The 116,401-nt window shown below is 35.5% G+C and overlaps 3 protein-coding genes across 7 annotated transcripts; 1 reads left to right on the top strand and 2 right to left on the bottom strand.

Annotated features, from left to right (window-relative positions):
• Nucleotides 1-5,391: 5,391 nt before the first annotated feature.
• On the bottom strand, nucleotides 5,392-25,412 carry LOC128558985 (uncharacterized). Of its 4 annotated transcripts, XM_053549596.1 has the most exons (6): nucleotides 25,280-25,412; nucleotides 14,990-15,568; nucleotides 14,222-14,380; nucleotides 11,664-11,810; nucleotides 9,546-9,615; nucleotides 8,177-8,434 (listed from the first exon to the last, which is right to left on the bottom strand). In XM_053549596.1, the coding sequence occupies exons 3-6, from the start codon at nucleotides 14,339-14,341 to the stop codon at nucleotides 8,313-8,315; spliced, it is 459 nt and encodes a 152-aa protein (XP_053405571.1). In that variant the 5' UTR covers nucleotides 14,342-14,380; nucleotides 14,990-15,568; nucleotides 25,280-25,412; the 3' UTR covers nucleotides 8,177-8,312. The 4 variants fall into 4 exon arrangements, with proteins under 4 accessions (XP_053405568.1, XP_053405570.1, XP_053405569.1 ...); XM_053549593.1 differs by lacking the exons at nucleotides 14,222-14,380; nucleotides 14,990-15,568; nucleotides 25,280-25,412 and having other exon boundaries at nucleotides 5,392-8,434; nucleotides 11,664-11,734; XM_053549595.1 differs by lacking the exons at nucleotides 11,664-11,810; nucleotides 14,222-14,380; nucleotides 14,990-15,568; nucleotides 25,280-25,412 and adding an exon at nucleotides 11,316-11,335 and having other exon boundaries at nucleotides 5,392-8,434.
• Nucleotides 25,413-36,058: 10,646 nt separating this feature from the next.
• Nucleotides 36,059-87,747, top strand: LOC123522819 (ceramide transfer protein-like). Of its 2 annotated transcripts, XM_045300249.2 has the most exons (14): nucleotides 36,059-36,434; nucleotides 40,486-40,710; nucleotides 41,575-41,707; nucleotides 43,799-43,897; nucleotides 54,053-54,207; nucleotides 55,808-55,912; nucleotides 57,565-57,651; nucleotides 57,845-57,919; nucleotides 58,741-58,908; nucleotides 60,286-60,351; nucleotides 70,948-71,011; nucleotides 71,790-71,989; nucleotides 78,361-78,484; nucleotides 80,940-87,747. In XM_045300249.2, the coding sequence occupies exons 1-14, from the start codon at nucleotides 36,198-36,200 to the stop codon at nucleotides 81,065-81,067; spliced, it is 1,866 nt and encodes a 621-aa protein (XP_045156184.1). In that variant the 5' UTR covers nucleotides 36,059-36,197; the 3' UTR covers nucleotides 81,068-87,747. The 2 variants fall into 2 exon arrangements, with proteins under 2 accessions (XP_045156184.1, XP_045156185.1); XM_045300250.2 differs by lacking the exon at nucleotides 60,286-60,351.
• A 7,755-nt stretch (nucleotides 87,748-95,502) lies between these two features.
• Nucleotides 95,503-107,538, bottom strand: LOC123522817 (cAMP-regulated phosphoprotein 19-like). Its single transcript, XM_045300248.2, has 3 exons — nucleotides 107,359-107,538; nucleotides 104,725-104,832; nucleotides 95,503-99,407 (listed from the first exon to the last, which is right to left on the bottom strand). Exons 1-3 carry the CDS (start codon nucleotides 107,458-107,460, stop codon nucleotides 99,180-99,182), a joined length of 438 nt encoding a protein of 145 aa, XP_045156183.1. The 5' UTR covers nucleotides 107,461-107,538; the 3' UTR covers nucleotides 95,503-99,179.
• Nucleotides 107,539-116,401: the final 8,863 nt, after the last annotated feature.

Raw genomic sequence — 116,401 nt, forward strand, 5'->3', positions numbered from 1 at the left:
CAGTATGCTACATAAGGCCCTGCAGTATGCTACATAAGGCCCTGCAGTATGCTACATAAGGTCCTGAAGTATGCCACATAAGGCCCTGCAGTATCCTACATAAGGTCCTGCAGTATGCCACATAAGGTCCTGCAGTATGCTACATAAGGCCCTGCAGTATGCTACATAAGGTCCTGCAGTATGCCACATAAGGCCCTGCAGTATGCTACATAAGGTCCTGCAGTATGCCACATAAGGCCCTGCAGTATGCCACATAAGGTTTTGCAGTATGCTTCATAAAGTCCTGCAGTGTGCTACATAATGTCCTGCAGTATGCCACATAAGGTACTGCAATACCTTATGTTGCATACTGCAGTACATTATATGGCATACTGTAGGACCTTATGTATCAGACTGCAGGGCCTTATGTAGCATAAGATACTGCAGTATGCTACATAAGGTCCTGCAGTATGCTACATAAGGTCATGCAGTATGCTACATAAGGTCCTGCACTATGTCACATAAAGCCCTGCAGTATCCTACATAAGGTCCTGCAGTATGCTACATAAGATCCTGCAGTATGCTACATAAGGTCCTGCAGTATGCCACATAAGGCACTGCAGTATGCTACATAAGGTCCTGCAGTATGCTACATAAAGCCCTGCAGTATGCTATATAAGGTCCTGCAGTATGCTACATAAGATCATGCAGTATGCTACATAAGGTCCTGCAGTATGCCACATAAGGCCCTGCAGTATGCTACATAAGGTACTGCAGTATGCCACATAAGGCCCTGCAGTATGCCACATAAAGTTTTGCAGTATGCTTCATAAAGTCCTGCAGTATGCTACATAAGGTCCTGCAGTATGCCACATAAGGTTCTGCAGTATGCCACATAAGGTCCTGCAGTATGCTACATAAGGTCCTGCAATATGCAAGGTGTTGAAGTATGTTATTCATGGTGCTGCAGTACGCTATTTAAGGTGTTGCAGTATGCTATCTTAGGTGCTGCAGTATGCTATATAAGGTTTTGCAGTATGCTATCTTTGGTGTTGCAGTATGCTATATAAGGTGTTGCAGTATGCTATCTTAGGTGTTGCAGTATCCTATATAAGGTTTTGCAGTATGCTATCTTAGGTGTTGCAGTATGCTACATAAGGTTTTGCAGTATGCTATATAAGGTGTTGCAGTATGCTATCTTAGGTGTTGCAGTATGCTTTATAATGTGTCGCAGTATGCTGTATAAGGTTTTGCAGTATGCCATTTTAGGTGTTGCTTTATAAGGTGTTGCAGTTTGCTATATAAGGTGTTGCACTATGCTATATAAAGTGTTGCAGTATGCTATCTTAGTTGTTGCAGTATGCTATATTATGTGTCGCAGTATGCTATCTTAGGTTTTACAGAATGCTTTCTCAGGTGTTGCAGTATGCTTTATAAGGTGTCGCGGTATGCTATCTTAGGTGTTGCAGTATGATATCTTAGGTGTTGCAGTATGCTATATATGGTGTTGCAGTATGCTTTATAGGTGTTGCAGTATGCTATAGAAGTTGTTGCAGTATGCTATCTTAGGTGTTGCAGAATACTATATAAGGTGTTGCAGTATGCTATCTTAGGTGTTGTAGAATGCTATCTTAGGTGTTGCAGTATGCTATATAAGGTGTTGCGGTATGGTTTATAAGGTGTTGCAGTGTGCTATCTTAGGTGTTGCAGTATGCTATATAAGGTGTTGCAGTATGCTGTCTTACGTGTTGCAGTATGCTATATAAGGTGTTGCGGTATGCTATCTTAGTTGTTACAGTATGCTATCTTAGGTGTTGCGGTATGCTTTATAAGGTGTTGCAGTATGCTATCTTAGGTGTTGCAGTATGCTATATAAGGTGTTGCAGTATGCTGTCTTACGTGTTGCAGTATGCTATATAAGGTGTTGCCTTATGCTGTCTTAGGTGTTGCAGTATGCTATATAAGGTGTTGCAGTATGTTATCTTAGGTGTTACAGTATGCTATCTTAGGTGTTGCGGTATGCTTTATAAGGTGTTGCAGTATGCTATATAAGGTGTTGCAGTATGCTATATAAGGTGTTGCAGTATGCTATCTTAGGTGTTGCAGTATGCTACCTTATGTGTTGCGGTATGCTTTATAATGTGTTGCAGTATTCAATATAAGGTGTTGCAGTATGCTATTTTAGGTGTTGCGGTATGATATCTTAGGTGTTGCGGCATGCTTTATAAGGTGTTGCAGTATGCTATCTTAGGAGTTGCAGTATGCTATATAAGGTTTTGCAGTATGCTATATAAGGTGTTGCAGTATGCTATATAAGGTGTTGCAGTATGCTATCTTAGGTGCTACAGTATACTATTTTAGGTGTTGCGGTATGCTTTATAAGGTGTTGCGGTATGCTTTATAAGGTGTTGCAGTATGCTATATAAGGTGTTGCAGTATGCTATCTTAGGTGTTGCAGTATGCTATCTTAGGTGTTGCGGTATGCTTTATAAGGTGTTGCAGTATGCTATCTTAGGTGTTGCAGTATGCTATCTTAGGTGTTGCTATATGCTTTATAAGGTGTTGCAGTATGCTATATAATGTGTTGCAGTATGCTATCTTAGGTGTTGCAGTATGCTATCTTAGGTGTTGCGGTATGCATTATAAGGTGTTGCAGTATGCTATTTAGGTGTTGTGGTATGCTTTATAAGGTGTTGCCGTATGCTATATAAGGTGTTGCAGTATGCTTTATAAGGTGTTGCGGTATGCTTTATAAGGTGTTGCGGTATGCTATATAAGGTGTTGCGGTATGCTATATAAGGTGTTGCGGTATGCTTTATAAGGTGTAGTACGCTGTGTAAGTTAATCAATCTCTTTCGCTCATGTTATCAAACAGATGCAATGTGAGCATTGTTTGAGAGGTAAACGATTAACCTTTGAGGGTTTCCATTGCAGTTGAGCATAACATGTTAGTTTTTCAAAGAAATAACAAAACAGTGAAATTAGTCCATGTCCGCCGAAAGTAACACATTACTTCTGCACTGTCCGACCCCGTTCGTACGAAATTCTTGTTTTCCAGAGTATGAAAACTTTTGGCACTTAGTAGTTTCTGACAAAAATGTTTACATACAGAACTTTAAAAAATTTCTATGTTAGTAGAACATATTTTTAACAAAAAGTATGCGACAGCTATGAAACTGCGATGTGAGATCATCACATATCAAGGACTTGTTACGAGTTTGAAAGCATTTAGTCAAATTGATGCAAAGTACTTAAAAATTTATAAAGGGGTACAATGTTGACAAAATAAAAGCTAAAAAGTAACAGGCGTGCACAATTTTTTTTAATTGGAGTGTCAGGCATCAAATGATAAGGAATATTTTCTATGCTTGTACTTCAGATGAATTTCGTATACATGCTGATAGCCTCTACACTCACAGTCTAACGCACAGTACGGAATAAACATTTTTCATAGAATGTAAAATGCCACCTTGGCGAAAACAAAAATACACGTATATTAATGTTCGTTAATGCGGAGATACTGGCATAGCTCTACGTAGGCATTGTAGGCACAGTCCTGCACACAATGTAGGAAATTGTATTTTCGTAATATATGTTATTGGTCCTGTAACTTTTGTGTTGGAAAAGAGCTACCCGCGTTGAGACTAAAACACTCCCGGAAAAGCATGTCCCCGTACTGACAGTGAACGAAGTTCCATGGTCTACTCTGGCAATGTGGACGCAGCTATCAACAGTATATGTTAACGCATGATGCGCATTATAGTGTAAAACTGCGGGAACCGGACAAAGTCTCTACGAGAAAAAAACTTCACACTGTGTTTAATTCTTTTTTCATTTCTTTTTTTACTATGAGGGCACCCTCTATTCACTGTTTTCAAATGAATGTTGTTGTTTTTTTCTTATTACATGTATTATTTATGAATGTACTATTGAATTTATACAGCTTTAGCCCTGAAAGTGCTCCGGAAAAAGTCAGTCACAAGGCATCCTGCAAATGATATGCAAAACACGAATACATTTGTGGTTTCACAACATTAAAGACTATTCTTTGTTTTCTTTGTTTTTCAAACGGAGGACTTAAAGATCATAATACTGACATAGGGGCATTGCTGTGGACGAGTTCAGCGAAAGTCGAAGGTAGTTTCACTCCCAACAGAAAATGTGCACATTATCTTTATGTTCTGGTCAGATAGTAATTAAATCTACAATAAGCTAACACATGAGCACGTGCATTAATGCGGTCTGGTACTTGGTCAGTACTATTCAGTGAGCCAACATTAGCGTCTGCTTATGCTATCTCTATAACAATTAAACTATCACAACCCTGAAGCAAAATGAGCACGTGCATTAATGCGGTCTGGTACTCGGTCAGTAATATTCAGTGAGCTAACCTAAGCGTCTGTCTACGCTATCTCTATAATGATTAAACTATCGCAGCCCTGAAGCACATGCTCACGTGCATTAATGCGGTCTGGTACTCGGCATTACCATTCAGTTAGCCAACTTTAGCGTCTGCCTATGCTATCTCTATAATAATTAAACTACAAATGTATCATAAGCCTGAAACACATGAGCACGTGCATTAATGCGGACTGGTACTCGGTCAGTACCATTCAGTTAGCCAACATTAACGTCTGCCTATGCTATCTCTATAATAATTAAACTATCACAACCCTGAAGCACATGCTCACGTGCATTAATGCGGTCTGGTACTCGGCATTACCATTCTGTTAGCCAACATTAGTGTCTGCCTATGCTATCTTTATAATAATTAAACTATCACAACCCTGACGCACATAAGCACGTGCATTAATGCGGTCTGGTACCCGGTCAGTATCAGTCATTTAGCCAACATTAGCGTACCTATGCTATCTTTATAATAATTAAACAATCACAACCCTGAAACACATGAGCACGTGCATTAATGCGGTCTGGTACTCGGTCAGTACTATTTAATGAGCCAACATTAGCGTCCGCCTATGCAATCTCTATAATAATTAAACTGTCACAGCCCTGAAGCACATGAGCACGTGCATTAATGCGGTCGGGTACTCGGTCAGTACTATTCATTGAGCCGACATTGGCGTCTGCCTATGCAATCTCTATGATAATTAAACTGTCACAGCTCTGAAGCACAAGAGCACGTGCATTAATGCGGTAGGGTACTCGGTCAGTACTGTTCCGTTAACCAACATTAGCGTCTGCCTGTGCAATCTCTATAATAAATAAATAAACCCTGAAGCAAATTAGGAAGTGCATCAATAGTACTCGGTCAGTAATATTCAGTGAGCTTACCTTCAATCTTCTCTCTCTCTCTCTCTCTCTCTCTCTCTCTCTCTCTATATATATATATATATATATATATATATATATATATGTACTGTTTTATTGAAAAAAAAACAACAACAAAAATGAATATTCACCTTTATATGTCTTATTAAACAACGTATCCTGTTTGGTAACAGTATAAAATAGATTTGATAATTTTACTGTGAAAAATTTATTTCACTATTATATTTCAATAATCCGGCATGAACAACAAGAAACAAATAGTAAAGCAAAACATAAAAAGAAATGAATCTTCACTACCTCATGATTACTATACTCTTAAAAAAAATATTTCATTAGAAACTGGTACATGTAGATTTACAACTTTGACACACTTGCCATATGTCAACAATCAGTACAACATAAGAAAGTCATCAGTAGTATAACAGCAATGATTCATACCGATGAATATTACTGTCTTGTTGAAAATTCAAATGAGTCGTCCATTTCATATTCCACATTGAACAACGCCTCCTGTTCTCTAACATACTGCCTTGCAGCTGCTTCCTCTCCTTCTCCTCCTCTTATGGATAACGTTGTATCAGGATTACATTCTTCTCCATCTCTTGGTATATACATGCGCCGTGTTTTCACCTTTACAGGTAGCGGTATGAGAGGAAGACTATCAACAAACTGCCGCCATATGATCAAGCTCATTTTGACTCCACTAAGAGCAATGACTTCCATACTCTTCATCTCAGAGGGAAATTTCATTATATTGTCAGTAAATGTAAAATGTCGTAAAGTAAGTTCACGGAGCTGGTGCAATAATGGTAACAATGTGATCAATTTGTCTGTTACAGTATGATATGGAGGATCTCTATATGTACAATTCCTATCATTATGCAAGTGAAGTTCTGTTAATTTGTTAGCTGTACTAAGATTATTAAATACTTTCACACAGTTTGTGCTCTCTAATGATAAGCATTCAAATATTTCTAGGTTTAAAGTGTTCACGCGAGTCACAGTGACATATTCATTCAACTGCAGGTACTGTAATTGTTGATGCTTGAACAAATCTACTTCATGCCGGTGCGGATGGAACATGTATGTTCCGGGCTCACAGCGTATGTCGATCGCTATCTGTTCAAGATGACTGCTGCCTGATAAGAAAGTGCATAGAGAGATAACGTCTTTATGTGGCATTCTGGTATCCATTTTTAATGCGACAAGATGACTCATATCAGGCAGACGACGGACGATTGTTCTACAAATATGTTTCAAATTACTATCAAAACTACAATATACAGACAGTGCTTTCAATGATGAAGTATTACCTTCAATTGCATCACAGATAGACTTGATATTTTCATTATTAATCTCATCGAATGTCCGAATATGAATTGCTTCAAGCCGCTGAAATTTTGACAAATAATTAATTACTCTGTTTCGGTACTCGTTCGTTTTGTAGGAATCAATAATGAACTCAACGACACTGTCAGGAGAAATAAATTGCCTTTCAAAAATGTTACATAAACGCTCGCAATCGGACGTACTTTGAAGGATTATGTCACCTAGATTAAGGTTGGACTGTATGCATGCTTGCATTTCTTCTATACAGTTAAAAATACATTTCTGGACTGTCGAGATAAGATATGTATGTCTAGATTCATTATCTATTGTTCGTCTGTGCTGCAGTACGCGTTTGTCCGTTGTAACAATATCGTATATATACTTTGAAACGGACAAAGCGATTTGAGGCTCTAGACCACATAACATAACTAATACATTTTCTTGTTCTAAGATTTCATCCAATGTTGTGCACTTACTGAAAACGTCTTTAATAAGTTGTCCACAATGACCAGATAAATCTGTGTTTACCGAATCTGCGGACGGCGTGATATGTTCTTCGAAACGGATAGCAATATATACAGCAGCCAAATATTCTTGAAGTGACTTGTGAACAAATGTAATGATCGACCTTCTAATTCTACTTGCAGAAAAACTCAGACATTTATCTTCAGACAAGATTCCCAATTTCAAACAACATGATTTTACTTCTTTTGATATTTTCAGTAGTTCGAAAGTAGAAATGTCAAATGACAAAGATGTTTCTTTCGTGTTGTAGAACAGTGTTTCATAAGCTAGCCGTGAAACTTCATGAATGATATAAATATATGATTTACAGACTTCAGAATCTATCAAATAGCGAGGAAGTTCTACATGTTTTAGGTCTTCTGATTTCTTCATCAGTTCTGTGAATAGGTGGTCGTCGGGGTGTTTCTTCTTGTGCCAATCAAAGAACAGCTCCAGCATTTCAGTGTACAGGGCACATCTCGAGGTATCAGTTCGAAGTTTGTCGTCAAACCACAGGCAAATGAACTGTTGCAGCATAATTGCTGTATTTTTTAGACTTGCCACTGATTTGTTTTCAAGCGCCTTTTCACAATCGCTTGAAACTCTGTCTTTTTCAAACGTTTTGTTTAATATCGGAACCGTCTTTTCAATCAAGCCCTTTAAAGACGTTTTATCATCAAACCCTTTAAGGACAATTTTTTGTCGTATCTCATTATCGCTAATTCCTAAAGTTGCAATTTTCCATGGTCGTGACGTAGTTAGGACGGTATATTCCTTCAATGAGCCACGCTCTGGAGGGCATTTTGACGCTGGAGGAGACCATTCATCAAGACCATCAAGAACAACGAGACAGTTTCGAGACTCGCATTCAAGAAGCTTCTTAAGAGCAGTGTGCTCGTACTTTTCCTCCAACATTTCTTTGATCTTCGTTTTATCTGTATAATGACGGAGTGGAAGGTAAAATAAAAACTTGAATTTCTTCATTTCCTTGACCCCACTGAATTCATCTTCAATACTTTGTCCTTCATCAGAATGTGCCAAACACCAGTAATGTACCAAACTTTTACAGAAACTACTTTTACCAGATCCAGCTTCTCCAAGAACATAGATGGACCTTATACGTTTACCGTCTTTATTAAAAATATCAGACATTGCTAGAACGTCTGCAACCTCTTGTTTCTTATTTATTTCTTCTTTTGATTCAATCGTCATTCTTGGTCTAACGTACACATCATTAACGTCATACAGATTACCCTCTTGTTGTTGTGGAAGTGCAGACATGCGTAGTATATATCTTCTCTGTAATGCTCTATTAATCTTCTCTGTAAGTCTGTAGTGGTAAAACACAACTATATAATTAACAAGCAGGGAGACACCATACACACACATTTCAGCGGATAAATGGCATGTATGACATTTTATATCCTCAATAATTGTAAGTTGCAATGTTCGAAACATGTAATAAGGTAAAAAGAATCAAGTATTTCTCAAGTTTGACCATTTTAATAACAAGTTAAAAATGAAAATAGTCAAGGAAAATCATCATTTTTTATATAAACTCACTGGAAAATAACAACAACAGCCGTCATAGCAGAGAGCACCCACGGCGAGTCGGTGCTGGATAGAGAAACAGGGCATACCTGGGGAAACTAGAGTTATCAGTTTTAGTGATAAAATACAATGCTGTTTTGTCAAATGAAATAAAAAAAAATCATGTTGAAAAGATAAACTCAGACGCGCTAACATCTTCGCCACTAAGACGATGTAAAACGTACAAGTATTTTAGGTTTGAAGCAAATCTAGAAATAGGATTAGTGTCTGGAATTTTAAGTAAAAAGGGGCATAATTCATGGAATATAAGTGCCTTATTGATATGGGTGACGATATGGAACAACTACCTTAAGTTTAGATAAAATCAATTTAATAACAAGAGCACCGCCTTGCGGGTGCAGACGCTCATTTGATGTTTTTGTCTCTATATAATAGAAATATTGTCATACCCATGATTTTTAAAGTCCAAATGGGCCATAATAAGAAAAGTTAACCTAAACATAAAACTAAACCAAGAAATCTGATATTTTTAAGTCCAAAATGGGCCATAATTCTTGCAAAAAGCAGTATGGAGTTACGTTGCTTGCTGTTGATGGTGATTTTAAAGCAAGAACTTTGATAGTTTAGGAGAAAAAACTGACCTAAACATAAAACTTAACCAAGCAACGCCGACGCAGACGCCGACGCCGATCAAGTGATGACAGATAAGCTACTGATAGAGATAAAGTGGAAGTTCATTGAAATTTAAGCCTGTAATTCTAAATAGATACCCGTGGGCAAATTTTCATAAAATACTGGAAAATGCCATATGATGTAACAACAGGAAACCAAATATTCAGTCATAGTTTTAGATATTTAATCATTTTTGATATAATCAGATGCACTATTACCTAATTTGGACTTTTCATAATCCGACTGTTCCTTTTGGGCTGAATCGTCTGTCTTGAGTCTTTTCATCTCCTTAAAAGAAAAAAATGTATTTGTTGAACAGGTTGTATAAACATACATGAAAAAGTGAAAATTTACACGTTTCAATATACTGGAGGTTGATATTCTTTCCACAAGGTTTAGTATCGTCAGGCCAAGATACCCTACATATAAAGTATCAAATGCCTAGTGTCTTTTAGATAAGATTTCCAATATATAAAGTATCAAAAGTTTTGTAACTCTATGCCAAAATCCCCGATATATAAAGTATATAATGTCTAGTATCTCTTGGATAAGATTCCCTTAATATAAAGTATCAAACGCCGAGTATCTCTAAGCCAAGATCCTGTTTATATAAAGTATCAAAAGTTTTGTAACTACATGCCAAGATATCTCCCATATAAAAAAGCATGCAATGTCTAGTTTCCCAGGATATGAAATCCTATATATGTAGTATCAAAAGTTTAATACCTCTAAGCTAAGATCACCTATATATAAGGTATCTCTAAGCCAAGATCCCCTACTAGTATGTAAAAAGTATCAAAAGTCGAGTATCTCTGAGCCAATATGCCCTATATATAAAGTATCAAAAGCCGAGTATCTCCAAACCAAGGTACTCTATATAAAATGTATCAAAAGACGAGTATCTCTAACCCAAAATCCCCTATGTAAAAAGTATCAAAAGTTGAGTATCTCTAAGCCAAGATGCCCTATATATAAAGCATTAAAAGCCGAGTATCTCTAAGCTAAGATTCCGTATATATAATGTATCAAAAGTCTAGTATCTCTTGGATAACATCCCCTATATATAAAGTATAAAACTTCTAACATAGATAAATAGCGATCGATAGATCTATCACCTTTTCCAGGTCGAAGAATTCTCATATCTATCTCTTTAAAAGAAAGGTATTGTGTATAAATAGTCTATATTTCTTATACTAATAGAACTACAGGACAACATTTAGGAACAACAAGACAGAAAACTGATAATTACGTTTGTTCAATCATGAAATATTCCAGTGTAGAAACTTTCCTTTTGATATTACGATATAGAGCTCAAGAACATCTTAAGTCATACAGCATATACATTCATTTTTTTTGCGACATGGATAACATAAGACTATACAGTGCATACCTCCGTTTGTTCATACATGAACAACATCAAGCAGTTATAGTGTATACCTCAGTTTGTTTAGACATGAAAAACATCAAGCAGTAATAATGTGTATTCCTCGGTTTGTCAGACATGAACGGCATCAGGCAGTTATAAAGTGCATACCCCCTTTGTTCAGACAGTTATTACATACTCGTTTCTATTCCCCGTTAAGTTACACTGGTACCGGAAACGTCAATATTTTCCCATACACTGACGCCTGAATTTCATACTCGTTCTTCAGCGGAAGAATATTGCACTCCTAAAGTCGCGCAATATTTCTGCTGAAGAACTCGTGCATATTTCCCGATACAAAGCTAATAACCTATAATTATACACTGTATACTAGTACCTCGGTTTGTTCAGACATGAAGAACATAAAGCAGTATAAAAGTGTAAAACTCCCTTTGTTCGGGCATGAACAACATCAATCGGTTATAAAGTGTAGACCTCCGTTTGTTCAGAACAACATCGAGTAGTTATAAAGTGTAGACCTCCGTTTGTTCAGAAATACATTTATAAAGTGTTTACCTCAGTTTGTTCAGACGTAAACAACATCGAGCAGCTATAAAGTGTATACCTCAGTTTGTTCAGACATGAACAATATCAAGCAGCTATAAGTGCATACCACAGTACATTGTAGTTTGTTCAGACATGCAGTTATACAGTGTGTATACCTCAGTTTGTTTAGACATGTACAACATCAAGCAGTTATAAAGTGCATACCATAGTGCATTGTAGTTTGTTCAGACATGCACAACATCAAGGAGTTACAAAGTGCATACCACAGTACATCGTAGTTTGTTCAGACATGCAGTTATACAGTGTATACATCGGTTTGTTCAGACATGAACAACATCAAGGAGTTATAAAGTGCATACCACAGTACATTGTAGTTTGTTCAGACATGCAGTTATACAGTGTATACCTCAGTTTGTTCAGACATGAGAGATTCCAGTGCAGATATTTTCATTTTGAGCTCATCACAATCTTCCTTAGTCGCTAGACCTTCTCTGATATCTTGAATAACTTTCTTCATATTTTCTGTGGTTATGATGAAATCGTCATTCTTCAGCTGTTAAGATATATATTACTATATGTAATTTATAAAAGTTATTAAACTTTTCTATGACAAAGTTCTGCCAACGAGGTGTAGATTTTTATGGCGCTATATTTTGCATACATTTAATGCGAAAACTAAATAGCGAATTAGTCATATAACGAAAGCTCTGTTGTTTTTGTTATTTTGGTACGCCAATTGTCGTAGATTTATCTACAATTGTTATACATAAATAATTCTATGAGTTGTTTGAAAACAATATTTAATTATCAAAATATGTTTAAATGTTAAAACAACGTCAAAAAAAGAAGAGAAAAAAAAGCTGTCACTGATAGTGACAAATGTCCCCGAAGCGTGCCTAATAATGCTACAGTTGTCTGCGCAAAATAGATAAATTAAATAATGACCTTGGCCTTGACCCGACAGACCCGGATCATGCGCATAGCACATTCTTAGGCAGAAATAGTTATTTGCAGTATTGTCCGAAAGTATTGACCTGGCACTCATTAACCTTCGCCAACATTTTCGCGTGTTTTCGTTAATTTACGCAATATTTGTATCCTAAAAATATCTATATTAGGCCAAAAAAAAAATTAATGTTTAGTTTCTCAGGCCCCGCCGCATACGATTTTGACCCGCCGCATCTAAAATTTTTATCAAAGAAAAACTGAAGAAATTCGCGAAAAGAGAAAATTCAACAAAAATTGAGGACAAAAGAAGGAAAATATGTGAATACATACGAATAAGTCGTCAAGAATGGTTCCTTTGTTCATCAATGTTTTTAAAGTGTGTCAAATATGGATGTACATCATTGGATTTCATATAAAACGGGCAATGTCGTTAATAAAAAAGAAAATAAAAATAAAAAAAAATCCGCACTGCCTCATTAAATTTTGCAAAAAGTGGCCTGAGAAACTAAACATTAATTTTTTTTGGCCTTACTAAAGTATTATATACAGTTAGCCAATGACACGGTGGCGTAGAAGTAAGCTGTCTGACTTTCACACACCTTACTGCGGGTTCGAAATCACTTTTATCATTTTTTTAACTTTAATGTAGTGTAATGTTTTAGATATCCGTTTTATATCTTCATTATTTTATGTATCTTATTTCATGAATTTTAATTGTTTTGTCTGGCAATATTTATTTTCTGGAACGCTGGTGGCAGGTAATTTGTCTTTTTATCTGAGATACTTTTAAAACAATTTTATTCCACTTTTTACAAAGATATAAATATGATTACTGACTGTTAATAAATGAACCATAAATATCACGATACGTTTGCTCAAATAAGCAGTAAGTCTGCTTATAAAATTTGGGGACAAAAAAAGATATGGTCAGACGTAGGACTCGAACCCATAACCGTGATATTTACAGATAAACGCTTTGTCCGCACAGCTACCTGCACATGCGACAGTGTATCAATTAAGAAATATAAGTTTTATCGCTATTTATGTTAAGTTTACGGAAATATACGAAATATTCATGAGTGTCAGGTCAATACTTACGGACAATAAATGACTTTTTAAATCTATATGTAAATAAACAGCAAAAACAAAAATAATGATTGCATGCTGGCATTCTTGCATAAAACCGTTGTTTACTTTTCGAGAAAAACGTGTGCTAAGAGAGAGATTCTCGGGCTAACGTGCTGTTAAAACACCTCTTTATATATGCTTGTTCCGTGGCAAAGCATAACATTTGTTTTATCTGTTATTTGATCCTAGATGACCCGTATTCAAACTCAACCTAGATTTTATCCAGACAAACATTCTGATCAGACTTCATAAAGATCCGGTGTAAAATGCAAGCCCTATTGCATACACAAGGTTTTTCTTTGATTTGACCTAGTGACCTAGTTTTTGACCCCAGATAACCTATATTCAAACTTGGCCTACATTTCATCAAGGCAATCATTCTGACCAAATTTAATGAAGATCGATTAAATAGAAAAATACAGCCTCTATCGCATACACAAGCTAAACATTGACAGACAGACAGACAGACAGACGACAGACAGAAGCCGGACATTGAGCAATTACAATAACTCATTTGAGCACTGCTCAGGTGAGCTAAAAAGGAGTTTGATAGTGGCCCTTATAGCATAAGAGACATCAATATGTATAACCGCTACCTGTCGGAAATTCAATTTGACCTATATTACGATATTACGCCAACTTTGCAAAAAACTGAACGGGCCGATATTGAAAACCCGTATTGGTCCGTTAACAATCAAGAGTTTTTAATATAATTATAAATGACAGTTTATCGATGCAAAACTAAAATAACATCAGATGTTCGGTAAACTATTTTCTATAAACATGATCTGCACTGTACGCAAAGGAAGAGGCAATCCTGTACAGTGTCATAAACAGATTTAGCATTTTTCGGCTTTTTATAAGTACGACAAAATGTATTGTACCAACCTCTTCGAGTTTCTTTACGGCGTCCTGAGCATCTTTTCTGTTAACCAGTTTCTTCCCATCTTTCAGCACAGCAATCATATCATCTATATAACTATTTGCATCTGCCTTTTCTAGCTCCATGGTACTCGAGTGGAATATCTTATTTCTGTACTGTCTCACCTGTTTCATTCATTAAACAAAATTACGTTTACCATTCAGTTTTGGTTATTGTGAACTTCTTCAAGAACACAGCCGTTTAATAAGTCTGAAATTCCTTTCAAATATTGTTTAGAGACCAGAATCGCAGCTTACATAAACACAGTAAAAACAGCAATAAAGATGGATCTGCAGGGGTAAAAATTTGTAACAATGACACTACCTCGAACGTAGTATGTTCGCTAAAGGTATTACATCTGTCTCGAAAGCCTTGTAAGTTACGTAGGTTAAGTCTCCTTGCGTTCTCGCAGTATGTAAAAGCCGATATATTTCTACGTCTCTGAAGGGGAATTTGTTAGTTCTAAATTCTGTCAAAAAACCGGCTCGTTTTTCACAGGTAAATATAAACAGGCAGAAATACACCGTATTGCACCTTTTGTATTGTACGTTGTGGGCCTATTTTCATTTGATATGCATGGCCCGAGACAGTTTTTGTACTTACACCATTTATATGTAATATATTGGGTGTTTGCAAGGAGACGAGCTTAGAATGCATGTACTTAGTATAAATTTTACCATGCTGACAAAAAATGTATTTAAAATGAGCAGAAATGTATGCATGTACAATTTTACCTTTGAAAATACATTAGTTCCAGCTAAATTACACTGAATGTGATTATGGAAATACTTGTTGTTGATAATCACGTGCAGTAATCCCGTACAGTCAGTGTCGGCTGCTGATGTCTTCTGGTCATATCCAGGAGCGTTGATGAAACATTTAGCTATACTCCACGGATCTCCAGTCCATTGCTGAGTTTGGGTGTTTTTCCAGCTGGGAGCTGGTGGTGTGGATGCATGGTTAGTTATAATTTTGTCATATATGGCGCCACATACGTCGTTTGGGCAAGCCGTTTTACCACTCGTATAGCAGCAGTTGCAGTTAGCATGACCTAAAGGACATTGATTTTTTCCTTTTTAACATGGTCTGGTTTGAGAGTTTTCAGAGCACACTGACCACATGTCACAGTCCGTGGATTCTTTGTCTGTTTAATGTTATCTAAAATGTCTTTATGCTGTTGTTTGGCGACATCGTCACAAAATGGCGCAAGTCCTTCTTTTAAGTATCCTAAACCAAGTCCGGCCTTCGCCCATTGTCTGTACTTTTCCTTCTCTAAATGAAGTTGATGTGCCATCCTGATACTGGATTGGAACCTAAGCGGAAAAAGATAATAATTACTTATTAATTACAGAACAAACATACTTCAAGTTCCAGTAACGTCATACACAGTTTGCCGGTCACGATCAACTTGCATATCAAGTCGAGGTTCATACAGGCTCTTTAGTTATCAATCGGAAGCCAGTCTTCAGCTCAATGTCACTGTGACCTCGACATTCGACCGAGAACATACTGCGTCATCTACCAGTCACGACCATTAGGCCTAGGATATTTGAGGTTCCTGAGATGAAGCGTTCTTGAGTTATTAAACCAATTTCCCGCTCAAAGTCAATACGGCGTTGATCTTTGAGAAAATTCAACTTTGACTAGATAATATGTAATATTCTTGTACCGAAGCGTTTTTCAGTTATCGATCGGAAACAAATTTTCAGCTCAGTGACACCACATTTGAGCAACCGATCATAAAATCAAAGGAGCCATTTGTCTGTCATGGCCAACCTGCATACCACGTTTGGGATTTCTGTGCAGAAGTATTCTTTAGTTATTAGTCGGAAATCGAGGAGACTAACAGACGGACTTCAAGTTACTGTATTTCGCATTTTCGATGTCTTACGAAAGCAACACATACGAAAAATAGACACATAATTATTTTTACAGATTGTACACGGGAGCAAGCATCCAACACTGAGCAAACTTTAGAAAGAATTTTGCCAGGATGCTATAGATTAAGTTTGGTGTACATGTTATTCTGATCTGTAGATCCTGAAAAGATTATGCAAATAGTGGACAACGGATATGGGGCGGGACCATCCATCTCCTTCGGTTCAGGTGAACTAAAAGGGTAAGTGTGAGAATGCAACAGAACGCAAAGAAAGTTTGTTAATTTTTAAACTAAAATATAGTTTCCATTTATAATGTAAACATAAAAAATGGTAGGCTATTTGTCAGACTGGGACCGATATCCAAATTATATTTTAGGGGCAGGTACTTTTCTTTACCACCACGCTACAGGGACCTTTCTTACTTTGTAATCAAACATTATGATACAGTTAATATTTGCATGTTAACATTACACATGGAGTCAGGACTCCCCGCTCACACCCCTCCCCTCTTCCGCCCCTTGTTAAGTTATACCAATACAAATGCTAAAAAAATATTCGCTACACTTAACCAGGGGCATAGGAGAGTGGGGTGGGTGAAGGAGAGTGGGGTTGGTGGAGAATCCTGACCTCAAGTGTCCGTAGATGAAAGTATCGCGTATACATAAAAAAGGACTGTATATAAAGTTTAAAAGCAGATGCACTATATTATATATACTCGTACACTGATTTAAGTACAACATAAAGTGCTTATTGAAGACTGCTTCAGCGTTCCATAAGGCAAATTCCACTAAACGTTTGCACCTTGTGCGATCAATAAACATGTTTTGTGACAGTTGAATTATAAAAGTTAGTTGACGAATTGTACATGTAATTTGATACATAACTACGTGCTAGTTTGTTCAAGTATGTGAACATTTGAATAAGCAAAGCAATTTCGGTGGAGTTTTTCGCCACTTTTCAATAGAAAACTTTTTAAACCGTCTAATAACTGTTGTAGCAAAATTTTCGCATTGAAAACTGTATAACTGATTAACTTAGACCAACCATAGAAGACATTTCCGGTTTGTTTAAATTGACTCATTGCCGCCAATGTCTGCTTTGGATAACATTTTTTAGTTTAAACATATTTTATTGCTAATATTTACATTTATTACATACTCATTTCAGTTCCCCGTTAAGTTGCAATGGAACCGGAAACGTCAATATATTTTTCCATACACTGACGCCTATTTCATATCGGGTGCGAGACGTAATTCAGTGATTGTTGTTGCACTATCTATTTCTGTTTAGTTCAATATTGTCAATCCTATTCAGGCTATTGAACAAATTTATGATATTTACATTATATTTATACGTGTAGATGTGTATGTAATAAAAAGGTTATTATCTTTGCATCAGGAAATATGCACTCGTTCTTCAGCGGAGGAATACTGCGCTCCTAAAGTCGCGCAATATTTTCGCTGAAGAACTCGTGGATATTTCCCGATACAAAGCTAATAACCTATAAATATAAACAGATAGCATATAATAGGCAAAAGGGTCGACCCACAAGTTCTCGCAACATTAGTAACGGGTCTTCCCTAATGCAAATATTTACAATGACAACTAATCAAGTACATGTGTGGTAAATAATAAGTTTACATTATTACATACTCGTTTGCGTTCCCCGTTAAGTTGCAATGGAACCGGAAACGTCAATATTTTTTCCATACACTGACGCCTGATTTCATATCGGGTGCCTGACGTAATATAATGTGTGTCGTTGCATTGATTCTTTTATTTACATGTAGTTCTTTATTGTCATACTCGTTAAGGCTATTGAACAAATTCATGATATTTACATTACAAGTGTAGATACGTATGTAATAAAAAGGTTATTATCTTTGCATCGGGAAATATGTACTCGTTCTTTAGCGGAGGAATATTGCGCTCCTAAAGTCGCCTATTACCTATAAATATTACAGCTACAAAAAAAAAGAAAGGAAAAAAAAGAGTTAAAATATGTATAAGGTACAAGTACGTGTAAACAAACACATTTGTGCACGCGTTTCTTAGCCTTGCATGCAGGCGCGTAGCTGCCTATACGCAGATACGTAGCTGCGTAATGAAAATCTGGCAAGCATGCACAATTAAATTGAATAATCTGAAGCATTGTATCTATTTGGTTACAGTCAGACGCGTAGCTACTTTTACGCAGATACGCAGCTGCGTAGTGAAAATCTGGCAAGCATACACAATTAAATTGGTTAATTTATTTGGTTGCAAGAAGAAGTCTATATCATGCAACGGAGATTGCTTCATACGCAATCCCTGATCAACAATTAGGTAAAATTTGCCGTCTTATGGGTAAAATTATCCCCGTTGAAATCACTTGGGTGTGCGATATCGATTTTTATCTGGTTGATATTTTCAAATAAAAACAAAGAAGGAAAAAAAGTCTGAACAAGTATTGTTTTCATTTGAATAAACACACAATATTTATTATCCAATTGAAGTGTTCGTCATTCTTTTCTCTTTACAAAGATATAAAAAAAAATATTTATTTAAAACGAAGAATTAATGCTTCCCTTGGCGATTAAAAAACACCACTATCAGTCTCAGTTTACGGCTTACAGTTACTGAATAAAATAAGCAAAACCTGTGATACATATCTTATTCTTTCCCCTTTAGTCACTTTATTCATAACTTGAGAATATTTATTATCCTATTGAAGTATTCTACAGACAATGCATTTTTATATATGTTTTTGTTTTGAAATTATTTTAATGTCTTCTTGCTTCCCTAGACGTTTAAAAATTGGTGATTTTTGTAAAAAAAAAATCTTGTTCGTGCCCTTGGTATTTCCTAACGCGCGCGGAAACGTACGAACTAGTCCGAAGTTAAGCTGCTGATGATACAGAAAAAGCTGAATGTTACAACAGAGAATTGTTATTAACTGGTAATTCTTACTGCATGCATCAATATAAAAGAAAAGGAAAGAAAGGTAGAGAGAGAAGAAAGGAAAGTCATAACAATTCATGAGTTCAATTAACACAATTAGAAAATAAGCTAGAGTATGTAAATGGTCTATAATTTACTGTTTGCTATACACAATTAGAAAAAAGCTAGAGTATGTAAATTATCTGTAATAGCATTGCTCTCTTCATATTTTGTTTGAAGTACAGTAAACTGAAGTAATAGGAAACTGGTTTATACAATTAGTTGATTTAACGTGCATTGAAATTCACCAATAATTGTCTTTTTAGTTTTATAACAATTTAGGTATAGTATCCTACTATTTGCTTGCTTATTCTCTAATAATTAATTTACCCTGACCATGTGAAATATTACATTCATACGCCGTCTATGCTAACGGGTTAAAGAGTCAAATTTCTATAATAAAATTGTAATACAATGTCAAAAATTGTTAACTGATGGTTGAGAAATCGGCAAAGAGACATTTTCAAGGCTAAAAGCTTTTGAATAGGACAATTTGTATAACACTGCAGACGTAATTTGCCACGCATAATAATTATTACGTTATTTTCAGATATCATAGATATATCTTATTATTTTACTTAAATGTATGAAATTATCAATTATTCCATGGTCCCAATGTTGTAGAAAATAAAATATATAGAAATAATTACACCTAGTTAAATCATATTGCCAAGGTTTGACACCGGTACAAGTCATACGATATTACAGTATCTGACAACCAATTCACAGTGAGATAAATATGTTCTTTCTTATAACTGGTGATTACAGTTTTTTTTTCAATGGCCTTATAGGTAACTAAATTATATGTATTATATTTCAGAAGACCTTAACATTCTAAAAAAATATCCAATCAAGTTTTCAATGTAATACTTGGTTTTAGATGTCATTGAGATATATCAACAATCACGCTATGTTTTTAACATTTTTTTGTGATTCAATATTGTTGGTAAAATGTCTTCCAAATGTTAATGTTAAAGCCTGAAATTTTCGTTTTTTCGCACATCGCCATTGTGATCTCGCGCTTCTCCATCATTAGCAGGCGATACGCGAAGCGCGGGATCATGATGGCAAAGCGCGAAATCATGATGTCAAAGTGCGAGATCACGATGACGAAGCGTGAAATCGAGAATTTTCACATGCGCGAGATCACGATGGCGAAACCGCGAAATAATTTAAAAGGTGTAAGAAACATTTTGCAGAATACTTTTTTAGTTAAAGAAAAAAGATAAGGGAAATACCTATAACGAAGTTGACGTAATGAAGACGTCGCTATACCGGAATGCTTTCCCTACACAAGGTATCAGTTTCAGATTTGGTACATTTGTATCAGTATCATGAAACTTAGCCTGTCTTTGTTGATTAGTCTGGTATTTAGTTTGGAGTTATGGCAAATTCCTTGTAACAACTATCGTATTACGCACATACCTAGTAAAATAAAACATTTTATATAAACAATTAACAAAGAATAAGGTTTTCGTGCAGTGTTTTTGCTTCAAATACACGCTAAAATGCACCATTTGCCGTTCTCACATTGATAAATAATCAAGGGGAGGATACACCGACCCCCACCCCCATTAAATCTGCGTACTATGAAAAATGCCCTAGCTACGCGCCAGGCATGAATTATAGAAAATATTCTCTCTGCTACAAGATACCATTCTGGAGTTTCTGGAGTTGGAAAAACTGTTGTTTTTAACAATCTTTTAGACCAAGCTTTTATCATGGCAAGATCGTGGTTTACAATTCCTTCAAGATCAGTCAAAGAAGATGTAGTACATGCTAAAGAAGTGTCATCCGCAAAAAGACGTGCAATACATAACACATTCTCAATGATATCATTTACATATACTAGAAAGAAAATGGACCCAAGGAGCCCCGGCATTGACGCTGAGAGGTTCAGACAAAGAAGAGGCAAAACTAACTTTCTGGTTTCTGTTTTCAATATAATTAACTCTTTGGCCATTTTAACAAATTTCCTTTGATACCATTTAGTTGTAATTTATAAAGGAGACCTTTGTGCCAAACTCTATCAAAGGACGATAATTAGAAGTTAACTTATTATCTCCTTTCTTAAATAGTGACATTGCAATTGCTGATTTCAAAATTCAGGAAATAAAACACATTCTGACAAAGACCTATTGAATAATGTACAAAGAGGTTTGGAAATTGTTTTGCAAATATTTTTTCAATACTTTATTACTAATTAGGTCTTCATCGACCGCTTTGTTAATATCTAAGATATTAATTATGTCCTGAATTTCTGATTCTTGTATTTCTATAGTAGATAAACAAGCATCTATATAATCGGGCATATGCGATGACACTTTATCAATGTCGTCAAGGTGTGATATTCATTTAGACAGTTAACCTTTTTCAGAGTCAGAGAAGCGGTACGTTTCTGTGCCGTCAGAATTACATATTATAGATAACATTTTTTCTGCACATTCGTTAAAAATTTGATTTTTTTTCTGACTCAGACCACGAACGGCTCAAGATATCAAATACAAGCAACGCAAAATTATGTATAATGCGGTTATGATTTTTTTTTCTTTTTTTTATTGGATTTAACGTTGCACCGACACATGATAAGTCATATGGCGACTTTCCAGCTTTAATGGTGGAGGAAGACCCCAGGTGCCCCTCCGTGCATTATTTCATCACGAGCGGGCACCTGGGTAGAACCACCGACCTTCCGTAAGCCAGCTGGATGGCTTCCTCACATGAAGAATTCAACGCCCCGAGTGAGGCTCGAACCCACATCTATGAGGGGCGAGTGATTTGAAGTCAGAGACCTTAACCACTCGGCCACAAAGGCCCCTTCGATTATGATTATAAGCTGTAGTAAAAGTGGTGACATGATTTAAATTAAAACTAATCATAGAAAACTTTAAACTAAAGATATGAAAACAAAGGTATTTAATAAATTATATATCTCATTTACTGAATTGTCGCTGTGAATAAATCATTGTCTGGAGATCATTAGGTCGTGGTTACATTGACATGGACCAGGAAAACAGTTTCCAGACTATAACACAAGAAAGCTTGGGTCTAGGATCTCTAAACTTGATACGAAGGTTGGCCATCACCAACGGAATGATGACCCCTAATAGGTCAAAGTGATCCGCATCTCGTATATAGCGCAACCTATTATATAACCAGAGAGAGAGATAACAATTGTTACCTATCTCCCTGATATAACTTTGAAAGGAGCTGAAAGAGCAACACTGGCCTCTCCAATGCTTTTTTTTTTTTTTAAGAAACCTACTTATTTTGTTTATTGTTGGCAAGGAAACAAATGGCTGCCATATTGATAAAATATTGAAATGATCAAAATTTTCTCATTTTAGGCCGAGTTTTGAAAGACGTGCAATACATAACAAATTCTCAATGATATCATTTACATATACTAGAAAGAAAATGGATCCAAGGAGCCTTGGGGCACCCCGGCATTGACGCTGAGAGGTTCAGATAAAGAAGAGGCAAAACTAATTTTCTGGTTTCTGTTTTCAAGATAACTCTTTGTCCATTTTAACAAATTTCCTTTGATACCATTTAGTTGTAATTTATAAAGGAGACCTTTGTGCCAAACTCTATCAAAGGACGATAATTAGAAGTTAACTTATTATCTCCTTTCTTAACTAGTGACATTGCAATTGCTGATTTCAAAATTCAGAAAATAAAACACATTCTGACAAAGACCTATTGAATAATGTACAAAGAGGTTTGGAAATTGTTTTGCAAATATTTTTCAATACTTTATGACTAATTAGGTCTTCATCGACCGCTTTGTTAATATCTAAGATATTAATTATGTCCTGAATTTCTGATTCTTGTATTTCTATAGTAGATCAACTAGCATCTATATAATCGGGCATATGCGATGGTACTTTATCAATGTCGTCAAGGTGTGATATTCATTTAGACAGTTAGCTTTTTCAGAGTCAGAGAAGCGGTACGTTTCTATGCCGTCAGAATTATATATTATAACATTTTTTTCTGCACATTCGTTAAACATTTGAATTTTTTTCTGACCCAGACCAGAACGGCTCAAGATATCAAATACAGGCAACGCAAAATTATATTAAACGTTCAAATAAATAGAGAAACATTTAGAGTGTTTGGTATTCTGCTGATAATATTACCCTAATATTCCATTTTGGTTATTAACAAAATGTCACTGAAGTCGTCGAAAAACACCAACAACAACAACAACAAAACATTATCATACAGAGTTGTTTAAACAAGAGCTGTCCTTAATTAAGACAGAGCGCTCGACTTTTCTCTGTGCTTGACTCTGAATATGATCTTTGCAAGTAAAAAATATCCAAGTTAAAAAGAGACTCATCTGTGTCAAAATTCAAATCAGAGTAATGGGAATTGTTTCTCCTAGTGTAGACTTTGATAATGAATAACAATTTCAAGTTTTCAAGTCGAAGCTTTGAAAGTACTGAGATATTTGATTTTATCAAAAAGGGTTAAAAAGGGGCATAACTCAAAATTCAAACCAGAATTATGGGAGTTGTTTCTCCCGGTGTAGACTTTGACAGTAAACTTTTATGAGTCAAAAGTTTTAATAGTAAAAGAGATATATTGCATTTTAAGCTTATATAAGAAAGCTAATGGGCATACCTACTATACTAGTAACATTATCAATTACTCGTACGCAGACTTCTAACGATAACAGTAAAACCAAAATATATTGGAATGTGTTAAATATCCGTATTTTCCTTCTTCTGTCAATATAAAATACCTTTTGAGGGCCACGTACTTCATACTTGGGTAGAAACTGTACTTGATGCGACAAAAATAAACGACACTTGAGAACATTATATTACACGAAATACATCCAATTGCTACAGTTCATCTAATTTCAATTTACCCTGGTAATAATAAGGTATACTACCTCCATAAGTATTTTTTTTAATTTCGTACTTTATATGCAAATGAAATTTTGTGTTTTTGATTTGCAAACGTTTTTCATGTAAATCTAGATCCGATCTTTTGTATGTATGACAAAATTAAGTGGCCTTGAACGGTGAAATCGACAATGTCTATAGATTTAATTTCTTTACTGGTTTCAAGTTCTCATTTCAGCTGAAAATATCGATCAATCAAATAGTTTATGCACTGAAAAAGATCTTTAAATTGTCATTCAAAGTGTAAAATGAATAGTTGTATATGAAATGTAATTTGATCTTTGTTATTGAAACTGAATACAACAGTACTAATGACTGAATCAAAAGCGCTTTTACGGATAATTTAGCTCAAGAATAAAAATGTCGGATATGCCTTAAATTTTGAAATTTTGTTTATTCCATAAAACTGATACTGTTTCATTATTTAAACTTCCTAACTCTGATAGGTATCGGGCATATAAGCAAATAATGCTCACTTCCGAATGAATTCACTGAATAAATACTGAAGTTTGAAATTTGGATTATCATAAAAGCAGCCATTTTAGTGTGTTTACGACGTCATTTACACAATGCTGTTTTTTGCGGAGGTTGATCATATCCTGGATGACTTACTGATTTTGAGATCATTAGGTCGTGGTTACATATTGACCTGGACCAGGAAAACAGTTTCCAGACTATAACCCAAGAAAGCTTGGGTCTAGGATCTCTAAACTTGATACGAAGGTTGGCCATCACCAACGGAATGATGGCCCCTAATAGGTAACAGTGATCCGCATCCGAGTCGTATATAGCGCAACCTGTTATATAACCAGAGAGAGAGAGAGAGAGATAACTGTTGTTATCTATCTCCCTGATATAACTTTGAAAGTAGTTGAAAGGAGCAACACTGGCCTCTCCAATGTTTTTTTAAGAAACCTACTTATTTTGTTTATTGTTGTCAGGGAAACAAAATGGCTGCCATATTGATAAAATATTGAAATGGGCAGAATTTTCTCATTTTAGGCCGAGTTTTGAAATTTTTTCTCTTCCTTGATCAATAAATTTAAAAAATCCTTACAGACTGATTTAACATCAGAACAACGTTACTTTCCCCGGACTATGTAATTTTTAAGTCCTTGTTTCGGTTTCAGAAAGTACCAAAATGATAATCTAGTAGCTTTATGTGTCAAATATTCAACATTCTATAAGTTATTTGAATAACTATTTATATCACATGAGCATTTGCATTATAAACAGTAAAGGAACTTACCTAAATATTCTTTCTTATTTTCTAATTCCAGGGCTCATTTCAGTCATGGTTACCTTAAGGGAAAATACAACATTGTTTACGCATGCGCTGATATCTCACTGCGCATGTCAATGTCAATACATCAACTGGTTTTAAGCATATCGATTACAGGCGGCGTAAACATGTTAAATAAACTGCGTCATTGGGGTATAACATATCTTACAACAAAAGATTTAAAACCATATGGGAATACAAGGGAACGTAACAAAGAATAAAACATTTTTAAGTATGTCTAATTATTTACCATTTCCACTGTTAGCCTGTTGCATGTTCTCCATAATATAAAAAAGATGGGCCTTTCTAAGAGCTTACTGAGACAGATTTATTTAGACATAATCTGCTTGATTAAACATATTTGCTATCAACATTCAAGGATTAGAATATGTTCTTATTTTGACATCGGATACTATTCTGCAATCTGCAAGTGTGCATTAGCAAACTCCCAGATTTTTTGCAAGAACTACATACGTTTTATGTATGCATTTGAGAAGTGTTTTATTAGTATTATTTTCTATATATGAAAGACAAGCAATTCAATATAAATATACGTAATGAGTTTCCCGGTCGGGATAGCTGCCACTACTGGTGACACATGCCCCCGAATAGTGCCCAAAAATGCTACAGTTGACTGTGCAAAAAAAAAAAACAAAAAAAAAAACAAAACAAAAACACGCATCATTTTGTGACCTTGACATTGACCCCAGAGACCCGGACCATAAGCGTGACACACCTCAATATCGTTAAGATTTGTGTCAAATTATTTTCTAATGTCTTGATAAATGGCAGCGTTATGGACCAGACAAGAAACACCATTGACTTCTAAGTGTGACCTTGGCTATTTTGGGGTCTAGGTCTTGCGCATGACATGTCACCTCAATATAAGGAAAATTTATGCCAAGTAATTTTAAAATCCCTTCATGAATGGCAGAGTTATGGACCGGACAAGAAGTAGGCGCTGTTTAACATTTAACCTTTAAGTGTGACTTTTACCTTAGAGCTAGTGGGTCTTGATCTTGCACATGACACGTTGTCTCATTATGGTGAACATTTATGCCAAGTAATTTCAAAATTCCTTCATCAATGGCAAAATTATGGACCGGACACGAAACAGACCCAGTCAACCTTTGACTTCTAAGTAAGACCTTGAACTTGGAGCTAAGGGTCTAGATTTTGCGTATGGCACGTCGTCTCATTATGGTGAACATTTATGCCAAGTTATTTTAAAATCCCTTCATGGATGACAGAGTTACAGTCCGGGTATGAATTTACACGGTCGCACACACGCATGGACGGACGGGCGGTGCGATGTTAATATGCCCGCCTTCGGGGGCATAAAAATGAACTGTAAAAAATGTAGACAAAATTCTCAAGTTAACAATTGTATATTTCATTTTAATGATGTCATGTATATTTTTATGCAAGGGACCTTTTGTCCATGAACAGACTCAGTAAAACCGAGCCTGGAACATTTTCTTTTATGTCCTGTTGGATGGCCTGTGGTTTTCAACTTTTACTATTTTGAAGCCGCATTATATTAAAACTAACTAGAGTTCTTGATCTGCTCTTTAAATAATATTTTTGAAAGTGTTTCGATTTTACTGGGCGTGTTCTTAGAACATATTTTTCCTATTTAATTTTGGTCTTAGTTTTAATACGAGTGTCTTTCGTGCGGCGGCCGTAAAAAGTCTCCCGTACTTTGAGTCAGTGTTCTATTTTCTCGTCCTATGGGATCATTATCTTATGTAACAGAATTCCGTTCAAGACGGTGGTAGGGGGCGTTAGGTGTATCACCTCCTATGCCGAACAGACTCAATGAAACCGAGTCTTATTTTGCCTGTTTACATTCAAAATGCGCTTTTATTAAATGCTAGCTCAATTTATAGCCAAACAGGACATAGTTTTTCAGCTTTATTCTATGCAAAATAATTCTTCCAGGTCCGACTACAAAATAAAATACTTGGTGTGATTGCAAGGAAGTCACAAATAGCTATATATAATAAATTGGTACATGATGTCAAACAAATGGCAGAACGTAATGGTCATTTGCTGTACATAAACAGCTGGCTAAGAAATAATACTTCGCTTCTGCGACTCTGTATCATATGATCTGACTGTTTAGGGTTTATGTAGACTGAGAAAATCTGCGGCAAATAGAATTTAACATAAAAATCTAAGGTCCAATCTTAAAACTATAATCCAAAGTTCCTAGAATTTGCTCTGAAGTTCTGTATATTTTCAATCCAAGATAAAGTATTTAATCCAAATAATAAATGTAACAGAGCAAAGAAATAACTAAGGTCATATTTTAGGCATGCACCAAAGTGTTGCAATCTGATTGGAAAATGAAATTTTCTTAGATATGTAAATTTTATTTAAAAATTTTCTTATCAGATGCAAGAAACTGAATGAAATCCTTAAAAAACGGTTATGTTGACTGCAGCAAAAGGCACGTCTAATCACAAAAAACTTTTTGAAGAACTTGTAACCAGTGTCAAAGAAATGACACAAAAATAACAATAGTCCCCACCCATCCCAAAATAATCTTACATGGCCGACAAAATTAGGGGTCTTTACATTTAAGGGTTAAAATTACTTCTATGAATCTATAAGAGAAAATGGCATTTTAAAATATCTACAAAATCAAATCTATGTACAATGAGTAAAATTTGGATATGGCAGTCAGTATGTACATGATCAACGGCAGGCTGTGTTCGAATGCATTTGAAAGAAATAAAAAAACTGATTGATTTGGGGAAAAATGTATATTTTGTCCTTCTTTATAGAAAAAAAAAGACATCGGGTGTAAGTTTTGTTGCATTTTTCATCACAAATAATGAAACAAAGTCTTAAATTATTCATTAAAGTCTAAATCATTGTGTATTTATAAGCAGTAACAGGCAGGGAAAATCAATTGATTTTGAAAGCAATTTTAGAAGCTGAATGTTTTGCCAAAATAAAAGTAGGTATTTGTTATTCTGATTTATAGTAAGAACTCCTAAAAATCTATCGCGTTATTTCCAGTATTAGCAACAATTGCATCCACCATTAGTGCTTTGAGCGTTTTAACTAAGAGGAGGACCGAACAGTGTGCTTTTAACCCTTAGCCTGCTGCAGGCGAATTTAACAGCCTTTGCAAACAGCTTGGAACCAGATCAGACGCCGATTAAATCGGCGTCTGGTCAGGTTCCAAGCTGTTTGCTACTCTGACAATATTTCTTCCAATTTTGGAGCAAATTGAATGAACTTTACAATTTTAGCAGACGACATTTCCAGCAGACGACAATTTATCTAGCATGCTAAAGGTTAAATATCGTAACCGTAACTGACTAACTGACAATGTTAACGTAAGTGAATATGTGAACGGCAGTAGTGTGCATTAAGATACTTTAGTGGATAACATGCAGTTTTGTCACTTGCCAGGTAATAACTGAATAAGTGACATTTTTACGAAATATTTCGAGATACTAATGCTCTTAACTCATTTAAAGAAGTGAAAGAATTTTCAGAATCGGCTTGATAATGTGAAAGTTATGAGGATTACAATAATCAATCGCAATGACTGCCAACTTGTTTCCATAGCTTCAAAAAAAACAAAATGGCGATTTTTTAGATTTCTACATACGAGTTTGAACTGTATTTACTTATTTTTGTTAAATATCTTCTTTATATTTTTTCCAGCTATGATGAAAGAAATTATCTTTTTTGCCAAAGAAACATGAAATTAATGTGTCTGAAAGGTTATGTGCTAATAATTCAGCAATGTTTAAATGACGTCATAAACACACAAAAAGGCTGCCTAAACTATCAGCCATCTTCCTAAATTTCAAACTGCCATATATTTTTCAATAGTGGTTCGTTTTTTTTTCTTCAGCGTTATGAAAAGCTTGAGAAGGGTTTTCATATAGAATTAACTTATTGTCAGGCATTCCTTGCCTTTTAAGTTGTTCGAGTCACGTCTTGCTCGAACGCGAAACTAACCAGGGTCCAGTTGTTCGAACATTTAACAGTCGATTAACTTTTAAAGTAATATTTCAGTATTTTAGAAATCCTAGAAGAACAAATGTATGACATAAGGATTATGAACATTAAATTGTTTTTACAGTAAAATTAAAACATCGTACCAGTATTTCCTACTAAGACTAGTATTTAAAATCAAAATTTAACAAGCGATTAGTTTAACAGTCTGTTAAAGTTTTGAACAACTGGGCCCAGGTCTGAAGTCTATGTGTCACCAATATCGACAGAGCCTCGCATTTTATTTCTTCATTCAACTCGTTTGATACATTCAATTTGAAAACACTCTCGTGTTCTATCCTTTCAAAAAAATAAATAAATAAAATAAAATTTTATTGATTCAAATCAAATCAAAATATATTTTATTGTCAGAGATATTTCAACAAAATAAAAATATAAAAATAACATATATGGGAAAACTCATTAGAAAACATACCGTTATGCAATCAGCCGGTATAACATTAAATACTGACCCCGTTGAAAATAGACCCCGTGGGTCCTTTTCCAACGTTGAGAATTGGCCCTGTCAACATTTCAGCATTAAATTTTGATCAAAAGATCTTCTTTCAACGTTGAGAATTGACCCGGTCAGCATTTCAACATTAGATATTGATCAAAAGGTCCTTTTTCAACGTTGAGAATTGGCCACGCCAACATTTCAACATTTCAACATTAGATTTTGATCAGTGAGATCAATTTTCAACGGGGTCAGTATTTAATGTTATACCTGCCATGTTTATCCACCGCTTCTGCGACGAATCCTCCACCGCTTCGGCGTTGGAACCACCGCTTCTGCGAAAGCTATGGCCAGTGTGCTATTTAATAGGTATCAACAATAATAAGAGTTACTTTAAACTACGTGATTCTGCAGATATGCTCTGTATATCAGGTCAAAGTCAGTATCTCAACGAATTTTGTGTCATTTTTTAGTTTCATTTTCACAATGGATTTCTCCTGACGTACAGTGTGACATACATAATGAATACAAGTTTCTTCTTTAACAAATTTTAGTCAATTGTGACTTAGAGTGGTATACGTACTCAAATTAAATAAAACCATAGTTTATACTTCGAACCTGAGTTATTCAGAGTTATATATGGTGTGCATTTTAAAGCTGTTCAGTCTATTACTCAGCAGGAGATAAATCTATTACCAATTCAAATAGGCAATGTCATTCATTCGATGACAGTATGGAATGTCATTTTACAATTTAATGTACTTTTAAGATATCACATTTTCAAATTCGTGATACTGTACCTCCTATTCGAATTAAGTGATGGCATATATTCCCAATCAGTCGAGGACTGATTACACCAAACTGTTAACAGGAAGTACTACTCAGTCTTACATGAAGTAGTCCAAAATGTAGTTCCATGTTGTTGAAATTTAAAGCAAAACAAAAATATCTTAAGTGTAAAAAGTAAATCAACCTTACTTTTATGGCACTAATCTGAAACATGTGGATTCTAACCATAGCTCGTATTACTTATGTCAAATGATTTAACTTGGTCAAATCACATTACAAATATTTGTTTCCGGAGACGTAATCAGAAACATTGTCAGGTATAGTGCAAGAAAACAGCTTTCATTGCCTTAGTAAGATCACAACTAGAATATAGTTCGATCATATGGGACCCATACCTAAAGAAAAATATTGATAAACTGGAAAAAATTCAATGTCTGGGCGCTCGTTTTATTCTAAATAATTACAAATCTCAAAAAGAAGGATGTGTAACACAGATGCTCAACACTTTAAAACTCAGCTCTTTACAAAATCGTCGTGTTTACAGTCGAATGTTGATGCTCTACAAGATAGCAGGGGGCATGGTGCCGGCAGTGGACGCAAATAATTACCTGACTAATAAACCTATCAGACGATCAATAAAGGTGAAATTGAATACAAACTTTACTACATCTAACATTCTAGACAGAGAGATATCAAATAACTCTCGTTCGTACATAATACTGTATGCTCACACAAATCAGTTTAAAAAACTCTTTCTTCGATGAAACACCTGTGCATTGGAATCTTCTAGAGTATATAGTGTAGTGCGCACATCTACATTCGATGGCTTTAAGAAAGACGTCCCAGATCACTTCTAGCCTCCTGTCCGTTGAAAATATACCAGAAGTGGTCCTTCTACGTATTCGAATAGATACAGAATCAGATGAAGAAATGTGGTATGATGATTCATATGAGGATGTGGCAGTTATATCTTTGGCTTACTTTTATTGCTTATTGTATTTAGAAAAGATCTAGACCATTTTCCATATGAATTTCTAAATTAGGTTTTAGTTTTATTCATTGAGAAAATGTCTACATACGCGTAATTGCTAAACGGCTGTGTTCATAGGAGCATTTCAGAGCGTCCTGCAATAAACCACTAAGGACCGCTAAGGACCACTAAGGAGGTACAAAGGACCACTAAGGGCCTTTAAGTGAGCACTAAGGACCACTAAGGGGTGACTTAGGGTTCAATAAGGACCCTTAAGGAAAATCTAAGGAATAAATGGTAAAATAAAAAAGATGTGAGTAAATTATTTCAAGCAGTTTTCCCATTAAAGACCGCTAAGGAGGCACTATGGACTGTTAAAGATGCACTATGGACAAATTAGGGGCAATTATGATAATAATTATTGAAAGCAGTGCCAATATATTGTATAACTTTAATTTTAAAGTTTAAATATTAATTATAAGATAGCATGGCTAGCTAACTGAGTGCTTATGTGTCATGAATAAATATACATTTTAATTGTATCACATAACAACACATAAAATATTTTTAACTTTATTGTCATCAATTTAAAATCATAAAATCTTGTTTAACCTTATTTATTGATATAATAATATATTGATATAATGTAACTTAACAAATTCATATACTATTGTGTCATATTAAGAAATCAGATAAATATTTACAGAACAATAAAACACGGACTTGCATTACTTATGAAAAATTCTATATACAAACATACTAATCACTAAAGTCATTGAATATTTTAATTTATTGATAACCTTATTTATCGATATTATGTACCTTAACGAATTCTTATATTAACTGTCATATCAAAAATCAGATATACATTTACAGAATATTAAACACACACTTGCATTGCTTATGAAAAGTTCTATATACAAACATACTAATCACTGAAGTCATTGATAATTTTAATGAACCTTTAATTTACCTTAACAAATTATTATATGTCATTTCAAGAAATTAAATATATATTTACAGAAAAGTAAAGCACACATTTGTATTGTTTATATATATATATATATATACAGACATACTAAACACATGTCACTGCACATTTACTTAAACGCATGGCAATGTTTTTGACTGTTATTATTTCCTGAAAAGAAGTAAAACTTGCGCTGCTTGACAAAGCATGAAGTCTGTTGTTTCCAACAGAATCAATACGCAAGTTCACTTCCTTTGTGTAAATGTTCTTGTCACTTTGGCACGGCTTTTTTGACCTGGTTTCTTAGCGACTGCTGGAGTCCAATTGAATATGTACCATCAGTGGATACAATTCTTGACGGTAGTTCCTTTTTTGAAGTGGCATTTAGAAATTTCATTTGATATGCTTTTTTCAGTGTCTCACTTTGATCGCCACACCCCTTCGGTTAATCTGAACTTAGTAATTTGGGATTTAGAGAATAATTCCCAGTTCCGTAAAGCGCACGTCTTACATCCACATGCTGAACCCTAACAGTATCATGTAGTTTCTCGACAAGAACATCCGTTTTGGGGGGTTTCCAGTCTGTGGAGATTTTCAGCCTATGGTTGATTGACTCTGTGTTGTTATTTGTCCACAGCTGATCATTCTCATTAACAAAATGTTCTGATTTTTTTTTTCAACAAAATTCTCATAATACTCTAAAAAGTCTAGATGGTCTTTCAAGAACTCTTTAAATTCGACATTTCTATCATCGAATGTGGCACTGTCATTGGCACACGCAACCCCCTTCGGTCCAAATATTTTGTGAACAATTTCGTTTCTCTCCTGCATACTTTTCGGAATCATTTCGGTCATATTGCGCAACAAATTGTCTTTTATGTGTTTGGTACACAGCCTACGTTTGGCTTCTTGAAAGGTTTGATCAATGGCGTTGGTCATAGCTTTTTCATCATCTGTTCCGATCGACATTTCAACATTCTTAAGCTCAATGTCTAAAATACCACGAAGATAGGAAAAGTACCTGTAATACATTTTTGTTTTGGCATCCCAGTGCAGAATGAGTGGACCTATCATAATTGGAGGTTCACCTGTTTCTTTGCGTACAACTTTCTGGATTTTGTATACTAACAGTGTCACCGGCCAAGCAAGAATGGCCTGTCAATACCTACAACTCCCCCATTTGACTTGATGAAAGATCTTAGATCGGCCAATTGTTCTTCAGTACAACGAAACATGAGAGGTTGATCACCGTCCCTTGAGTGTATAATTTCACTGACAAATTCATGACCATTTAAAGACTTTATAATGTTCAAAATTCCATCTGCAGCATTTTTCGCTTTTTTCTTACTACCTACAGATTTTGATTTTAAATACTGACACTGCCGCAAATACTTTGGATAGAGAGTTGAGTCGTCAAGTTTTGTTAATTTAGTATAAGCATTAACTGGCTTATCATGCTTAACTGCTTCTTTAATAAGTTTGATAGCTTCAGGGTGTGTACGTTTGTTAGGATGTTCTTTTGTTTTTTAATTTCAATGAACTTTACCATATTCTGAGTCTCCATTTGTTCCCTGGTATCCAACAACCATCACATATTGTTTTGTGTCAAGTGCTGCAGGTAAGTTCTCAAACCAACTTACATGTTTCTTAACCCTTAGCCTGCTGCAGGCGAATTTAACAGCCTTTGCAAACAGCTTGGAACCAGATCAGACGCCGATTAAATCGGCGTCTGATCAGGTTCCAAGCTGTTTGCTACTCTGACAATATTTCTTCCAATTTTGGAGCAAATTGAATGAACTTAACAATTTTAGCAGACGACATTTCCAGCAGACGACAATTTACCTAGCATGCTAAAGGTTAAAGTCTTCATTTTCTTTTAAGACCGTATAATACCTGTGAAGAGTCACTATGTTACCTAAATGTGGTTGCGGATTCAATGGGGTTTTAACAACTTTCCATTTCACCTGTTTCTCAACACTTACAATACTATCTTTGACATGAACGAATTTAATGTTTGTTTGACCATTTTCAAATTCTTCCAAAAGAAAGTTTGTCTTACAAGTGCTGGATTTCCTACTATTCCAAACCCCACAGTCATCATAGTAATTTGCTTTTTTTTTACCTGACACGTTACTTTTAATGTTTTTTTCACCATCAACTAGAACAAATCCATTGTCTTTATTTCCTCTAAGAACAGACGACACAGCTGTTATGTCGCCTTGAATAATGTTCAGTAGATCTTCAACCGGCATGAACTTTCCATTTGGTAACGGTGCATTGATTCATTTTTTTTTTCAATCAAATCATCAATTTCACAATTTGATTCTATATCACTTATTTCACATTAATTGAATTCTTCTGTATTTATTTCAGACTCACTTTCACTTTCTTCGCACTGATGTTGAATTAAGGGGTGTAGCACTTTCACTTTGTTCACACTGATTTACAGACTGATTTGATTCAGATGTTGAGTTAAGGGGTGTGGTACTTTCACTTTATTCACACTGATTTACAGACTGGTTTGATTCAGATGTTGAATTAAGGGGTGTGGCACTTTCAAATTCACTTTCACTAGATTCACAGTTTGTATTGTTATCACTAGTAGATACTTAAGGTACAAAATGGTTTGGCAGCCAAATTCCCCCAAAGTGAGGTCCCATCTTTGTCCACATAATATATACAGATGTGTGCCATGTTGAGTGTACCTAAAATATAAACAATTTAGTTCAAAATACTAATTCGTTAGTAAAGATTAATGCATATAAAAAGAATTGTGTACATTTGAATTAAATATTTAAAGATGAAATGTTCTTATGAAAGATGGGCACTGGATATCTTTAATGAGAATTAAAGGGGTGTGGGGGGTAGTCAGATTTATTTATTTTTTTTAATTTTAGCATCACAAAAAAATTATATTTCATACAATATTGTTACATACCCGAGTAAGGATTTTTGCATGGTGGTCCGACTGACCATTCATTTTAGGATACACAGAATAGATGTCTCTGCCTAATGCATCTGCTGCTGACTGAATTGTCCAAGAACTTGAATAGCCACCTGGGGTAGCACACTGTTTACAACTTTCATCTTTGTTGTTTATTTCATTTTCAGCAAAAATCATGGATTGAGTTTGCTGGATTTCAATTTAACATATTGCACCTAACACACAGATATGTCAGAAGACAAGATTGATGCTCTGTCCATCACTGATGATGAGGGTGAAGATTCAGAAGAAGATCTAAGAAACTTTGAGAAGAAGGGTGTGCTTAGCAAGTGGACAAACTACTGTACTTGTATAAAATCTTGAGACCTCATATTCAGTACTTTAGAGCATTTCAATGATATAAAAGCCATTTATGGTCATATAGTTTATCATGTCTTCTTACTAAATATTGACATGTTATGTTATATACATACTGAAAATGAGGTCTCAAGATTTCATTGTCTATATGAAATACAGGATGTAACCAAATTCATCAGCTTCTCGGTATATGGAACGGTGCATAACGGCAGTAAGCAAAATCCTAGATGTCGCTAAAGTCAACTTCCGGTTGTAAGTGAATCACCGACGCAAGATTTGACAGGGAAACACCTTCTTGTTGTTTATTTCATTTTCAGCAAAAATCATGGATTGAGTTTGCTGGATTTCAATTTAACATATTGCATCTAACACACAGATATGTCAGAAGACAAGATTGATGCTCTGTCCATCACTGATGATGAGGGTGAAGATTCAGAAGAAGATCTAAGAAACTTTGAGAAGAAGGGTGTGCTTAGCAAGTGGACAAACTACTTGCATGGTTGGCAAGACCGATATATTGTCTTAAAAGATGGAACTCTTAGTTACTACAAGTCCGAAAATGATCTAGCATTTGGATGCAGAGGAGCGGTCAGCTTGACACGAGCATCAGTAACGGTATACAGTTCTGATCTGTCAGATGTCATGATTCAAAAATGAGCATTAAATTTACTATTGTACAATCTTAACCATGTTAGCAATCATAGTTTTTATTTTCTCACACAATTTGTTAAATAACAAAAATTTTAAATGCAGACATTGCAGTTGCTGAAATTCAAATTAAACTTTCCAACTCTGCATAGGGGGAGGTAACCCAACTAATTGCGCGCAAATGGCTCTTTTGATATATATAGAGATATACCACTCTCTGTACACGACCCACTTACCATTCATAACAATGTGGAAGTTTTTTCCTTCTATGTGTACAGTGTGCAACATTAACTTTTTAACACCATAGCCAATGGGGCTACGGACTTCCAATTTTTTGTAGCCCGACAGAATTTTTTGTAGCCCCACTAATTTTTGGCTCAAGAATGAACAAGACTTTCATTCTAAGCAATATTTAATTTCTTTCAATATACTGCTGTAGGTTGGTGAATATTGATATATTTCAGAAATTTGTAGAGTTTTTCAGAATTGATTTCGAAATCTGAAACAGTGTTCACATAGTTGTGCAGAAAGTCAAAGACACTGAGTCATGAAAAGAGATCTAAACAGCTTTGTAGACAAAGCTTGGCAGTAGACAGACCAGGGGTCTTGCTAGCCCCATTATTGTTTTGGGAGAAGTCAATTCTCCCTCCAACTGATTTAAGGAGAAGTCGAGAGACTTTAGGGAGAAGTTGGAAGACTCCATTAATTTTTGGCATACACTTATTTGTGGAATGGAATGAGATACTTTCATTCCATTCCATTCCAGTATCTCATTCCATTCCATTCCAAACTTCCATTCATTTTGGTAATGCCCCAGAATATTTAATTGGAATCATGCATGTCAAGGGCAAACTAGCGTACTTAGAGTATGATGCAGTCTTGACAAGTAGTCTGAAGCTGTGGGATCTAATCTTGTCATACTATTTTTCGTGTCCTCACCTACACAGTACTCTGTATAAGATCAAATTGAATAAAAATGTCTGGCTTTGGATCCAAATGAGTGTGTTGTGGTTTGTGTTTTGGAGTTTAACGCCCTGATTCAACTTTTTTTCATTCATATCAAGACGATTAGTTTAGTGACATACCGTTTCTGGGCAAGCTACCGCAGTGTACCAGTACTTGGTGCACAATTTCCTATACGAAGTAACAATTTCCCTTATTGGAACAAAGGTAGGGGTGAAGAAACTCCCTGACTAAATGCCATGGGAAATGCTCCGACCCGGATTCGGAATTGAACCCACGTCCCCCGCAAGAGGGACCAGCGCTCCAAATTAATATCAGAATAAATAACTTGGCCCTATTTTTTAATGTTTCAAAGCAAAACAAATAATCCATTCTGATATCACTCGATCCCTATTCCCCCCCCCCCCCCCCCCACACACACACCCCCACCCCCACCCCCTACATTCTTCCTCCTTTATCAAATAGAATCAGACCCAAAAAGAATCTAATGACCTAATGACCTTGTTATTTCTGGCAAAACAACAATAACATAGCCATCTGAATAATTTCAAATATAACAATAAGACAATAACTGTGAGATAAATTTCTGCAAGAGATATCCCTTGAGATTGTCCAACAGTTTAATGAACCAATTCTACCTAAAGTTGAACTTTGGTTTGGCAGTCTGTTACAAATGGTAATGAGATATGACCTAAAGATGTAAACAAATCAGTACGTTTTGGAATGGAATGGAATGGAAGGAGATAGTGAAATGGAATGGAATGGAATAAGTGTCTCATTCCATTCCACAAATAAGTGTATGCCTTAATTTTTATATTTCTACCTCGACGCTGTGAATTGATTCAATGACCATTCATTTTCTTGGTTACATCAATTATACCATACACAGTGATTATTGTTTCAATACAAAATTCTAAGAAAAAAATGTTTTCTGCTCAAGTCGGTGCTGTATCTAACACGCCGATTTTTTTGTTGCTATATCGTGTAATATATGAATGCAGGATGAAAAGGGGTTTATCATTTATACCGAGTCACCACTTGTGTGAACAGTTTTTCATTCGAATAAAACTGAAACTAAACTGTGTCAAACCTTGAAATACATACCGGTATTCAAATCAATTCATCCATCAAAGTTAGCTTTACGAAGTTAATTCTTTACATGTCATTCTTTTACCATGGATACCAAATAATTGTGTCTATTATTCCAATTAATCGGACAATTTCTTTAGAAAACGACTCGCACGTGTTGACAATTAAATGCTAAGTGTCAAAGACGTAACTGCAGCGCTGTATGGCCTATTACAATTGCCTCTGGTGAAACCGATAATTTGATTTGCTTTCACACTTCTCGCGAAAATCTCACAAGTACCTGAAGTAGGCGGAGCTTAAATTATGCTATCGGCGAGTGTGTATGTGTATTCGACGCACATTATGACATGGTGCAAATTGTCAAAAGATTAGCGAGTGCGCATCCAAAACAAATTCGGGTGACTTGAATTCGCTTTGAGATTGGACTTGAGCGAAGTTTGAAGCTTCAAAGCAGCTATTTTGCTCCCATGTTTGCAATGATCTTTTTGGTAAATTTATTCCTCAGAAATTTTTCATAGCCCAACGGGCTACGGTCTGCCGATTTTCTGTCGCCCGAGCCGATTTTTCATAGCCATTGGCGATCGGGCTACCGTTAATGTCACACACTGTGTGTATATAGCCAGCAACGCAAATCGCGTGGTAAGTTTTATGTTTAGGTCAGCTTTTCTCCTAAACTATCAAAGCTATTCTTTAAAACTTGCAACACTTGTTCACCACCATAAGCTGACCCTGAACAGCATGAAAAATAACTCCATCCTGCTTTTTGCAAGATTTATGGCCCCTTTTGGACTTAGAAAATATCAGATTTCTTGGTTAAGTTTTATGTTTAGGTCAACTTTTTCTCTTAAACTATCAAAGCTATTGCTTTGAAACTTGCAACACTTGTTCACCATCATAAGCTGACCCTGTACAGCAAGCAACATAACTCCATCCTGCTTTTTGCAATAATTATTGCCTCTTTTGGACTTAGAAAATCATTTTCTTGGTTGAGTATTATATTTAACTTTTCTCATAAACTATCAAAGCTATTGCTTTAAAACTGGCAACAGTTTTTCACCATTGTAAGTGGACGCTGTACATCAAGAAACATAACTCTATCCTGCTTTTTGCAAGAATGATGCAGGGTCTTTTTTACGACTAGGGTAAGGGGCCCCAGCCTGCTTTGAAGTAAGATTTTTCTGATAGATTACTCACTTGCCCAAAAGAAGGTCAATCATTGATAAAAAAATATTTTTGAAATGAAAAATACGGACCAGGAAGCAGTAGATATACACGTCAAAATGCTCCTGATCGCCTTTCTAATGGCTCATTGTTACAGGGGGGAAAAATTAAAATTACCATTTTGGCATTTTTTCCCCTCTCAGAATACATTATCATTGTAATAAATTTAAGTGTTTATGGCTCATGAACCCATACTTTATCTTAGATATATCCAGCTATTTGCCAAGGCTGTGAATAAAGATTTAACAGATTTTTTGAGGATATAAAATGACTCTGGTTTAGAGTGAGGGTATGACTCTGACTTTTTATGTGATGTCACGAATATACATTTTTAAGAGGAATGATGTTTTTATGTCTTTTTTGTATAAAAAATATAGGTAGACAAAGCAAAGAAAAAACACCCCAAAATCACCAGATTGCACCATTTTAAATCTTCAATTTCAAAATGTTAAGGGGGAGGACCCCCACCCCCTCCTCAGGTTCCGCTGGCTACTTTTCTTTCATCACTGACTACTTCAAACTTTAGGGAGAGCCCTGATTGACCATGAATATGCAAACCCTATTACTGAAATCTAGTTCAGTAGCCTGATGGCTAAAAGTATTCGGTATATACAACATCAACAGTTATGATTTGATTTGAGTTCGTCTGCATGCAAAGTTCTATCACTTTATTTGCAACACAAATGACAAATGCTCTTGATTGTGCTTTCTTACAAGTACGTTTAATCAGTACGTATTTTTACAGCCACATCAGTTTGATGAGTGCCGCTTTGATGTCGCTGTCAACGACTCAGTATGGTATCTGAGAGCAGAGAGTGAGGATGAACGTCAAGTATGGATAGATGTAATAGACAACCACAGACAGACTGAGTCGGGATATGGTAGTGAAAGTAACCTCCGTAGGCATGGATCACTTATTTCCCTTACATCAGGGACTAGTATGTCAACAGCATCAACCTCATCGTTCAAGGTAAATCAGCAGTAAAGTCATATTCTGTAAGCAGAGTTTTTAAAAAAAAATGTTAAGAAATTGCACAGAAATACAGTAATAATTGCATATTAAATTATAATAGTTTTGAAGGAAGCAACACTTTAAAGAATGTTTGTTGAAGAAAAAAACATTTTGTAAAATTATTACATATTAAGAATAAGATTGTCAAGTAAAATTTTAACATATCAAGCAAATTGAATGCAATCATTCTTAGATTGATAAGCTCGATCTTTCATGTCAAAATATTGTTTCTTATGCACATGCTGGGGAATGTACCAGACAATCAGGTTGCATAATGTAACTTTATTGATGGTATGTATTTTCAGTGATTCAGTCATAAAAAAAACCTGTTTCAATAAAGTTTTAGTAACATATTTATAAAAAGAGTACTGGTAATGCCGATTCGCCTGTATGAGTTTCATTTTGATATTTATCGAAAGAAGTAACTTACTGATTTGTGGAAAGGAAGCAGTTTTCTGTCTAACAATTTTGCCATGTTAATGGTGCATGTTGCTTTATTGTTGCAATTTAAACTCTCTGAGAGGTCAGGAACATTTGAGCCACGCCATGGGAAAATCAACATAGTGGCTTTGCGACCAGCATGGATCTAGACCAGCTGCGCATCTGGGCAATCTGGTCTGGATCCATGCTGTTCGCTTTTAAAGCCTATTGTAATGAGAGAAACCATTAGTGAACAGCATGGATCCTGACCAGACTGCGCAGGCTGGTCTGGATCCATGCTGGTCGCAAAACCACTATGTTGGGTTTCCCATGGTGCGGCTCATTTATTAAAACTCAGAAAAATTGTCCTTCTGAAAAAGACTGATTTATTTTTATTTACAGCGAGGACGAGGTCTTCGTGAGAAGTTGATGGAGATGGAAACATTCCGAGATATTCTCTGTCGTCAGATAGAAACTCTTCAGAGCTATTTTGATAGTTGTGCTTCAGCAGTTGCCCATGGAACAGTCAATGATTGTAAGTAAACTGCAGTTCTCCTTACTCCTAAGTTATTACACAGGAGTTTGGAAATCTGTCTCGAAATGCAAGCAGCTGATTGGTTGATTTTGAAATTATTTTAACCTCGAGTCTGCTAAATTACTAAAATGGACTGGTCCAATCAGGTCCATCATACAATTTGGGAAGTAGCATATATTTTCGTTGGGTTGTTCACTGAATATTTACTGACTGAGTAGTGAACAGTGCAGACTAAGATCAGCCTGCAGACTTGCAGGCTGATCTTGTTCTGCACTGCTTGCAAAGGCAGAATCACTTGCCGCCAGCAGGCTAAATGTTAATTTGACCAATGGCAATTTTGCATTCAGACGCTGGTCTCTAAACTACATGTAAGTTCTCATAACTTTTCTATTTTGGTCTCGTACACAGAACAACGGAGTGTTTTTGTAGCTAAAATAGGGAGTTTTAGACAGCCAGTTTAAAAGTTCATTTTTATCCCTGTACAACGCAAAAATTGGTTAACTGAAATTGTACATCTATGATCAATTTTTTCACCAAGTTGTGTTATTTTTACATTGAAAAAGTGTTTTCAAGAACAAACAGAACCATTTGTAGAGAAAACCAACTGTCCAATGAAAATCCTCAAAATTTGAATCCTGCAATGGAAACATATTTAACTTAACCTTTACCATGCTAGACATGATTAGTTTGCCTTTGCGACCAGTGTAGATCATGATCAGCCTGCATATCCATGCAGTCTGATCATTATCTGCACTGTTCACTATTCAGCCAGTATCTTTTTTGTAAGCACCTCTTTTAACAGTGAATGGACTGTCCAGATTTGAAGATTGAGAAGTTCATTATAGAAATTAAGCATGGTAAGGGTTAATTAGTAACTGTATGGAGATTATTTTGTTGCTATGTCAAAATTCTGGTTGCAGTGAAAACAAATTGTTTAAAAATGTGACCAAAAATGTCAACCCCAGAATCTGGATCCCACAATAACTTGAAAAATATAATGAAATTTTAATGAAACTTTGTATGGTGATAAAGCCAAAAGGAAATTATGCATTTTCGTTTGTTTTATTGCTGTGTCAAAAATTCCTGATTTTTAAGGAAATAAATTGTTAATAGATGTGACAAAAATGGATGTCTTTTCTTTCTGTCCATCTGGCCCGGAGTACATAACAGAAAGATGGTACCTATTGTATCTTTAGAAGTACAAAAGATCTTTTCCTTAATGTCATTCATAGATAGTATGAAATATGTTTATTTTGCCAAGTTATAAAGCAGTTTATCCATCTTGTCAGTCACAGGTAATAAATCCAGAGATAACTTGTCAAGTACATTGTTTTCATGAAATCTGGTACATACATAGAAAGAATTATAGATAATATGAACCTAATTTCATTTTGTGTATTTGTCTGTCTACCCATCCATCTGTCTGTCTGTTCTTCTGTCACCAGAGGTTGATCCTTCTGTAACTTTAAAAGTACTGGAGATTTATAAATGAAACTTGGTTTATAGAGGATAGGTAACTTGGAGAATACACAGGTCCTTTTCTTTGGTTGATATGTTTGAAAAAAGGGAAATATGGAAAATTATTCAGGCAATTTCAGTTTTTTTTCTAGCTGTTATAGCAACAGAAACTTATTCCAGTCTGGGACTTTGTTTGCTTTGCAATACATTGTAGTCTTGTTTATTGTTTTCTTCAAACGGTGTAAAATTATTAATTTTTCAAAAGTACATGTACAAATTCTTCAATAAGATTTTAAGTCTTTAGACTGATGGCGGCATGTGATTCTGCCTTTGCAACCAGTGCTAACCAATTTCAATCTGCACATCCATTTGCTGTTTAATCAGTCGATTAATTTTCAGTGAACACCCCTTTGATAAAAAAGTGGTATTGCCCAAATTGAAAGACGGACCAGTCCATTTTAGAAATTTTGCAGGGTAAAGGTTAAAAGACTACATAGTGAGATTCAAAACTTTTGAGTTGTTATTTTCTACACATTGTTGTATATGACTTTATTTTTGCATGCTTACAATTAGATAGTCTTTAATAAGGATACTGCAGTCTGTTTTTCACATAACTGATATTTCTAATTATAGTAACAGAAGATGACATAGGAGACCCAGATGACCTTGACCATGGGGATGTCCATCAACAGTCAGGGGTCAGCTACCCTGGACATTCTGCCAAAGATTTAGGTAAGATTATATTTTATATATATTATTATATATATGTAGTGTTATAAGGTTTAAAAACCAGAATTAAGCCTAGCAACCCCAGCTAAATTTTCAAGTTATGTGTTTATCAGTTTTAATAAACCCAAAACAAAGAGCTTGTAAATACAAGCTCAGAACAGTTTGATTTTTTAAAATATCTTTATTAGAAAAAAAGTTATGGGATTTTGAATTTGTGAATTTCCGACAAATTTTCAACCGCTTTTTCCACATTTTTTGTCGATTTTTGACAAATTCTCAGAAAAATGATGGCACCGAAAACGCTTATTATTTTAGAAAAACTGCTGTAACTTTTTTAAATTTGGAGATATTTTGATGAAACTTGGTCACTTTATGTATTTTTGCATGTTCTTTCCATTTATGAACTTATTTTTTGTCTAAAACCTAGTACTGGCAAGTTAAATTAGAAAATTGTGAAGAAAAAATCAGAAATATTTTTAATATTTTATTCACATGTCGGACAATAAATATCATCTTCATACTAGCATTAAAATACAAAAGCATGTTGAAATAAATAATTTAATATAGTAATTCTATAGAATCATTACACATTTAAACAAGAATACACATCCTTATTCTTCTTTTTCCAGCAAATAAGAGCATGTTAAAATATATACAAATAACAATAAGTTTATAACATAAATATCATAAATTTACACATGAGCATTTGATTGATGATCACAGTCTTTGTCTTTATCTACATTTTTATCTACATTTTTGTACACTAAGAACATTATAGCTCCAGCACCATTTAAAAGTATATCTTTTTGTATTTTTCATACACTGCATGAATATTTGCATGGTCTTCAACAAACCATAAACGTCCAGAATTTTTGCATTCTGGAACGAAGCCGTGTTTGATTACGAACTCCTTTGATACGCGCTGCACATCCTTCCTTGCAGGCCAGGTGAAGTACCCCGGTTTTCTTGTTGATGCCAGAAAGTTCACAACTAAACAGTCCTCAGTGATATTTTCAACAATACCAGGATACCACATATCCTGGTATGCAACAGCTACATACTCATTTACAGAGAAATTGTTATTGTCCTGGCTGAGTTCCTCCTCAAAGTCACATTCAGCATCCATATCATTTTCAATTTCTTGTCTCTTTCTTTCTTTTCCCTTCTTTTTTAAGTCTTTCACCATATCCTGATGAATAAGCCTCCCACAAAAAAGCAGTTTTGGATGAAATCACAAAATTTTATGCTTGTAGAATTAGCTGATTTCACAGTAATTTTGAATATATCAAATTGAAGAGGAATACTTTACAGGCAGACATAAGAAACACCTACCCCCACTCCCCACCCCCCTTGATTTGTCAGTATATAAAAGAAAATGCAGTATCAATTCTGATGGCAGTATTTCGGTAGATAAAGTTTACATTTCTTTTATATGTTTGATGTTTAGCTAGAATTATGACAAATGGGGATCATCATGTCCAATTATGTCTGTCTATGAAGAATTGAGCAGCTTGGTGGTGAATTTTGTTGGACAAGGACTTTGTTCTACATGTTTTCAGCTTGATTTTGTAAGATGGCTTCAGATCCAAATGGATACTGTATTTAGAATATTTTTTCTTGGATATTACAAGGAACTACTTGTGGTTTTGATTTATTTCAAAACAAAAAAATCACTCAAAATTACTTGGATTGTGTAAATAAAGAAAATGCTGACAAACAAATTCATCAAACTTTTTGAAAAAGTAGCCTACAGGCATTCTATCCATGTAGGCCATTAAGTTAACAAACAATATAATTATGTGATTACATGTATGCAAATGTATTATGTCAAAGGTAGTCTGAATTTTGACAGCCATTTGACACTTAGTGCCTGTGTTTGAACAGGTAATGTGAGAACACTGGTGTCAATTATCAGAATTCTGAAAACAGCTATCAATTATTTTGATGAAAATCTTAAATATAATGTAAATTTTTCATAAAAAATCACCTAGTGGAAAGTGACCATCAAAACACAAAGGTATATTTTTTTTCACTTCATAAATGAGCCGTGCCATGAGAAAACCAACATAGTGGGTTTGCGACCAGTCTGGTCAGGATCCTTGCTGGTCGCTAATGGTTTCTCTAATAACAATAGTCTTTGAAAGTGAACAGCATGGATCCTGACCAGACTGCGTGGATGCGCAGGCTGTTCTGGATCCATGCTGGTCGCAAACCCAGTATGTTGGTTTTCTCATGGCACGGCTCAAATGTTTTCCATATATACTTCTGTATCTGAATACGGTCAATGATCTCAAATCACTTGCCCCTCACCATTGTATGTTTGAAGCCTTACTTGGTGTATAGAAGTCTTCTTGTGAGGCAGCCGTCCAACTGACTATATCCCAGTACCAGCCATGACTTAAACAATTTTCAGAGGGGCATCAGGGGTCTTTCTCCCTCGCCTAAAGCTGGAAAACTCAGCAAAAATGTGTTTTTGTGATTCTGAATGCAACAAAAACAAAAACGAAAAAGAAAACTTTAGAAATGAAAAATTTCTTGTGTGTTTTTTATTGTCTTTTATACTGTAAAATCATTATTATTTTGGGAGAGGGCCATTCAACTTATCTTAAGTACTCAACTTAAATCTAGAAACTCATGTCTTCATGAAATAACGAATCTGGCTGCAGCCGAAATTTAACCCTCATCATGCTAGAAACAATTGATTTTGCCTTTGCAACCAGTGTAGATCTTGATCAGCCTGGACATCTGTGCAGTCTGATCAAGATCTGCACTGTTCGCTATTCAGTAAGTATCTTTTAGGTAAGCACCCCTTTTAACAGTCAGTGGTACTTTCCAAATTAAAAGACAGACATGTTCATTATAGAAATTTAGCAGGATAAGAGTCAGTAATATACATGTACCATTAAAATTAAATGATTTCACAGTCATTACTGTCTTATTTTTGGACTTAAGAAAATAACACTGCTATCATCTTAGAATACACAGAAATCATAAATAAATTGTAGAATTTTCTCACAGATGTTGTTTGTACATGAAATTATTTCATCTTTGTTCTTTTGTTGCAAGTGGAGATAACTATCCAACTTAAAAAAAGATGAAGAGATATTTATCAAATACAATAGATTTGGTTATATAAAAAAAGAAATTTAAGTATATAATTTTAAGCTGAAATGCCATAGCTTATTTACACCAAAGATGCTCTAGAATGTATCACTTTTTTGCCCTTGTCTTAAATTATCAAGTTTTAAGCCCACCTGAGCACAAAGTGCTCAGATCACTTATTGACTGTCTTCCGCCTGTCTGTCTTCCGTCCACAATTTTCTTCAAGCAACATCTGCTCTAAGACCGTGTGGCGGAAGTTCACAGACTTTGCCTGGGTGCATATTTTCATTAGGCTGTCTTTTTCCAAGATTGTTCAAATGTTTCTGCATGGTTGCACACAGATCTAAAAAATGAAAATAGAATAATCTTTAAATGACATCTCCACCTAAATTACATGTCAAATTTTGAAAGTAATCTCACACATTCAAATGGTCTTTCTGTGACCCTCCATGTAGACTTTCAAACTATTCTGATTTGTCAAAAAATACAGCCACCAGTAAGCATGGTCACTTTTCACTGTATGTATATATTGGAAAGTTTAAAAAAATAAATTTTGTGCAACTGCTGGCACTAATAGACCTTGTGTAACCTTTTAATAAAAATGTTTAATTTATTCTGATTTGTCCAAAAAATGGTCGTTAGGTGGCTTTGTCACTTTTCCCTATTTGTTTATAATTGAAACCTCAAAAATATTTTCAGATTAAACTGCAGGCTTGATTTTAAAGTAATTTCCCACAAATGGTCCTTACATGAATCATTACCAAGATTGTTCAAATGATTCTGATTCGTCTAATAACATGGCTGCCAGGGGGCTTGGTCACTTTTCCCTTTATGTATTGAAACTTAAAGTAGTTATTTACTACCAAAGTCTACACCAGGAGAAACAATCGGCATTACTCTGATTTGAATTTTGACAAAGCTATATCATATATTATATGCCCCTTTTTAACTAAGAATTTTTTGTTAAAGTTAAATATCTCTGGTACTATCAAAGCTTTTGACTTGAAACTTGAAATAGATATTTACTATCAAAGTCTACACCAGGAGAAATGATACCCATAACTCTGATTTGAATTTTGACTTTTAAACTTAGAATGATTTGGTTCTAGTTTAAAAAAGAAATGACTGGCAAAGCGCTTATTCATAGTCAAGCACTGGGAAAAGTCTCCTCTGAAAAGAGAAACCTTACATTTTAACACTGTAAACATTTCTGTTTCTTCCAAATGAAGACTTTTCTTGGATTTTAAAAATCAATATGATACAATGTCAGATCATATATCTATGGCCGGACAGAAAAACGTAGTTGTTTGAAGTGAAAGAAGAACTAAAACCAGTCCAGTGAAAAGAGAGATGTGGTAACATGTTTGCTCCCGAAATCAATATCTGATTCGGGTTTTACGGCGCACCAACACAGTATAGGTTATATGGCGCCAAACAGGACTAAAAGTTTTGGTTTCACTATTTACTATCAAAGTCTACACCAGGAGAAATGATGCCCATAACTCTGATTTGAATTTTGACTTTTAAACTTAGAATGATTTGGTTCAAGTTTAAAAAAAAAATTACTGGCAAAGCTCTTCATAGTCAAGCACTGGGAAAAGTCTAGCATTCTGTCTTACAGACAGCTCTTGTTACAGCTAGCTACTATAAAAAAGTAAATGTAAGAACTGAATGTTATTTCTATATGGTATAAACCACATTAGGACTTCATGCAAATCAACTCAAGAACTGCTAGCATCATTACCACTTTTACCTGTATGTATATGGTGGAAACTTTTAAAATCTCATTGTCAAAAATTGCTGGTCTGATTTTTTAAATCATTTTACACAGATGTTTCTTCGGTTACCCTTGACAGAGTTTGTTGAAATTTATTTTGTTTTGTCAAAAACATGGCCATCATCAGATGTTGTCACTTTTCCATGTAATTATGTATATAATAAAACATTTAAAATTTCCTTGTCAGAAATTGCCAGCCTGATTTTGAAATTATTTTACACAGGTGTTTCTTGGGTTAGCCTTGACGAAGATCGCTCAGATTTATTTTTTTGTCAAAAACTTGGCCGTCATAGGGTGTGGTCACTTTTCCATTTATGTATATACATGTAGTGGAAACTTAAAAAATCTTCTTGTTTGATATTGTCTCTTAGTATCTTATGTCATCAGTCCCCTAGTCTGTTACCCAACCTCCCACACGCCCTCCCCGACACACACATTAACAATGCATATTTATTTAAAAGAAACTTTTAAAATAGTCTTGTCAGGAAACACTGGCTCTATTTCAAAATAATTTTTCAGACATTTTGCTTGCATAACTATCTACCAAAACCTCATGTTTAATTTGTTCATATATTTTTTGTCTTTCTAAGTTGGCATTTCCGCAAATGGTTTATAATATTTTCACAGACTTGGCAGTATATACACGGGTACCAAACAGTGCCTGCGGCACTGCCTGTGCCGACGAGGATTGAAGGCACCTTGCTTCCTGTACCTCAGGTACTACGTCAATGTTTACAAAACGAGCGAGATCGGTGAGTGATTTTTGTCATTTTTATCATTTTGTGACTGCATGAAGCATTTTTTCAAAAATCGGGGAATGTAGCGGGGTGTAAATGTATCTTATCTACATATCCATGCTTAAATTTGTTGCAAAAGATCAATTTCCTAGAAACGTAAGGACTAATAAGTTTGGAATGAAACGTGATTTTTTTCACATCAGTGACTGTTTAGACTCATTTCTTTTCGCTGACCAATACGATGCCGTCTCTGCCGTCGTAAGTCATATTTATAAATGACATGTCATCTGCTAAAACATAAAATGTGTCCAGAAAATTCCGAATTTGAACGTTATACCAATTTTGAAAAAGTGCCGCAGGCATTTCGACGATGCCGCAGCCCCTTCGAGGTGCCGCAGGCACTTCGAAAAGTTTCATAAATTTGGCCCATAACTAACCAAATCTCAAATAACTCGCATTCGTACGATTATATTTTATATTCACAAATATAAAAAGTATAGCAATCGGTTTATCTTCGCGGGTAATCTTAAACTCTAGCACGCGATTGTTCCGGTCAGTTTATTTCCCAAATATTATGCTTTTTGAAAATTGCCTTCTCTGTCCATCCTATGCTGCCCGATATGTTATTCTTTTAATTTCAAAGTTTTGTTTGCAGGAAACGAATAGGTTTTTACGTACATGTAAAAATTCTCCCGTTTGATCGTTTATGAGCTATACTTATTATGTTCTCAATTTTTCTGAAAACATTTTTACAATATAGGCCTATATTTTTTTTTTGTAGATATACTTAATATTTCCAGGAAACGTTAGGCTATTAAAATAACTACAGAAAATTTCAACATCAATATAGTTTCTGATTTTATATCGAAATACAATGTAACTGTCTAGCTAGTAAATGTTAGCTGTCCACAATGGGCTCTTACACAAATGGTATCGAGATTGTAATGTAAATCATCGCAATAATATTTACAGGAAACTTCTGACTATTGAGACTCTTATTAGAAAACTTCGCTTTATCACGATAATTTCTTGAAGTATCTAGTGGAAAATAGGTCTACGACGGAGTGAAAATCTAGAAACTGTAACAAAATTGTTCTGAAGTAGCTGAATTTCATCTGAAAATTTTTATTGGTATATAGCCTATACCACCATAATGGATTGATATTTAAAGCGTTACAAAGGTTTGGTCCCTTTTATTTTACAACTATAAAGTCAATTTACTACAGTATCATGGGGGCATTTAGTTTCCGCCCTTCTGTTTCTCTGTTCTTCCACTTGTCTAGTTCCGGCCAAATTTATGTCCCGATACTTTTTGAAAGTGCCTGCGGCACCTCGAAGGGGCTGCGGCATCGTCGAAATGCCTGCGGCACTTCTTCAAAATTGGCATAACGTTCAAATTCGGAATTTTCTGGACACATTTTATGTTTTAGCAGATCACATGTCATTTATAAATATAAATTACGACGGCAGAGACGACATCGTTTGGGTCAGCGAAAAGAAATCGAGTGTAAACAGTCACTGATGTGAAAAAATCACGTTTCATTCCCAACTTATTTGTCCTTACGTTTCTAGGAAATTGATCTTTTGCCACAAATTTTAGCACGGATATGTAGATAAGATACATCTACACCCCGCTACATTCCCCGATTTTTGAAAAAAATGGTTCATGCAGTAACAAGATGACAAAAATGACAAAAATCACTCATCAATCTCGCTCGTTTTGTAAACATTGACGAAGTACCTGCGGTACAGGAAGCGAAGTGCCTTCAATCCTCGTCGGCACAGGCAGTACCGCAGGCACTGTTTAGTACCCGTGATATAGCTTTGTGCATATTTTTTTATTCTTTAATTAATACAAATTACAGACTTTATATCATATTTGGCTTATAGCCTGATCTGTAGTTAATTTTCCCAGCAAGCATCTTATGATGATACTTTCCGTGTCCATAATGGCACAAAGCCAGTTGCTAATGTTTAATTATTCATAAGACAATATTAGCCGCTGTGTCTTGGATTAACTCTATTTCCTCGAAATAAGTATCTAATTAACATGTAACTAGTATCATATGTGAGTATCGGAGGACTAATGGACTTGTTGAATATATATATATTTGACTTGTTTGGGAGCGGTCTGGAATAGTGACTGGTGATGATTTTGCTTGATTGAGTGGGAAAAGTGTTAGTTGTAAATTCTGGAATTTTAGTATGGATGAAATTGGAAAGAGTGGATGTTTTATAGAAAAAAGTGTTAAAATGGCAGAATGTTCTAAATAATTGAGTATTTTACATGGATTTGTGGTTTGAGGAAAATCTATACTTACAAGACAGCTGTAAGAGGGTGTTGAAGAGTTTTGGGGGTTTATGCAACTTCTCATTTTAGTCAGAAAAAAAAAGATACAAATAGGTGAGAACAGTTTTTTTTCCTTTTTGAAAGAAGGAAAAAAAGCCACTAAGATATTAAGAATTATTTGTAGAACCAAATTTTAAGAAATAAACAAATAATCTCTGAAAAAGCAATAAAAAATGGAATTGAGAGCAAAGTAGCTTTTATGGATATTAATATGATAAGAACAAAGCATTATTCAGCAGTCCAAATAATTTGAGAAGTATTGTAGAAATTACATAAATAATTGATCTTTACGATACAAGAAACCATAACTTAAACCATCATTGGTCTAAATATTTAAGCATTAAAAATATGTACATTTTTGGACTGCATCGTTCCTATATATAGTATACAGACCTTTTGAAATTTATAACTACATTATAACTTGCTATTGTACAGACATTTGGAAATTTTAGACTACATGATAGTATATTATACCTACATATAGTACAGGCCTGAGAACTTTTGATCTCCATTATACCCTATTCCTTGTTTATAAGACTGAAAAATTGTTGAAAAAGATGCTATACCGCAGTACACACAAAAACATTATACCTATAAATTGAACAGGTCTACCTTTTGAAAGTTTGGACTACATTATATAGCTATAATACAATCTGCATTATACCTATATAATTTATATAGGTTTATAATAAAGATAGTACAGACCTTTGGAAATTTTAGCCTATATTAAACCTATAGGTACTGTACAGACCTTTGGAAATTTTGGACATTTATGTGTGTTCCAGAAATCCCATGTACAGAGGCTGGACCTGAAAATTCAATCAGGTTAATACTAAATTTGTTCAGAGGATGCGGTGATGGGCTACCTTGGAACTTCTTGCCCAGCAGCCGGAAATCAATAATCTAGCTTTCACTGATCCTACATCCAAGAATAAAATTTTAACAGCTGAAAATAATTGCACCTGGTTTGTTAGGCAGTGATACATGAGAGGCTTCCATTGAATAATGACATTTTGATCTTATCTGCAAACAATTACCTGTGTTGTAATTGTGCACAAAGACTAATGTGTACAAAACCATGAAGTCTGGTCCCATAACTTACAATTGTTGAACCATACTGTTCAAAATAATATGCAAATCAGTCTTAAGATGACTGTCATTTTCCCACCACGTGTCAAAGTTTACTTTCATTTTCACTCACTTTAGTATTTATTATGAGGCAGTTTAATATTCACATCAAGTTAATGCTTTTGAATTTAAAAACTTGCACAACAGTAAAAAATTGATCGTTTTTTAGCAGAAATCTGCAAAATCCAGATCTGCAATTATGCATAATTTTTGATAAACATAGATTTAGATATGTGAAATAGTGCAGAAAAGTCTCTAATATATATGTTTTAGTTCCTGTTCTGAAGCTACTCCTGAATGAAAAGATGTTAAGAATCAAACAGAATTATTTATCGATTTTAAATTACTTTATAAGATAAACATGATTAATTGCTGACATATTTCTTGATGACATTTTCATTTTTTCAAGAAGCAAAGGGAGAAAAATTCCCAGTTTGACTAGTTTTGTCTTCTGAACTCTAATGAAAAAATGCTACAGAAAAAAAAATGAGTAAATGATTATCGCTCTTTTTGAGAGCAAAATCTGTTTGAGCATTGGTGCCTATTTAAACTGTAATAAAGAAGTATACAAGTACTAATTAACAAATTTAAAGTAAAAAAAACAAGTTTCTTGTTTATCATGGGTAGTCAATGAAAGTTTCCACCTGGAATGGAAGGAACAACTTATTTTCAGCCGAGCCTAGTCGGGCGTCATATTTACATCCCAGGATTCAGTCAAGGCCGGTACTGCTGGAAACACTAACAATTTAAGTTAATCACCCAGCACTGAACACTAGTCAGGAAATCAGCTGTGACCGGGAATCAAACCTGGAACTAGCGTTGTAGTCTAACCTGCTAACCAATACGCCACTCCCTTTATACATGTAATGCCAAAGAAATCAAACTTGTTGGGCTACTGCAAAAATTGCAGATTTCTAAAACCCTGATTATATCTATATATAGTAGAGACCTTTTAAGAAATTTTGGACAACATTGTACCTGTATATAATACAGACCCTTGGAAATTGTGAAAAAGAGGCTACTTGTATAATTCAATGCTTAAAATAGAATATTTTTGCTTACAGCATCAATATTACAGCAGCATGGAGCGCACTCTGTGGATTTTAAAGGCGAGTCTTTCACTTTCAAGGCAACAACAGCAGGTATTATAGCAACACTGTCTCACTGTATAGAGCTCATGTCACAGAGGGAAGATGCATGGAGAAAGAAATTAGAGAAGGTAAAGTAATTAAAATGGGGAGTTTTAGTGAGGGTTGGGGAGAGTGGAAGGGGGATTGAGTGGTAATGGCACTGTCGTTATAAATATAAAATGGTTAAATATGCTGAAAAAGTACATGTGTTCAAAAGCATAAATAAACTATGAATCGTATTGGTATTTCAGCTTTAAGCTGCAAAGTACATTTTTAAGATTAAAAATTTTTGTCACGCATATTTCACCATATTAAAAGTGTAATCTTAAGTCTTTTCCTAAAGTTTTTGTGGATCTCTAAGGTCTTTCTCAATTTTAAAAACACAGTAAAACACCAATTGTTCGAAGTTGCAAGGGGATGGGAAAATGCTCAAGTTATTCAGGCTTTGCAGTGTTTCAAACAAAAAGAATAATATAAAAAATTTATGGAGAAAATAGTCAGCAATCACTAGCATTGCTGCTCAGCTCAGTAGGGAGAGCATTGGTCTACTGATCTCAGGGTTGTGAGTTTGATTCCTGGGTGGGGCATATGTTCTTCATGACGATTTGATAAAAGACATTGTGTCTAAAATCATTTCTCTTCTACCTCTGATAATTCATGTATGGAAGTTGGCAGTTACTTGTGGAGAACAGGTTTGTACTGGTACAGAATCCAGGAACACTGGTTAGGTTAGACTGAAATACTGTTGAAAAATGGCATTAAACCCAAAACAAAACAAAACAAAAACAAGCATTGCTCAAGAGTGAGCAAGTATCATATGTTTGAGTCATTGATACTCCAGCAAGCAGTGTTACACTGTAGGTGAAATAAAACTATTTCTATCCACAAAATCGTACTTCACATAGATTTTCATGTTGCTTTCCTGCAACTTCACATGATGAATGTTTACATTGCTCTCTAGATTTTACTAATGATGATTTCTTATCATTTCTATCCAGTAATGGCACATGTTGAATTTTCACATTGCCTTGCAGTAATGGCACATGTTGAATTTTCACATTGCCTTGCAGTAATGGCACATGTTGAATTTTTACATTGCCTTGCAGTAATGGCACATGTTGAATTTTCACATTGCCTTGCAGTAATGGCACATGTTGAATTTTTACATTGCCTTGCAGTAATGGCACATGTTGAATTTTCACATTGCCTTGCAGTAATGGCACATGTTGAATTTTCACATTGCCTTGCAGTAATTGTAAATGATGAATATTCACATTGCTATTTATTAATTTTACATGATTATTTTTGACAATGTATGTGGGCATAATATCTCGTCTAAGTTTGATAACTATCCAAATCTTCTCGGGCACTCTTGGATTATGGCCCTTGAATTAGGCCAGGTTCGATGATGGGCCTATTTTGTGACAGTCTGGCACACTTGTTCAAATTGTCATCCAGTAATTGGACATGAGAAATTTTCACATTGTCTGGCAGTAATTGCACATGGTGAAATTTCATACAAGTAATCTCACATATGAATTTCACATTGTCATGCAGAAATTGCACATGATTAATTTCTGTCCAGTGATGGCACACAATATATTTGCTTTACAATCTAATAATTGCTAATTATGTTACGTTTTTATGTTACTGTCAGATAACATGAGAGTTATTTTTTGCTATCTCCAGGAAGTAGACCGAAGAAAGAAATATGAAGATGCATACAAAACATTGTTAGAGCAACATAACAAACAACAACAAAATGCCTCAAGACTAGCCGGACCTGACTTCGAGGTTTGTTTCTTGCTTGTACCCTGCTATATTACCTCAGTTCGGGTGTAGAATTCTTCATGTGAGGAAGCCGTCTACTTGGCTTATTGAAGGTATATGAGCCGTGCCATGAGAAAACCAACATAGTGGCTTTGCGACCAGCATGGATCCAGACCAGCCTGCGCATTCGCGCAGTCTGGTCAGGATCCATGCTGTTCGCTTTTATAGCCTACTGCAATTAGAGAAACCTTTAGTGAACAGCATGGATCCTGACCAGACTGCGCGGATGCGCAGGCTGGTCTGGATCCATGCTGGTCACAAAGCCACTATGTTGGTTTTCACATGGCACGGCTCATATGGTTCTACTGAGGTGCGGTGCCAGAAACAAAGCCTAAATGGGCACCACCATCAAAAGCATGAAAAGTTGCCATACCACCTAAATTTGGTTAGTGTGACTCTAAAAACACAAAGATGAAAGCAAAATGGTACATTATTACCAAATATTTGAAGAGTAAATCTCATAAACATTTCCCCTAAAATGTAAAAAAGTCAGTTTTGTTCTTCAATAGAGCAATTGTAAGTAGATCGTAAAAAAGTTTTTATCTACAGGTTTAAAAACAAGATCTTTATAGCTCTTCAACAAGTTGAAGAATTACCAATATCAATATTTGTTTAAGAATTACTTGTATCAATATCATGTAAAGATTATCTGTGTAATATGATATGGTCTAATGGGTGTAATATTCATGTTGTGCAATTTTATGTGCATAAAATCAAGTTTTAAACATACTTAATGCTTTTTTGTTCCTTTCATTTAATGGCATAATGTGCTTTTGTGCATAGGTATAATAAAGCAGGTTGATTTAATACTGAATGAACAGCAAGTTTAAAGGTTTAGTAATTTTATCAGAAAAATGATATTTGAAATTATTTAGAATGTTTTAGAGGTGTTGAAAGTATTTTCTCGGTAGTACATGCATTTTTGCTTTAGTTAAATTAGAAGTTTTGCCCGGATGTGTATCAGCTACTGGTGCACGTACAGTTTAGCCTCTGTAAACAACATGTAAGCAAATACCTCCCTTAAATCACAGATACTACCTTAGTAGCTAGCTGTATTAACCTGTTACCAGCTAGACAGCTAACTTCTAAAATTGGCATTTTAACTCCGCTTAAACAGCCTACTGCCTTAAACAGCTTGACTTGTTTAACCTTTACTTGCTCTTTTCTGAAATGGACTGGTCCATCATTCAGTTTTGGCAATACCATTTATTATTCCAAGGGATGTTCACTGAAAATGTATAAATAAATAGCGAATAGTGCAGATCATGAGTGCTGACTGATCTTGGTCTGCACTGGTCACAAAGGCAAAATTACTTGCCACCAGCAGGTTTTAACTCTTGAAAATTTCTTCATAGCGACAGTCTTCATACAACAAAAATCAACCAGTCTTTTCGGTGTGTTTCTCCATTGAGGACTAGTACATTCTATTAAAAACTGTGCTGCTTTTTCAAATAGTGGGGACAATTTTTAAATACCTTTGGGAGGCTCCATACACAGCATAGATATTTAATATTCTCAGTTCATCTGGCTTGGCTTATCATGCTGGAAACTGCATTAAGCTTCAGAGATTGTGTGGGAAGGTGACTAATTAGATTTTTTGCTATATATTCTTACAGGAAGGTCCTCACTCAGTGATTAAAGAGGATGAATTCTTTGATGCTATTGATGCATCACTTGATAAATTGGAGAAGGAAGAGGAGGATGTGAGTATATATGAAATGTTCCCTTTTCTAAACTGTTTTTCAAAATAATTTTGTTTTTCTCCAACATTTGGTTTTAATTCTAGAGTGATAAATTAATGTATTAAGTGAATTTGTGTTTAAAACAGTTTAAAATTATAGTTTTAAACTCATATGGTGCATGAAAGTTCAGAAATATATAATTTTATCATTTCAGAAACGATTAGTACAGACAAAAGCAAGACCTCCTCCAAAGATCCATCTTTCTCCTGAAAACTCATACTATGAACAGGTTAGGAATCATTCTGTGAATATACATGTTTTAAATTGCAGTGACTTGCCTTAATTGGTTATAGTCATGATTTAACCTGTATTAATAGAAGGATGAAGTTTGAGGTTGGAGTGCAAGACTGTTGTGCTAATATAAGCTTTTAAGTGCCAATAATCACTGATGTTTGATGAGTTATTTACTCTGTACTGAAGTGTAATTTCCGGTGACTGGAATGTTGTGCGAAATGCAATTTACTGGTTATTGTGCACACTTGTGACTTTAGCTGTTGGCATGAGTTACAATATTGCACAATTCTGCACAGTTTTGTTGCTATGTGTGGTATGGTATATAATAAGAAATCAGAAGCTTGCTTATGCTACACCAGTACCATACAGGTGTAAACATTGACATCAAATTTTTGCAAGTAAACATTAGTTACTTTAATTTACTGCTTGTGATAGAATGTTGAACAAGAAAGAGTTTATCAGCCATAGGAAACACTTCTGTAAGATGATATTTATTCAGGCAGTTGTGAAACTCTGTCAAGTTGCTGTCAGAAAGGTTATGCATTAGCCAGATATTTCCATCTGCACCTACAACTAATGAAATGTTCATGTTCTTGCATTTCATATTTTGCAAGTGATAGAAGAATTAAAATGATATGCTTTCTTTCAAGCAATATTTTCTTAAAGAAGGGTATAAATTGATGCGTTCATTCGTAAACGTAGATTGGTATGTCATTTATTGCAGAAGTGTAACCCTATACTTTTGAATGGCAATGGTGCAAGAAAGCTTCATCAAGTCAAAGTTACTGTATTAAGGTTGAAATTTTATTATTTCAGATCAATAAAATAGTAAACACACATATTCATCAATTGTACGAGAAAACAATGGAAGGCAAAGACGTGTGGGAATGTATAGCAGAAGATGGCGAGCTCAAGGTTTATAAACGGGAGCTGGAAGTTGACGGTGTTGTCCTCGATCCATTGAAGGCTGTTCACACAGTAACGGTACGTACCGACTAGTAAATAGAGCATGGTTTATTTTTAGTAACAACTCTGTAGAAACGTTTTCTTTTTGATTGGGAATATAAAAATGAAGTTGCAAAGTAGGAAAGTGCCAGATATTTTTGATATTGCTGTGCATGTTTATAAATAGAATAGTCTACTGTCTTAATTTGTGATTTATTTTCAATTTGATATGCTTTGCAAAAAAAAAGCATTATGTACATTAATGTGCACTAAGCATAAGGCAAAGATCATTTTTAATTGAGAAATCAGCAGATTCTTTTAGTAGAAGACCTCGTACATTTAGTTTGTGTGCACCCACCTAATATCCATACCTAATTGTCTTGCATGTTGATGGAACTAATGCCTCTAACCAGGTTTTTTTGTTGTACGTGTAAATTTTAATAATGATTGAGCAATGTTGCAAAGGCTTTAAGTAAATAGTCCATTTGTATGTATAGACATTTGCTCTACTGTAAACAAGAGATTTTAAACATAGAAGTGGAAAGATTTATGGAATAAACAATACTACAGGTACATGTTTGTTAAGTTGTCCTGATGGGTGAAAAATGTCAAAATTGGATACAATATTTCTTGTTTTATATTTGTATTGAGGCATGGGGGATGTCAAATATTGGGGATAATAAACCAAAGATCTTATAGTTTAAAATTGTTTCAGAATTAGCAAAACATCTTTATACTTACAAGTTGCGTGTAAGAAGTTTTCTTGAGCAGTTTTAAGGACAGCTCCTTGTTGCAGTTTTAACTGTTTCAGGAAATAGATGAAAAGGTTGATGAAAAAAAAAAAAAATATTAGAAAATAATCTCTATTTTACAGTTAATGCATAATGTTCTAATATACAGGCTTTCTTTTATATGAAACAATTTTCTTTTCATTTTCGCAGTGAAATAATGCTTAGTAGTGATTTATTTGCTAAATTTATTCTCTCTACATATAACTATATTTCTTCTGTGTTGGAAGTACCAGAACAAGTCTAGGAATTTTTCTTTGATTCCTGATTGACAGATTATGTCACCCTTGTAAGAAGATGGTGTTAATTGTTTTGCTCAAGTTGGTTGGTAAGTAGGACCATTTGGTCTCCTATCCGAAATTGGAAAACACTCGAGAAGCCTGTGACCAGTAGATTATCCTACTATTAGTTCAAAGGTCAAACTTTAGACTGATGAACCCCAAATGTTTTTTGAGGGGGGCATTATGTCAAAGATCAAGGTCACAATGGCATTGAGCTGAAAATTGCCCTGCAGTAACCTTCGATAGGCAAACACAGAGACTGGATGGGCATATGTGGTTTACAAACAGTTTTCTTTTTTTTTCGGTAGCCTTACTGTATTTTGTATGTGTGTGTGTTCTTTCTCTAGGATAGCATTGAGGAGGTATTAACTAGGTCAGATACGGTTGCATTACGTTCAACCAGTACATACGAGGTAAACTACCCAAATTATAACTAACCTTTCTAGAGAACTCCCCAGAGGTGGCACTTGGCAGTAGAAAAGTTAAGATTTTCATGGAGAAAATGTTATCTGAATGTTAAAAAAATGTATTTAGGTTTGAAGTAGATGCTGCTTTTATGGTAAAACTTGACTTCATTATGATGCAGTATTAGAAATTTTGCCATTCAGTCTAACAATGCATTTAAACTTTGTGTCTACAATTTGTTTTATCTAAAATGTATGATACTTAGAGAAATATTAAGTATTGAAATGAAGGAGGGAAAAAAAATTTAGAGTATGAAATGAATTTGGTTATGTAGAAAACTTGTGTTGGATGCTTTTTGTATCCACAAACTGATTGCGCTTGTAATTCCCCAACGGAGAAAATAAGCTGTGTTTTATTCATTTTCACATGATATATCATAGATTTTTAGAAAAGCAGCTTTCACTTTATCTATACAGCTTAATTTTATTACAATGTTTTTGAGAAAGAATTCTGCACACCTCTCAGACATTTTCCTTCTGCACCTGTAAAAACTATTCCCATGTATTTATATGATAAATAATCAGAATCATTGAAATCATAAGTATTATCCAATGTCCCATTTTCAAGGAATTTATTTTAGCTCTAAGATACTTTAAAATGTCTCAAAGAAAATTAAGGTACTGTGAAGTCACTTAATTTCATTAAAATTTTGTAATGTTTGTCTGAAGAGTCAGCAAACCTGTGTTCAGCAGCCAAGGCTTGACGTGACATAATATGGCTGTTTAAAGCAGGTGGCTACATAACAGTAGTTCAAATTGGAATGAAACATTAGTTATGGAAGTTTGCTGATTGGTTGCTTAAGGCAGTTGGCAGGTTTATAGAGGTGGCAGCTAAGGCAGGTTTAACAGTATTTCAGGAGTTATGAGTATAGATTTCAAATTGTAGATTAATCTAATAGAAAAGTTAATAATTTGTAGATATCTATAAAAATTTGTTTACCATGATTCTTGTTGTCTTCACATTAGATTTAGCTCAGCTGCGGACATAGTGTTATGATGAATATTATGATCACCTGTGTCCATCACCAACAATTTTGCTATAAACACTCAGTAGGCCACAAGTTTTTAACAGTCTTAATGAAGTCTGACCTTAATGTTTGCCTTAGTAAAGTCCTTGACAAGTTAAAATATTAGATAATTATACCCCCACAAACAAAGTTTTGGGAGATATGTAGGAATGAGCTTTTCTGTTGGTTGGTCAGTCTGTTGGTTTTCATTGTTTCTGGACAATAACTCATGAAAGGCATGACAGATTTAAACAAATTTTGGTACACAGCTGTAACATCATAAAATACAGGTCAGGTTCAACTTTGAGGTCAGTAGGTCAAAGGTTAAGGTCACAATGATCCGGAACAGTTAAATTGTTTTCGGATGAAAATTTGAGAATGCGTGGGCCTAGGATCATAAATTTTGGTACACAGGTGTTGCATCGTATTATACATGGTACAGTTCAATTCATCTTTGAGGTCAGTAGGTCAAGTGTCAAGGTCAGAGTGACCTGGAACGGTTTCCGGATAATAACTTGAGAATGCTTGGGCCTAGGATCATGAAAGTTGATAGGAAGGTTGGTCATGACCAGCAGATGACATCTAATGATTTTGAGGTCAGTAGGTCAAAGGTTATTGTCACAGTGACCCAGAACAGTTAAACTGTTTGCGGACAATAACTTGAGAATGCTTAAGATTGGATCACAAAACTAAATGGGAAGGTTAATCATGACCAGCATATGACCCCTTTTGGTTTTGAGGTTTGTAGGTCAAGTGACCTGGAACAATTAAATGGATTCCGGATGGTTACTTGAGAAGGCTTGGACCTAGGATCATGAAAGTTGATAGGAAGGTTGATCATGACCAGTAGATGACACCTAATGATTTTGAGGTCAGTAGGTCAAGGTCACAGTGACCCAGAACAGTTAAACCGTTTCCTGATGTTAACTTGATAATGCTTAGGTCTAGGGTCACAAAACATAATAGAGAGGTTGATCATGACCAGCAGATGACCCCTTTTGGTTTTGAGGTTAGTAGGTCAAAAGTCAAGGTCACAGTGACCTGGAACAGTTAAATGGTTTCCGAATGATAATTTGAGAACACTGGCATAGGATCATGAAAGTTGATTGGAAGGTTTGTCATGACCAGCATAAATTACCCCTATTGATATTGAGGTTCAACTTTGACATTGACTGACTGCTGTGACAAGGCCGTATTGTGGGAATATAATTCGTCAATCCTGTGACAGCTCTAGTTAGGTCATGTATTAGAAAAACCTTCGCCGTAGAAACCACAATTTCTCTTTGATCTCCATGGAACAATATCAGAATATTTGTTGAAATAAAATTTAGGTCAAGTTTGAAACTAGGTTATTGGTGGTAAACAGCTAATCAGTGGATGCTAGAGGCCACATTTTCTACCTGATCTTATGGTAGTTCTACATGTTTGATAAACTGTAAGTAATGGCATAACATCATTTATCTGGATAACATAGAACAATGTTTTGCAAATTCAGGCTTTAATAAAATTCTACATTGTAGAAAAAAAAAGATCTGAACATTAATGAAGCCTGGTCAGAATGTCTGTTATTTTGAAATGGAAGTCATTCTGCTAAAACTTTGTTGAAAGAATTTTGTGTGTTGTTCAAAGGTATCTAAAATGTTCATCAATAAATTATAATTAGTATTCTGTTTGATTTTCCCTTTACACAGTTGTCCATTATAAAGCAGTTCAGACCTGACGTTAGTCTGTTATATTGCATAATTTTTGTCATATGATTTGATAGTACATTAAAATAATATGCAAGTCATTTGCATAAGGGCACCTTCAGTCTTCCTCCACCATCTAAATTGGAGAGTTTAGGAATGACCTTCTTTACATGTACATGACTGTATATTGGTGTTATTCAAAACTGAACAAAACATGACTTGTTTTCCAGGAACATGTTTTTGGTTTACTTTTAGGTCCTTTTAATCGTTTTACTGATTGAACACATTAACTCTGTTGATTACACGTAAATGAGAATGAAACATTGATATTTGGAGTATAATCTTAGCTTTTTATAGCACTGTTATACAAGTGCCGCCTCTGGTTTGTAAATGTACCAGTTTAGCACTAGATTTGCTTATCTGCAGTTGGATTCATGTGGTCTGTGAGAAGATTTTTCATTAGTTTCTCTTTCAATATTTCTCAGTTCCATACAGCAGTCTGATAATTTGGAGAATGGTCCCAGTAGCTCTTGAGTTATGGCCCTTGAATTATTCAAAATTGCTAAAATTGATGATGTCTACTTAATTACTATAGTATTTTTCTTGGAATTAAAGCATATGTATGCAGAATATGTGTCTGTGGTCTTACTTAGATCAGGTTTGATAACCATCCAGATTGGAAAACTTGTAGTCTAGTAGTCTCTGCAGTGTTACGGCCCTTGAATGTATCAACATTGCTAAACTTGACAGTGTCCTCTTAATACCTAGTGTATTACCCCTACCAAGGTCAAGGTCAGCTTTATGACAAAATGAAAGGTATTTATTCAAACCAAGGTTAAGATTAGTTTGATGAAAACTCTTGCTTCAAACCAATACCAGTGGTCAAGGATAACATTGTGACATAATTCACACTAAGATAAAGGCCAAGGTCTGCTTGTTGACAAAGTGATAAAAAGGTTTCTAAGAAGTTGAAACTCTTAAAAGTATTTTTAAGTAAAAAATATTAATTGTTAATGTTGATCTTGAGATGTGAAAACTGCTAGGATTGCATCTCTGCCAATACTGGTGTATTTTCAACCTTGTGCAAACTTGCATGTTTGATGCATGTTATGATATATAGTTCTCACTAATCCATATCAAATCTTTTAGTGAAGTTTTGAACAATAAATTTTGGTTTTTAACTGTATTATAACAGAATTGTTGGCCGTATAAGTAACAGATTGGAGTGTTTCATTTGAGAACATGATATTTTGGTGTTTCAGTTGATAACATTTACTTAAAATTGCAGCTATTTCCTGCATTGCAAGTTTCTTGAATACTTTGAATTAAGCAAGCTAACAGCATCATGCATGACTTGGTTCAATGATTTTTTTTTGTTAACAAATTTGATACTTAATTTGTCAGACATAAATATACACACTGGATAACCGGCTATCCTGACGCCCGCTGGAAATGTAACCCAGCTGGAAATGTAACCCAGCTGTAAATCGGTAGGTAAAGTTTTTCATTTATTTCTATTAAAACGAAACCAATTCTTGCAAGTCAACTTGACAGTTTTGTTAAGGCATGACCATGGCTTACATTTACAATTTCTGGGCCAAAAACGATCGTTATGTTTTGAGATATTCGCTAACAAAATCTTCAGTTTGAAAAATCGAGCAAAAATCCGATGTTTTGCGCGAATTGTTTTGTTTATGAACAACCTGGGAAAACATTTATTATCTGGTTTAACAGATGTGTCCTTTCGAAACACCTGTGTGAAGTGTCCGGGTTCTACGTTATTCCTGAAAAAGTATATTAGCCGTTAAATAGGCGTGGTCGAGGAAAAAAGACTGTCGAAAACGGCCGCTGTATTTGAAATAGGCAGTCGTTGAAGTCAGCTGTCGACTATCGAGAACACAGCTGTATAAAAGTAAAAAACTGTCTTGTAGACATGTTATATGCCCCGTAGTGTCTCTTCTTTATGTATATTTTGTATCTGTTTAGTTTGTCTGTGTTTTGCGATTTCTTTCGTCTTTCGTTTGTGTAAAATGTGTATACTTGCAGTCAGTAAACAGTTTGTATATACTTAGGCCCTTACTGTCATGTCGAGTAATTCTTGTTGATTTCATTATCATTGTCCTTTTGGTTTAGGGTTTAAAAGTTGCTTTGTTACTTTCGTTCATCCGTCCGTCCGCCCACAGTGTCTTGCCCGGATTCTACATGCATGGACTGATTTTCAAGTACTGGTTTTTGAGTCGGCTAAAGGCTGAAAGCCTTTTGACGAGTCCTTGCTGTTCAGCGATTCTCTAAATGGACCGAATAACACGTGAAGGGATGTAGTTCCATTAGATTTCTCAAACTTCAAACAGTTCACTGCATGAATGAAGTTAAGTTGTGTCAATTCCCTTTGCTATGACCAATATACGATGTAATCTGTCATATTTATGACTTGTAATTGTGTAATACTCGAATGTAACTCATTAAGCATAAATGTGCATTTTAAGAATTGCGCAGGCTTACAAAGCTTGGGTAACATCCAGCGAAAGACAAAAAATAGTTCCACAGGGCTCCAGATAAGATGCGTATTAGCGTAAATTACGTATAGAAATAATGCAAATACGCATGTCTAATAATTTCTAAGCGTATAAAAACGTATATAAAATTACAGAAACGCACACAATGCTTTTTTAAAAACAAAATCTGAATCGTCTGGATGCGTTAGGTAACATAGCCGATCAGCCTTAATTCTCCCACATTGAACGTAAACACGCATCGCATGATTTCTATAAACTTTGCGTGGGTTGAATTTTGCAGTCAGTAAACGGATAAATTATCGAAAGAAGAAGCTCTTACTGGTTTGTTTAGTTACTACTGATATTAAAAATGATTTTAATTCTTATTTTTCGAGAAATAAACAAATCGGCGAAACATTAAATTGTGTTTTCTTGTAGTTTTTGAAATCGAAAGTAGATCGTCTGTGTTTGGCTGCTTTCACGAAACGAAACAACTTTTTTATGAAAAGATTTAAATAAGAGGTAATTTAACCGTAAACTTCAATGTCAGATACTGCCAATTGCTGCTAAATGTCTTCGTATCATCACAATTTGTAAAATATATTGTTCAAACTGGAGAAAAGTGTAATCGTATCCGGATATAATATTTTGGGTAAATATCGAGCTGTGTTATGAAATTTTAAGAAAAAAACTAAAAACAAACTGAAACTGGTAGACTATACTGTCAGTACATCAATCATTAGCCGACTCAGTCCCTTCAGGCCTTTGATTAAACTTCAGACATGTGTTACCGATGATACAAGTATTAGTGAGGCCCATTCATTAATGACCACCTCCAGTGTCAGTATAATAATAATAATAACAACAAATATCTTTAAAAAAGATGGTCGGCATTATATAACTGAAGCACAGGTTATATATGGGCAGAAACCTGTATTTTAAATTTTTTGGCATTGTTGAAAGGGGCCTCTGTGAAGTTTTCTATAAATGAGGACAGTAGTTTTGAAGAAGACTGTGTTTAGAAATTGTGGAGGGATACACGAAGGACACCAAACAATCACAAAAGCTCACTTTGAGCCTTTGGTGCTTAAAAGATGGTAACAGTAAGCAAACAATATTGAAATACATTCTATACTTTATTTCTGGAATTGCTGGAAGCAACATGAATCCTTACCCTACTTCAGCTTATTATCAAATTTGTCTATCATTCAGAATATGTACAGTACTGTTTTCACCGGAAAGATTAATTTAAAATTTAGAGTCTAAAATTTAACAGTATCGGACATGTTGTTGCAGGTTAGTAATGATTTGCACTGGTTAGAAATTGTTCCTGTAATGCAGGGTAAGAGTTAATGACTGTATAAAACAAATAACCTTTTTGTAAAAACAAAACTTAAGGAAAGGAAACTTAACAAAACAGAAATAACTTAACAAGAAAACGTAACAAAACAGAAATATGTCCGGATGAGCAGATGAATATTTGGTTAAGCACACCTGTTCAAGTGGTATGCATACAACCCGATGGTGCTGTACTTATAGAGGTTATAGATGACGAACGCATTGTCATTACACTCAGTGTCACACGTGACTCAGAGTGAAGCATTTTCAGCCTTTCCTCCAATCAGCGCCACTCTTACTAAATCCCTCATTATGGCTAAAAATACCGAGAATACCTTACCAAGCAATCCGATTGGTACATTATTCAGGCGGCATAAGGTCATACGAGGTCATAAAATCGTGCTTAATACGACACGCTGAAAAAAAACTTTAACACAGAGCTATGAATAAGTATTTTGTGTCAGACTGGCAATTCCTACATGCATAGACAAAATTTCAAATATATTGTGTCGTATTGTAGAACTTTTATTTTCATGCGGTTTTATTTGATAGCTGAGTGTGAAAGATCGTAAACAAGCAAGGAAGAGTTCCGATCTACATTGTTATATTTTGATTTAAGCTACATGTGGCTGCGATGTTAAGAAACAACTGATTAACAGTCATGTCAGATTTTGCAAAGTTCTGCTTATTTAGACTTGAAACAGTCGTTTTCAATTGTTTGCCTCTATACATCAACAGCTTGAAGTTTTAGATTCATTAAAGATACTGAATTCTTCAGACTGATGACCCGAAGTAATCATTTGCACTTGCAAAACCCGAGGTGAAATTACTTTCTGTAGTAGCCCGGAGGCACCTGTAGTGGTTTTCCTCTACCATCAAAAGCTGGCAAAATGGCAATATGTACTAGATTGCTTCGGTGTAACTGCAAAAAAAAATATATGGTTTCGCATGGCGGAAAAATGGCAAGAACGCGTGAACTAGGTTAAAATTCAGCGCGGGTGTGAAGGAATGTAACCCCAAAGCCTCTTGAAATGAAAGTGCCATTTTTGAAAATAATTACGTTTCCATCAAATCACTGCCAGTAATACTTTTTACATACAAATGCATTCTAAATCATCGGAGTTAATGGATAGTCTATAAATGTTAACATCCGAGTTCAACGACAGCACTAGCGGCCGTTTTTCGACAGTCTTTTTTTCCCAACTATGCCTATTTAACGGCTAATATACTTTTTCAGGAATAACGTAGAACCCGGGAAACTTTACACAGGTGTTCCAAAAGGACACATCTGTTAAACCAGATGATAAATGTTTTCACAGGTTGTTCATAAACAAAACAATCCGCGCAAAACTTCTGATTTTTGCTCGATTTTTCGAACTGAAGATTCTATAAGCAAATATCTCAAAACATAACGATTGGTTTTGGCCCAGAAATTGTAAATGTAAGCCATGGTCATTCCTTGACAAAACTATCAAGTAGATTTGCAAGAATTGGATTCGTTTTAATAGAAATAAATGAAAAACTTTACCTACCGATTTACAGCTGGGTTACATTTCCAGCTGGGTTACATTTCCAGCGGGCGTCAGGATAGCCGGTTATCCAGTGTGATATAGCAAACTTGTATATCTCAATATAAATAGGGCATATCTACAGCTGTGCAGTTGTTAGTTCAATCCATTGGTTAGCTGTGGGTTCTTATTGAATATATGATAGACATTTAATCTTGATAGTCTGAAATCTGTGCATCATCCACCTCATGTAGAGAAGTTGGCAGTTCAAGCAGAGAACAGGTTAGTACTACTGGTACAGAATCAAGAACACTGGTTACTAGGCTAACTGCCCAAAGTTACATAATAGAAATACTGTTGAAAAATGGTACTAAACCCAAGACAGACAGACATTGATTTCATTTTTCATGGTTTTTAGCTCATCTGATTTTTGGAAAAAATATGAAGAGTTATTGTCATCACTTGATCAGTGTCGGCATCGGCGTCGGCGTTGCCTGGTTAAGTTTTATGTTTAGGTCAGCTTTTCTATGATACTATCAAAGATATTGCTTTGGAACTTGCAACACTTGTTCACCATCATAAGCTGACCATGTACAGCAAGAAACATAACTCTGTCCTGCTTTTTGCAAGAATTATGGCCCCTTTTGGACTTAGAAAATATATGATTTCTTAGTTAAGTTTTATGTTTAGGTCAGCTTTTCTCCTAAACTATTCAAGCTATTGCTTTGAAACTTGCAACAGTTGTTCACCATCATAAGCTGACACTGTACATCAAAAGAAATAACTCCATCCTGCTTTTTGCAAGAATTATGGCCCTTTTTGGACTTAGAAAAACATGGGTAGGACAATTTTTCTATTATACAAAAAAATCAGATGAGCATCAGCACCTGCAAGGCAGTGCTCTTGTTGGAAGGTAGGTCTACCTTAAGAAGTTCAAATTGATTGTTTTCATAACTGTACTTTCACATTGCACTTATACATAGACATTTCAGTATGCACCAAAATTACAACCAGAATGCTGAATATATATGCTTTAGTGTTGAAAATTTGTGTAGCTGCACGTGGTTCACAGTTTACTTGGTGATTGGGCTGCTTTGTCTTGTTTGTACTGAACTCTAAACAGTTTTGTTGAAAACAGTTAAAGAAAGTTAGGTAATTGTATTTTCTGGAACTTGAATCTTTATCACACAGCCAAGTGGCTGTTTCTGCCAAAAATCCAGGAAATTGGCACTGAAAGTTTATTTTTATTTGATTTTTATATGGCTGTTTAGGTAAATCAGTAATTTTCGAAGTCAAGGGGAATTTTAAAATTTTCAAAGATAGGAATATGGCTTTTACCAGAACCCTAGCTCAAAGGTCAAGTTTACATGCAGAGGTCAAAGTTTTTATGTAATGTTTCCTGTCATTAACTTGGTATTCAAATAGCTTGGCATAGATATTACCATAACAAGATGATGTGCCTTTCGTAAACCCATATCCTTAGCTCAAGACGATTTGATAAAAGACATTGTGTCTGAAATCATTCGTCCTCCACCTATGATAATTCATGTGGAGAAGTTGGCAGTTACTTGTGGAGAACAGGTTTGTACTGGTACAGAATCCAGGAACACTGATTAGGTTAACTGCCTGCCATTACATTAGTGAAATGCTGTTGAAAAAAGGGCGTTAAACCCAAAACAAACAAAAAAATCAAAAGTCAAGGTTACACTTTAAGGTGTCTGTTTTATGTTCATTCCATAACTGTGCCATACATCAAAGGACTTTAGTATAACTTAGCACAAATGTTCTCAATAATGAGGGAAAATAACATGGGCATCTACCTTATTCCCAGGTCAGAGGTCAAGTTCACTCATGCTGGCCAAAGTTTAACTGGGTTTGTTTTGTGTCTGCTCAGTAACTCTTACATCCCATCAAGGGGTTTGTTATTACTTTGCATAAAATTTGTTCCCCATAATGAGCTGACCAGTTATGTCAAACACCAAGACTCCTAGGTCAGAGGTCAAGGTCACACATTAACAGGGTGTTTTTTGTGTCCGTATCTATCATAATTTTGATATAACTTGGCACAAATGTTTTATAACAAGACAGTGTGTCATGTGCAAGACCAATGTCCTCTTCTTAAAGCTAATTTAAAAGTGAAATGTGATTAAAATTTTTTCTTTTATATGAAAGATGTTTATATGCCATTAAGAACTATATAGAATTTCAGACATGCAAAAAATTAAAAGCCTAACATTTTACATTTTAACATGTACGTATAGAATAATGTATGTGTATACATAATTGACAGATATCAGATTATTAGGTTATGCCACATCACCTTTTAGTAGGGAACTCTTTATCTTCATTTATTCTCTATTTATTCATAGTGTCCCTATCAGCTTTCTGAAAATTAGTGAACATCGTTTTCAGGTGTTTGGACAACACATTATGAGGAGATGCCTATATGCAGGAGGTGACAGCTGATTGGACATTACCTGTTACAGAGTTTATTTTTTGTATATTTCAGGGTATTACAGGCCACGAGGTTTGTCGTCATTTCTGGGATATCAAATACAGAATGGACTGGGAAGGTATGTATCTTCTTGCAGGTTTAACAAAAACACTGTTTGAGATTTTGTCTGACAAAAGAAACTGTGCAGTTTTTGCTGCGCCTTTACATGGTTTTTTACAGTTGTGTGTAAAAAGGCACAAATATGACTTTAAAGGTAAATATTTCTTTTTTAATTTTGTAAGTCAATGAAAGTCTACTCCAGGAATGGAAGAGCTTAATTCCAGTTTTGTTGTATGTCCGGCTCCTTTAGATAAAATGCAGTAGGTATAAAAAAATCAAATCTGAGAAAGCCTGCAGGGTATCCACAGGAAAAACTGTTAATCTGACTCCAGGAAGTTTGTATTTTAAGTAATGAGCAGTTAAAGCAGTATTCTAACATGACCAGCGAATAACCTACATACATGTAGAGCAAATCTATCTCGGGTTATTCTGCAATAAACCACTAGTGTGCAATGACGTCATCCGATCCAGGTGCGTAGCACGGTCGTAAAAAGTAGTTACCATTTTTTCTAACACTGTTGATACTAGTATGTCGTGTTAGAATCGAAAAAACAAGTTCCCAAGTGTGATTTATCATAGCATAACCCTAGTTTTTAGTTCTTAAGCGAAACAATATATCACTCAGGCCTACGGCCTTCGTGATATATTCTTACGCATGAGAACTCGAAACACGGGTTATTCTACGATAAACCACGCTTGGGAACTTATTAATTCTTAATTATAGGCACCAAAACAGTCTGAGCTGGTCATTTCAATTTTTATCAAGAATTGAAATCATTTTATTGTTTCTTTTGCAGCTACCCTAGATAGTAGCAACGTTGTGGACTGGCTATCTGATGACACATTTATATGTCATAATATCATAAAACGTGTATGGCCGGCGTCTCAGCGCGATGCTCTGTTCTGGACTCACATTAGACACGTGCAGGGCGAGACTGATGAGGAACCAGATTTATGGATAGTTGTCAATTATTCCACGAACCTTGATAGCATACCAGTAAGTGATATTATTTGATCATTGGGCTCATTTTTATACGCCCGTTTGAAAAACGGGACGTATTATGGGAACGCCCCTGGTGGGCGGGCGGGCGGCGTCCACAGACTTTGTCCGGAGCATATCTTCTACATGCATGGTATTTGATGAAACTTGGCACAGTTGTTCACCATCATGAGACAGAGTGTCATGCGCAAGAACCAGGTCCCTAGGTCTAAGGTCAAGGTCACACTTGGAGATCAAAGGTCAAATTCAAGAATGACTTTGTCCGGAGCATATCTTCTTCATGCATGGAGAGATTTTGATGAAAGTTGTCACAATTGTTCATCATCATGAGACGGAGTGTCATGCGCAAGAACCAGGTCCCTAGGTCTAAGGTCAAGGTCACACTGAGAGGTCAAAGGATACAAGAAAGAAAACTTTGTCTGGAGCATATCTTCTTCATGCCTTGAGGGATTTTGATATAACTTAGCACAAATGTTTACCACCACAAGATTGAGTGTCGTGCGCAAGAACCAGGTCCTTAGGTCTAAGGTCAAAGGATTCAAGAATGAAAACCTTGTCCGGAGCATTTCTTCTTCATGCATAGAGGGATTTTGATATAACTTGGCACAAATGTTCACCACCACGAGACGGAGTGTCATGCGCAAGAACCAGGTCCCTAGGTCTAAGGTCAAGGTCACACTTAGAGGCCAAAGGTCAGATATAAGAATGACTTTGTCTGGAGCATTTCTTCTTCATGAATGGAGGGAGTTTGATGTTACTTGGCACAATTATACACCATCTTGAGACGAAGTGTCATACGCAGTTCTCTTCTTTAGAATTACTTCCCTTTGTTGTTACTATAAATAGATTATATTGTAACTTTTTCATTACTAGTCATAGGGAAAAATCGAGACCACTTTTTTATAGTACAACATGCATGCTATATCCAATTTTGAGGTGCATTTTTGACCAATTTCTACCTGGTAAAGATTTTTGTGTGGGCTTAAAAATTTTTTGGGGGGATTTTTTTTTTTTTTTAGCTCACCTGTCACATAGTGACAAGGTGAGCTTTTGTGATCACCCTTCGTCCGTCGTCAGTCCGTGCGTGCGTGCGTCAACAATTTCTTGTCTGCACGATAGTGGTTTCATTTATGATTTTATTTTAACCAAACTTGCACACAACTTGTATCACCATAAGATCTCGGTTCCTTTCTTGAACTGGCCAGATCCCATTATGGGTTCCAGAGTTATGGCCCCTGAAAGGGCCAAAATTAGCTATTTTGACCTTGTCTGCACAATAGCAGCTTTATTTATGATTTGACTTTTACCAAACTTGCACACAACTTGTGTCACCATAAGATCTTGGTTCCTTTCTTGAACTGGCCAGATTCCATTATGTGTTCCAGAGTTATGTCTCCTGAAAGGGCCAAAATTAGCTATTTTGACCTTGTCTGCACAATAGCAGCTTCATTTATGATTTGAATTTAATCAAACTTGCACAAAACTTGTGTCACCATAAGATCTCGATTCCTTTCTTGAACCGGCCAGATCCTGTAATGGGTTCCAGAGTTATGGCCCCTGAAAGGGCCAAAATTAGCTATTTTGACCTTGTTTGCACAATAGCAGCTTCATTTATGATTTGATTTTAACCAAACTTGCACACAACTTGTATCACCACAAGATCTTGGTTCTTTTCTTGAACTGGCCAGATTCCATCATGGGTTCCAGAGTTATGGCCCCTTAAAGGTCCAAAATTGGCTATTTTGGCTTCTGCAGCCATATAGAGACTTCATTTATGGTTTTATTTGATACAAACTTCCAAAATATCTTCAACAACAATAAATCTTGGATTCCATGACAAATCAGATCCAATCGTAGGTTCCAGAGTTATTTTATATCTGATTACCTCCCCTGATTGTAATCAAAATGGTTTATATCAGTAAGTACTTATAGGACTTATTTGAAATTTCATTATTGTCATTAGTTAGACTGAGCCAATCAGGGTAGATAATTATGGACTGATTTTATGTCAAATTACCTCCCTTTATTATCCCCCTGCCAAAGGCGAAGGGGATATTAGAAATGCTCTCCGTGCGTCCGTCCGTCCGCAACGATCTTTGTCCGGAGCATAACTCCAAAAGTACTGGAGGGATTTTCTTCAAACTTCATACACTGATAGAACACATTGGGAGGAAGTGCAGTGTGCAAGAACAATAACTCTACCTTGCCTATTTTTTGAGTTATTCCCCTTTATCTTTTTTTTTTTTTTAAATTTGTCCGGAGCATAAATCCAAAAGGACTGGAGGGATTTTCTTCAAACTTTATACACTGATAGAACACATTGGGAGGAAGAGCAGTGTGCAAGAACAATAACTCTACCTTGCCTATTTTTTGAGTTATTCCCCATTATTTATATTCTAAAAACATTTTGTCCGGAGCATAACTCCAAAAGTACTGGAGGGATTTTCTTCAAACTTCATACACTGATAGAACACATTGGGAGGAAGTGCAGTGTGCAAGAACAATAACTCTACCTTGCCTATTTTTTTAGTTATTCCCCTTTATCATATTTTCTTAAAAAAATTTGTCCGGAGCATATCTTTTTCATGCATGGAGGGATTTGGATATATGTTGGCATAAATGTTCACCACCACGAGGCGGAGTGTCATGCGCAAGAACCAGGTCCCTAGGTCTAAGGTCAAGGTCACACTTAGAGGTCAAAGGATACAAGAATGAAAACCTTGTCCGGAGCATTTCTTCTTCATGCATAGAGGGATTTTGATATAACTTGGCACAAATGTTCACCACCACGAGACAGAGTGTCATGCGCAAGATCCAGGTCCCTAGGTCTAAGGTCAAGGTCACACTTAGAGGCCAAAGGTCAGATACAAGAATGACTTTGTCTGGAGCATTTCTTCTTCATGCATGGAGGGATTTTGATGTAACTTGGCACAATTATACACCATCATGAGACGAAGTGTCATGCGCAGTTCCCTTCTTTAGAATTACCTCCCTTTGTTGTTACTTTAAATAGTTTTTATTGTAACTTTTTCATTACTAGTCGTAGGCAAAAATCGAGACCACTTTTCTGTAGTACAACATGCATGCTACATCCAATTTTGAGGTGTATTTTGACCAATCTCTACCTGGTAAAGATTTTTGTGTGGACTTACAGTTTTTTTTTGTTTTTTTTTTTAAGATTAACTTCCCTTAGTTGTTACTATAAATAACTTATATTGTAACATTTTTATAATTGACCGTAGGCAAAAAACAAGACCACTTTTCTGTGGTACAACATGGATGTTACTTTCCAATTTTAGGTGTATTTTAAGATATCTCTACCTGGTAAGGAGTTTTTTTGTGGACTTAGAAAAACAAAAGACTTACAATGATTACTAAACAACCACAAAATTAAAATTCCATTTGCAAATACAGGTGCTAGAGTAAACAAATTTGCTGTGACGGGCATATATTGTGACATTCTGGCACTAGTGTTCCCTGTTAGCTTTCCATTCCTTCTTTTTACAGTAGCCATATAGAAAAACGTCATAGCTTTACTGTTCATGAAAATTAATAAAATTTAGCAGTAAACCACCACACCACTGACTTATTCTTTCTTCCACATCTTTAAAACCCCTGATGCGGACCACAACTAAATGGTTCTTCAAAGCTTTCCCCAAAATTAATACTTTCAGACACTAACTTGCCAGGAACTTTAGCCTTCAATTATAATATGCCCGGCGGGGGGATTGGCCATGTCTAACATGGCTCTTGTTTCAAATTAAAATTGGTATATCTCCGTAACTAATAAAGATACTGATCTGAAATTTCATTTATGTCAACAGATTTATTTGGCAGATCCTTCTTTTGTTCACTTACAATAATTTTTTTTTTAATTACTTCCCTTTTACGTTACTATAAATAGCTTATTTTTAGTAACTTTTTTATTATTTGCCGTAGGGAAAAACCGAGACCACTTTTCTGTGGTACAACATGGATGGTACCTCTAATTTTTAGGTGTATTTTGACATATCTGTACCTTGTAAGAATTTTTTTTTTCTTTTTGGTTAAATTTCTTCCCTTTCTTGTTCCTGTCCTTTGGACTTAGATATTTTTTCTGAGGACCTTCTTGTCCTCAAGTGCAATGATAACAGGTGAGCGATATAGGGCCATCATGGCCCTCTTGTTTTTTTTTTAAGGATTAACTTTCCTTAGTTGTTACTATAAATAACTTATATTGTAACTTTTTAGCTCACATGTCACAAAGTGACAGTGTGAGCTTTTGTGATCACGCAGCGTCCGGCGTCCGTCCGTCCGTCCGTGCGTCCGTGCGTAAACTTTTGCTTGTGACCTCTCTAGAGGTCACATTTTTCATGGGATCTTTATGAAAGTTGGTCAGAATGTTTATCTTGATGATATCTAGGTCAAGTTCGAAACTGGGTCACGTGCGGTCAAAAACTAGGTCAGTAGGTCTAAAAATAGAAAAACCTTGTGACCTCTCTAGAGGCCATATTTTTCAAAAGATCTTCATGAAAATTGGTCAAAATGTTTACCTTGATGATATCTAGGTCAAGTTCGAAACTGGGTCACGTGCCTTCAAAAACTAGGTCAGTAGGTCAAATAATAGAAAAACCTTGTGACCTCTCTAGAGGCCATATTTTTCATGGGATCTGTATGAAAGTTGGTCTGAATGTTTATCTTGATGATATCTAGGTCAGGTTCGAAACTGGGTCAGCTGCGGTCAAAAACTAGGTCATTAGGTCTAAAAATAGAAAAACCTTGTGACCTCTCTAGAGGTCATACTTTTGAATGGATCTTCATGAAAATTGGTCAGAATGTTCACCTTAATGATATCTAGGTCAGTTTTGAAACTGGGTCACGTGCCGTCAGTAACTAGGTCAGTAGGTCAAATAATAAAAAAACCTTGTGACCTCTCTAGAGGCCATATTTTTCATGGGATCTGTATGAAGATTGGTCTGAATGTTCATCTTGATGATATCTAGGCCAAGTTCGAAACTGGGTCAACTGTGGTTAAAAACTAGGTCAGTAGGTCTAAAAATAGAAAAACCTTGTGACCTCTCTTGAGGCCATATTTTTCACAAGATCTTCATGAAAATTGGTCAGAATGTTCACCTTGATGATATCTAGGTCAAGTTTGAAACTGGGTCATGTACCTTCAAAAACTAGGTCAGTAGGTCAAATAATAGAAAAACCTTGTGACCTCTCTAGAGGCCATATTTTTCATGGGATCTGTATGAAAGTTGGTCTGAATGTTCATCTTGATGATATCTAGGTCAGGTTTGAAACTGGGTCAGCTACGGTCAAAAACTAGGTCATTAGGTCTAAAAATAGAAAAACCTTGTGACCTCTCTAGAGGCCATACTTTTGAATGGATCTTCATGAAAATTGGTCAGAATGTTCACCTTGATGATATCTGGGTCAAGTTCGAAATTGGGTCACGTGCCGTCAATAACTAGGTCAGTAGGTCAAATAATGAAAAAACCTTGTGACCTCTCTAGAGGCCATATTTTTCATGGGATCTGTATGAAAGTTGGTCTGAATGTTCATCTTTATGATATCTAGGTCAGGTTCAAAACTGGGTCACATGAGTTCAAAAACTAGGTCACTATGTCAAATAATAGAAAAAAAATGACGTCATACTCAGTTCAAAACTGGGTCATGTTGGGACAGGTGAGCGATTCAGGACCATCATGGTCCTCTTGTTTATAATTGACCTTAGGGAAAAAACAAGACCACTTTTCTGTGGTACAACATAGATGTTACTTTCCAATTTTAGGTGTATTTTAAGGTATCTCTACCTGGTAAGGAGTTTTTTTGTGAACTTAGAAAAACAAAAGACTTACAATGATTACTAAACAACCACAAAATTAAAATTCCATTTGCAAATACAGGTGCTAGAGTAAAGAAATTTGCTGTGACGGGCGTATATTGTGACATTCTGGCACTCTTGTTAGTAATTATGTAATTAATTAACTGTACCAGATTTTTCAGATTGAGTATGGACATATGTAGGTTGAGAGTTATGTGCCCTTGAATTATCATTAAAAAAGGTCCATATTTCACTGTTTACACCTTCATTTCTGATTGAATTCTTATTATATATATATATATTTTTTTTTTTTTTTGCTTTCTTGATCAGTTATTTTTGCATACAGTTTTTCATTACTCTTTAATTTCCCTTTACTTGCACAAAATTTATATTATAATATAAACAATGAGCTGCGTAACATGTGTCTTTGTAATGTGTCCAGATATTGCAAACCATTTCATCCTGCCATTTAAATGAAGCATTTTGGAATGAAATGCCTTGATGTTTAAAACAGTCTTTTGTTGCAATAAAGTTAAATATAACAAATTTTTAATTTCAGTCCAATAAATACGTACGTGTAACAATGAATGTTGCAATGGTTTGTCAAACTATTATTGAACCACCAGTTGAAGGTGAAATAACCAGGGACAATATTAAATGTAAAATTTCCTATACTGCTGAAGGTAAGTGTAGACCTATGGTCAGTTGTTACATAAATTTTATGAAATGGAGAAGAAACTGCAGTGAAAAACGTATGATTCAAAACTTGCTGGCAGATGTAGGCATTTAATTGGCAAATAAGAGTTTTCCATAATATTGAGTAATCCATAATAGTTATGGGTTGGAGTAGTGGTAGTTTTGATTTTACTTTGTCCTTCCACCTGTTGAAACAATGTGGGCATTTTCAAGCATTTCTTTTTATTTTTAGCTCACCTGTCACATAGTGACAAGGTGAGCTTTTGTGATCACCCTTCGTCCGTCGTCCGTCGTCAGTCCGTCCGTGCGTGCGTGCGTGCGTCCGTCAACAATTTCTTGTCTGCACGATAGTGGTTTCATTTATGATTTTATTTTAACCAAACTTGCACACAACTTGTATCACCATAAGATCTCGGTTCCTTTCTTGAACTGGCCAGATCCCATTATGGGGTCCAGAGTTATGGCCCCTGAAAGGGCCAAAATCAGCTATTTTGACCTTGTCTGCACAATAGCAGCTTCATTTATGATTTGATTTTAACCAGACTGGCACACAACTTGTATCACCATAAGATCTTGATCCTTTCTTGAACTGGCCAGATTCCATTAGGGGTTTCCCAGAGTTATGGCCCTGAAAGGGCCAGAATTAGCTATTTTGACCTTGTCTGCACAATAGCAGCTTCATTTATGATTTGATTTTAACCGACTTGCACACAACTTGTATCACTATAAGATCTTGGTTCCTTTCTTGAACTGGCTAGATTCCTTTATGGGTTCCAGAGTTATGGCCCCTGAAAGGGCCAGAATTAGCTCTTTAGACCTTGTCTGCACAATAGCAGCTTCATTTATGATTTGAATTTAATCAAACTTGCACAAAACTTGTGTTGCCATAAGATCTCAGTTCCTTTATTGAACCGGCCAGATCCCATAATGGGTTCCAGAGTTATGGCCCCTGAAAAGGCCAGAATTAGCTATTTTGACCTTGTCTGCACAACAGCAGCTTCATTTATGATTTGATTTTAACCAAACTTGCACACAACTTGTATCACCACAAGATCTTGGTTCCTTTCTTGACCTGGCCAGATTCCATCATGGGTTCCAGAGTTATGGCCCCTGAAATGTCCAAAATTGGCTATTTTGGCTTTTGCAGCCATATAGAGATTTCATTTATGGGTTTTTTTTATACAAACTTCCAAAATATCTTCAACAACAATAAATCTTGGATTCCATGACAAATCAGATCCAATCGTAAGTTATTTTATATCTGATTACCTCCCCTGATTGTAGTCAAAATGGATTTATATCAGTAAGTACTTTTAGGACTTATTTGAAATTTCATTATTGTCATTAGTTGGACTGAGCCAATCAGAGTAGATAACTATGGACTGATTTTATGTCAAATTACCTCCCTTTATTTCAAATTAAAATGGGCATATCTCCGTAACTAATGAAGATACTGATCTGAAATTTCATTTATGTCAACAGATTTATTTGGCAGATCCTTCTTTTGTTCACTTACAACTTTCTTTTTAATTACTTCCCTTTTACGTTTCTATAAATAGCTTATTTTTAGTAACTTTTTTATTATTGGCCGTAGGGAAAAACCAAGACCATTTTTCTGTGGTACAACATGGATGGTACCTCCAATTTTTAGGTGTATTTTGACATATCTGTACCTTGTAAGAATTTTTTTTTCTTTTTGGTTAAATTTCTTTCCTTTGTTGTTCCTGTCCTTTGGACTTAGATATTTTTTCTGAGGACCTTCTTGTCCTCAAGTGCAATGATAACAGGTGAGCGATATAGGGCCATCATGGCCCTCTTGTCTATTATTTTGTTATCAATGATTATGCACTGAAATGAGGTTAATTTGAGACCTCAAAGTTGAGCTGAGACATGGAATTGAAAAAAAAATCTGGTATTACTGTTAGGGAGGAAGAAGCTCAATTTTGTCAGCATTTCATGTCATTATAAGCTAACAGAGTAGCTGTTGGAAATAAGTATCCCTAGTCAACCAAGTCAGAATGATAACATTTAACCCTTATCATGCTGGACAAAATTGATTATGCCTTTGCGACCAGTGTAGATCATGATTAGCCTACACATTTGTGCAGTAACTTTTTGGTAAGCACCCCTATTAACAGTTAATGGTACTGTCCAAATTGAAAGTTGGACAAGTTCGTTATAGAAATTTAACAGAGTAAGGGTTGATACATGCTAACCTGCTGCATCATGGATTTGAGGCAAAGCAAGGGATGAGCAATTCTTTCATGTTTGGAAGCCTTTCAGTGGGCATGTGGAACATCAATGGAATATCACCATATAACACAAATTATATATGTTCTATGAGTTAAAGTATAGCAACATCAACAAAAGATTATTAGAACATTATGCCCGATGTATTTAAAAGCTACTGTAGTAAAATAAAGAAAACCATTTCTATTTCAGTTAATCCAGGAGGCTGGGCGCCAGCTTCTGTTCTTCGTGCCGTCTACAAGAGGGAGTACCCAAAATTTCTGAAAAGATTTACCTCTTATGTTAGAGATGCTACAAAAGATAAAGAAATTTTGTTTTGAACTGTTAGTTTCTTGTTTTAGTTCATAATCTATAATTAACTGTACCATGCAAACGTAGAAGTTGTGAAGAACCAGTCTAATGGCAGGAAGTGGAAAGAGAATGAAAGTGAGGCTCGCCTATTCCCTGTTTCTGGGCCTGAAGCTAAATCATTACTGAATCAGGCCAGGTACCACAGACTTTAGAAGTACAGCTTTACAAAACTGTGTGCGTAAGTTGCTGTGATGGTCAGTCCTGCTGAATGTAAACTGAATTTTTTTTTTATAATTTTCAGTTTAGAGGTACTTATTAAAATGAAAAATATTCAGTATCTTTAGATACAACAGAATATAACAGAAAGTGGAAATCTGACATTGGTAAATAACAGAAGATGAGAAATACAGTTTGAAATACTTGTACAAACATACTATTCTGTAGAATTTTATTGTTTGAGTAAATGAACAAGGCTCTTCAGCTTTCATGGTCAGATATGCAGCGGTAAATTTAAGAGTTCATATGAGCAGGAATTAAATATGCAAGCATCTGTATGATGTACTAAATATTTTGTAAAAAGGAAACGTCACAGAAAAGTCAATGTTACTTTTAGAAAGATAAATACGTTGAAAGTTTGCAAATTTGAAGTCAAGTTGTAATGAATCTTAAGTTATGAGAAACAAAATTTGATGTAATATTTGTCTCTCACTGACTGGCAGTTGTAAGAAAACAACTTTTAACTAAGTAGATATTTAACAGACTTTTTTCACCCCCCAAAAATGGTCAAGAAGATATTTTAATAATTAAATATTTCATTATTTTTAAATGTCAGACATGATTTATTATTAAAGTGTTTAATGGACCAGTGATATTTTTTTAGCTGCAAAGCAGGGAAAGATAGAATTTTATAAAATTTGTGTTTTTTTCTGTCGTCCTTGGTGAAGAATCAAATTCTTTGTTCTTATTTATTTATGACAATATGCGACACTGGATTAAACTTACTTTTTGCTAAAGCAAATCAATGTTAAACAGTTGTGTACTGTTATTACTCATGCTGTTTAGACCAGTTCTATTTTTGACCAGGAATTTGATGTTGAAACTTTCTTGTCAAGTGATGATAATTATTGCTTTTAACGTTAATGCAATTTAGAAAGGTTGTCATGGACATAATCCAAGAGAGTATCACACAACAATTGAAAACTAAGGCTTTTTTTAAAAAAAAAGAATATATTGTAAATCAGTAAAGGGAAGTAATGTTTTAAATAGTTAACCTAACTTTCTGACAGTTTGCAATGCTTACTAGAATATTTAACTAAAACTTTCCTGACCAGCAAACTGTTTTAATGTATATGTCAAACAATGCAATATAAAAATTGTGTGCAGTATTTATTAAAGCTTTAATGCTGTGTGTATGCAGTCTATATTCAGTTATGTATTAATTTAATCATTTACCTTTAGCCTGCTGTTGGCAAGTGATTTTGCCAACAGCGATTTTAGCTGATAATGCTCTGCATTGGTTGCTATTCAGTCAGTAAATTTTCCAATAAAACCCCTTTGCATAAAAAGTGGTACAGCCAAAATTTATGTGATGGACCAGTCCATTTGAGAAATTTAGCAGGGTGAAGGTAAATGATGAAATGCTTTATATGGTTTGGAGTTCAGTTCTGCTTCTTATAAACATTTTGAAAGGATCATTGGAATTACCAAAATTATAAGAAAGAAAAAAAAGACAGTTTATTCTAAGATTGAATATGAACGTAGCAAGTTGTATTTATATTATCTAGGGGATCTCTTTTTATTTGTTTTGTAGTTTTTATGTCGGGGGGGAAATTTTGATAGCTAACATTGGGAGTAAATTTGATAAACTGATACTAATATACGGTACTTTTTTTTCAACTTTTCTTGGTAGATGAACTTTCAGTTTCTGTTTAAGATTGCAAAACTATTTGATGTGATTTGAAGTTGATTGAAGAATCTTTGATATATTTCTAACTTTTGTTAAAGTAATTTTTGTTTTTACTAATAAACTAGTCACATTTTCATCATGTTTAATTGGAAAAAGCTCTAGCATAATAAAAGCCGGCTGAGGGTATATGAATTTAAAATTTCAAGGGTTTAATGCAATACTGTCATATGAACTGATATTAAATACAGAAGGGCTTATAACAGTTTTGCATTCAACCCTTGTACTGTAATACAGTAACTTAAACTAATTAAAGAAGAGGGAAATTGAAGTACAGTAGTATATATATAAGAAAAATGTCTTGTTTCCTGAGGGAGAGAGGTTTGGGTGGTGGGGCAGTGACCCCAGTCTCAGCAGTCCCTCACTACGGTACCAGTACTTGTCAAGGAAACAAAAGCCCAGTCAACATAGATTTAAAGAACTTTCTCCACAATTCATGTAAAATGATAAAAGTCTAAACTTACATAATGAAAGTCTGTGTATGAGTTATCCTCTGCATTGGTTATACAATGCTGAGAAGCATATTGTTGTAAGTCTGTGAAAATAGTGGGATGTTTTGTTGTAAAATGTGGGATCTGTCTACGAAAAATGTGATATACATGTACATTATCATTTAACTTGAACTGTATAAAAATGTATATTTAATTCTGTTCACGGTCTACGTCATAATGAACTGTTTTAGTATGTTAAATGTTTATATCTGTTCATTTATATTGATTTTATTAGTCAGTTTTATAAATCTAAAAGAGAGGGTGTCATTTTAACTTGTACGGATGTTTGGCTTGCATCCTACAAGTTTTAGGCATTTCTGTTAGTCAAGAGACGTCACATGTTGACCCAATATATTATACATTGTGTTGTGGAAATTTATTCAATCAAAATGGCTACCACATCACTAGTGTATTCTGACTATTATTGAAAAACTTTAAAAATCGAGGGGAGGGTAGTCACCACATGCCATTTTGGTATCCGGACACTGGATATTAATGGATTTAAGGAAAAGCATATTTTCAGTTATGTTGCAGTTATCAACAAATTATATAACTGGTAACTAACTTATGACCGGTATACATATATATAATAATATGCAGCTAAAGTATTACAATTTAGATGTTTTTCTTAATCAAGACACACTTACTGTAAAACTCTTATATACCTGTTCAAAATTTATGGATTTACTTGTAGAGATAGACAGCTTATTTCCAAGTGTAGGGTTTTTATATATATTGTAAATCTTGTACTGTCTGATAGTAAGAGTGTGATAAGTTATTGATACAGTTAAAGGGCATTGTTGCTTTTTAGTGAGGAATATAACTGTTAAGGTAGTTCTGCATATTTGATAAACTCAATTCCATTTTATATGCCAACTGGTACTTACCCGGTAGTTTGAAAAAAAAATCAAGAGTTAAATCAAATTCTACATTGTTAGAATTAGACTAAGAATGTGCAGAACTACCTTAATATTGATTTGTTTATGCTGATACTACACAAAAAATATATTTCTAGAATACAAATTTACACTCAAAAGTAATTAAACAGAAGTCAGTTAAATGCACTCCCAGCATTGCACATTCTTTTGGGTGCAGATGAAAAAATGGCAAAATCATGTTTTATTCATTAATGAAAAAGATTGACAAAATTTTGTTTTAAATAAAACTGTTTGGCAAAATAAACATAACAAAAAAAAATAAACTTCAGTTCTAGAGAAATCAAGTTAATTATTCTTTAGGCTTACTGTACGTACAAAGGTAACGTTGAAGGATAATGTTCTATTTCGTTATGTATTGATGAATATTTCAAATTCTCAGAAAAATTTCGCAGTAATACACATACTTGCTTTACAAGTATGTGAAACAATGTGCATTTCGTCTGTATAACGGTAGTTACAAAATGAAAATAGAGAATTTTCTATAAAATAATTTTGAACTTCTCTTGAATACTAAGAACAATTTACTTTATGTATGCTGAATTTGGAATGTCAAAAAGGTGTAAGATATCAAAATATATCCATTTCCATCATACATTTCAATTTATATTTTTGTATTTCTATAATCCTTCACATTTTATTTTCCTCCATTCGAGATACATTTTACAGATGTGTAAACAATAGATTTTTATAGGTAAACTTGATGTTAATAAATGAATTTTAGCAGGTAAAATCAACGTCACTAAAGTTTGGAACATTCTTTGTTTCAATATTTTTTTTGGAATGATAAAAATACTCCTTTGTGTCCCAAACTTCAGGTAAAATACAGTATGTCATAAATGCAATCAAGTGTTACACAAAGATTAATTAAAGATCCAACTTTTTAACAAAAACTGTTTATGTGCCATAGAAAAGACATATTGGTCTTTAGCAGTTTTACACCTACCGGTAATCATTCTGACATTTAAACCGGCATCTTTATTCCGAATTTTGATATTAGAAAATCTGCTCCGTCCATTTTAGTGCTGTACCTTTTTGTCTGTATTGGTCTACATTCTTTGTAGACTTGTTTTAGAAATGATGTTTTTGAGAATTTCTTTAGAGTTTGAATTTTGTTGGTCAAGTCATTGACTCGCAGTCGCTTGTTCCCTTAAACAGTGGGTTTAAAACTCACTGAAAATCGTGAGAATGCTAGTGACTGTAGCCTGTAGATGGTTAACAAATACTAAAATGTTGGTATTTTTTATAAAAATTTGTTGGGAGTTGTGTAAATTTCACACTTTTCTAGAAGTTGTCTGCCTAATACTCTGTAAGTACTGTTAATTATTACCTTCCAAAGTAGTGTGATATCTTACTGTTACCATTAACATTCTTTTCAATGTGTTAGATGTTTTTGTACAGAAAAACATGGAAAATAATAATGGTGAAAACTTGTGAAAAATCAGTTATTGATAAAGTTATCCAATTTACAACATGGTTATTAAGACTATATTTGAGCCGCGCCATGGGAAAACCAACATAGTGGGTATGCGACCAGCATGGATCCAGACCAGCCTGCGCATCCGCGCAGTCTGGTCAGGATCCATGCTGTTCGCTTTCAAAGTCTATTGCCATTAGAGAAACTGTTAGCGAACAGCATGGATCCTGACCAGACTGCGCGGATGCGCAGGCTGGTCTGGATCCATGCAGGTCGCAAAACCACTATGTTGATTTTTCCATGGCACGGCTCATTTATAGTCCTTTCCATTGATCTAAGAAAAAATTGTATTTACTCCTAAGCAGAGCCAAAAACACATACTGATCTCAAGTAGTGGCATCATGACAATTTGACATCATAACATTGGCCTTGTGATACACAATTTAAGACCAAATCACTGGAAGCTGACCAGATGCTGCAAATGTTTGGAATTTTACCATAAAAGTGACCTTTGAATTGTTGGATTTTATGATAAAACAGTTGTTGCCTTTTAGTTTTGGTCAGTATGAAGATTTGGAAAAGTGATATCGACCTTTGACTAAATCATTGGTCAGCATCAATTTTTGCAGGTTGTTTAATCGTCATACTGCCCTCGGTAAAAGGCAGGGATTGTGTAATACTACCAAGAAAATGTGATCAAAGTTACTGAGAAAATATTGCAGAAAAATTGGTTATACCATCTTGTAGATAACAATTTGGGTTTGTACATTACTGACTGTTGGACATTAAATGAATAGTTATGATCCTTTGCTTGCATACTTATTAACAGATATCTAAAATGTTGTTTTTCAAGTATGACATTTCTCTTAAAGAGACACTTGCTTTTGTGCTACCTGCAGTGTAAACACAGCTAAGTTTTCTTGGTTGCTAAACATACTTCTGATGTCACAAGTGTAACGTAATTTGCGGCAGCGGAGCTGTAGTGCTGTACAGACAATTGGTTCAACAACTTAGTTAATGATTAGGCTACAGATATATGAAAGCTGTGGTATATATTGTATGGTTTTAACTTTTCCAAAGAATAAATTGTGAGATTTTGCAATTGAATAGAACTTATTGTTAAGATTTTTCAATTAAATCATACATTTGACAAAAAGAATTGTACACTTTTGTCAAAAAAAAAAATATTTTTTGAATACAATTGGAGATGTGCCCCTATTAAAGCCAAAGCCGCAGAGAGTAAACTTCTCATGTGTAATATTGGTTGCTGAAAAATAGCAGTAGTTAACTACGAGGGTTATAGCACTTTGTTGTTGTATATTTGGTCCAGAAGCTTCATGTAAATTTGTTGCATATTTGAGCCGTGCCACGAGAAAACCAACATAGTGGCTTTGCGACCAGCATCGATGCTGTTCGCTTTCAAAGCCCATTGCAATTAGAGAAACAGTTAGCGAACAGCATGGATCCTGACCAGACTGTGGGGATGCGCAGGCTGGTCTGGATCCATGCTGGTTGCAAAGCCACAATGTTCGTTTTCCTATGGTGCGGCTCATGTAAATTTGTTGCATATTTTTATATTAATATGACCAGACTTAGCACTGGTTAGTGTATACAATTATTTATATACATATATATTCACATTTGTTTATCATTCTTGTTTTTTCTTGTTTGTGAAATGTATTTTCTGCTGTAAAATTTTCTTTGCCTGTGAAAATTGTCAAGTCCAAAGTTTCAAGAGAGCTGGAAATTTTCAGGAGAAATCCAAGACGCATGTTTCAACAGTTTTGTGTTACCTTTTTGCTAGAAATTTTCGAAGGCAAAGCAGTTTTAAGCAGACAGTATTTTCATAAACTACAGGTGTATTTTCAAAACTGAACTAAATAAAAATAAATTTCTTTAATAATGTGTTGGTTTTTTCTTTGCTCACTTTGGCAGTGTTCCAAGGCTGAACTATCCTGATTGCACTTATCTGTAAGTTCGTCAACAATTTTTATGGTAGTTCTGCACGTTTGATAAACCGGAAGTGATGGCGTAATGTCATTTATCCGGAAAACGTGGAATAAAGCCTGGATCTGGCGTACGGAAATGAAAATCATTTTATGAATTAATAATAACCTCTGTGTAAATTTATTACAATGACACTGTTAGTCTTTCTAAAGTTAAAATATGATACTAAAACATCTGATGTGTTAAAAATACAAAATAATGTCTTAAAATTAGCGTGAAAAGTGCTGTTCATTTTAATCATGGTCAAATATCTCATAATTAAGCACACGGACCTGTACATTTTATTTCAACACATTATAGGCCATGTGTTAATTTAAAGCTGTGGGAAGTTTAATTAAATTTTACATTGTAGAAAAATTTCTATTCGTGAAAATGTTATGAAAGTTTAGATTTTCCCATAGATTTCCATTATGAAAAATTGCGTGAGGTCTAATTTTTTCAAATTGGTCTAGCAAAAAATCAAGCACCGACCCTGTCTTTTTTTTATTAGCTCACCTGTCACATAGTGACAAGGTGAGCTTTTGTGATCACCCTTCGTTCGTCGTCAGTCCGTGCGTCTCGTGCGTCCGTCAACAATTTCTTGTCTGCACGATAGTGGTTTCATTAATGATTTTATTTTAACCAAACTTGCACACAACTTGTATCACCATAAGATCTCGGTTCCTTTCTTGAACTTTCTTGAACTGGCCAGATCCCATTATGGGTTCCAGAGTTATGGCCCCTGAAAGGGCCAAAATTAGCTATTTTGACCTTGTCTGCACAATAGCAGCTTTATTTATGATTTGATTTTTACCAAACTGGCACACAATTTGTATCACCATAAGATCTTGGTTCCTTTCTTGAACTGGCCAGATTCCATTATGGGTTCCAGAGTTATGGCCCCTGAAAGGGCCAAAATTAGCTATTTTGACCTTGTCTGCACAATAGCAGCTTCATTTATAACTTTATTTGAACCAAACTTGCACACAACTTGTATCACTACAAGATCTTGGTTCCTTTCTTGAACTGGCGAGATTCCGTTATGGGTTATTATACCAGATTTATTATACCAGATTTATATAGCGCCCTTTTCATGATCAATTTCACGTTCAAAGGCGCTTTGCAGCCACACAGGGCGCATAATTCATCCTCTACTAGTACAGACACAGAGCGATCTCACCAGAGGGACAGAGTGAGACAAAGCCCCCAAGACAGAGATCAGAAATCAGATACAGGCTTGTCCGGCTAACTTAGCCTAGCTCGTTGCGAATAGACAGCCTGGTTCTTTAACGTGCCCAGTGTATAGCACTGATACACGCAAGGATTGCCTGGTTTCCTGACCAGTACACCTCTAGTTGGGTGGGAAACACTGAAAAGCGTTTCTGAAAATTCCCGAGTAGTTGCCGGGGATCGAACCCCCGACCTCAGGATTGGAAGGCCAGTGTGCAAACCACTGAGCTATCCGTCCACCCAAAATTAGCTATTTTGACCTTGTCTGCACAATAGCAGCTTTATTTATGATTTGATTTTTACCAAACTGGCACACAATTTGTATCACCATAAGATCTTGGTTCCTTTCTTGAACTGGCCAGATTCCATTATGGGTTCCAGAGTTATGGCCCCTGAAAGGGCCAGAATCAGCTATTTTGACCTTGTCTGCACAATAGCAGCTTCATTTATGATTTTGTTTTAACCAAACTTGCACACAACTTGTATCACTATATGGTCTGGGTTCCTTTCTTGAACTGGCGAGATTCCTTTATGGGTTCCAGAGTTATGGCCCCTGAAAGGGCCAGAATTAACTATTTTGACCTTGTCTGCACAATAGCAGCTTCATTTATGATTTGAATTTAATCAAACTTGCACAAAACTTGTGTCGCCATAAGATCTCATTTCCTTTGTTGAACTGGCCAGACCCATAATGGGTTCCAGAGTTATGGTCCCTGAAAGGCCAAAATTAGCTATTTTGACCTTGTCTGCACAATAGTAGCTTCATTTATGATTTGATTTTAACCAAATTTGCACACAACTTGTATCACCAAAGATCTTGGATCCTTTCTTGAACTGGCCAGATTCCATCATGGGTTCCAGAGTTACGGCCCCTTAAAGGTCCAAAATTGGCTATTTTGGCTTTTGCAGCCATATAGAGACTTCATTTATGGTTTTATTTGATACAAACTTCCAAAATATCTTCAACAACAATAAATCTTGGATTCCATGACAAATCAGATCCAATCGTAGGTTATTTTATATCTGATTACCTCCCCTGATTGTAATCAAACTGGATTTATATCAGTAAGTACTTATAGGACTTATTTGAAATTTCATTATTGTCATTAGTTGGACTGAGCCAATCAGGGTAGATAACTATGGACTGATTTTGTGTCAGATTACCTCCCTTTATTTCAAATTAAAATTGGTATATCTTCATAACTAATGAAGATACTGATCTGAAATTTCATTTATGTCAACAGATTCCTTCTTTTGTTCACTTACAATAATTATTTTTTAATAACTTCCCTTTTACGTTACTATAAATAGCTTATTTTTAGTAATTTTTTTGTTATTGGCTAAAACCAACACCACTTTTCTGTGGTACAACATGGATGGTACTTCCAATTTTTAGGTGTATTTTGACATATCTGTACCTTTTAAGAATTTTTTTTCTTTTTGGTTAAATTTTTTCCCATTGTTGTCTCTATCCTTTGGACTTAGATATTTTTTCTGAGGACAAGAAGTGCAATGATAAACAGGTGAGCGATATAGGGCCATCATGGACCTCTTGTTAGCTCACCTGTCACAAAGTGACAAGGTGAGCTTTTGTGATCACGCAGCGTCCGTCGTCCGTGCGTGCGTGCTTGTGTAAACTTTTGCTTGTGACCACTCTAGAGGACACATTTTTCATGGGATCTTTATGAAAATTGGTCAGAATGTTCAACTTGATGATATCTAGGTCAAGTTTGAAACTGGGTCACGTGCGGTCAAAAACTAGGTCAGTAGGTCTAATAATAGAAAAACCTTGTGACCTCTCTAGAGGCCATACTTTTCACAAGATCTTCATGAAAGTTGGTCTGAATGTTCATTTGATGATATCTAGGTCAAGTTCAAAACTGGGTCACATGCCATCTAAAACTAGGTCAGTAGGTCAAATAATAGAAAATCCTTGTGACCTCTCTGGAGGTCATATTTTTCATGGGATCTGCATGAAAATTGGTCAGAATGTTCATCTTGATGATATCTAGGTCAGGTTCGAAACTGGGTCATGTCCGGTCCAAAACTAGGTCACTAGGTCAAATAATAGAAAAACCTTGTGACCTCTGTAGAGGCCGTATTTTTCATTGGATCTGCATGAAAATTGATCAGAATGTTCATCTTGATGATATCTAGGTCAGATTTGAAACCGGGTCAACTGCGGTCAAAAACTAGGTCAGTAGGTCAAATAATAGAAAATCCTTGTGACCTCTCTAGAGGTCATATTTTTCATGGGATCTGCATGAAAATTGGTCAGAATGTTTATCTTGATGATATTTAGGTCAAGTTCGAAACTGGGTCACGTCCGATCCAAAACTAGGTCAGTAGGTCTAATAATAGAAAAACCTTGTGACCACTCTAGAGGCCATAGTTTTCATGGGATCTGCATGAAAGTTGGTCTGAATGTTCATCTTGATGATATCTAGGTCAAGTTCGAAACTGGGTCAACTGCGGTCCAAAACTAGGTCAGTAGGTCTAAAAATAGAAAATTCTTGTGACCTCCCTGGAGGTCATATTTTTCATTGGATCTGTATGAAAATTGTTCAGAATGTTCATCTTGATGATATGTAAGTCAAGTTCGAAACTGGGTCACATGCGGTCAAAAACTAGGTCAGTAAGTCAAATAATAGAAAAACCTTGTGGCCTCTGTAGAGGCCATATTTTTCATGGGATCTGCATGAAAATTGGTCAGAATGTTCGTCTTGGTAATATCTAGGTCAAATTGTAAACTGGATCGCATGCAGTCAAAAACTAGGTCAATAGCACGAAAGTGGCCACATTTCTTGAGCAGTTTTCACAAAATTTAATCCAAATGTACATTATCAGAACAATATATTCACTAGTCAGATGAGCAACATAAAACTGTTATGGCCCGCTTGCTTGTTTTGCCCCTTTCAAAGAAATGGCAGTAGACCGTTTAGTTTCATAGCGATACTTAGTATGGTGAAGTGTATGTCTGTATTGGTTAAGTGTCTTTAACAATTATTAGCTCACCTGAGTGCTTAAAGGTGAGCTTTTGTGATTGCCCTGTGTCAGTCGTCCGTCGGTCATCCATCGTCAACAATTTGACTGTTAACACTCTAGAGGAAACAATTTTGGCCCAATCTTAATGAAACATGGTCAGAATGTTACTCTCAGTAAAATCTTAGATGAGTTCGATATTGGGTCATCTGGGGTCGGAAACTAGGTCACCAGGTCAAATCAAAGGAAAAGCTTGTTAACATTCTAGAGGTCACAATTTTGGCCCAATCTTAATGAAACTTGGTCAGAATGTTACTCTATAAAATCTTGCGATGAATTTGTTATTGGGTCATCTAGGATCAAAAACTAGGTCACCAGGTCAAATCAAAGGAAAAGCTTGTTAACACTCTAGCGGTCACAATTTTGGCCTAATCTTAATGAAACTTGGTCAGAATGTTACCCTCAATAAAATCTTGGACAAGTTTGATACTGGGTCATCTGGGGTCAAAAACTAGGTCACCAGGTCAAATCAAAGGAAAAGCTTGTTAACACTCTAGAGGTTACAATTTTGGCCTAATCTTAATGAAACTTGGTCAGAATGTTACCCTCGATAAAATCTTGGACGAATTTGAAATTGGGTCATCTTTGGTCAAAAACTAGGTTGTCGGGTCAAATCAAAGGAAAAGCTTGTTAACACTGTAGAGGCCACAATTATGATTGTATCTTCATGAAACTTGGTCAGAATGTTAATTTTGATGATCTCTTGGTTCATTTTGAATATGGGTCATGTAGCATCAAAAACGAGGTCACCAGGTCAAATCAAAGGAAAAGTTGTTAACACTTTAGAGGCCACATTTATGACCATATCTTAATGAAACTTGGTCAGAATGTTAATCTTTATGATTTATAGGTCACGTTCAAATCTGGGTAAGGTGGGGTCAAAAACTAGGTCACTAGGTCAAATCATAGGAAAAGCTTGTTAACACTCTAGAGGCCACATTTATGACTGTATCTTCATGAAACTTAGTCAGAATGTTAATCTTGATGATCTTTGGTCAAGTTCAAAATCTGGGTCATTTGGGATAAAAAACTAGGTCAACAGGTCAAATCAAAGGAAAAGCTAGTTAACACTTTAATGGTCACATTTATGACCATATCTTAAAGAAACTGTCAGAATGTTAATCTTGATGAGCTTTAGGTCAATAGGTCAGGTGAGCGATACAGGGCCTTCATGACCCTCTTGTTTAGTCTAATGACCTAGGGTATTACTTGTAGCAGTAAGCACAACGGATTTTATAGTGCTGCCTCACTGGAATTTCATGCTGTTGACATGTGACAAGCTACCCCGACCTAGTACCATTATACTGAAAAGATCAACCTTGTGTATGCGACAGAGGCTGTATTCTTCAGGAAAAATCTTGTGTATGCAATTGGGGCTGCATTTTACACTGGAATTTCATAAAATGTAGTCAGAATGGTTGCCTTGATGAAATCTAGGTCAGGTTTGAATATGGGTTACCGGTATCTTGGGTCAAAAACGGGGTCACAAGGTCAAATCAAAGAAAAACCTTGTGTATGCGATAAAGGCTGTATTTTTCAATTGATCTTTATGAAATTTGGTCAGAACGACAGCCTTGATGAAATCTAGGTCTGATCTTCATGAAATTTTGTCAGAATAATAGCCTCGATGAAATCTAGGTCAAGTTCGAATATGGATCATCTTGGGTCAAAAACTAGGTCACTTGGTCATATCAAAGAAAATACTTGTTTACACTCGAGATTTTTGCTCCAATTTTAATGAAAATGGGTCAGAATATGTGTTTCCATGAAATCACTAGGTCAAACATGTTTATACTGTTACGGTGTGTTTCTCAGGTGAGCAACCTAGGGCCATCTTGGCCCTCTTATTTATAAAATAATGCCCCTTTCTAGACTTTGCAATTTTCAGTTAAGTTTTACTATGTAAACTTGTATCTCAGTACCCACTAACAGGAATGGCCTGAAACTTCATATATTGTTCACTGTGGTGATCTGACATGTATTGCTCAGGTTACATAACAGTTTGCATTTTTACAAAATTATGCCGCTTTTTCAACTTGTATTCATCCAAGTAAACTTCTTTAGAGAGAAGGCATTTAAATAGTCAAGCTCTTGTTTTACATTTAGTTCATTGCGTTTCTCGATTCCTGTAACCTCTTAATATCATGTCATTATTCCAAAAAATGTTCAAGCGAAGAGAAACTCGTGCAAGAGATCTAGGCCTCTAGGGTTACCACGGCTCTCATGTTTTCAAGATAAGTGCATGTTTCTGGTTAAGTAATGGACAATGCTTGTGGAGACTTTAGTATTCGTGGGGGACTAATTTTCGTGGATTTCGTGGTTGAGTCAATCCACAAAATTTAATCCCAACGAACAAGTAAAATTCCCATTAATTTTATGTTCAAAAGTTGAAATCCATGAATTTATATCCCCACGAAATTGCCGTTTTGACCAAAACCATGAAATTTCATGCCCGCGAAATTAAATGATTTTACAGTATTTAACTCCACTTCAAGAGGATTGGCAGTACTCGGCAGAATACTCCTAAAGTTTTGTTTTTTTAAGTCAAAGGACAAGGTCACGGCATACAAAAATATAATAGAAATATCATCTGAATACATTGTGTTTTACTAACAGCTCTTATTTGTCTCACAACTTCACAATGCGTTTATCATTATGAGCAATAATCTACTAAACCTTTTAGTATGTTTGTTTGTTTTGGGTTTAATGCCCTTTCTCAACAGCATTTCAGTTTTATGAAAGTGGGCAGTTAACGTACCCAGTGTTCCTGGATTCTGTACCAGTACAAACTTGTTCTCTGCAAAGTAACTTCCAACTGAACAATAATACAGAAAGAGAAAACAAGTAGCTTTTTTTCAAGTCGGAGAGTAAACCTCAGATCTAACTCTTATACAGAACTTGAAGAGACAATCGTCATAATCATACCATTTGCTAAAAGTTGACTCTTGTCCCTTTGAAATCAAGGAGACATATTACCCATATATTAAGTATTTCAAAACATGTATGAGGGGATAATTAATTCCTGCAAAAACAATATTTTTCCTTCCTCAATTCATTGACATAATTCCATGATACATATTCAACTGAAACTCCGGGGATCAAGCATTTTACCTCGAGATAACCTAAATTCGATTTATGTACTATGGGTTCTTGGGACAGGACTGAAACATGACAAATGCCCCCACAATGCCTTGACCTTTGACCTGGTGACCCCAAAGTCAATAGGGGTCGTGTACTCAATAAGTACTATCAGCATGTGAAGTTTTAAGGTCCTGGGTGCAGTGGTTCGCGAGTAAAGTGCCTTCATGCAAAAAGTTAATGTTGTGACGAACGAACGAACGGACGGACAGTTGAAAACTAATATGCCTCCCTTCAGGGGCATAAAAATAAAACACACAAAGAGTTTGTGACAACAATTTTATGATCGTAGTAATGACAACAATAATGAAATTACATTGTAATCAAATAATTGACTAATCTTTCTCCACGTACAGCTGTATTGATGGATAGTCAATCTGTAGAGTTGAAACAGGCAATAATTTAAACAGATTAAATAATGTTGTATACAGCAATATAATAGCAACACTTCAACATTGCTCAAAATTTTAAAGGGACTAGACTCCAAATTCATGTCAAAAATGAAAAAAAACAACTTTGATCTTAGAAACTGAGAAAGAACAGTGCCACCCTAAGTGATATAAGCCATTTCAGACTTTCATATTTGCTTTAAAAATGCAGTTATGAACAACTAAAATGCACGGAAAATTTCCTCCTTTTAACAGTAATTTAGCCCTGCAGTAAATTATGATGTAAAATAGTGGTTATTTACATGTACTTTATATGGTACAGAAAAAAAAACAACTGTACTGTAAACCAGTATCCTCATTGGTGACTTTAAATGCGTAGCAGAAGCAATTTTATCCCTTTTAAAAACCACCATAGTTTACAATCCTGGAAGCGAGTCCCTTTAAAAAATGCAACTGAGTGACTCAGCACAATAACTGTCAGTATACATACAACTTCAATTGTTTCTTACTAAGAAAATTGTGTCATATTCATTTCAGGTTGGTATTTCTCGACACAAATGCAGAAATCGTCACCTTAGTGCAAAAAGTCAATAAGTCCTTCTTTAAATCAATGCAGTTATCCACTTTTTGCACTGAGGTGACATTACTCAGAAACGATTCAGAATATACTTCCAGCCAAATGACGCAACAGGCTGCTAATACGTCCATAAATAATAATACATGTATTTATGTTTTAATGGATATCATTTCCAATACAAGTATATTTATTTCGTACATTATTATTACTATTTTACGACTCTACTTTTCAAAGTATATGCAAAAACAAAATAAATATCTTCATACGGCCAGAGCAGTATTTTTTTTAAGAAAGTGATTTCTACTGTAGATCTACTTATTAAAAAAATATCGTACACATTATAATGAATTGCTTAATAAACTCTGCCACAATTAACAGCACTACAGTCAGTATATGAAAACGATGAGTAAGAAAAATAAAACAACGAATAGGAAACAACCAGCGTGCAATACATACAGAGTTAATTCATTTCTGTGTAACACTAGAGATACAAAACTTCTAGGATTATGATTTGATATCCTATATGATTCAGTGATTTTATATCCAAAGCTATGTGCAAGCATAAAAGCTACATATTAGTGGTCATTTAATCTTGTTTTTTTAAAAAGGTTTTTTAAAGATTTATCTTTGTGACCAGCATAGATCCAGACCAGCCTGCACACCCGTGCAGTCTGGTCAGGATCCACAATGTTTACTTTCAAAGCCTATTTCAATTAGAGAAACCTTTAGCGGACAGTATGGACCAGACTGCAAGGATACTGGTAGCAAACGCACTCTATGCTGGTTTTCTCATGGCTCCGCTCAAATTATTTAACTTTTCAGTGTCATCCTTTTTCCATTATGCATTTGAAGCCATTTTATTTTCAGACTTGTGTTTATTTTTTGGGCAACTATTTCTGGAATTTTATTCACTTGCCTCTTATCAACTAATTATTTACCAATTTGTTGCTTGTCAACGTGGGTGGTACGTAAGGCAAAACTTACGAAATGGAACATGTCCTAATCTGTAAGTCAAGACTTAAGATCTACAAAATCAAGGCATAGCAGCGTACACATAATATTTTGCAGTACATCTTAAATTTAATTGCTGTTGTACAACTAAAACCTATCATCTGTTGAGGGCTTAAGGCATTGCTTCCAAATTCTTTTCTACACACAAATTGTCAACCCCAAATCACAAGAGACTCCAGATCTTGGAATGGCGCTATTATATATCATTTTTCCTTAGTAAAGAAAAATTTCTTGTCATAGAACTGAATCAAATTTATATGTGCTTAATGTACGTAACCTATTTTAAACTTTTGGTGAGTACATGATCAATGAGATAATTTATAAAGATTACATCAGCAGAAGAGTCTTATTTTAGAAACAAGAGAATTGTATCATCATCTGGGCTATTTATAGATTTACAAAATCACGAAAAAGGATTTTTTTTTAATTCATTAAATGCAAATATTAATATCAAATAGAGTTTAAGATGAGTTACTTTTTGTAAAATCATTCAACTATGTACACATAACATATTACTAAACATCCATCCCTGATGTGTAACAGAATTCATTATATTTTCCAATCGGTCGATTACAAAAAACGATTAAACTTTAATTTTAGGGCAAAACTTATACTCAAATATAACTGCCGTGAAAATTCTAGTAATACAATTCACATCTAATGTAAACATGCATACAGCATTCTAATATCAATAAAATAAACCAAAGGATATAATCGGGGCAAACTTTTGGAATTAACAATTTATCTACATAATTATATATATATTCAAATGATTATATGCTAATGGTAGATTTTATGACACGTACTATAGAAAACAATGTTAATTAAATGAAAAGGGAATACATTAAAAAAGAAATTGCAACATTACACCAAACCTATCCTTTGTATTTTCTGTATGAATGTATAACTCACTAGCTGGGAAGGCAAGCATCTAGGGTCACCATTAATTATGCAGTAACTATTGCGTAAATAAACGTGACAAAATTCCTGATAAAACAATTTTAACATTTCATGCAATGACTGAGGATCTTTCATATACAGAGGATATTAAACCTGTCTTATTAAAACAAAACAAGTTGAATAATATAATAAAATGTGGGGCTGTGCGTGCCTCTTTTATCTTTTTTTTTTCTTTTCAAACAGTTTATTAAATTCATTATGGAAAGACACAAAATGTAATATTCTTTTTATCACATGTTAGCTTTTTCTGCGGAAACATCAAAATTCCTTCTTTCTCCACTTATTACAGATCAAATTCATTTAACAACATCATAGAACAAAATTACAAAATCCCAATAATGCCAAACCTGATAAAAATACTCATTTTACAACAAGTACGAGAACAAAGATGCCCTGAATATTCCAAATTATAGAAAAAGGTCTTTCCTCTAAGACCGTTTCTTTGGAAACTGTTCAGTGTCAAACATCAACAAATTAACCTAAAGTATGAAAATATCCCGAATGAAATATCTGTATCATAAAAAAATTCTAAATTGCGGTGACCAAAATCTTACAAGTAACTCCCATAACACATCTATTTTTCATCTTGTACCTTTATTTGATGAGTCAGTCTCTAATTCAATGTTCTGGCATTGGTAAACACTCGTAAAAATGAATCCAATCAGCTAGAAAATCTACTCGTTTGTATCGTTATGGCCACTACAAAAAATCTATCAAAGCAGGCATCCTCTTGATTTCATCATTTATCTTCAAATTTCTGTTCTTATCTAATTCTTTCAAATGAAATGACTTTTTAAAACCCCTGGAACATGAATATTTTCTAAATTTCCAAAACTGTGAAAATGCTGTATATACCTGGAAAATTTATTTGATATAATTTCAAGTAACTTCCAACATACTATAACAGAAATATTCAAACTTTGAATGATACTGTTATGGGCAGTTTAACTTGATGCATTTCTATCAATACTCAACAGTTCAGTTCAACAGTTCAAATATATTTTAATGTTCGATAGTGCCGAGGTGCAGGGGATGTCCGCCCTCGCCCTCTATCACAAGATTACTGGCTTGCTGCGAGGGTCGTCGCATGTGTTCCACTTCTGATGGCGTTGGAATGGCACCCCCTATTGACTCTTGCAGTAGGAGCTTCTCTTTTGGTTGTAGTGGATGTTTCGGATTATTCATTTTGGCTTTGGCCATGTTGTAGTCACCGGAGTCAAAATACTTGGCCTGAAAAATAACAAAGTAAGAAAATCCAGTCACTATTTTCAAGTGAAACGAAATCATCTTTTAGTCATGACGGAAAATTGTTTGTGGGTTTTGTGTCTGTGTCAATCAACAACATTAAACTAAATTGGACACAAGACATTAAACCACAACGAGCAGATAAAATTCTCATTTACTTTATAACTAGAAATTGTCTTTCCAGGAGAACAGTATGTCTCCCACAACTTAACACATGGGCAGTGTAAAACGCCAAAACTTAAGGGCCATAACTCTACTGAAAATCACTGCACCTGTAAGAGCAGTTGCCAAACTAGAATGTGTCCGTAGCACACAGGGTGTGCCCCCCACTGGTACATTTGTCACAAATAAGGGGAAATAATTCAAATGTCTGCAGTCTTAATGAGGTATAGCCTCAACAAACATTTTATGAAAAGGATTCATTATTCTAGGCCATATACTTTTTGAGCAATGAGCATCACAAACAAAAAATCCACTATTTTGGCTATTTCAAGGGCTGTAACTCTGTAATAAGCACTAAGTTTCTCAAGAAGAATGCCAAGTGCGCAAGGTCACATCATAATAAAGACTCAAGCAAGGTTTCATGAATTTACATCAAATACTTTTTGAGCTATGTACATAATTAGGTGAAAATGTTCATTTTTATACTATTTCAGGGGCCATAACTCTGAAAATAGGGGGCAGAGGCAGACAGAAAATAGGAGGTGCGCAAGTTCATATCATGATAAAGACTCATACAAGGTTTAATCAACTGTATGTAATACTTTTTGAGCTAGGCACGTCACAAGGTGAAAATGTGCATTTCTGACAATTTCAGGGGCCATAACTCTGAAAATAGGGGGCAGAGGCAGACAGAAAATAGGAGGTGCGCAAGTTCATATCATGATAAAGACTCATACAAGGTTTAATCAACTGTATGTAATACTTTTTGAGCTAGGCACGTCACAAGGTGAAAATGTGCATTTCTGACAATTTCAGGGGTCATAACTCTGTAAATAGGGTGGCGCCCCAGATGAAAAATAGGAGGTGCGCAAGTTCATATCATGATAAAGACTCATGCAAGGTGTAATAAATTTATATTTAACACTTTTTGAGCTAGGCGCGTCACAAGGTGAAAATGTGCATTTTTGTCTATTTTAGAGGCCATAACTCTGAAAATAGGGAGGGGACCCAGATAAAAAATAGGAGTGCGCAAGTTCACATCATGATTAAGATTCATGCAAGGTTTCATGAATCTATATCAAATACTTTTTGAGCTACGCATGTCACAAGGTGAAAATGTGCATTTTGGACTATTTCAGGGGCCATAACTCTGGAAATAGGGGGCGAAGCCAGACGAAAAATAGGAGGTGCGCAAGTAAATATCATGATACCATCAATTTATATCGAATACTTTTTGAGCTAGGCGCGTCACGAACTTCGGACGGATGGACAGAGGGACAAGAGCAAATCTATATGCCCCCACCACTCATGGGGGGGGGGGGGGGGGGGCACAAACATGACAATATTTGACAAAGAAAAGGCAGAAGCTTGATCTAGAATATGTCTAACACAGGAAAAACTAAGCTTGGCAATGACTACATTTATAAAGTCTGGTACAATTCCTCCAGGTGGTATCTGAGCAGCTGTAAAGGCAAGGTAAACAGTGATCAGTCAACAAACATATCTCTACAGAAAATCATTGAACCGGAGCATTCCAGTAACACACACAATTAGGCTTTGCACTGACCACTCCTGTAAGGTTTGTTGGTAATCAGCCTAACAATATAAGAGGAGTGGTCAAAACATCACAAAATTTAATTTATTTCAGAAGTGTCGTAATTCCACTGAATGCCGACAACATGCAAGCTTTTCAATTATCACTTCTGCAAAGATTGGTGTAAATCTAATCTACCCGGTGTGTTGGTGGAGCTGCGTGGACAAACTTTGTGACAGCACTAAATCAATACGTCTCTCACACCACATGTGGGACGCATACTAGTTAACAAGGGTACAGAAATCACCAATCTACAGTTTACATCCACCATTTACAGTTTTATACAGTTTTAAAAACTTACGAATTTTCTATAAAAATAATTCATAAATCCGAGTTATAAACATATAAGAAAGTACAAGTTCTGTTGTACCAGGCCAACCTTAAAAATATTTACTTCCTCTCTGGAGAACCATGCCATTTTATTAAGACTAGATAGTAAGGCAGATAGGTAGGGGAAATACATTTTTTTTTTATATAATTCTTTTTTTTGTTTAATAAATTTCCACTTATTAAACATATAAAATAAACGAGTCATATAAAATATGTTCTTGCATATTAATAATACCACCATCTTTTTAGCTACATTGTATAAAAAACTGAAAGTAAAACACTGAAGCCACTAAGGTTCTTTTAGAATCAAAACCATAAATCCTAAACGAGAGGGCTTAGATGGCCCTAGGTCGCTCACCTGAGAAACACATCATAACAGTGTAAACATGATTTCATGGAAACAAATATTCTGACCAATTTTCATTAAAATTGGAGCAAAAATCTGAGTGAAAACAAGTATTTTTCTTTGATTTGACCTACTAACCTAGTTTTTGACCCCTGATGACCCATATTCCAACTTAGCCTAGATTTCATCAAGGCTATCATTCTGACAAAATTTCATGAAGATCTATTGAAAAATACAGTCTCTAATGCATACACAAGGTTTTTCTTTGATTTGACCTAGTGACCTAGTGTTTGACCCCAGATCACCATGGATATTCGAACTTGACCTAGATTTCATCAAGGCAACCATTATGACTAAATTTTATGAAAATCCAGTGTAAAATGCAGCCCCTATTGCATACACAAGCTTTTTCCTTGATTTGACCTAGTGACCTAGTTTCTGACCCCAGATGACCCATTTTCGAACTTGGCCTAGATTTCATCATGGCTATCGTTCTAACAAGAATTCATGAAGATCAGTGGAAAAATACAGCCTCTATCACATACACAAGCTTTTTCTTTGATTTGACCTAGTGACCTAGTTTTTGATCACAGATGACCCATATTCCAACTCCTCCTTGATTTCATTGACTAAATTTTATGAACATCCAGTGTAAAATGCAGCCCCTTGTGCCTACACAAGGTTTTTCTTTAATTTGACCTTGTGACCTAGTTTTTAAACCCAGATGACACTTCACACATGACCTAGAACATTCTGATCAAATTTCATGAAGATATTGTGTAAAATGCAGTTCCTCTTGCATACACAAGCTTTTTCTTTGATATGACCTAGTGACCTAGTTTTTGACTCAAGATGACCCATATTCAAACTTGACCTAGATTTCATCAAAGCAATCATTCTGACAAAAATTCATGATGATCAATTGAACAAGAGGGCCAAGATGGCCCTAGGCTGCTCACCTGAGAAACATACCGTAACAGTGTAAACATGTTTGACCTAACGATTTCATGGAAACAGATATTTTGGGCAATTTTCATTAGGACTGGACCAAAAATGCGGTCTCTTGAGTTTAAACAAGTTTTTTCTTTGATATGACCTAGTGACCTAGTTTTTAACACCAGATGATCCATATTCAAACTTGACCTAGATTTCATCAAGGCAATCATTCTGAGCATATTTCATAAAGATCAATTGAAAAAAACAGCCTCTATCGCACACACAAGGTTTTTATTTGATATGACCTAGTGACCTAGTTTTTGACCCCAGTTGACCCATATTCCCACCTGACCTAGATTTCATCAAGGCAATCATTCTGACCAAATTTCATGAAGATCAATTGAAAATACAGCCTCTATCACATACACAAGGTTTTTCTTTCATCTGACCTTGTGAAATTATTTTTGACCCCAGATAACCCATATTCAAACTAGACCTAGATTTCATCAAGGCGATCAATCTGAACATATTTCTTGAAGTTCAATTAAAATATACAGCCTCTATCGCATACACAAGGTTTTTCTTTGATTTGACCTAGTGACCTAGTTTTTGACCCCAGATGACCCATATTCGAACTTGACCTAGATTTCATAAAGGCTATCATTCTGACAAAATTTCATGAAGATCAGACCTAGATTTCATCAAGATCATTCTGACCAAATTTCATGAAGATCAATTGAAAAATACAGCCTCTATCCCATACACAATATTTTTCTTTGATTTGACCTAGTGACCTACTTTTTGAACCAAGATAATGCATATTCAAGCTCAAACTAGATTTCATCAAGGCAATCATTCTGGCCAAATTTCATGAATATCGATTGAAAAATAAAGCCTCTATTGCATACACAAGGTTTTACTTTGATCTGACCTAGTGACCTAGTTTTGACCCAAAATGACCCACATTCGAACTGAACCTAGAATTCATCAAGGCAGTCATTCTGACCAGATTCCATGAAGATCAACTGAAAAATACAGCCTCTATTGCATACACAAGCTCAATGTTGACAGACGACAGACAATGACAGACGCCGGACACCCAGCTATCACAATAACTCACCTGAGCCGGCTAAAAATACAGCTTCTATCGCATACACAATGTTTTTCTTTGATTTGACCTAGTGACCTAGTTTTTGACCCCTGATGACCCAATTTTCAAACTTGGCCTAGATTTCATCAAGGCTATCATTCTGACCAAAATTCATGAAGATTCAGTGTAAAATGCAGTCCCTGTTGCATACACAAGCTTTTTCTTTGATATGACCTAGTGACCTAGTTTTTGACCCCAAATGACCCATATTCGAACTTGACCTAGATTTTATCAAGGCAATCATTCTGACCAAAATTCATGAAGATCAGTTGAAAATACAGCCTCTGTCGCATACACAAGGTTTTTCTTTGATTTGATCTAGTGACCTAAATTTTGACCCCAGATGACCCATTTTCGAACTTGGCCTAGATTTCATCAAGGTTATCATTCTGACCAAATTCATGAAGATCAATTGAAAAATAAAGCCTCTATCGCATACACAAGGTTTCTCTTTGATTTGACCAAGTAACCTAGTTTTTGATCCCAGATGACAGTCATGACTCATTTTCGAACTTGGTCTAGATTTCATCAAGGTAAACATTCTGACAAAATTTCATGAAAATCAGTTGTAAAATAAAGTCTCCATCGCATGCACAAGCTAAATGCTGAAAGACAGACAGACGACATTGAGCTATCACAAAAACTCACCCGAGTATTGCTTGCTCAGGTGAGCTAAAAAAATATTGCTTTCATAAATGTGATAAAATATTTTATGTAGCAGCAATTTTTTGGGGGTGCATAGACATGATAGAGGGAGGGGAAACACACAGTATATAAACTTTACCCCTTTCTGGAGCCTTTTCTGCAATAAAGCTGACCCACCACCTGGTTTCCTCAATCCATATTTAGCTTTTAATTTTGCCTCCTGTTCTCTCTCAATATCTATCTGGGCCTGAAATACAAATTGAAATAAAAACAAATTACGGTTTTCATATACTGATCATAGTGTTATTTCTACAGTGACACAGCAGGGTGGCCCGCCCTACCCTGCCCTTTTTAACTGCAGCCACACTGCCCTTAAAATGCGCCCTCCTGCCTGAACAGATCAGTACCAATACACGATTTTGACCCATAATAGCCTTACTCATTTGGCTTATTGGGATGATTCATTTTATAATCTGATATTTTTTAGTTGTCATCCCTCTAAGCCCTACCCGTATCTGCATTTTTAAAATATTGTTAGGAAAACGAAGACTTCAAATGGGTTGAATATAACTCATAATTTTAAATAAGAGACCTAAATCTTCGAAAATATGATGTGACAGGCGAGAGAAGATCTCTATCGTGACACTGATTTCAGTACACAGCAGACTGCAGATAACACTGAATTGCAGAATCAAAACACAAAATATACATTCATGAAATGTCAGCATGGTTAAGTTTATGCTTTAATGTCAACATAAATTCATTATCAGTGATGTAATCATTACAAATACTTTGTACATGTACCAGAATGTTCCAAACAGATGGCGTAACCCTGTTTACCTAACCAAGTCAAACCGCTTAGGCGTAGTCATGCGAAGTAAATAAATAAGCACATGGCTGCAGACAGCGATACCCATTTGAAACATTTGGATATATCTTGTGTATAAATTTTAGTGGACGCATTGGTCGCGAGGGCTAAGACGCTTTCCTATGGAGGTGAAGGCCTAGGGTCGATTCCTGGCTACTCCCATGCGGTGTGTCCTTGGGCAAGGCACTTTACCACAATTGCCTCAGTCGACCTAGCTGAAAATGGGTACCGGCAAATTGCTGGGGGTAAGCTATAATTGGTTTTAACTATTCTTAAAATAGGGTCACTCAAAAGCTCTACAGAGCTTATGTTCATTGTTTCACAAAGCGACGGTAAATAAAATATACCTTTACCTTTTCAAATGGTGTTGCATACTTCATTTTATGCCAAATCAAAATGGATTAAAGATATATTAAATTAAAAGGCGAATCTGTGGCATTTGATATGATGATAGCTCAGAGATCCACAACAGCGCACAACATCTGTAGTCCAACTAATTGTACGTAAGTCACGATATTGTGATAATTTTTGTGTAGTTCAATATCTTTCCTCCACGTACAACAAAGGAAGGACCTTTTCTGTCTGTGACGATTCTACGCAGCGATTTTTAAATAGCATTTTAACTATTAAAAAACAGAAACATTAGTAAAATTTTAAGACACCTGGAAAGAATATTCATTTTTCCTTCCATTCAATTGATGTTTATGTGAATAAACAGTAAAACACGAGTTTGTCACTCTTTTAAACAAAACACCCTAAAGTTTACACAAATTTTACATGGCTCCGATTCATGTCATGTGATCGATAATGACCAACCGCACTGTCAGCGTGTACTGAGTGTAATGGCGGACGTGTAAATACAGCAGGTAGCCGAAATAAAACATATAGTGTTTACACTTTATTTACGTGTTTTACTCTTATGTTTAAACTATAAAATGATTCAATTTTATTTTGTTTTATGATTTCATCATTTAAGTATATTGCCTGATCGTGTTTTTACCTAAATCTATTTTCACCATAGAAAAGGTCTTTACTGGTTTTGACGTAAAGAGAGGGATTCTGCCCTATCTGTATCATGAAAATCTCTCAGAATCAGTTCTGATGTCAAAATTATTTGGACGAATAACATCTGAAGCTGAATTATTTTGGCTAGGTACAGTAAAATGTATAAATTTAATGTTAGATGTCAAGAAAAAACTTTTCCAAGAAAACTTAATTTATTTAAGTTTTTGACATTTCTATGAACACCACCATAATTTGGTTGAACTTTTAATTTTTTTTCGATTTTTATCGAAATGATTCAGCGGAGGGCAGCGCGATGGGTAAATCATGACTACTCCCCTTACAGCAGTGTCACAAACATGCTATGTCAGCTGAGATGGCATACCCTTGAAGATAGGAGATCTGATTCACGCTATGTTCTACAAGATAGTGAATGGTTTGGTTGCTGTGCCAGTCCCCCATCCCGTCTAACAAGACATATGCATCCCCACTCCTATACTCAGATCCTCACTCCCTGTAATTACTATTGAACTCCTTCTTCCCAGCCACCATAGTACTTTGGAATGCCCTTCCAGTACAACTTGTGCAAGCCCCCACCCTGAATCAGTTTAAACAGGGTGTGACCAAACTTGTACATGATAGACCTGTTTTTAAACTGCATGCTTTTATCTGTAAATCCTTCTTGTTTTTAACACTATCAACTGTATTTATACTGCAATACACACCGTGTATTACTTTTATCCTCCTATCCAATCTACTTTTAACTTCATGTACAGGCGCGCAGCTGCACATAATACTCGCAGAGAGGAGCGCTGCAGTATAAATAGATAAATAGATATATCGACTATCCGAAATTTTCAACCGTCCGCCAGCTAGCTCAATTTCATGAAACATGTCCGTTACCTTTTGTTCTGGAACTTTAAATGTGCCCTGTGATTTGTTGTCCTCAGGTTCATTTTCATTCTGAGGAATATTAGGCATTTGTTGTTCTGTTTCAGACGACATTCTCTTATTACAACAAAAATGTTGCTTCGTAGAGAATTTTTTTTGCGCTGCCTTTTGGGATATGAGTAATTTTTGACGACTTCCCGTGCAACAGAATATAACACGGATTGTGGTATTAAATATGCACGTGGTGACAGATTTTCCCCCCAATCTGTCCCCGGTAGTATTTTCATCGGAATGTTTTGTTATGAGTCTGTTACGATTACCAGACGTATAGTCCATGCTACTAAAGTCATTACAAGAGCACCGCCTTGCGGGTGCTGACGCTCTTCTGTTTTGTTTTTTTTGTATAATAAAAAAAATTGTCCTACCCATGATTTTCTAAGTCCAAAAAGGGGCATAATTCTTGCAAAAAGCAGGATGAAGTTATGTTTCTTGGTGTACAGAGTCAGCTTATAATGGTGAACAACTGTTGCAAGTTTCAAGGCAATAGCTTTGATAGTTTAGGAGAAAAGTTGACCTAAACATAAAACTTAACCAATAAATCTGATATTTTCTAAGTCCAAAAGGGGCCACAATTCTTGCATAAAGCAGGACAGTGTTATGTTTCTTGCTGTACACGGTCAGCTTATGATGGTGAACAAGTGTTGCAAGTTTTAAAGCAATAACTTTGATAGTTTATGAGAAAAGCTGACCTAAACATAAAACTTAACCAAGAAATCTGATTTTTCTAAGTCCAAAAGGGGCCAAGTGCAAGTTTCAAAACAGTATCTTTGATAGTTTAGGAGAAAAGCTAACCTAAACATAAAACTTAACCAGGCAACGCCAACGCCGACGCCGACGCCGACACCGATCAAGTGATGCCAATAACTCATCTTTTTTTTTTCTCAAAAAAAATCGGATGAGCTAAAAATGAAGTTATTTGCAGTGAACTCCATCATCAAACATATCTATATCTATCTATCTATCTATCTATCTATGTTTACTGCCTCACGCCTCTCGCGAGTATTATGGGCAGGGTGTACGCCAGGTATTAGTGAAGAATAAAAGTAAAACTGGAAGAAGTCTTCCAGACATAGTAAAACTATGAGACATAGCATGATTGTTAAAATGTTAAAAACAGCCCTATATGCGGGGGTAACCTGTTCCACAGGACTGTGGTGTGAGGAAAGAAGGAGAATTTAAAGAAATCAGAATTGACGTGAATTTGGCGGAGACTGAGGGGGTGCATCTGTCTGGTTAACCTGGTTGGGACTTCTAAGTAAGTTGGAAGCGGGATGGCTACAAGATGGTGATAAATCTTGTAAATCATGACCAGTTTGGAGTCTAGACGTCTCTTCTCAAGTGTGTTCCGTTACGCTCAAGTATCGTGAATAATCGTTTTTCACCAATCTGACTGTGCGTCGCTGGACCATTTCCAGCTTATGTATGTTAATCTGTGTGGGGTTGGGGGACCATACAGATGATGCGTATTCTAATTGTGGTCTTAGCAGTGTTTTGTATGAAAGTGTTTTGACCTTTTCGTGTTTTGTTTTCATGTAACGTTTAAGAAAACCTAGTGTCCTGTTCGCACTTGTTGTTATTCTGTTGATATGTGTGTTCCAGTTGAGGTCATTGCTGATGTCAACACCAAGGTAGTTTGCATCCTTAACTGGGGATAGCGTTTGACCATGTAGCTTATAGAGAAACTGGATGGGGCTTTCTGCTACGAGTGATACGAAGGACCTTGCACTTGCTGGGGTTGAATTCCATGTCCCGCATCTTTTCCCAAGTTTCTAAGTTTAGGAGATCATTTTGTAACCTTTGGCAATCTGTGAGGGAGGAAACTGCAAGGTACACGGCTGTGTCATCTGCAAATAGGTGACTTATCAGGGAGGTCGTTAATGTACAGTAGGAAGAGCAGGGGCCCTAGGAAAGAGCCCTGGGGGACCCCTGATGTGACAGGGACTTGATCAGACATATGACCATTAAACACGACAGACTGGGATCTACCTATTAAAAAGGACCTGATCCAAGACACGATTTGTTTGTGGACACCATGTTCTTGGAGTTTGAATAACAATTTAAGGTGGTTGACCTTATCGAAGGCTTTACTGAAATCTAGTAGGATAAGGTCAGTTTGTTTACCTGAGGAAAGATTCCTTGATATTTCATCAACAAGTTCAATTAGCTGGGTCTCACAGGACTGTTTTTCCCGGAACCCATGTTGCAGCTCATATAGAATGTTGTGTTTTGAGAAGTGTGTGGATAGGCTAGAAGCAATAATATGTTTTAAGAGTTTGCATAGAACACATGTTAGAGACATGAGCCTATAGTTTGCTGGATCACTAATATCACCTTTTTAAACTGTGGGGCTACATTTGCCTTCGTACATTCCGAAGGGAGTTGACCAGTATTTAGGGAACTTTGGAAAATCAGTGATACTATGTGAAGGATCTCATATTTGAGCTCCTTCAGAACAATGGGCTTAATGAAATCTGGGCCAGCAGCCTTATCCACCTTTAGGTTTTGAAGAGGTTTCAGGGCACCTCTGGGGTCAATGACGATATCACCCATAACTGGTTATAAAACAAAGCTTTGACGTCATCCTTCTACACCGTGTGATCCATGGATTTATTACAGTGCCTGCTTCATATTTACCAACTAAAGCAATTTTTCGAACCAATAGACAAAGTTATGACTACAAGTTCTTGCAGCCTCATTGCCGAATTAATGTATACCAAGGTTGGTGGTTCTACCCAGGTGCCCGCTCGTGATTAAATAATGCACGGAGGGGCACCTGGGGTCTTCCTCCACCATTAAAAGCTGGAATGTCGCCATATGACCTATAACTGTGTCGGTGCGACGTTAACCCCCTCCCCCACCCCCCCTTAAAAAAAACAAAAACATTCCTGTTCCCCCGCACCATGCCAGTTATGCTCTTTACCCACCACTATTGTATCTGCGCCGAGCCTGGATACATTCAAGTCTTCCGTTCAGTTGCTCCCCGGTTTTTCGTCCATCCTACAGATAGAGGAGCAACTCCAATTTAAACATGTCGGCACAGTTCAACTTTTTATACTTTTTGGTAGTATCACTTCAAAATGAAGAAGGCATATTTTATACTGTCTAAAATTGCACTGAACTGTCTACTAGAGATAATTAATTTTCGAAATCACACGTTTAACACATGCACATGGGATCAAAAATCTATGTCGGCGATCTATGGTTAAATTAAATTGCATGGTACTGAAATTTAAATATCGGGACAATTACTAAACTGTTATGCTCAAATGATTAGTTAATGATATACATCTTGAACAAAACATCACCTTTTTCAATATGTGTCAATCATGTGTATACTGACCGCGTACCTTTTGTGTCGGCAATTTGGACAACAGATACGTTACAACATCTATTCACTTCCAATACTCAGGTGCGTAATGCATGTTCCAGAACGACTATTGACAGTTTGCATGTTTAATGATATGATTATCAAAAAAAATATTTATTTATCAACGAAATAAACATATTGTAGAAAAAAGGACTTTGACCGATATTATGCCAAATTACTCTGTCTGGCTCCGTTTTGCGGTTTGAAAAGTTATTTAGTTTAAGAAAAAATACATTGTTATTTATGGTGGCATATTTCTGCCACGAGATAGCTAGCTATCACGTAAACTTTCCAGGAAATGTGTGCATTGTTTTTCTGAAAACAATAAATAATATTTTCTAAATATTTCTATTTATTTCCTGAAAATGTTTAGCGCAAAATTTCGCGTTAATGCTTGGAACTGCCACGAGATGATTTGGGACATTGAGAATTTCCATGAGCGAATCATCGCTAGAATTTGTTTCAGAAGATGAAGCTATTGATGTTGGTATCATTTGGAAAAATTTAGAATGCAACTCGATAATTGGCCAAACCCTAACTTCGTAAATGAGAGACTTAAATTGGGAACGACTAGCAGTTCTAATGATATCACATACGATCTCGGAAAACGCAAAACGTAACGAAACATAAAAGACGCATAGCATTTAAGCAATGCAGAGCAGTGCATCGGATTTCAACCGAATGTAATTGACTTTACACATTCACAAGATATTTTCATGAAAATGTTGCACTGCACAAAATCTTTAATTTTAATATTCACTCAATGACGTGCGACATTTTTTCTGATAAAAGGAAACGAGACAGATTTTATAATTTAAAATATTTCTAGAATATTATATGTTTAATTACTCTTTGGTGCAAATAACAATATAAACAATGTTATGTGCTAGTATTTACAGGAAAATAGCTGGACCTGGTAATATTAAGATTTTAATTATATTTAAATGTTTATTTATTTCATTGGGTTTAGTCACACGGGCACAATTTAGAGTATACGACGACTTTTCCGGCTTTTGTGGGTGGAGGAAGACCCTATGTTCCACTCCGGGCATTGTTTAATGCATGGACCGGGGCACCTGGTACAACCACCGACCTTCCGTAAGCCAGCTGGATGGCTTCCTCACATGAACCAGTTGTGGTTTCGAACCCACATCACATCAGTGAGTGATAAATAATTCGGAGCCAGCGACCATAACCACTTGGTCACCAAGGCCCCTAATATCAATTAAAACAAATATCGATAAAATACAGAAATGTACTCTTTGCTAATCAAATGGTGTCTCCGACAGGCTTGTGCATCTAGTTCAAGTGGCAGTGACTTAAAATCTCTATACTTGATGTGCTGCAATGAAATAAAAGATTAAAACAAAACAAAGTTCTCCTAAAGCTACGCAAAGCGCATAATCTCATTTAAAAAAAAAAATAAAAAAAACACTAAAAAACCGTCACTAATGTTATACACAATAAGCACGTCAGTACAAATAACCACAGCATATTGGATAGAGGAAACTTTCTGTTGATGATATTCAGTTATTATAGATAACTAACAGTTTTCACGAAAATTGAAGATTGTGAGAAAAGTTCTGAATTTCCATTTTCTATTTTAGGATAAGTAGACTTTTTTTTATTTTCTAAACTACTGAGTTTTCACATAAATTAAAAGACTTCGCGAAAAGTTGTCAGGTTTTCTTCATGCAGTAATGGGTAACTTTACGAAAACTTGCCAATAAAATCACATTTTATTCATTTTTGACCACAATTATTTTTCTCATTTTCTTTTTATAATTTTTTTTTATTGTATGCAGATATATTACAAGATTATGATTTAAAGGGACTAAAGACCAATCACATTGATGCAAAGGAAATAAATCCATTTAAAGGGACTAAAAATAATTCCTATCAAATATCCATAAAAAGTGAGTACCTTGAAAGTGACTAGTGGTACAAACTAATTGACATAAGATTTTTGCGAGATATTCTTATAAATAACCAAAAATATTGTGCAGAAGTTAGTACATTTTTCTGGTATATTTACCAATATCTAACCTTTGTTTTACCCACTTTATCATTTTTCAGTATCATACATACATACTATGCCAAACTTAGTAGAAATGAACATGTTGAAAAATTTCATCCAAACTGTGGGCGAGTTCAGATAAGCGTCACGAGAATGGACGAAAATTTAGCAGAGCTAGATAATTACTTACTATGAAACACTGAAAGAAATTGCACGAGAGACATGAAATGTGACAAATTGGGTAGATTCAAACTGTCATTTGGATTAACAACATGGTGCTTTTCAAGGGTAGGGCAATGGCGCGAGAAGGAATTAAGGTATTCTCATATCGACTTGCGGATACATATGAACAACATGCATATTGATGTTATGGTATTCTTAGTTAAATCAATTTATAGCAGTATTACAGTAGTATCTTAATAACAACGTACATGGATGGATGATAGCCTAGTCTATTTTCACTTGGAACTATTAGTGCGGAAGTTCAAATGGACACCGACCTCACTGTGGGGTAGTGTAGGCTGACACACTAATACAATTTCTCACGCTTATAAAGTAACTAACCAGCCAAGAGTCTTGGCCCTGGCAACATGTAAAACTGCTTTTGCCTTGCTAATTCTGCACCACAATTACAAGCTGGGAAATGGTTAACCATGTCTCTAGGCAAATATATGATTGGCCGGTCACTTTAAAAGTGAGAGTAGTTATATTAGCGTGACAGCCTACCTTACCATAGAGCTCTCACATGATTCGAATTGTGGATTTGACTGGATATCTCGCATGTTTTTAAACCCTAAATACGCCATAGTCCGCAATAAATAATAGTTCCAAGTAAAAATGGGATGAGCAAGTCTATGGTATTATTTTGACTTCGAAAACTCCAGATCAGATCTTCTTATCAGGTAACAAATGAAGTTTTGATGGAAGGAAATGTATGGTGAAGAAGTCTCTGAAACATCTGTCTCAAACATCGAATAACATGTAACTTTGATTTCGTGGGTGGTGCCATAAATGTATGTTAAACCCAAATATCATTTACTACAAAACGTTTATGTAAACGTAAAACTAAAAAGGTTTATTTGTATAAACAGTACTATATGCATTTGGTTTAAAACTGTACACACTTAATGCATATATAACTAAACACAGTATTAATGTATACGATCACTTAAAAGCTTTTCTAACAAACAACTGTTGCAGCATGGTATATGACATATAATTATGAATTAAGCTTTATATACACATTTATTTTATATATTTTGTAAAGGATGATTTTCTACAATAGAAGTAACTATTTAAAGATAAGTTTTCATTTAAAGATTCGATATCTTTACATAATGAATCCGCTTACAGTATGTTTATAACCTAGTTGTCCAAGGCTAAGCACACTACATTTTAAACTAATCTACAGTCGCCACAGGAAACCCATATAGGCGAGCAGAAGACACTCAGTTTCTGGTGTAATGCACACATACCTACGGAATCCTGTTAGTGCCATGTGAAATGTCGTCCATCGCCCCTCAAAGGCGACGCACGACATTGCGATACGACATCGCGACAATGTGATACGACGCGCGACAATGCGATATGACACACGACAATGCGATACGACGCGCGACAATGCGATATGACATTCGTCAATATGTCGCGATGTCGCTTCGCAATGTCGTGCGTCGAGTTGGCAATTTTGGCACGATATGTCGCGATGTCGCGTCGCATTGTCATCCGTCGTATCGCATTGTCGCGCGTCGTATCGCATTGTCGCGATGTCGTATCGCAATGTCGCATCGCATTGTCGCGTGTCGTGTCCTGCATTTTAGCTACGCGCGACAATGCGATATGACACGCGACAATGCGATACGACACACGACATTCTCAAACAACATTGTCGCGATGTCGTGTCGCATTGTCGTGTGTCGCCTTTGCGCCAATAGCACGACGCGCGACATCGCTATACGACACACGACAATGCGATACGACATCGCGACAATGCGATACGACGTGCGACAATGCGATACGACAAACGACATTCTCAAACGACATTGTCGTGATGTCGTATCGCATTGTCGTGCGTCGACCGGTGTTCACTTGAATAAATAACGGTGTTCGTTTAAATAAATACCGGCTAATCTTGGTCGCTTTTTTACGAACAATTCATCAATTTCATTTTATTATTAAAAGCGTTAAAAGTAAGGTATCAAACTGAAATTTCTTTTAATAAGTAGTATTGCCTTATCGAATATTAAAAACAATGTTCTTCCCCGACGAGCACGCGGTCGGGAACATTTGCTGAACTTTGCCATTTTTGGCTTAAAATATTAGCAGTACAATAAGGAAAAAGTGCTTATGAAATATTTATTTTGGGTAAACAACTGCAAATAAAAACTTGTTTTGAAAGAAAATGACAAAATCTGAATGTTTGTGACAAAAAGAACAACATCTGTTCGTCCGTCTGTACGTAATTTAGGATAATAGCTGTATTTCCGTACTTTTCCTAACGGAAAATGTCCGTGTTTTTCATTAACTTCAAATAATTGTAGAATGTTCCAAACACAAGATATTTGAATGAAGTAACTTTTATAAATTAAATTTAAACATCGTCTAAACGGATATGTAATTTGTATACTTTTACCACCGACGATTTCGTCGGAGGACCGTCTCAAAATGTATCATTTTTCGTAAAAATATGCATACTCCTTCATATATTAAATAGAGGGGTGGTCCTTGTCTGAGGAGCCATATCTTCATAACCTAATGTACGATTTTAATAAATGATACCTTGTTGCAAAGGGCAAGCCAGTTCCTAGAGAAAAAATGCCACGTCAGGTTCGAACCCGGTCGGCTAGGGGTCAAGGTCATAGGTCAAATTCCGGTAATATTCTCAAAATATGAACTTGTCAGAGCAGTCAAGACAGTCCTGAAAACCCAAGCAATACCTTCACTGAGTCCAATGACACCATTGGAGCAATTCTTACGGCTCCTCGGATCGGGCCAGCTTAGTCTTGGCCAGCACCCTACCGCAAATAACAAGTTTGGTCATATCTGATACCTGTCCTGAGCTCTGATGGTATCATATGGACTTGTAAGTAGCTTAAATGTAAAGCCAAGTCATCTACAAACATATTCATATATGGTATAGGTAGGTACCTGGGGTCTAGAGACTCGAACAAGGGTCAAAATCTAACATAGTGTCATTATCAACTGAAATTCAGTATAAATTACAATAATAATAATAAAAAAATAGGACAGGTATCGGAAAATGACCAAACTTGTTATATGCGGTAGGGAGCTGGCCAAGACTAAGCTGGCCAGACCCGGGGAGCCGTGAGAATTGCTCCAATGGTGTCATTGGACTCAGTGAAGGTAGTGCTTGGGTTTTCAGGACTGTCTTGACTGCTCTGACAAGTTCATATTGTAAGAATATTACCGGAATTTGACCTATGACATTGCCCCCTAGCCGATCGGGTTCGAACCTAACGTGGCCTTTTTTCTCTAGGTACTGGCTTGCCCTTTGCAACAAGGTATCATTTATTAAAATCAGACATCAGGTTATGAAGATATGGCTCCTCAGACAAGGACCACCCCTCTATTTAATATATGAAGAAGTATGC

Source organism: Mercenaria mercenaria, chromosome 8, assembly GCF_021730395.1.
Source record: "Mercenaria mercenaria strain notata chromosome 8, MADL_Memer_1, whole genome shotgun sequence".
NCBI classification, from domain to species: Eukaryota; Metazoa; Mollusca; class Bivalvia; order Venerida; family Veneridae; genus Mercenaria; species Mercenaria mercenaria.

Coding starts and splice junctions, on each gene's coding strand:
- LOC128558985 (XM_053549593.1), bottom strand. CDS start 8,385: ATGTCTGCACTTCCACAACAACAAGAGGGTAATCTGTATGACGTTAAT.
- LOC123522819 (XM_045300249.2), top strand. CDS start 36,198: ATGTCAGAAGACAAGATTGATGCTCTGTCCATCACTGATGATGAGGGT. Junction 43,898..54,052: donor ACATTCTGCCAAAGATTTAG/GTAAGATTATAT, acceptor TTTTGCTTACAG/CATCAATATTACAGCAGCAT. Junction 57,920..58,740: donor AAAACTCATACTATGAACAG/GTTAGGAATCAT, acceptor TTATTATTTCAG/ATCAATAAAATAGTAAACAC.
- LOC123522817 (XM_045300248.2), bottom strand. CDS start 107,460: ATGTCGTCTGAAACAGAACAACAAATGCCTAATATTCCTCAGAATGAA. Junction 104,833..107,358: donor TTAAAGTTCCAGAACAAAAG/GTAACGGACATG, acceptor TTTGTATTTCAG/GCCCAGATAGATATTGAGAG. Junction 99,408..104,724: donor AGAAAAGGCTCCAGAAAGGG/GTAAAGTTTATA, acceptor GTTATTTTTCAG/GCCAAGTATTTTGACTCCGG.